At 51.8% G+C, this 142,646-nt stretch overlaps 1 protein-coding gene across 1 annotated transcript; it reads left to right on the top strand.

Annotated features, from left to right (window-relative positions):
* The first annotated feature begins 56,950 nt into the window (after positions 1-56,950).
* Positions 56,951-140,768, top strand: LOC128335971 (EF-hand calcium-binding domain-containing protein 5-like). The gene is given in 25 exon segments (XM_053274972.1): positions 56,951-57,020; positions 59,541-59,695; positions 65,858-66,055; positions 73,283-73,404; positions 73,674-74,323; positions 75,493-75,649; positions 76,363-76,423; positions 78,784-78,854; positions 88,745-88,900; positions 92,690-92,789; positions 94,005-94,715; positions 104,704-104,784; positions 104,877-104,969; positions 106,213-106,427; positions 107,692-107,848; positions 109,674-109,873; positions 109,875-109,973; positions 111,291-111,463; positions 113,251-113,470; positions 113,879-114,031; positions 122,190-122,296; positions 124,316-124,569; positions 126,640-126,872; positions 138,514-138,610; positions 139,732-140,768. Coding segments are annotated over 21 exon segments (4,203 nt in total). The 5' UTR covers positions 56,951-57,020; positions 59,541-59,695; positions 65,858-66,055; positions 73,283-73,404; positions 73,674-73,679; the 3' UTR covers positions 139,953-140,768.
* Positions 140,769-142,646: the final 1,878 nt, after the last annotated feature.

The raw sequence follows: 142,646 nt of genomic DNA, 5'->3' as shown, positions 1-142,646 counted from the left end.
CACCAAGACTGCTCCATTCTCTCTCTCTCTCTCTCTCTCCCCCACCAAGACTGCTCCATTCTCTCAATCCCTCCCACCAAGACTGCTCCATTCTCTCTCTCTCTCTCCCTCCCACCAAGACTGCTCCATTCTCTCTCTCTCTCCCTCTCCAACCAAGACTGCTCCATTCTCTCTCTCTCTCTCTCTCTCTCCCACCAAGACTGCTCCATTCTCTCTCTCTCCCACCAAGACTGCTCGATTCTCTCTCTCTCTGTCTCCCACCAACACTGCTCCATTCTCTCTCTCTCTCTCTCTCTCCCACCAAGACTGCTCCATTCTCTCTCTCTCCCACCAAGACTGCTCCATTCTCTCTCTCTCTCTCTCCCACCAAGACTGCTCCATTCTCTCTCTCTCTCTCTCTCCCACCAAGACCGCTCCATTCTCCCTCTCTCTGTCTCTCCCACCAAGGCCGCTCCATTCTCTCTCTCACTCCCACCAAGACTGCTCCATTCTCTCTCTCTCTCCCACCAAGACTGCTCCATTCTCTCTCTTTCTCTCTCTCCCACCCACCAAGACTGCTCCATTCTCTCTCTCTCTCCCAACAAGACAGCTCCATTCTCATTCTCCCCCCCCCACCAAGACTGCTCCATTCTCTCTCTCTCTCCCACCCACCAAGACTGCTCCATTCTCTCTCTCTCTCTCTGTCTCCCACCAAGACGGCTCCATTCTCACTCTCTCACACACCCACCAAGACTGCTCCATTCTCTCTCTCTCTCTCTCCCACCAAGACTGCTCCATTATCTCTCTTTCTCTCTCCCACCAAGACTGCTCCATTCTCTCTCTCTCTCTCTCCCACCAAAACTTCTCCATACTCTCTCTCTCCCACCAAGACTGCTCCATTCTCTTTCTCTTTCTCCCTCCCTCCCTCTCTCTCACCAAGACTGCTCCATTCTCACTCTCTCACACACCCACCAAGACTGCTCCATTCTCTCTCTCTCTCTCTCTCCCACCAAGACTGCTCCATTCTCTCTCTCTCTCTCTCTCTCTCCCACCAAGACTGCTCCATTCTCTCTCTCTCTAACCAAGACTGCTCCATTCTCTCTCTCTCTCTCTCTTTTCTCTCTCTCTCTCCCAGCAAGACTGCTCCATTCTCTCTCTCTCTCACCAAGACTGCTCCATTTTCTCTCTCTCTCTCCCACCAAGACTGCTCCATTCTCTCTCTTTCTCCCACCAAGACTGCTCCATTCTCTCTCTCTCCCACCAAGAATGCTCCATTATCTCTCTATCTCTCTCCCCCAGCAAGACTGCTCCATTCTCTCTCTCTCTCCCACCCACCAAGACTGCTCCATTCTCTCTCTCTTTCTCTCTCTCTGTCTCCCACCAAGACTGCTCCATTCTCACTCTCTCACACTCCAACCAAGACTGCTCCATTCTCTCTCTCACTCCCACCAAGACAGCTCCATTCTCTCTCTTTCTCCCACCAAGACTGCTCCATTCTCTCTCTCTCTCTCTCCCCCACCAAGACTGCTCCATTCTCTCTCTCTCTTTTTCCCACCAGGAGTGCTCCATTCTCTCTCTCTCTCTCCCACCAAGACTGCTTCATTCCCTCTCTCTCTCTCTCTCCCCCACCAAGACGGCTCCATTCTCTCTCTCTCTCTTTCCCAAGACTGCTCCATTTTCTCTCTCTCTCTCTCTCTCCCACCGACTGCTCCATTTTCTCTCTCTCTCTCTGCCCCACCAAGACTGCTCCATTCTCTTTCTCTCTCTCCCTCTCTCTCCCACCAAGACTGCTCCATTCTCTCTCTCTCTGCCACCAAGACTGCTCCATTCTCTCTCTCTGTCTCTCCCACCAAGACTGCTCCACTCTCTCTCTCTCTCTCTCTCCCCCACCCACCAAGACTGCTCCATTCTCTCTCTCCCAACAAGACGGCTCCATTCTCTCTCTCTCTCTCCCCCCCACCAAGACTGCTCCATTCTCTCTATCTCTCCCACCCACCAAGACTGCTCCATTCTCTCTCTCTCTCTCTCTGTCTCCCACCAAGACGGCTCCATTCTCACTCTCTCACACACCCACCAAGACTGCTCCATTCCCTCTCTCTCTCCCTCCCACCAAGACTGCTCCATTATCTCTCTCTCTCTCTCCCACCAAGACTGCTCCATTCTCTCTCTCTCTCTCTCCCACCAAAACTGCTCCATTCTCTCTCTCTCCCACCAAGACTGCTCCATTCTCTTTCTCCCTCCCTCCCTCCCTCCCTCCCTCTCACCAAGACTGCTCCATTCTCTCTCTCTCTTTCCCACCAAGACCGCTCCAATCTCTCTCTCTCTCCCACCAAGACTGCTCCAATCTCTCTCTCTCCCACCAAGACTGCTCCATTCTCTCTCTCTCTCTTTCTCTCTCTTCCACCGACGGCTCCATTCTCTCTCTCTCCCTCCCACCAAGACGGCTCCATTCTCTCTCTCTCTCTCCCACCAAGACGGCTCCATTCTCTCTCTCTCTCTTTCGCACCAAGACTGCTCCATTTTCTCTCTCTTTCTCCCCCACCAAAACTGCTCCATTCTCTCTCTAACTCTCTCTCTCCCAAGACTGCTCCATTTTCTCTCTCTCTCTCTCCCCCACCAAGACTGTTCAATTCTCTTTCTCTCTCTCTCTCTCCCACCAAGACTGCTCCATTCTCTCTCTTTCTCTCTCTCTCTCCCACCAAGACTGCTCCATTCTCTCTCTCTCACCAAGACTGCTCCATTCTCTCTCTTTTTTCTCTCTCTCTCTCTCCCAGCAAGACTGCTCCATTCTCTCTCTCTCTCACCAAGACTGCTCCATTCTCTCTCTCTCTCTCCCACCAAGACTGCTCCATTCTCTCTCTTTCTCCAACCAAGACTGCTCCATTCTCTCTCTCTCCCACCAAGAATGCTCCATTATCTCTCTATCCTCTCCCCCAGCAAGACTGCTCCATTCTCTCTCTCTCTCACACCCACCAAGACTGCTCTGTTCTCTCTCTCTCTGTCTCCCACCAAGACTGCTCCATTCTCACTCTCTCACACTCCAACCAAGACTGCTCCATTCTCTCTCTCTCTCCCACCAAGACTGCTCCATTCTCTCTCTCTCTCGCTCTCCCACCAAGACAGCTCCATTCTCTCTCTTTCTCCCACCAAGACTGCTCCATTCTCTCTCTCTCTCTCTCCCCCACCAAGACTGCTGCATTCTCTCTCTCTCTTTTTCCCACCAGGAGTGCTCCATTCTCTCTCTCTCTCCCACCAAGACTGCTCCATTCTCTCTCTCTCTCCCCCCCACCAAGACTGCTCCATTCTCTCTCTCTTTCTCTCTCCCACCCACCAAGACTGCTCTATTCTCTCTCTCTCTCTGTCTCCCACCAAGACTGCTCCATTCTCACTCTCTCACACTCCCACCAAGACTGCTCCATTCTCTCTCTCTCCCACCAAGACTGCTCCATTCTCTCTCTCTCTCTCTCCCACCAAGACTGCTCCATTCTCTCTCTCTCTCTCCCACCAAGAATGCTCCATTTTCTCTCTCTCTCCCCCCCACCAAGACTGCTCCACTCTCTCTCTCTCTCTCTCTCCCCCACCCACCAAGACTGCTCCATTCTCTCTCTCCCAACAAGACAGCTCCATTCTCTCTCTCTCTCCCCCCCCACCAAGACTGCTCCATTCTCTCTCTCTCTCCCACCCACCAAGACTGCTCCATTCTCTCTCTCTCTCTCTCTGTCTCCCACCAAGACGGCTCAATTCTCACTCTCTCACACACCCACCAAGACTGCTCCATTCCCTCTCTCTCTCCCTCCCACCAAGACTGCTCCATTATCTCTCTCTCTCTCTCCCACCAAGACTGCTCCATTCTCTCTCTCTTTCTCCCCCACCAAAACTGCTCCATTCTCTCTCTCTCTCAAACCAAAACTGCTCCATTCTCTTTCTCTTTCTCCCTCCCTCTCTCTCTCTCTCACCAAGACTGCTCCTTTCTCAGTCTCTCACCCACCCACCAAGACTGTTCCATTCTCTCTCTCTCTCCCCCACCAAGACTGCTCCATTCTCTCTCTCTCTCTTTCACTCTCTCTCCCACCAAGACTGCTCCATTCTCTCTCTCTCTCTCTCTCCCACCAAGACTGCTCCATTCTCTCTCTCTCTCTCCCACCAAGACTGCTCCATTCTCTCTCTCTCTCCCCCCCACCAAGACTGCTCCACTCTCTCTCTCTCTCTCTCTCTCCCCCACCCACCAAGACTGCTCCATTCTCTCTCTCCCAACAAGACAGCTCCATTCTCTCTCTCTCTCTCCCCCCCACCAAGACTGCTCCATTCTCTCTCTCTCTCCCACCCACCAAGACTGCTCCATTCTCTCTCTCTCTCTCTCTGTCTCCCACCAAGACGGCTCCATTCTCACTCTCTCACACACCCACCAAGACTGCTCCATTCCCTCTCTCTCTCTCCCCCACCAAGACTGCTCCATTCTCTCTCTCTCTGCCACCAAGACTGCTCCATTCTCTCTCTCTGTCTCTCCCACCAAGACTGCTCAATTCTCTCTGTCTCTCCCACCAAGACTGCTCCATTCTCTCTCTGTCTCTCCCACCAAGACTGCTCCATTCTCTCTCTCTCTCACCAAGACTGCTCCATTCTCTCTCTCTCTTTTTTTTCTCTCTCTCTCCCAGCAAGACTGCTCCATTCTCTCTCTCTCTCACCAAGACTGCTCCATTTTCTCTCTCTCTCTCCCACCAAGACTGCTCCATTCTCTCTCTTTCTCCAACCAAGACTGCTCCATTCTCTCTCTCTCTCCCACCAAGAATGCTCCATTATCTCTCTATCTCTCTCCCCCAGCAAGACTGCTCCATTCTCTCTCTCTCTCCCACCCACGAAGACTGCTCCATTCTCTCTCTCTCTCTCTCTCTCTGTCTCCCACCAAGACTGCTCCATTCTCACTCTCTCACACTCCAACCAAGACTGCTCCATTCTCTCTCTCACTCCCACCAAGACAGCTCCATTCTCTCTCTTTCTCCCACCAAGACTGCTCCATTCTCTCTCTCTCTCTCTCCCCCACCAAGACTGCTCCATTCTCTCTCTCTCTTTTTCCCACCAGGAGTGCTCCATTCTCTCTCTCTCTCCCACCAAGACTGCTTCATTCCCTCTCTCTCTCTCTCTCCCCCACCAAGACGGCTCCATTCTCTCTCTCTCTCTCCCAAGACTGCTCCATTTTCTCTCTCTCTCTCTCTCTCCCACCGACTGCTCCATTTTCTCTCTCTCTCTCTGCCCCACCAAGACTGCTCCATTCTCTTTCTCTCTCTCCCTCTCTCTCCCACCAAGACTGCTCCATTCTCTCTCTCTCTGCCACCAAGACTGCTCCATTCTCTCTCTCTGTCTCTCCCACCAAGACTGCTCCACTCTCTCTCTCTCTCTCTCCCCCACCCACCAAGACTGCTCCATTCTCTCTCTCCCAACAAGACGGCTCCATTCTCTCTCTCTCTCTCCCCCCCACCAAGACTGCTCCATTCTCTCTATCTCTCCCACCCACCAATACTGCTCCATTCTCTCTCTCTCTCTCTCTGTCTCCCACCAAGACGGCTCCATTCTCACTCTCTCACACACCCACCAAGACTGCTCCATTCCCTCTCTCTCTCCCTCCCACCAAGACTGCTCCATTATATCTCTCTCTCTCTCCCACCAAGATTGCTCCATTCTCTCTCTCTCTCTCTCCCACCAAAACTGCTCCATTCTCTCTCTCTCTCCCACCAAAACTGCTCCATTCTCTTTCTCTTTCTCCCTCCCTCCCTCCCTCTCTCTCTCTCACCAAGACTGCTCCTTTCTCAGTCTCTCACCCACCCACCAAGACTGCTCCATTCTCTCTCTCTCTCTCCCACCAAGACTGCTCCATTCTCTTTCTCTCTCTTTCACTCTCTGTCCCACCAAGACTGCTCCATTCTCTCTCTCTCTCTCCCACCAAGACTGCTCCATTTTCTCTCTCTCTCTCTCCCACCAAGACTGCTCCATTCTCTCTCTCTCTCCCACAAAGACTGCTCCATTCTCTCTCTCTCTCTCTCCCACCAAGACTGCTCCATTCTCACTCTCTCACACACCCACCAAGACTGCTCCATTCCCCCCCTCTCTCTGTCTCCCCCACCAAGACGGTTCCATTCTCTCTCTCTCTCTCTCCCAAGACTGCTCCATTTTCTCTCTCTCTCTCTCTCCCTCCGACTGCTCCATTTTCTCTCTCTCTCTCTCCCCCACCAAGACTGCTCCATTCTCTTTCTCTCTCTCCCTCTCTCTCCCACCAAGACTGCTCCATTCTCTCTCTCTTTCTCTCTCTCTCTCTGCCACCAAGACTGCTCCATTATCTCTCTCTCTCTCTCCGACCAAGACTGCTCCATTCTCTCTCTCTCTCTCCCCCACCAAAACTGCTCCATTCTCTCTCTCTCTCCCACCAAAACTGCTCCATTCTCTTTCTCTTTCTCCCTCCCTCCCTCTCTCTCTCTCTCTCTCACCAAGACTGCTCCTTTCTCAGTCTCTCACCCACCCACCAAGACTGTTCCATTCTCTCTCTCTCTCCCACCAAGACTGCTCCATTCTACCTCTCTCTCTTTCACTCTCTCTCCCACCAAGACTGCTCCATTCTCTCTCTCTCTCTCTCCCACCAAGACTGCTCCATTCTCTCTCTCTCTCTCTCTCTCTCCCACCAAGACTGCTCCATTCTCACTCTCTCACACACCCACCAAGACTGCTCCATTCCCTCTCTCTCTCTCTCTCCCCCACCAAGACGGCTCCATTCTCTCTCTCTCTCTCTCCGAAGACTGCTCCATTTTCTCTCTCTCTCTCTCTCTCTCCCACCGACTGCTCCATTTTCTCTCTCTCTCTCTCCCCGACCAAGACTGCTCCATTCTCTTTCTCTCTCTCCCTCTCTCTCCCACCAAGACTGCTCCATTCTCTCTCTCTCTGCCACCAAGACTGCTCCATTCTCTCTCTCTTTCTCTCCCACCAAGACTGCTCAATTCTCTCTGTCTCTCCCACCAAGACTGCTCCATTCTCTCTCTCTCTCTCCCACCAAGACTGCTCCATTCTCTCTCTCTCTCCCACCAAGACTGCTCCATTCTCTCTCTCTTTCCCCCACCAAGACTGCTCCATTCTCTCTCTCTCTCTCTCCCACCCACCAAGACTGCTCCATTCTCTCTCTCTCTCTCTCCCTGTCTCCCACCAAGACTGCTCCATTCTCACTCTCACACTCCAACCAAGACTGCTCCATTCTCTCTCTCTCTCTCTCCCATCAAGACTGCTCCATTCTCTCTCTCTCTCTCTCTCCCACCAAGACCGCTCCATTCTCCCTCTCTCTGTCTCTCCCACCAAGGCCGCTCCATTCTCTCTCTCTCTCCCACCAAGACTGCTCCATTCTCTCTCTCTCTCTCCCACCAAGACTGCTCCATTCTCACTCTCTCACACACCCACCAAGACTGCTCCATTCTCTCTATCTCTCTCTCCCACCAAGACTGCTCCATTCTCTCTCTCGCTCTCTCCCACCAAGACTGCTCCATTCTCTCTCTCTCTCCCACCAAAACTGCTCAATTCTCTCCCTCTCTCCCACCAAGACTGCTCCATTCTCTTTCTCTTTCTCCCTCCCACCCTCTCACCAAGACTGCTCCATTCTCACTCTCTCACACACCCAGCAAGACTGCTCCATTCTCTCTCTCTCTCTCTCTCCCACCAAGACTGCTCCATTCTCTCTCTCTCTCCCACCAAGACTGCTCCATTTTCTCTCTCTCTCTCTCTCCCACCAAGACTGCTCAATTCTCTTTCTCTCTCCCACAAAGACTGCTCCTTTCTCTCTCTCTCTCTCTCTCCCACCAAGACTGCTCCATTCTCTCTCTCTCTCTCCCACCAAGACTGCTCCATTCTCTCTTTCTACCACCAAGACTTCTCCATTCTCTCTCTCTCTCCCACCAAGACTGCTCCATTCTCTCTCTCTCTCTCCCACCAAGACTGCTCCATTCTCTCTCTCTCTCCCACCAAGACTGCTCCATTCTCTCTCTCTCCCCCCCACCAAGACTGCTCCATTATCTCTCTCTCTCTCTCCCACCCATCAAGACTGCTCCATTCTCTCTCTCTCTTCTCTCTCTCTCTCTCTCCCTGTCTCCCACCAAGACTGCTCCATTCTCACTCTCTCACATTCCAACCAAGACTGCTCCATTCTCTCTCTCTCTCTCTCCCATCAAGACTGCTCCATTCTCTCTCTCTCTCTCTCTCCCACCAGGACCGCTCCATTCTCCCTCTCTCTGTCTCTCCCACCAAGGCCGCTCCATTCTCTCTCTCACTCCCACCAAGACTGCTCCATTCTCTCTCTCTCTCCCACCAAGACTGCTCCATTCTCTCTCTTTCTCTCTCTCCCACCCACCAAGACTGCTCCATTCTCTCTCTCTCTCCCAACAAGACTGCTCCATTCTCTCTCTCTCCCCCCCACCAAGACTGCTCCATTCTCTCTCTCTCTCCCACCCACCAAGACTGCTCCATTCTCTCTCTCTCTCTCTCTGTCTCCCACCAAGACGGCTCCATTCTCACTCTCTCACACACCCACCAAGACTGCTCAATTCTCTCTCTCTCTCTCTCCCACCAAGACTGCTCCATTATCTCTCTTTCTCTCTCCCACCAAGACTGCTCCATTCTCTCTCTCTCTCTCTCTCCCACCAAAACTTCTCCATACTCTCTCTCTCCCACCAAGACTGCTCCACTCTCTTTCTCTTTCTCCCTCCCTCCCTCTCTCTCACCAAGACTGCTCCATTCTCACTCTCTCACACACCCACCAAGACTGCTCCATTCTCTCTCTCTCGCTCTCCCACCAAGACTGCTCCATTCTCTTTCTCTCTCTCCCTCTCTCCCACCAAGACTGCTCCATTCTCTCTCTCCCACCAAGACTGCTCTATTTTCTCTCTCTCTCTCTCTCCCACCAAGACTGCTCCATTCTCTCTCTACCTCCCACCAAGACTGCTCCATTCTCTCTCTCTCTCCCACCAAGACTGCTCCATTCTCTCTCTCTCTCCCCCACCAAGACTGCTCCATTCTCTCTCTCTCTCTCCCACCAAGACTGCACCATTCTCTCTCTCTCTCCCACCAAGACTGCTCCATTCTCTCTCTCTATCTCCCCCAGCAAGACTGCTCCATTCTCTCTCTTTCTCTCTCTCTCTCCCACCCACCAAGACTGCTCCATTCTCTCTCTATCCCCCACCCACCAAGACTGCTTCATTCTCTCTCTCTCTCTCTGTCTCCCACCAAGACGGCTCCATTCTCACTCTCTCACACACCCACCAAAACTGCTCCATTCTCTCTATCTCTCTCTCCCACCAAGACTGCTACATTCTCTCTCTCTCTCTCTCCCACCAAGACTGCTCCATTCTCTCTCTCTCTCTCCCACCAAAACAGCTCCATTCTCTCTCTATCTCCCACCAAGACTGCTCCATTCTCTTTCTCCCTCCCTCCCTCCCTCCCTCCCTCTCACCAAGACTGCTCCATTCTCACTCTCTCTTTCCCACCAAGACCGCTCCATTCTCTCTCTCTCTCCCACCAAGATTGCTCCATTCTCTCTCTCTCCCACCAAGACTGCTCCATTCTCTCTCTCTCTCTTTCTCTCTCTTCCACCAAGACGGCTCCATTCTCTCTCTCTCCCTCCCACCAAGACGGCTCCATTCTCTCTCTCTCTCTCCCACCAAGACTGCTCCATTCTCTCTCTCTCTCTTTCGCACCAAGACTGCTCCATTTTCTCTCTCTTTCTCCCCCACCAAAACTGCTCCATTCTCTCTCTAACTCTCTCTCTCCCAAGACTGCTCCATTTTCTCTCTCTCTCTCTCCCCCACCAAGACTGTTCAATTCTCTTTCTCTCTCTCTCTCTCGCACCAAGACTGCTCCATTCTCTCTCTTTCTCTCTCTCTCTCCCACCAAGACTGCTCCATTCTCTCTCTCTCTCTCTCCCCCACCAAGACTGCTGCATTCTCTTTCTTTCTCCCACCAAGACTGCTCCATTCTCTCTCTCTCTCTCTCCCCCACCAAGACTGCTGCATTCTCTCTCTCTCTCTCCCCCCCCACCAAGACTGCTCCATTCTCTCTCTCCCAACAAGACAGCTCCATTCTCTCTCTCTCTCTCCCCCCCACCAAGACTGCTCCATTCTCTCTCTCTCCCACCCACCAAGACTGCTCCATTCTCTCTCTCTCTCTCTCTGTCTCCCACCAAGACGGCTCCATTCTCACTCTCTCACACACCCACCAAGACTGCTCCATTCCCTCTCTCTCTCCCTCCCACCAAGACTGCTCCATTATCTCTCTCTCTCTCTTCCACCAAGACTGCTCCATTCTCTCTCTCTCTCTCCCCCACCAAAACTGCTCCATTCTCTCTCTCTCTCCCACCAAAACTGCTCCATTCTCTTTCTCTTTCTCCCTCCCTCTCTCTCTCTCTCTCTCTCACCAAGACTGCTCCTTTCTCAGTCTCTCACCCAACCAACAAAACTGTTCCATTCTCTCTCTCTCTCTCCCCCACCAAGACTGCTCCATTCTCTCTCTCTCTCTTTCACTCTCTCTCCCACCAAGACTGCTCCATTCTCTCTCTCTCTCTCTCCCACCAAGACTGCTCCATTCTCTCTCTCTCTCCCATAAAGACTGCTCCATTCTCTCTCTCTCTCCCACCAAGACTGCTCCATTCTCTCTCTCTCTCTCTCTCTCTCCCAGCAAGACTGCTCCATTCTCTCTCTCTCCCACCAAGAATGCTCCATTATCTCTCTATCTCTCTCCCCGAGCAAGACTGCTCCATTCTCTCTCTCTCTCCCACCCACCAAGACTGCTCCATTCTCTCTCTCTCTCTCTCTCTCTCTGTCTCCCACCAAGACTGCTCCATTCTCACTCTCTCACACTCCAACCAAGACTGCTCCATTCTCTCTCTCACTCCCACCAAGACAGCTCCATTCTCTCTCTTTCTCCCACCAAGACTGCTCCATTCTCTCTCTCTCTCTCTCCCCCACCAAGACTGCTCCATTCTCTCTCTCTCTTTTTCCCACCAGGAGTGCTCCATTCTCTCTCTCTCCCCCACCAAGACTGCTTCATTCCCTCTCTCTCTCTCTCTCCCCCACCAAGACGGCTCCATTCTCTCTCTCTCTCTCTCCCAAGACTGCTCCATTTTCTCTCTCTTTCTCTCTCTCCCACCGACTGCTCCATTTTCTCTCTCTCTCTCTCCCCCACCAAGACTGCTCCATTCTCTTTCTCTCTCTCCCTCTCTCTCCCACCAAGACTGCTCCATTCTCTCTCTCTTTCTCTCTCTCTCTGCCACCAAGACTGCTCCATTCTCTCTCTCTCTCTCTCCCACCAAGACTGCTCCACTCTCTCTCTCTCCCCCATCCACCAAGACTGCTCCATTCTCTCTCTCCCAAGACAGCTCCATTCTCTTTCTCTCTCTCCCCCCCATCAAGACTGCTCCATTCTCTCTCTCTCTCCCACCCACCAAGATTGCTCCATTTTCTCTCTCTCTCTTTCTCCCACCAAGACGGCTCCATTCTCACTCTCTCACACATCCACCAAGACTGCTCCATTCCCTCTCTCTCTCCCTCCCACCAAGACTGCTCCATTATCTCTCTCTCTCTCTCCCACCAAGACTGCTCCATTCTCTCTCTCTCTCTCCCCCACCAAAACTGCTCCATTCTCTTTCTCTTTCTCCCTCCCTCCCTCTCTCTCTCTCTCTCTCTCTCACCAAGACTGCTCCTTTCTCAGTCTCTCACCCACCCACCAAGACTGTTCCATTCTCTCTCTCTCTCTCCCCCACCAAGATTGCTCCATTCTCTCTCTCTCTCTTTCACTCTCTCTCCCACAAAGACTGCTCCATTCTCTCTCTCTCTCTCTCCCACCAAGACTGCTCCATTCTCTCTCTCTCTCTCTCCCACCAAGACTGCTCCATTCTCTCTCTCTCTCTCTCTCCCTCCCACCAAGACTGCTCCATTCTCACTCTCTCACACACCCACCAAGACTGCTCCATTCCCTCTCTCTCTCTCTCTCCCCCACCAAGACGGCTCCATTCTCTCTCTCTCTCCCACCAAGACTGCTCCATTCTCTCTCTCTTTCCCCCACCAAGACTGCTCCATTCTCTCTCTCTCTCTCTCCCACCCACCAAGACTGCTCCATTCTCTCTCTCTCTCTCTCCCTGTCTCCCACCAAGACTGCTCCATTCTCACTCTCTCACTCTCCAACCAAGACTGCTCCATTCTCTCTCTCTCTCTCTCCCATCAAGACTGCTCCATTCTCTCTCTCTCTCCCACCAAGACCGCTCCATTCTCCCTCTCTCTGTCTCTCCCACCAAGGCTGCTCCATTCTCTCTATCTCTCTCTCCCACCAAGACTGCTCCATTCTCTCTCTCTCTCTCTCCCATCAAGACTGCTCCATTCTCTCTCTCTCTCCCACCAAGACTGCTCCATTCTCACTCTCTCACACACCCACCAAGACTGCTCCATTCTCTCTATCTCTCTCTCCCACCAAGACTGCTCCATTCTCTCTCTCGCTCTCTCCCACCAAGACTGCTCCATTCTCTCTCTCTCTCCCCCACCAAAACTGCTCCATTCTCTCCCTCTCTCCCACCAAGACTGCTCCATTCTCTTTCTCTTTCTCCCTCCCTCCCTCCCTCCCTCTCTCTCACCAAGACTGCTCCATTCTCACTCTCTCACACACCCAGCAAGACTGCTACATTCTCTCTCTCTCTCTCTCCCACCAAGACTGCTCCATTCTCTCTCTCTCTCTCTCCCACCAAGACTGCTCCATTCTCTCTCTCTCTCTCTCTCCCACCAAGACTGCTCCATTTTCTCTCTCTCTCTCTCTCCCACCAAGACTGCTCAATTCTCTTTCTCTCTCCCACAAAGACTGCTCCTTTCTCTCTCTCTCTCTCTCCCACCAAGACTGCTCCATTCTCTCTCTCTCTCTCCCACCAAGACTGCTCCATTCTCTCTTTCTACCAACAAGACTGCTCCATTCTCTCTCTCTCTCCCACCAAGACTGCTCCATTCTCTCTCTCTCTCTCCCACCAAGACTGTTCCATTCTCTCTCTCTCTCTCCCACCAAGACTGCTCCATTCTCTCTCTCTCTCCCCCACCAAGATTGCTCCATTCTCTCTCTCTCTCTCTCCCACCCATCAAGACTGCTCCATTCTCTCTCTCTCTCTCTCTCTCCCTGTCTCCCACCAAGACTGCTCCATTCTCACTCTCTCACACTCCAACCAAGACTGCTCCATTCTCTCTCTCTCTCTCTCCCATCAAGACTGCTCCATTCTCTCTCTCTCTCTCTCTCCCACCAAGACCGCTCCATTCTCCCTCTCTCTGTCTCTCCCACCAAGGCCGCTCCATTCTCTCTCTCACTCCCACCAAGACTGCTCCATTCTCTCTCTCTCTCCCACCAAGACTGCTCCAATCTCTCTTTTTCTCTCTCTCCCACCCACCAAGACTGCTCCATTCTCTCTCTCTCTCCCAACAAGACTGCTCCATTCTCTCTCTCTCCCCCCCACCAAGACTGCTCCATTCTCTCTCTCTCTCCCACCCACCAAGACTGCTCCATTCTCTCTCTCTCTCTCTCTCGCACCAAGACGGCTCCATTCTCTCTCTCTCACACACCCACCAAGACTGCTCCATTCTCTCTCTCTCTCTCTCCCACCAAGACTGCTCCATTATCTCTCTTTCTCTCTCCCACCAAGACTGCTCCATTCTCTCTCTCTCTCCCACCAAAACTTCTCCATACTCTCTCTCTCCCACCAAGACTGCTCCATTCTCTTTCTCTTTCTCCCTCCCTCCCTCTCTCTCACCAAGACTGCTCCATTCTCACTCTCTCACACACCCACCAAGACTGCTCCATTCTCTCTCTCTCTCTCTCCCCCACCAAGACTGCTCCATTCTCTTTCTCTCTCTCCCTCTCTCTCCCACCAAGACTGCTCCATTCTCTCTCTCTTTCTCTCTCTCTCTGCCACCAAGACTGCTCCATTATCTCTCTCTCTCTCTCCCACCAAGACTGCTCCATTCTCTCTCTCTCTCTCCCCCACCAAAACTGCTCCATTCTCTCTCTCTCTCCCACCAAAACTGCTCCATTCTCTTTCTCTTTCTCCCTCCCTCCCTCTCTCTCTCTCTCTCTCTCTCTCTCTCTCTCTCTCTCTCTCTCACCAAGACTGCTCCTTTCTCAGTCTCTCACCCACCCACCAAGACTGTTCCATTCTCTCTCTCTCTCTCTCCCACCAAGACTGCTCCATTCTCTCTCTCTTTCACTCTCTCTCCCACCAAGACTGCTCCATTCTCTCTCTCTCTCCCACAAAGACTGCTCCATTCTCTCTCTCTCTCTCTCCCACCAAGACTGCTCCATTCATTCTCTCTCTCTCTCTCTCTCTCTCTCTCTCTCCCACCAAGACTGCTCCATTCTCACTCTCTCACAGGCCCACCAAGACTGCTCCATTCCCTCTCTCTCTCTCTCTCCCCCACCAAGACGGCTCCATTCTCTCTCTCTCTCTCTCTCCCAAGACTGCTCCATTTTCTCTCTCTCTCTCTCTCTCCCACCGACTGCTCCATTTTCTCTCTCTCTCTCTCCCCCACCAAGACTGCTCCATTCTCTTTCTCTCTCTCCCTCTCTCTCCCACCAAGACTGCTCCATTCTCTCTCTCTCTGCCACCAAGACTGCTCCATTCTCTCTCTGTCTCTCCCACCAAGACTGCTCCACTCTCACTCTCTCTCTCTCTCCCCCACCCACCAAGACTGCTCCATTCTCTCTCTCCCAACAAGACGGCTCCATTCTCTCTCTCTCTCTCCCCCCCACCAAGACTGCTCCATTCTCTCTCTCTCTCCCACCCGCCAAGACTGCTCCATTCTCTCTCTCTCTCTCTCTCTCTGTCTCCCACCAAGATGGCTCCATTCTCACTCTCTCACACACCCACCAAGACTGCTCCATTCCCTCTCTCCCTCCCTCCCACCAAGACTGCTCCATTCTCTCTCTCTCTCTCTCCCACCAAGACTGCTCCATTCTCTCTCTCTCTCTCTCCCACCAAAACTGCTCCATTCTCTCTCTCTCTCTCCCACCAAAACTGCTCCATTCTCTTTCTCTTTCTCCCTCCCTCCCTCCCTCTCTCTCTCTCACCAAGACTGCTCCTTTCTCAGTCTCTCACCCACCCACCAAGACTGCTCCATTCTCTCTCTCTCTCTCTCCCACCAAGACTGCTCCATTCTCTTTCTCTCTCTTTCACTCTCTGTCCCACCAAGACTGCTCCATTCTCTCTCTCTCTCTCTCCCACCAAGACTGCTCCATTTTCTCTCTCTCTCTCTCCCACCAAGACTGCTCCATTCTTTCTCTCTCTCCCACAAAGACTGCTCCATTCTCTCTCTCTCTCCCTCCCACCAAGACTGCTCCATTCTCTCTCTCTCTCTCTCTCCCACCAAGACTGCTCCATTCTCACTCTCTCACACACCCACCAAGACTGCTCCATTCCATCCCTCTCTCTCTCTCTCCCCCACCAAGACGGCTCCATTCTCTCTCTCTCTCTCTCTCTCCCAAGACTGCTCCATTTTCTCTCTCTCTCTCTCTCCCTCCGACTGCTCCATTTTCTCTCTCTCTCTCTCCCCCACCAAGACTGCTCCATTCTCTTTCTCTCTCTCCCTCTCTCTCCCACCAAGACTGCTCCATTCTCTCTCTCTTTCTCTCTCTCTCTGCCACCAAGACTGCTCCATTCTCTCTCTCTTTCTCTCCCACCAAGACTGCTCCATTCTCTCTCTCTTTCTCTCTCTCTCTCCCACCAAGACTGCTCCATTCTCTCTGTCTCTCTCACCAAGACTGCTCCATTCTCTCTCTCCCACCAAGACTGCTCCATTCTCTCTCTCTATCTCCCCCAGCAAGACTGCTCCATTCTCTCTCTTTCTCTCTCTCTCCCACCCACCAAGACTGCTCCATTCTCTCTCTCCCAATAAGACTGCTCCATTCTCTCTCTCTCTCCCCCCACCAAGACTGCTCCATTCTCTCTCTATCTCCCACCCACCAAGACTGCTTCATTCTCTCTCTCTCTCTCTGTCTCCCACCAAGACGGCTCCATTCTCACTCTCTCACACACCCACCAAAACTGCTCCATTCTCTCTATCTCTCTCTCCCACCAAGACTGCTACATTCTCTCTCTCTCTCTCTCCCACCAAGACTGCTCCATTCTCTCTCTCTCTCTCCCACCAAAACTGCTCCATTCTCTCTCTCTCTCCCACCAAGACTGCTCCATTCTCTTTCTCCCTCCCTCCCTCCCTCTCACCAAGACTGCTCCATTCTCTCTCTCTGAAACACCCAGCAAGACCGCTCCATTCTCTCTCTCTCTCTTTCCCACCAAGACCGCTCCATTCTCTCTCTCTTTCCCACCAAGACTGCTCCATTCTCTCTCTCTCTCTTTCTCTCTCTTCCACCAAGACGGCTCCATTCTCTCTCTCTCCCTCCCACCAAGATGGCTCCATTCTCTCTCTCTCTCTCCCACCAAGACTGCTCCATTCTCTCTCTCTCTCTTTCCCACCAAGACTGCTCCATTCTCTCTCTTTCTCCCCCACCAAAACTGCTCCATTATCTCTCTATCTCTCTCTCTCCCAAGACTGCTCCATTTTCTCTCTCTCTCTCTCTCCCCCACCAAGACTGTTCAATTCTCTTTCTCTCTCTCCCACCAAGACTGCTCCATTCTCTCTCTTTCTCTCTCTCTCCCACCAAGACTGCTCCATTCTCTCTCTCTCTCACCAAGACTGCTCCATTCTCTCTCTCTTTTTTCTCTCTCTCTCTCTCCCAGCAAGACTGCTCCATTCTCTCTCTCTCTGTCACCAAGACTGCTCCATTCTCTCTCTCTCTCTCCCACCAAGACTGCTCCATTCTCTCTCTTTCTCCCACCAAGACTGCTCCATTCTCCCTCTCTCTCCAACCAAGAATGCTCCATTATCTCTCTATCTCTCTCCCCCAGCAAGACTGCTCCATTCTCTCTCTCTCTCCCACCCACCAAGACTGCTCCATTCTCTCTCTCTCTCTCTGTCTCCCACCAAGACTGCTCCATTCTCACTCTCTAACACTCCAACCAAGACTGCTTCATTCTCTCTCTCTCTCCCACCAAGACTGCTCCATTCTCTCTCTCTCTCTCTCCCAACAAGACAGCTCCATTCTCTCTCTCTCTCCCACCAAGACTGCTCCATTCTCTCTCTCTCTCTCCCACCAAGACTGCTCCATTATCTCTCTCCCCCCCACCAAGACTGCTCCACTCTCTCTCTCTCTCTCCCCCACCCACCAAGACTGCTCCATTCTCTCTCTCCCAAGACAGCTCCATTCTCTCTCTCTCTCCCCCCCCATCAAGACTGCTCCATTCTCTCTCTCTCTCCCACCCACCAAGACTGCTCCATTCTCTCTCTCTCTGTCTCCCACCAAGACGGCTCCATTCCCTCTCTCTCTCCCTCCCACCAAGACTGCTCCATTCTCTCTCTCTTTCTCTCCCACCAAGACTGCTCCATTCTCTCTCTCTTTCTCTCTCTCTCTCCCACCAAGACTGCTCCATTCTCTCTGTCTCTCTCACCAAGACTGCTCCATTCTCTCTCTCCCACCAAGACTGCTCCATTCTCTCTCTCTATCTCCCCCAGCAAGACTGCTCCATTCTCTCTCTTTCTCTCTCTCTCCCACCCACCAAGACTGCTCCATTCTCTCTCTCCCAATAAGACTGCTCCATTCTCTCTCTCTCTCCCCCCACCAAGACTGCTCCATTCTCTCTCTATCTCCCACCCACCAAGACTGCTTCATTCTCTCTCTCTCTCTCTGTCTCCCACCAAGACGGCTCCATTCTCACTCTCTCACACACCCACCAAAACTGCTCCATTCTCTCTATCTCTCTCTCCCACCAAGACTGCTACATTCTCTCTCTCTCTCTCTCCCACCAAGACTGCTCCATTCTCTCTCTCTCTCTCCCACCAAAACTGCTCCATTCTCTCTCTCTCTCCCACCAAGACTGCTCCATTCTCTTTCTCCCTCCCTCCCTCCCTCTCACCAAGACTGCTCCATTCTCTCTCTCTGAAACACCCAGCAAGACCGCTCCATTCTCTCTCTCTCTCTTTCCCACCAAGACCGCTCCATTCTCTCTCTCTTTCCCACCAAGACTGCTCCATTCTCTCTCTCTCTCTTTCTCTCTCTTCCACCAAGACGGCTCCATTCTCTCTCTCTCCCTCCCACCAAGATGGCTCCATTCTCTCTCTCTCTCTCCCACCAAGACTGCTCCATTCTCTCTCTCTCTCTTTCCCACCAAGACTGCTCCATTCTCTCTCTTTCTCCCCCACCAAAACTGCTCCATTATCTCTCTATCTCTCTCTCTCCCAAGACTGCTCCATTTTCTCTCTCTCTCTCTCTCCCCCACCAAGACTGTTCAATTCTCTTTCTCTCTCTCCCACCAAGACTGCTCCATTCTCTCTCTTTCTCTCTCTCTCCCACCAAGACTGCTCCATTCTCTCTCTCTCTCACCAAGACTGCTCCATTCTCTCTCTCTTTTTTCTCTCTCTCTCTCTCCCAGCAAGACTGCTCCATTCTCTCTCTCTCTGTCACCAAGACTGCTCCATTCTCTCTCTCTCTCTCCCACCAAGACTGCTCCATTCTCTCTCTTTCTCCCACCAAGACTGCTCCATTCTCTCTCTCTCTCCAACCAAGAATGCTCCATTATCTCTCTATCTCTCTCCCCCAGCAAGACTGCTCCATTCTCTCTCTCTCTCCCACCCACCAAGACTGCTCCATTCTCTCTCTCTCTCTCTGTCTCCCACCAAGACTGCTCCATTCTCACTCTCTAACACTCCAACCAAGACTGCTTCATTCTCTCTCTCTCTCCCACCAAGACTGCTCCATTCTCTCTCTCTCTCTCTCCCAACAAGACAGCTCCATTCTCTCTCTCTCTCCCACCAAGACTGCTCCATTCTCTCTCTCTCTCTCCCACCAAGACTGCTCCATTATCTCTCTCCCCCCCACCAAGACTGCTCCACTCTCTCTCTCTCTCTCCCCCACCCACCAAGACTGCTCCATTCTCTCTCTCCCAAGACAGCTCCATTCTCTCTCTCTCTCCCCCCCCATCAAGACTGCTCCATTCTCTCTCTCTCTCCCACCCACCAAGACTGCTCCATTCTCTCTCTCTCTGTCTCCCACCAAGACGGCTCCATTCCCTCTCTCTCTCCCTCCCACCAAGACTGCTCCATTATCTCTCTCTCTCTCCCACCAAGACTGCTCATTCTCTCTCTCTCTCTCCCCCACCAAAACTGCTCCATTCTCTCTCTCTCTCCCACCAAAACTGCTCCATTCTCTTTCTCTTTCTCCCTCCCTCCCTCTCTCTCTCTCTCTCACCAAGACTGCTCCTTTCTCAGTCTCTCACCCACCCACCAAGACTGTTCCATTCTCTCTCTCTCTCTCTCCCACCAAGACTGCTCCATTCTCTCTCTCTCTCTTTCACTCTCTCTCCCACCAAGACTGTTCCATTCTCTCTCTCTCCCACCAAGACTGCTCCATTCTCTCTCTCTCTCCCACAAAGACTGCTCCATTCCCTCTCTCTCTCCCACCAAGACTGCTCCATTCTCTCTCTCTCTCTCTCCCACCAAGACTGCTCCATTCTCACACTCTCACACACCCACCAAGACTGCTCCATTCCCTCTCTCTCTCTCTCTCCCCCACCAAGACGGCTCCATTCTCTCTCTCTCTCTCTCCCACCAAGACTGCTCCATTATCTCTCTCTCTCTCTCCCACCAAGACTGCTCCATTCTCTCTCTCTCTCTCTCCCACCAAAACTGCTCCATTCTCTCTCTCTCTCCCACCAAAACTGCTCCATTCTCTTTCTCTTTCTCCCTCCCTCCCTCCCTCTCTCTCACCAAGACTGCTCCTTTCTCAGTCTCTCACCCACCCACCAAGACTGCTCCATTCTCTCTCTCTCTCTCTCCCACCAAGACTGCTCCATTCTCTTTCTCTCTCTTTCACTCTCTGTCCCACCAAGACTGCTCCATTCTCTCTCTCTCTCTCTCTCTCCCACCAAGACTGCTCCATTTTCTCTCTCTCTCTCTCCCACCAAGACTGCTCCATTCTCTCTCTCTCTCCCACAAAGACTGCTCCATTCTCTCTCTCTCTCCCTCCCACCAAGACTGCTCCATTCTCTCTCTCTCTCTCTCTCCCACCAAGACTGCTCCATTCTCACTCTCTCACACACCCACCAAGACTGCCCAATTCCCTCTCTCTCTCTCTCTCCCCCACCAAGACGGCTCCATTCTCTCTCTCTCTCTCTCCCAAGACTGCTCCATTTTCTCTCTCTCTCTCTCTCCCTCCGACTGCTCCATTTTCTCTGTCTCTCTCTCCCCCACCAAGACTGCTCCATTCCCTTTCTCTCTCTCCCTCTCTCTCCCACCAAGACTGCTCCATTCTCTCTCTCTTTCTCTCTCTCTCTGCCACCAAGACTGCTCCATTCTCTCTCTCTGTCTCTCCCACCAAGACTGCTCCATTCTCTCTGTCTCTCTCACCAAGACTGCTCCATTCTCTCTCTCTCTCCCACCAAGACTGCTCCATTCTCTCTCTCTATCTCCCCCAGCAAGACTGCTCCATTCTCTCTCTCTCTCTCTCTCTCCCACCAAGACTGCTACATTCTCTCTCTCTCTCTCTCCCACCAAGACTGCTCCATTCTCTCTCTCTCTCTCCCACCAAAACTGCTCCATTCTCTCTCTCTCTCTCCCACCAAGACTGCTCCATTCTCTTTCTCCCTCCCTCCCTCCCTCCCTCTCACCAAGACTGCTCCATTCTTACTCTCTCACACACCCAGCAAGACTGCTCCATTCTCTCTCTCTCTTTCCCACCAAGACCGCTCCATTCTCTCTCTCTTTCCCACCAAGACTGCTCCATTCTCTCTCTCTCCCACCAAGACTGCTCCATTCTCTTTCTCTCTCTCTCCCACCAAGACTGCTCCATTCTCTCTCTCTCTCTTTCTCTCTCTTCCACCAAGACGGCTCCATTCTCTCTCTCTCCCTCCCACCAAGATGGCTCCATTCTCTCTCTCTCTCTCCCACCAAGACTGCTCCATTCTCTCTCTCTCTCTTTCCCACCAAGACTGCTCCATTCTCTCTCTTTTTCTCCCCCACCAAAACTGCTCCATTCTCTCTCTATCTCTCTCTCTCCCAAGACTGCTCCATTTTCTCTCTCTCTCTCTCTCCCCCACCAAGACTGTTCAATTCTCTTTCTCTCTCTCCCACCAAGACTGCTCCATTCTCTCTCTTTCTCTCTCTCTCTCCCACCAAGACTGCTCCATTCTCTCTCTCTCTCACCAAGACTGCTCCATTCTCTCTCTCTTTTTTTCTCTCTCTCTCTCCCAGCAAGACTGCTCCATTCTCTCTCTCTCTCTCACCAAGACTGCTCCATTCTCTCTCTCTCTCTCCCACCAAGACTGCTCCATTCTCTCTCTTTCTCCCACCAAGACTTCTCCATTCTCTCTCTCTCTCCCACCAAGAATGCTCCATTATCTCTCTATCTCTCTCCCCCAGCAAGACTGCTCCATTCTCTCTCTCCCTCCCACCCACCAAGACTGCTCCATTCTCTCTCTCTCTCTCTCTCTCTCTCTCTCTCTCTCTCTCCCACCAAGACTGCTCCATTCTCACTCTCTCACACTCCAACCAAGACTGCTCCATTCTCTCTCTCTCTCCCACCAAGACTGCTCCATTCTCTCTCTCTCTCCCACCAAGACTGCTCCATTCTCTCTCTCTCTCTCCCACCAAGACTGCTCCATTATCTCTCTCTCCCCCCCACCAAGACTGCTCCACTCTCTCTCTCTCCCCCATCCACCAAGACTGCTCCATTCTCTCTCTCCCAAGACAGCTCCATTCTCTTTCTCTCTCTCCCCCCCATCAAGACTGCTCCATTCTCTCTCTCTCTCCCACCCACCAAGACTGCTCCATTCTCTCTCTCTCTCTCTCTCTTTCTCCCACCAAGACGGCTCCATTCTCACTCTCTCACACATCCACCAAGACTGCTCCATTCCCTCTCTCTCTCCCTCCCACCAAGACTGCTCCATTATCTCTCTCTCTCTCTCCCACCAAGACTGCTCCATTCTCTCTCTCTCTCTCCCCCACCAAAACTGCTCCATTCTCTTTCTCTTTCTCCCTCCCTCCCTCTCTCTCTCTCTCTCACCAAGACTGCTCCTTTCTCAGTCTCTCACCCACCCACCAAGACTGTTCCATTCTCTCTCTCTCTCTCTCCCACCAAGATTGCTCCATTCTCTCTCTCTCTCTTTCACTCTCTCTCCCACAAAGACTGCTCCATTCTCTCTCTCTCTCTCCCACCAAGACTGCTCCATTCTCTCTCTCTCTCTCTCCCACCAAGACTGCTCCATTCTCTCTCTCTCTCTCTCTCCCTCCCACCAAGACTGCTCCATTCTCACTCTCTCACACACCCACCAAGACTGCTCCATTCCCTCTCTCTCTCTCTCTCCCCCACCAAGACGGCTCCATTCTCTCTCTCTCTCTCTCCCAAGACTGCTCCATTTTCTCTCTCTCTCTCCCACCGACTGCTCCATTTTCTCTCTCTCTCTCTCCCCCACCAAGACTGCTCCATTCTCTTTCTCTCTCTCCCTCTCTCTCCCACCAAGACTGCTCCATTCTCTCTCTCTCTGCCACCAAGACTGCTCCATTCTCTCTCTCTGTCTCTCCCACCAAGACTGCTCAATTCTCTCTCTCTCTCCCACCAAGACTGCTCCATTCTCTCTCTCTCTCTCCCACCAAGACTGCTCCATTCTCTCTCTCTCCCACCAAGACTGCTCCATTCTCTCTCTCTTTCCCCCACCAAGACTGCTCCATTCTCTTTCTCTCTCTCTCCCACCCACCAAGACTGCTCCATTCTCTCTCTCTCTCTCTCCCTGTCTCCCACCAAGACTGCTCCATTCTCACTCTCTCACACTCCAACCAAGACTGCTCCATTCTCTCTCTCTCTCTCTCCCATCAAGACTGCTCCATTCTCTCTCTCTCTCTCTCTCCCACCAAGACCGCTCCATTCTCCCTCTCTCTGTCTCTCCCACCAAGGCTGCTCCATTCTCTCTCTCTCTCCCACCAAGACTGCTCCATTCTCTCTCTCTCTCTCCCACCAAGACTGCTCCATTCTCACTCTCTCACACACCCACCAAGACTGCTCCATTCTCTCTATCTCTCTCTCCCACCAAGACTGCTCCATTCTCTCTCTCGCTCTCTCCCACCAAGACTGCTCCATTCTCTCTCTCTCTCCGCCACCAAAACTGCTCCATTCTCTCCCTCTCTCCCACCAAGACTGCTCCATTCTCTTTCTCTTTCTCCCTCCCTCCCTCCCTCCCTCTCTCTCACCAAGACTGCTCCATTCTCACTCTCTCACACACCCAGCAAGACTGCTACATTCTCTCTCTCTCTCTCTCCCACCAAGACTGCTCCATTCTCTTTCTCTCTCTCTCCCACCAAGACTGCTCCATTCTCTCTCTCTCTCTCTCTCCCACCAAGACTGCTCCATTTTCTCTCTCTCTCTCTCTCCCACCAAGACTGCTCAATTCTCTTTCTCTCTCCCACAAAGACTGCTCCTTTCTCTCTCTCTCTCTCCCACCAAGATTGCTCCATTCTCTCTCTCTCTCTCCCACCAAGACTGCTCCATTCTCTCTTTCTACCACCAAGACTGCTCCATTCTCTCTCTCTCTCCCACCAAGACTGCTCCATTCTCTCTCTCTCTCTCCCACCAAGACTGTTCCATTCTCTCTCTCTCTCTCCCACCAAGACTGCTCCATTCTCTCTCTCTCTCCCCCACCAAGACTGCTCCATTCTCTCTCTCTCTCTCTCCCACCCATCAAGACTGCTCCATTCTCTCTCTCTCTCTCTCTCTCTCCCTGTCTCCCACCAAGACTGCTCCATTCTCACTCTCTCACACTCCAACCAAGACTGCTCCATTCTCTCTCTCTCTCTCTCCCATCAAGACTGCTCCATTCTCTCTCTCTCTCTCTCTCCCACCAAGACCGCTCCATTCTCCCTCTCTCTGTCTCTCCCACCAAGGCCGCTCCATTCTCTCTCTCACTCCCACCAAGACTGCTCCATTCTCTCTCTCTCTCCCACCAAGACTGCTCCATTCTCTCTCTTTCTCTCTCTCCCACCCACCAAGACTGCTCCATTCTCTCTCTCTCTCCCAACAAGACTGCTCCATTCTCTCTCTCTCCCCCCACCAAGACTGCTCCATTCTCTCTCTCTCCCACCCACCAAGACTGCTCCATTCTCTCTCTCTCTCTCTCTCTCTCTCTCTGTCTCCCACCAAGACGGCTCCATTCTCTCTCTCACACACACCCACCAAGACTGCTCCATTCTCTCTCTTTCTCTCTCCCACCAAGACTGCTCCATTCTCTCTCTCTCTCTCTCCCACCAAAACTTCTCCATACTCTCTCTCTCCCACCAAGACTGCTCCATTCTCTTTCTCTTTCTCCCTCCCTCCCTCTCTCTCACCAAGACTGCTCCATTCTCACTCTCTCACACACCCACCATGACTGCTCCATTCTCTCTCTCTCTCTCTTCCACCAAGACTTCTCCATTCTCTTTCTCTCTCTCCCTCTCTCCCACCAAGACTGCTCCATTCTCTCTCTCCCACCAAGACTGCTCTATTTTCTCTCTCTCTCTCTCCCACCAAGACTGCTCCATTCTCTCTCTACCTCCCACCAAGACTGCTCCATTCTCTCTCTCTCTCCCACCAAGACTGCTCCATTCTCTCTCTCTCTCTTCCATACCAAGACTGCTCCATTCTCTCTCTCTCTCTCCCACCAAGACTGCACCATTCTCTCTCTCTCTCCCACCAAGACTGCTCCATTCTCTCTCTCTTTCTCCCCCAGCAAGACTGCTCCATTCTCTCTCTTTCTCTCTCTCTCCCACCCACCAAGACTGCTCCATTCTCTCTATCTCCCAATAAGACTGCTCCATTCTCTCTCTCCCCCCCCACCAAGACTGCTCCATTCTCTCTCTATCTCCCACCAACCAAGACTGCTTCATTCTCTCTCTCTCTCTCTGTCTCCCACCAAGACGGCTCCATTCTCACTCTCTCACACACCCACCAAAACTGCTCCATTCTCTCTATCTCTCTCTCCCACCAAGACTGCTACATTCTCTCTCTCTCTCTCCCACCAAGACTGCTCCATTCTCTCTCTCTCTCTCCCACCAAAACAGATCCATTCTCTCTCTCTCTCCCACCAAGACTGCTCCATTCTCTTTCTCCCTCCCTCCCTCCCTCCCTCTCACCAAGACTGCTCCATTCTCACTCTCTCACACACCCAGCAAGAGTGCTCCATTCTCTCTCTCTCTTTCCCACCAAGACCGCTCCATTCTCTCTCTCTCTCCCACCAAGACTGCTCCATTCTCTCTCTCTCCCACCAAGACTGCTCCATTCTCTTTCTCTCTCTCTCCCACCAAGACTGCTCCATTCTCTCTCTCTCTCTTTCTCTCTCTTCCACCAAAACTGCTCCATTCTCTCTATCTCTCTCTCCCACCAAGACTGCTCCATTCCCTCTCTCTCTTCCTCCCACCAAGACTGCTCCATTATCTCTCTCTCTCAATCCCACCAAGACTGCTCCATTCTCTCTCTCTCTCTCCCCCACCAAAACTGCTCCATTCTCTCTCTCTCTCCCACCAAAACTGCTCCATTCTCTTTCTCTTTCTCCCTCCCTCCCTCCCTCTCTCTCTCTCTCTCTCACCAAGACTGCTCCTTTCTCAGTCTCTCACCCACCCACCAAGACTATTCCATTCTCTCTCTCTCTCTCTCCCACCAAGACTGCTCCATTCTCTCTCTCTCTCTTTCACTCTCTCTCCCACCAAGACTGCTCCATTCTCTCTCTCTCTCTCTCCCACCAAGACTGCTCCATTCTCTCTCTCTCTCCCATAAAGACTGCTCCATTCTCTCTCTCTCTCTCTCTCTCCCACCAAGACTGCTCCATTCTCTCTCTCTCTCTCCTTCTCCCACCAAGACTGCTCCATTCTCTCTCTCTCTCACCAAGACTGCTCCATTCTCTCTCTCTCTTTTCTCTCTCTCTCTCTCCGAGCAAGACTGCTGAATTCTCTCTCTCTCTCACCAAGACTGCTCCATTCTCTCTCTCTCTCTCCCACCAAGACTGCTCCATTCTCTCCCTTTCTCCCACCAAGACTGCTCCATTCTCTCTCTCTCTCCCACCAAGAATGCTCCATTATCTCTCTATCTCTCTCCCCCAGCAAGACTGCTCCATTCTCTCTCTCTCTCCCACCCACCAAGACCGCTCCATTCTCTCTCTCTCTCTCTCTGTCTCCCACCAAGACTGCTCCATTCTCACTCTCTCACACTCCAACCAAGACTGCTCCATTCTCTCTCTCTCTCCCACCAAGACTGCTCCATTCTCTCTATCTCCCACCAAGACAGCTCCATTCTCTCTCTTTCTCCCACCAAGACTGCTCCATTCTCTCTCTCTCTCTCTCCCCCACCAAGACTGCTCCATTCTCTCTCTCTCTTTTTCCCACCAGGAGTGCTCCATTCTCTCTCTCTCTCCCACCAAGACTGCTCCATTCTCTCTCTCTCTCTCCCCCCCCACCAAGACTGCTCCATTCTCTCTCTCTTTCTCTCTCCCACCCACCAAGACTGCTCCATTTTCTCTCTCTCTCTGTCTCCCACCAAGACTGCTCCATTCTCACTCTCTCACACTCCAACCAAGACTGCTCCATTCTCTCTCTCTCTCCCACCAAGACTGCTCCGTTCTCTCTCTCTCTCTCTCCCACCAAGAATGCTCCATTCTCTAACTCTCTCTCCCACCAAGACTGCTCCATTCTCTCTCTCTCTCTCCCACCAAGAATGCTCCATTCTTTCTCTCTCTCTCCCACCAAGACTGCTCCATTCTCTCTCTCTCTCCCACCAAGACTGCTCCATTCTCTCTCTCTCTCCCCCCCACCAAGACTGCTCCACTCTCTCTCTCTCTCTCTCCCCCACCCACCAAGACTGCTCCATTCTCTCTCTCCCAACAAGACAGCTCCATTCTCTCTCTCTCTCCCCACCACCAAGACTGCTCCATTCTCTCTCTCTCTCCCACCCACCAAGACTGCTCCATTCTCTCTCTCTCTCTCTCTGTCTCCCACCAAGACGGCTCCATTCGCACTCTCTCACACACCCACCAAGACTGCTCCATTCCCTCTCTCTCTCCCTCCCACCAAGACTGCTCCATTATCTCTCTCTCTCTCTCCCACCAAGACTGCTCCATTCTCTCTCTCTCTCCCCCACCAAAACTGCTCCATTCTCTCTCTCCCACCAAAACTGCTCCATTCTCTTTCTCTTTCTCCCTCCCTCCCTCTCTCTCTCTCTCTCTCACCAAGACTGCTCCTTTCTCAGTCTCTCACCCACCCACCAAGACTGTTCCATTTTCTCTCTCTCTCTCCCACCAAGACTGCTCCATTCTCTCTCTCTTTCACTCTCTCTCCCACCAAGACTGCTCCATTTTCTCTCTCTCTCTCTCCCACCAAGACTGCTCCATTCTCTCTCTCTCTCCGACAAAGACTGCTCCATTCTCTCTCTCTCTCTCCCACCAAGACTGCTCCATTCTCTCTCTCTCTCTCTCTCTCTCTCTCTCTCTCTCTCTCTCTCTCTCTCTCTCCCACCAAGACTGCTCCATTCTCACTCTCTCACACACCCACCAAGACTGCTCCATTCCCTCTCTCTCTCTCTCTCTCTCCCCCACCAAGACGGCTCCATTCTCTCTCTCTCTCTCTCTCCCAAGACTGCTCCATTTTCTCTCTCTCTCTCTCCCACCGACTGCTCCATTTTCTCTCTCTCTCTCTCCCCAACCAAGACTGCTCCATTCTCTTTCTCTCTCTCCCTCTCTCTCCCACCAAGACTGCTCCATTCTCTCTCTCTCTGCCACCGACTGCTCCATTCTCTCTCTCTGTCTCTCCCACCAAGACTGCTCCACTCTCTCTCTCTCTCTCCCCCACCCACCAAGACTGCTCCATTCTCTCTCTCCCAACAAGACGGCTCCATTCTCTCTCTCTCTCCCCCCCACCAAGACTGCTCCATTCTCTCTCTCTCTCCCACCCACCAAGACTGCTCCATTCTCTCTCTCTCTCTCTCTGTCTCCCACCAAGACGGCTCCATTCTCACTCTCTCACACACCCACCAAGACTTCTCCATTCCCTCTCTCTCTCCCTCCCACCAAGACTGCTCCATTATCTCTCTCTCTCTCTCCCACCAAGACTGCTCCATTCTCTCTCTCTCTCTCTCCCACCAAAACTGCTCCATTCTCTCTCTCTCTCTCCCACCAAAACTGCTCCATTCTCTTTCTCTTTCTCCCTCCCTCCCTCTCTCTCTCACCAAGACTGCTCCTTTCTCAGTCTCTCACCCACCCACCAAGACTGCTCCATTTCTCTCTCTCTCTCTCTCCCACCAAGACTGCTCCATTCTCATTCTCTCTCTTTAACTCTCTGTCCCACCAAGACTGCTCCATTCTCTCTCTCTCTCTCTCCCACCAAGACTGCTCCATTTTCTCTCTCTCTCTCTCCCAACAAGACGGCTCCATTCTCTCTCTCTCTCCCCCCCACCAAGACTGCTCCATTCTCTCTCTCTCTCCCACCCACCAAGACTGCTCCATTCTCTCTCTCTCTCTCTCTGTCTCCCACCAAGACGGCTCCATTCTCACTCTCTCACACACCCACCAAGACTGCTCCATTCCCTCTCTCTCTCCCTCCCACCAAGACTGCTCCATTATCTCTCTCTCTCTCTCCCACCAAGACTGCTCCATTCTCTCTCTCTCTCTCTCCCACCAAAACTGCTCCATTCTCTCTCTCTCTCTCCCACCAAAACTGCTCCATTCTCTTTCTCTTTCTCCCTCCCTCCCTCTCTCTCTCACCAAGACTGCTCCTTTCTCAGTCTCTCACCCACCCACCAAGACTGCTCCATTTCTCTCTCTCTCCCACCAAGACTGCTCCATTCTCATTCTCTCTCTTTAACTCTCTGTCCCACCAAGACTGCTCCATTCTCTCTCTCTCTCTCTCCCACCAAGACTGCTCCATTTTCTCTCTCTCTCTCTCCCACCAAGACTGCTCCATTCTCTCTCTCTCTCCAACAAAGACTGCTCCATTCTCTCTCTCTCTCCCTCCCACCAAGACTGCTCCATTCTCTCTCTCTCTCTCTCTCTCTCTCCCACCAAGACTGCTCCATTCTCACTCTCTCACACACCCACCAAGACTGCTCCATTCCCTCTCTCTCTCTCCCCCCCACCAAGACGGCTCCATTCTCTCTCTCTCTCTCTCTCTCTCTCTCCCAAGACTGCTCCATTTTCTCTCTCTCTCTCTCTCCCTCCGACTGCTCCATTTTCTCTCTCTCTCTCTCCCCCACCAAGACTGCTCCATTCTCTTTCTCTCTCTCCCTCTCTCTCCCACCAAGACTGCTCCATTCTCTCTCTCTTTCTCTCTCTCTCTGCCACCAAGACTGCTCCATTCTCTCTCTCTGTCTCTCCCACCAAGACTGCTCCATTCTCTCTCTCTCTCTCCCACCAAGACTGCTCCATTCTCTCTGTCTCTCTCACCAAGACTGCTCCATTCTCTCTCTCTCTCCCACCAAGACTGCTCCATTCTCTCTCTTTCTCCCACCAAGACTGCTCCATTCTCTCTCTCTCTCTCCCACCAAGACTGCTCCATTCTCTCTCTTTCTCCCACCAAGACTGCCCCATTCTCTCTCTCTCCCCCCACCAAGACTGCTCCATTCTCTCTCTCTCTCTCTCCCACCAATACTGCTCCATTCTCACTCTCTCACACTCCAACCAAGACTGCTCCATTCTCTCTCTCTCTCTCCCACCAAGACTGCTCCATTCTCTCTCTCTCTCTCCCACCAAGATTGCTCCATTCTTTCTCTCTCTCTCTCTCCCACCAAGACCGCTCCATTCTTTCTCTCTCTCTCTCCCACCAAGACCGCTCCATTCTCTCTCTCTCTCTCCCACCAAGACTGCTCCATTCTCTCTCTCTCTCCCACCAAGACTGCTCCATTCTCTCTCTCTCCCACCAAGACTGCTCCATTCTCTCTCTCTCTCTCTCTCCCACCAAGACTATTCCATTTTCTCTCTCTCTCCCACCAAGAATGCTCCATTCTTTCTCTCTCTCTCCAACCAAGACTGCTCCATTCTCTCTCTCTCTCCCACCAAGACTGCCCCATTCTCTCTCCCTCTCCCCCCCACCAAGACTGCTCCACTCTCTCTCTCTCTCCCCCACCCACCAAGACTGCTCCATTCTCTCTCTCCCAACAAGACAGCTCCATTCTCTCTCTCTCTCTCCCCCCCACCAAGACTGCTCCATTCTCTCTCTCTCTCCCACCCACCAAGACTGCTCCATTCTCTCTCTCTCTCTCTCTCTGTCTCCCACCAAGACGGCTCCATTCTCACTCTCTCACGCACCCACCAAGACTGCTCCATTCCCTCTCTCTCTCCCTCCCACCAAGACTGCTCCATTATCTCTCTCTCTCTCTCCCACCAAGACTGCTCCATTCTCTCTCTCTCTCTCCCCCACCAAAACTGCTCCATTCTCTCTCTCTCCCACCAAAACTGCTCCATTCTCTTTCTCTTTCTCCCTCCCTCCCTCTCTCTCTCACCAAGACTGCTCCTTTCTCAGTCTCTCACCCACCCACCAAGACTGTTCCATTCTCTCTCCCTCTCTCTCCCACCAAGACTGCTCCATTCTCTCTCTCTCTCTTTCACTCTCTCTCCCACCAAGACTGCTCCATTCTCTCTCTTTCTCTCTCTCCCACCAAGACTGCTCCATTCTCTCTCTCTCTCCCATAAAGACTGCTCCATTCTCTCTCTCTCTCCCACCAAAACTGCTCCATTCTCTCTCTCTCTCTCTCTCCCACCAAGACTGCTCCATTCTCTCTCTCTCACCAAGACTGCTCCATTCTCTCTCTTTCTTTTCTCTCTCTCTCTCTCCCAGCAAGACTGCTCCATTCTCTCTCTCTCTCACCAAGACTGCTCCATTCTCTCTCTCTCTCTCCCACCAAGACTGCTCCATTCTCTCTCTTTCTCCCACCAAGACTGCTCCATTATCTCTCTCTCTCTCTCCCACCAAGACTGCTCCATTCTCTCTCTCTCTCTCCCCCACCAAAACTGCTCCATTCTCTCTCTCTCCCACCAAAACTGCTCCATTCTCTTTCTCTTTCTCCCTCCCTCCCTCTCTCTCTCACCAAGACTGCTCCTTTCTCAGTCTCTCACCCACCCACCAAGACTGTTCCATTCTCTCTCCCTCTCTCTCCCACCAAGACTGCTCCATTCTCTCTCTCTCTCTTTCACTCTCTCTCCCACCAAGACTGCTCCATTCTCTCTCTTTCTCTCTCTCCCACCAAGACTGCTCCATTCTCTCTCTCTCTCCCATAAAGACTGCTCCATTCTCTCTCTCTCTCCCACCAAAACTGCTCCATTCTCTCTCTCTCTCTCTCTCTCCCACCAAGACTGCTCCATTCTCTCTCTCTCACCAAGACTGCTCCATTCTCTCTCTCTCTTTTCTCTCTCTCTCTCTCCCAGCAAGACTGCTCCATTCTCTCTCTCTCTCACCAAGACTGCTCCATTCTCTCTCTCTCTCTCCCACCAAGACTGCTCCATTCTCTCTCTTTCTCCCACCAAGACTGCTCCATTCTCTCTCTCCCTCCCACCAAGAATGCTCCATTATCTCTCTATCTCTCTCCCCCAGCAAGACTGCTCCATTCTCTCTCTCTCTCTCTGTCTCCCACCAAGACTGCTCCATTCTCACTCTCTCACACTCCAACCAAGACTGCTCCATTCTCTCTCTCTCTCCCACCGAGACTGCTCCATTCTCTCTCTCTCTCCCACCAAGACAGCTCCATTCTCTCTCTCTCTCTCCCCCCCACCAAGACTGCTCCATTCTCTCTCTCTTTCTCTCTCTCACCCAACAAGACTGCTCCATTCTCTCTCTCTCTCTCTCTCCCACCAAGACTGCTCCATTCTCTCTCTCTCCCCCACCAATGCTCCATTCTCTCTCTCTCTCTCCCACCAAGACTCCTCCATTCTCTCTCTCTCTCCCCCACCAAGACTGCTCCATTCTCTCTCTCTCTCCCACCAAGACTGCTCCATTCTCTCTCTCTCTCTCTCTCTCTCTCTCTCTCTCCAACCAAGACTGCTCCATTCTCTCTCTCTCTCCCACCAAGACTGATCCATTCTCTCTCTCTCTCTCCCACCAAGACTGCTCCACTCTCTCTCTCTCTCTCTCCCAAGACTGCTCCATTTTCTCTCTCTCTCTCTCTCTCCCACCGACTGCTCCATTTTCTCTCTCTCTCTCTCCCCCACCAAGACTGCTCCATTCTCTTTCTCTCTCTCCCTCTCTCTCCCACCAAGACTGCTCCATTCTCTCTCTCTCTGCCACCAAGACTGCTCCATTCTCTCTCTCTGTCTCTCCCACCAAGACTGCTCCACTCTCTCTCTCTCTCTCTCTCTCCCCCACCCACCAAGACTGCTCCATTCTCTCTCTCCCAACAAGACGGCTCCATTCTCTCTCTCTCTCCCCCCCACCAAGACTGCTCCATTCTCTCTCTCTCTCCCACCCACCAAGACTGCTCCATTCTCTCTCTCTCTCTCTGTCTCCCACCAAGACGGCTCCATTCTCACTCTCTCACACACCCACCAAGACTGCTCCATTCCCTCTCTCTCTCCCTCCCACCAAGACTGCTCCATTATCTCTCTCTCTCTCTCCCACCAAGACTGCTCCATTCTCTCTCTCTCTCTCTCCCACCAAAACTGCTCCATTCTCTCTCTCTCTCTCCCACCAAAACTGCTCCATTCTCTTTCTCTTTCTCCCTCCCTCCCTCTCTCTCTCACCAAGACTGCTCCTTTCTCAGTCTCTCACCCACCCACCAAGACTGCTCCATTTCTCTCTCTCTCTCTCTCCCACCAAGACTGCTCCATTCTCATTCTCTCTCTTTAACTCTCTGTCCCACCAAGACTGCTCCATTCTCTCTCTCTCTCTCTCCCACCAAGACTGCTCCATTTTCTCTCTCTCTCTCTCCCACCAAGACTGCTCCATTCTCTCTCTCTCTCCCACAAAGACTGCTCCATTCTCTCTCTCTCTCCCTCCCACCAAGACTGCTCCATTCTCTCTCTCTCTCTCTCTCCCACCAAGACTGCTCCATTCTCACTCTCTCACACACCCACCAAGACTGCTCCATTCCCTCTCTCTCTCCCCCCCCCACCAAGACGGCTCCATTCTCTCTCTCTCTCTCTCTCCCAAGACTGCTCCATTTTCTCTCTCTCTCTCTCTCCCTCCGACTGCTCCATTTTCTCTCTCTCTCTCTCCCCCACCAAGACTGCTCCATTCTCTTTCTCTCTCTCCCTCTCTCTCCCACCAAGACTGCTCCATTCTCTCTCTCTTTCTCTCTCTCTCTGCCACCAAGACTGCTCCATTCTCTCTCTCTGTCTCTCCCACCAAGACTGCTCCATTCTCTCTCTCTCTCTCTCTCCCACCAAGACTGCTCCATTCTCTCTGTCTCTCTCACCAAGACTGCTCCATTCTCTCTCTCTCTCCCACCAAGACTGCTCCATTCTCTCTCTTTCTCCCACCAAGACTGCTCCATTCTCTCTCTCTCTCTCCCACCAAGACTGCTCCATTCTCTCTCTTTCTCCCACCAAGACTGCCCCATTCTCTCTCTCTCCCCCCACCAAGACTGCTCCATTCTCTCTCTCTCTCTCTCCCACCAATACTGCTCCATTCTCACTCTCTCACACTCCAACCAAGACTGCTCCATTCTCTCTCTCTCTCTCCCACCAAGACTGCTCCATTCTCTCTCTCTCTCTCCCACCAAGATTGCTCCATTCTTTCTCTCTCTCTCTCTCCCACCAAGACCACTCCATTCTTTCTCTCTCTCTCTCTCCCACCAAGACCGCTCCATTCTCTCTCTCTCTCTCCCACCCACCAAGACTGCTCCATTCTCTCTCTCTCTCCCACCAAGACTGCTCCATTCTCTCTCTCTCCCACCAAGACTGCTCCATTCTCTCTCTCTCTCTCTCTCCCACCAAGACTATTCCATTTTCTCTCTCTCTCCCACCAAGAATGCTCCATTCTTTCTCTCTCTCTCCAACCAAGACTGCTCCATTCTCTCTCTCTCTCCCACCAAGACTGCTCCATTCTCTCTCTCTCTCCCCCCCACCAAGACTGCTCCACTCTCTCTCTCTCTCTCTCCCCCACCCACCAAGACTGCTCCATTCTCTCTCTTCCAACAAGACAGCTCCATTCTCTCTCTCTCTCTCCCCCCCACCAAGACTGCTCCATTCTCTCTCTCTCTCCCACCCACCAAGACTGCTCCATTCTCTCTCTCTCTCTCTCTGTCTCCCACCAAGACGGCTCCATTCTCACTCTCTCACGCACCCACCAAGACTGCTCCATTCCCTCTCTCTCTCCCTCCCACCAAGACTGCTCCATTATCTCTCTCTCTCTCTCCCACCAAGACTGCTCCATTCTCTCTCTCTCCCCCACCAAAACTGCTCCATTCTCTCTCTCTCCCACCAAAACTGCTCCATTCTCTTTCTCTTTCTCCCTCCCTCCCTCTCTCTCTCACTAAGACTGCTCCTTTCTCAGTCTCTCACCCACCCACCAAGACTGTTCCATTCTCTCTCCCTCTCTCTCCCACCAAGACTGCTCCATTCTCTCTCTCTCTCTTTCACTCTCTCTCCCACCAAGACTGCTCCATTCTCTCTCTTTCTCTCTCTCCCACCAAGACTGCTCCATTCTCTCTCTCTCTCCCATAAAGACTGCTCCATTCTCTCTCTCTCTCCCACCAAAACTGCTCCATTCTCTCTCTCTCTCTCTCTCTCCCACCAAGACTGCTCCATTCTCTCTCTCTCACCAAGACTGCTCCATTCTCTCTCTCTCTTTTCTCTCTCTCTCTCTCCCAGCAAGACTGCTCCATTCTCTCTCTCTCTCACCAAGACTGCTCCATTCTCTCTCTCTCTCTCCCACCAAGACTGCTCCATTCTCTCTCTTTCTCCCACCAAGACTGCTCCATTCTCTCTCTCTCTCCCACCAAGAATGCTCCATTATCTCTCTATCTCTCTCCCCCAGCAAGACTGCTCCATTCTCTCTCTCTCTCTCTCTGTCTCCCACCAAGACTGCTCCATTCTCACTCTCTCACACTCCAACCAAGACTGCTCCATTCTCTCTCTCTCTCCCACCGAGACTGCTCCATTCTCTCTCTCTCTCCCACCAAGACAGCTCCATTCTCTCTCTCTCTCTCCCCCCCACCAAGACTGCTCCATTCTCTCTCTCTTTCTCTCTCCCACCCAACAAGACTGCTCCATTCTCTCTCTCTCTCTCTCTCCCACCAAGACTGCTCCATTCTCTCTCTCTCCCCCACCAAGACTGCTCCATTCTCTCTCTCTCTCTCTCTCCCACCAAGACTCCTCCATTCTCTCTCTCTCTCCCCCACCAAGACTGCTCCATTCTCTCTCTCTCTCCCACCAAGACTGCTCCATTCTCTCTCTCTCTCTCTCTCTCTCTCTCTCTCTCTCTCCAACCAAGACTGCTCCATTCTCTCTCTCTCTCCCACCAAGACTGATCCATTCTCTCTCTCTCTCTCCCACCAAGACTGCTCCATTCTCTCTCTCTCTCTCTCCTACCAAGACTGCTGCATTCTCTCTCTCTCTCTCCCACCAAGACTTCTCCATTCTCTCTCTCTCTCCCACCAAGACTGCTCCATTCTCTCTCTCTCTCTCTCCCACCAAGACTGCTCCATTCTCTCTCTCTCTCTCTCTCCCACCAAGACTGCTCCATTCTCTCTCTCTCTCTCTCTCTCTCCCACCAAGACTGTTCCATTCTCTTTCTCTTTCTCTCTCTCTCTGTCTCCCACCGACTGCTCCATTCTCACTCTCACTGTCTCTCTCTCCCACCAAGACTGCTTTATTCTCTTTCTCTCTCTCTCTCTCCCACCAAGACTGCTCCACTCTCTCTCTCTCTCTCTCCCACCAAGACTGCTCCATTCTCTCTCTCTCTCTCTCTCCCACCAAGACTGCTCCATTCTCACTCTCTCACACACCCACCAAGACTGCTCCATTCTCTCTCTCTCTCAGGCCAAGCCTCCTGCTGCATCCTTTCCATCTTTCTTTCCCCTTCTCCCTTCTTTCCCAAAATTATGAGAAGAGGTTCTCATCCCCCCCCCCCTTAAAAGTGTTCCATTTTTTGTGTGATGATTCGGCAGAGGTGGAAAGAAGAACAATGCATTTTATTATGTATTTTGTACAGATTTATATTACTAGAATGAATTTTAATTCAACTTATTTCATATTAATTTAAATCAATCTTGGCCTGCCAGAACATCAAAAGTTAAATATTGACTAAATTCATTTTTAATTCATTTTTAATTCATTTCACTTTAATTCAGTTGATTGGTTGATTGATTGATATTAAGTGTTACTCTAATAATCAGCAGCCTAAGAATTGACCTCGGCCCCCATGAACCAAGTCACGGTTGGTTTCGGCCCGCCAGGTCATTTGAGTTGTGCAGGCCTGATCTAGTCCCAGGGAAGCAGGCAGCCCGCTGAGCATGCGCTGGAGGGCTGGGGAAAGTTCAGTGCCAGGAAATTATGGGAACGAGCCACATAATGCAAACCATCACAATCACTTACGCACACCGCAATCCCTTTCCGTCACACACAGTTTTGAACCTTGTTAAGTCCTCCAGCGTTTGAGGTGTGGGGGGTGGTTGGTTGGGTATATTCAACAATTCACTTCGATACAAAGATCATTAATGTGCCAATCCTGCAGCAAAGTGGTTTTTTAAAACCCAAGTGATGCCACAACACTGCTGAAATGCTTGTGGTTTTTTAAATTTTTATTTTCACTGCAAATAAAAGTGTTACACTGATTTACTGGTAACAGACAGCGAGTTTCATAACAGCTGAACTGCACCACGACAGATACGCAAGGAAAAGCACGTTAGCACAAATATATTCAACGGGCACACGGAGGGAGAGGAGGCGACATCCTAGAAAGAGAAACTCAAGTATGTAGTACATAACTCTGGGCTCCTTGGAGGAAGAGCGGGATATAAATGTAATAATAAAATAAAAATAAAAATAGAAAGATGCACCACTGGAACAGCCTCACCGCTCACTGCAGGGGTCTTCAAAGGTGGGTCCCCAGATGCTGTTGGACTACAAACCCCATCACCCCTTCAGCCTTTGTGGCTGGAGAGGATGGGAGTTGCAGTCCCAAGCAATTGAAGACTCACGTTTGAGGGGGGACCCTGGCTTTTGGGAAGGCGTAGATTCATCTTCCTTGCGGAAAGGTGTCCATGGAGAGCTGAAGTACAGCCTCTTTATCAAGAGGCAGGCTACCACCAAATACCAGATGGTAGAAGAAAAACAGGGAAGAACATTTCCTTGATGCCCAGCAGAGCGCTTCCGAAGAGAGGCTTCCGCTGGGCCAGGACTCTTTGGCAAAAATTTTTCTAAATGCTTACATTGCAATGAACCTCACGGGTGCTGCTTGTATCAGAGGAAAGGGACTCTAGCCTTAACCCTCTGTGGAAGAAAACCACAAGAAACCAAGAAAAACAAAGGTGCAAGCCACACAAAGGTCCTGGGGTGACGCATTTTGAGCAAACGGCAAACGAGGAGGGGAATTCAAAGCACTTGAGGCTGGGGTTTCTGACATGAAGGTCCGGTCACGAAGGCCACTCTGGAAAACAACCCACAAACACACGGTGCATGGTTTAAAACCCCTTCTCTGCAGAAACCAGGAAAGGAATGTGTTTCTCCTCCCCAAAACAGCCCTTGCAGACCACTAAACTGCAAGAGAGATTTTCAGGGCCACACCCAACAGCAAGTTGAGCTCAGGCTGGCAGCAGCCTGCTGAAGGCCACAGGGAGCAGGAGGTCCAGCTCAGGCCGGCAGCAGCCCGCTGAAGGCCACAGGGAGCTTGTACTTTGGCACATTCAGCTCACAGCAGCCATGGTTACTCCCACACAAACGAATGCGACAAGAAACACAAAGGCACACTGCTTGGACACAGAGGAGGAGGAAGATTTTTTTTTTAAAGGAGCAGGTTACCACTACACACACACACACTTTTAATTTAATTGCATATAAATTCACTGGGCAATCACAGATTAGATGTCATTTTTTTCTGCTTCCTAGATCAGGAGCCACCCATTCTCAAGGGTGGAGAGGGGCGAATGCCCCACCCCAGCAGTGTGGCTTAACCATAGATGGTGAAAAGCTAGGCTGTTACACAATCCCTGCAGTCAGTGGGAGCCATTCATCTTTTTTATATAATAGCTCACACAAATGTGGCCTGTTAACCTACACACACACACACACACACACACACACACACACACACACACACACAACTTCACAGCCATTGGTTGGGCTACTCTGATGAGACAGAATGTCCACAGGCCTCTGGAATTGAGCAGCCATGTTGAGGCAGTTCAGTCAGTGTGAGGGAAGCCGAAAGTCAGTTTGGATGGGAGGGAAGCCTCAGACAAGGCCTTGGGAGAGGAGGGGCTGTGAGCTTTTGGCAGGACGGCTGGAGAAACGAAGGCCATGGTAATAGCTATTAAATACTGTTTAAATAGTTTTAACATGGTTTTAAAATTTTAAATTGCTGTAATGTTTTCACTTTTTTGCTGTCATTTTATTTTAACTGTTTTGATTTTTTTTCTGTTGTCGTTGGTTTTTTCAATGGCATAAGTTTGGGGCGGTAGAAAAACATGTTAAATAAAATAAAATAACAATAAAATAGTAGCTGAAGGGAAAAGCAAGGTGCCGATGGCCTGGGAGGCTAGGCCATGGGGAAAGCTGGGCACTATATTGAGTCAGACCCTTGGTCCACTTGGCTCAGTATTGTCTACACTGGCTGGCAGCAGCTCTCCAAGGTTCAAGGCAGGAGTCTCTCCCAACCCCGCCTGGAGATGCTGCCAGGGAGTGAACCTGGGACCGTCTGCATGCCAAACAGATGCTCTTCCACTGAGCTACGGCCTCATCCCAGAAGGAGAATCTCTCACAGTGCTCACATGATGCAGTCACCTTCCCAAATGCAAACCGAGGCAGACTCTACTTGGCAAAGGGAATGATTCAGGCTCGGAAAGAACAGCTCTCCACTTCTCAAGCTTTGGCCACCAGTTGTTGGCGGACTACAATGCCCATCATCCCCAGCCACAATGGCCAAATGATGGGAGCTATAGTCCAACAACACCGGCAAAGTCTGAGTAGTCCCTCCCACCAAAGCTAGATGCCGGATATCAGGGACTGGCAAGTCACCACCAGTACCATCCGGGCAACCTTTCGCTTCTCATCTGAGGCATCGCAACATCTCGGCAATGGGCTCGCATTCTGCGTCAAGACCAGAATTCTTAGGAAATACTAATGCAAAGCTGGAAATGACTCAATTAGCAAGCCAGAGGTCACCGGTTCGAATCCCTGCTGGTGTATTTCCCAGACTATGGCAAACACCTCTATCGGGCAGCAGCGATATCGGAAGGTGCTGAAAGGCGTCATCTCATACTGCACGGGAGGAGGCCATGGTCAACCCCTCCTGTATTCTACCAAAGAAAGCCACAGGGCTCTGTGGGTGCCAGGAGTCAACACCAACGCAACAGCACACTTTTGCCTTTACTTCATAGCGGATTGTGAGCCTTTTTGAGACAGGAAGCCATCTTTATTTGTTTATTTAACCATTTATTGTTTGTTTATTTATTTGCCAGTGCAAACCGCTCTGAGAACTTTTATTGAAAAGTGGCATATAAATATCCACCACAGTAGCCGCCGTCTTATCGTAGTCAAGTATTAATTAATTAATCAGCACTTTGGCTCACGGCCTGCCAGTCCAAGAACATGGCATGCGTTGTTAATGGCTCCAGCAACCGGCACTTTCTATCCAGGAAGTCACTACATTATACAGAGAGAAGTGCTTGCTCTGAAGCGCCCTGTTTTCTCGGCCATTTAAATGATAATAATTTAAATCAATCAACCCTGCCCTGGTGCTAATCTCTCCCCACAACACACACACACTTACGGGTTTCAAAATAAAGCACAGAGAGGCCGAGGACCACGAATGGCGGCAAGCCAAGTAGGTCAAGAGACACACTCGCTCTCTGGATTGTGTGCTGGGTGTTCCCAGAGCCAGCTGCCAGAGAATGGGAGCAGGCCGCCGGGGTGTGTGTATATATGTGTGTGTGTGTGAGAGAGAGAGAGAGAGAGAGAGGGAGGGAGAGAGAGAGAATATGACCCATGACCATCTCTGGGCTTGTTCCAAAGCTAGGTAGAGGGGTGTGTGTGTGTGTGTGTGTGTGTGTGAGAGAGAGAGAGAGGGATGCAAAATGGACTGGGCAAAGGGTAAAATTGCTCCCGGTCAGGGACCAAAACTTACAATCACAACAAGCTGCAGTTCACAGGGTTGCTCAGAAGCCAACATGCTACAAAGCCAAAACAACGCACAGTACTACTTCTGAATGCCAGCGTTCCAAGGGTGCCTGGCACCAAGGACTTGCATCCAGGACGTCCAAGCCGACAGCCATCTGTATCCACCAGCCCAAGGCTTCTCAAGTTTGCCCCCCCCCAGGTGTCACTGGACTACAACTCCCACCACCCCCTGCCAGGCTTCGGACTACAATGCCCATCATCTCCTACCACCGTGAGGCCCTGCAGGGAGGAGCGCTGCCTGGCTGGCCTTGGGGATTAGGCAGAGAAGGACTGGCAGGCAACAGACTCTTCCAGGGAGCCTGCCTCAATCCATCATGGCGTGAGATGGACGACTCCAAAACGGAGTACCAGAGACGGATGGGTTCCTTATCACAGGGTTCCCCAGATGTTGTGGACTACAACTCCCAGAATCCCCAAGCAAAAGCCATTGTAGCTGAGGGATTCTGGGAGTTGTGGTCAACATCATCTGGGCATCCCTGTGAGAGGGAACACTGCTCCTAACATCAGCTCCTATTGCTCAGCTTTGGCCCCCGCAGCTGTTTTGGGACTACAACTCCCATTATCCCCTGGCACACTGGTCAATAGCCAGGGATTATGGGAGTTGTAGGCCAACATTGGCAGGAGGGCTGAAGTCGAGCAGCCTTCTTCTATTGGGACCAGCGAGTAGGGATGTGCCCGGATCCGGCTCCCTTGGAGCTGACGGTGGGGATGGGGTGGCTGTTCTATTCTTAGAATGCCAAACAGGTTCGAACCAGTTTGAACGTGGGGGCAGGGGGGGGGCTTTAAGGATGGGGGGAGGGTGCAATTACCCCCACACACACACTCCCCCCTCCAGTGCTCTGAGTACAAATAGTATGGCAGGGCAGAAGCGTACCTCCTTGCCACCCCATGGTTTCCGTGACCGAAAGTGCTGTTCACGCGTATGTGTGTTGAGGGCGCTCGTGTGCATGTGAAGCACGGCGGGGTGTGTGTGTGTGTGTGTGTAAGTGCAGCCTCCCCCATCCTTAAAGCCACCCCTGCCTGCCGCGTCCAAACTGGTTCGGATGCGGGGTTTCTCAACCTGGCCGGCATTCCAAGAAGAGGACGCCGAACAGATCCGGGCACGCCCTACCAGTGAGCACGGTTTGACTTGTCCTTCTTCGGCCGGTTCCGCAAAGGGAGGGCAGACAGATAAACAACCAGAGCAAATACAGAGAGGAGAGGGTCTGGAGGACCAAGGCCACACTGCTCTGGTCACTGCTTGAGGCAAGGGCAGCGGGTTGCTCAAGAGCACCCTTAATTCCCCGCGCAAATAAGGAAGACAAACACCAGCAGCGATAAAAGTGCAGCCAGCTGATCTCTGAGTCTTCCAAAAGAAGGAGTGATACGTCTTTTACGACACCCCTGCTAACCTGGCAAAGAGGCAGCTTTTAAACGTGGTGATTCTCTTTTATTTAGCAGGGGGAGAGTAACTGGCCCTATCCACCCACAGCAAAGTATTTCCAGTGACTGTTGCTGGTATCTATCTTATGTTTCTTTTTAGTTTGTGAGCCCTTTGGGGACAGGGATCCAACATTTATTTATGATTTCTCTGTGTAAACCACCCTGAGCCATTTTTGGAAGGGCGGAATAGAAACTGAACAATAAAAATAAAAATAATAGAAGAGCAAACTAACAGACAGACCGACTTCTCACCACTTTAGACGTGGCAGCATACATGTCCAGCCAAAATACAGCAGCTGCAGTTGTTGCTGCTGCCAGTCTGCAAACACCAAGCGAGCCCGATGCAGGCCAGGAACACAGTATGACGGTGCCCTCCACTAATCCGGGGGGCTGGCAGTGTGGGAAAGTATGGGCGTGCCTTCCTGCCCCCAATGCAGCCAAGACACTTATGCCAGACTCGGACAATTTTTCTTTGGAACTGGGAGCCAACTCAAAGATTTAGGAGCCAGATAAGGGACATTGACAAAATGATCAGGCAAATAGTGGGGTAAGGGCACACCCCAATTTGTGAAGGTAGGTCAAAACACACACACACAGACACACACCCATCAGCCCTCTCCACTCCCCCCATTCCAGCTTGTCCAATTCTTCCATGGCTGACACTCTTCCTAGGAACATAGGGAGCTGCTTTCTACTGAGTCAGACCCTTAGTCCCTCTAGCTCAGGATCACCTGCACTGGCTGGCAGCGGCTTCTCCAAGGTTCCAGGCATGAGTCTCTTCTCAGCCTACCTGGAGATGCTGCCAGGGATTGAACCTGGGACTTTCTGCCTGCAAAGCAGATGCTCTTCCATGGCCCCATCCCCTGAATTGTACCGTACTCACATGTAGTCTCCCATCCAAACACAAGCCAGCGGGGACCCTGCTTAGCAAAGGCAATGATTCATGCTCACGGCCTCAAGACCAGCTCTCTTCCCCTCCTTTCTAGAGGCTTGCAACCCAACAACCAGCCAGCCAACCGGCCTCTGGCACAGAAGACCCCCCACGCCTCCCCCTTCTAGAAGCCCCCCTTTCCGACAGCGCGGTCTGCCCTCCCTCAGAGAGAGCGGACACAGGGGGCTTTTGTCGTCTGCTGCTCCCAGCTGGACTGGAGCCACGTTATCAGTGACGCTGTTAGGCAGCCGGACAAAGTTCTTGTGTGATGAGACACAATTCAGACAGTGTGGCACGCAAGGAGCCCAAGGCAGGGTTTGCCGCTCGCTAAGCAGGATGCTTTCATGCACTCCCAGAAATACGTCCACATTCACAACGACGACAGGCAGAAGCCAATCCGCCACCAGAGTCCCTGGCAGCTGCTTACCGACTCAGGGGCTGGTGCCACAGCTCCGTGGCAGAGAATCTGCTCTATATGCAAAACGGCCCCGGCTCCATGGCGGGCAGCATCTCCAGGTTGGGCTGGGAACGGCCCCTGCCTGAAACCCTGGAGAAGCCACTGCTAGTCCGTGTAGAGTAGACCAGGGATTCTCAACGTTGGGTCCTCAGATGTTTTTGGACTTCAGCTCCCATAATCCCCAAGCAAAGGTCACTGGGGCTGTGGATTATGAGAGCTGAAGTCCAATAACATCTGGGGGGCCAACGTTGAGAATTCCTGGTGTAGACATCCTGAGCTAGATCAACCCAGATTCGGACTCGGGAGAAGGTGCGCTTCCCATCCCCTTGGAAGCACGGCACACTTCTCATGATGCAAAGGATCCAGCAGCCAAGAAATACGCCACAGACTAGCACTTGGGAAGGTTGCAATGAAAGCCTTGGAAAGGATCTTCAGATGCCGTGATGTGTCTACACCTACCAAGATTAGAATCGTTCGGACCATGGTTTTCCCCATGACACACTAAGGATGTGAAAGCTGGACTCTGAAGAAGCAAGATAGAAAAAGCACTGACGCTTTTGAACTTGGGGAGACTTTTGAGGAGACCATGGACAGCCAGGAAAGCAAACCAATGGATCCTAGAACAAATCAATCCAGAATTTTCACTAGAGGCACTAATGACCAGGATCAAACTATCCTACTTCGGACACATGATGCGAAGACCGAGCTCCCTTGAGAAGTCCATTATGCTGGGGAAAGTGGAAGGCAAGAGAGGAAGAGGACAACCAGCCGCAAGGTGGACAGGCTCGATGACGACAGCAATGAAGGCACCACTGAGAGAGCTTAAAGGCCAAGTGGAAGACAGATCATCCTGGAGAAAATATCTCTATGTGGTTGCTAAGAGTCAGCACCGACTTGACAGCACTTAATCCATTAATCAATCAATCAAAACTCTGCTAGTACTGCTCACACTGTTAGCAGTGCCAACCTTCTGGCTCTGCTCTTGCCAGGAGAGAAATTTAACCTAATCCAAAGAAGCCTTCCTCTCCATGCTGGTTTCACAACAACCCTCTACTAGATACTATCCTACCATCTGCCCGCAGTTCTGCTGGGTAGCTGGACAGCAAACCGACACCAGCTGACAACAAGTAGAATGTTTTAGTGCAGGGGTTCTTGGATGCGGGAGGACTACAACTCCCATCATGCCCAGCCTCAATGGCCTTCGGGGGGGGTGCTGTGCACTTTAGTCCAGCAATGTCTGGGGACCCAAGCCAAAGAAAATGTGTAATATGTTCAACACCAGGCACACTAACACCAGGTCTGTATCTGGCCCAGCTGGAAGGAAGGAACTGGAGAGCTGGTCTTGGGGTAAAGGTAAAGTTGTGCTGTCAAGTTGGTGTCGACTCCTGGCGAGGATAGAGCCCTGTAGTTTTCTTTGGTAGAATACAGGAGGGGTTTCCCATTGCCTCCTCCCGCACAGTATGAGATGATGCCTTTCAGCACCTTCCTATATGGCTGCTGCCCGACATGGTACCAGCGGGGATTCGAACTGGCAACCTTCTGCTTGTTAGTCAAGCATTTCCCCGCTGCACCACTTAAGGTGGTAGGTGTTTAGCAAGTATGACTTGTCCCCTTAGCTAAGCATGGTCTGCCCTGGTTGCATATGAATGGGAGACTACATGTGTGAGCACTGCAAGATATTCCCCTTAGGGGATGGGGCCTCTCTGGGAAGAGCATCTGAAGGTTCCAAGTTCCCTCCCTGGCAGCATCTCCAAAAAGGGCTGGGAGACTCCTGCCTGCAACTTTGGAGAAGCCGTTGCCAGTCTGGGTAGACGATACTGAGCTAGATGGACCAAGGGTCTGACTTGGTATATGGCAGCTTCCTGTGTTCCTATGAGAGGAGGCAGGGACTGAATTCCACACAGATTTGTAAGCTGTCACTCATTTACGTCTGCAGATGAACAGCAGGGAACAGTGAGCAGATTACCAATTAAACTGGATAATTTTCTTTTTCAGACCGCTGATGTGCAAAAAATGTCTCACCAACCTGCCTGCACACACCCTTCACATCAACAAAACGGTGCACGAAAAAGACCGCTGGCGGACACAGTTGCAAAGCGGACCCTGCCCACTCATTCTTGCTTTGGCTAGGGAATCTCTTCCGTGCAGACGATCCACAAAGCCCAGAGTAGCGGCAAGTTCATCAGGAAAGACCAACCTGCACCTTGTCTCCCTGCTTCTCCGTATCGGAACAAGGTTTGCCTTTTGAGACTGTAAAGGACACATCTAAAGGAGGAAAGGGAACTGCCTCCGATATGGAAGCTGCTGCCTGAAATAACACCGTCCCCAGATTGGCCTTCCAATTTCCACCTCGGTTTGAATAAAAACTGCAGACTCAAAAGCCACAAGGGCACCTTGCAGACATGGCAGCCGGGTTTCTGCACTGCAACACCACCCCAGCAGCTCAGCGGCATGAAATCAGGAAGCCAGCCATTTGGTTCAACCATAAGCCTCAACAAGCAATAGCAGAGTTGTCTCTCTGGAAACCAAGTCTGACGAGGAACGGTTCAAGGAGCTGTGCATATTAAGCCTGGAGAAAAAGATAACTCCGCTCAGTAGAAGAGCACCTGCTTTGCAGGCGGAAGGTCCCAGGTTTAATCTCTGGGTAGCATCTCCAAGGCACTTTCCAGATCACACCCTGCAACGGGGTCACGTCGGATCTCGGAAGTGTGCTTCCACGCTTCCTGCGTCGTGACACCGCAGTCCCTACGCTGACAGCAGGGTGCTGTTCACATTTCCAATGCCTTATTTTGGATTTAATCGCTGCGATATAGAGCTAGGATGTCGTATATCTGGCCTAAGGAAGTTGCTGGTTATTTGAGGTGTTCGTTTCCGCAAGGCTGCTCCCCCTGCATTTATGGTTCGAATGCGATTTGCCTGAATCGAAGCATTTTGCTGCTGTTGAGCAGCTAATCTGGAAAGCACCCAGGTAGGGCTGGGAGAGACTCCTACCACAAACCTTGGATAGCTGCTGCCAGTCAGGGTAGACAGTACTGAGATGGTTGGACCAAGGGTCTGACTCAGCAGGCAGCAGCTTCCTACAGGATGGGGCTGAAGCTCAGTGGCAGAGCGTCTGCTTTGCATGCAGAAGCTCCCAGGTTCAATTCCTGGCAGCATCTCCAGGTAGGGCTGCCAGGCAACCTCGGAGAGCTGCGGCTGCCAGGAGTCGACACTGACTCGAGAGCACACTTTACCTTTAAGAGCGGTTGCACAGCCGAACGGCTGGCCTCTTGCTGGGGTGGGCTCTTCTTCACTAGAGATTTCCAGAGGCTGGAAGGGCATCTGGTCAAGGGAGCTGTAGTGAGTTCCTGCCCTGAACAGGGGCTGGACTTGGGAACCTCCAAGGTCCCCTTCTAAGGGTGAGGTTTTATGAAAACATGTCTCCACCTCTGCACCGAACAAGGAGGAGCCTTATAAAGGGATGATTCTCTCGCAAGGGCAGAGCAACAATCCCTATCCAGCCCTAGCATCCCCTCAATGGATTCCCATACACTGACTACAACTCCCATCATCCCTGGCCAAAGGCCACTGCAGCTGGGGATGATGGGAGTTGTAGTCAACAATACCTGGGAGCCCCTGTTGGGTGTTGACATCACTGGTGCAGACCCCTATGATTCTTTTTAGGTTGTGAGGCCTTTGCCAACAGGGGAAGCCTCTGCTTTCTGGTTGATTTTCAGTGTAAACTGCTTTGAGGACTTTAGCTGAAAAGAGGCGTGCAGAGATTTGCAGCAGCAGTCGCAGCCCCGCTTCCAAGTGGTCAAAACACTGGACACCGATGATCTTCTGGGAATGCTTACAATGATCCGGCAATGGAAATGTATTCTCCTGCATTGCAAGCAAGGAGCCGAGGCTGGGAGAGAACCTGTCTAAGGGCCATCAAACAATCTCTGGGCAGAAGCTGAAGTCACACCAGCCACTTTCTAATTCACAGCTAGACGAAGCCGCTGCTCTGAACTCATCACACCACACAGCTCCGTGCCAAATTCAAGCGGGGGGCGGAAGCACCCAGAAATGCAGCATCAGAACACGGTTGACAACCACAAGCAGAAGTGACATGAAACATCTCAGGTCTATAATCAGATGACCTCTACGGCAAGGAATTGTTGTGGGGCCTTAGCTTGGTGGAACGGCACCTGCCTTGCATGCAGGACGGTCCCAGGTTCAGTCCCTGGCAGCATCTCCAGGTAGGGCTGGGAGAGACCCCTGCCTGAGCTGCTGCCAGTCAGAGTAGGCAAATCTGATCTAGATGGACCAAAGGTTTGACTCGGTAGGAGGCAGCTTCCTATGTTCCTAAGGACCTTGGTTTGGTGGTAAAGCATCTGCTTTGCAAGCAGGTGGCCACAGGTTTAATCCCTGGCAGCATCTCCAGGGAGGGCTGGGAAAGACTCCTGCCTGAAACTTTGGAGAGCCGCTGCCAGTCGGAGCAGATAATACTGAGCTAGAGGAACTGATGGTCTGACTCCGTAGAAGGCAGCTGCCTGTCGAGATGAGGCCTGAATGCATGCTCAGTATGAGAACATCTGCTCCACATGCAGCCAGACCCAGGTTCACCAGTTTGGGAAGGGTGAGCCTGCTCATCCGCGATCATCGCGAGTCACGAACGAGGTCGGAGAGGGGGAAATGGCCACCTGCTCCGCCCTCCCCGGCTCCTCAACGAGGCAAGAGGAAAAGCCCTCCTACTCAGCGGCTGCTTGGCAGACTAACACTCCCCGCTCTCCGACCTGGTTTTCTACTCACGCAGGATGGGTGCACAGCCCCCGAACCCAAGTATGACACTTCCCCTAAGTACCAATTGTGTGGACGGCACTTCTGCCTCCCACGCAAGAGCCTCCGCTGCCTGGCAGATGCACCAGCGCAAGGGAAAATAAAGCGACGCCTCCCCGTTAACAAGGCCATGTGCGCGGTGTCAGCCAGAGGCCCAAATCAAAACACACTCCACCCTGCAGGAAATTGAAAAAAGAGAGAGAGTAAAGAATGCACACACACACCCTTTTGGCAAGCGCATTCATGGAGCGGCATCTCTGCGTCTTCAAGAGCTGCAGGAGAGGAGTCACAAATGCCAGCCCAAAGCCGCGAACAGACGGCAAGAATCAGACGGGACACGTCCGGTTTCACTATGCGCCTCAAGACCACATCCTTTGCCAGTTTTAACTCCATGCGAAACAAGCAAACCTCCGTAAGAACAAAGCAAGGCAACACCCAAGCATGATTTTGGTGGTGGTGGTTGCTTGTTTTAATTCCTTGCATAGTTTGGAGAAGCAAAAAACAAACTAAACCGAACCTTTGAAGTTTCCGGCTTCGCTTTCACTCAAACTGGACCAACATGAGATGTGGACTATCGAAACATGGTATTGAATCAGTAGCCACTACAAGGCATGAGGCTGCAGTTACTTAAGCCAAAGGCTCCCCCTCCAGGTGATGGACTACAACTCCCATCATCCACTGTCCCAAGGGACAAACGCCACAGTGGCAGGGAATGATGGGAGTTGAGTTCCCAACGTCGAGAACCCCGGACTTGGACAAGAAAGTGCCGTCTCTGTTGAAGCAGGAGCGGCACCATCTCTGATGTCACTTCCGAAGGGCACTGAAGATACAACTGTTCAATCAGGCTTGTTAGTTTATTTCAAACCCAATTTTAAATTTTAATCTCTTTTAACCATGGGTTTTAAGTCTTAATTGGTTCTAAACCATCTTGAGACCCGGTTATGGGCGCTGTATAAGTGAGTTAAGCAAATAAGTAACACAAAGAGCACTCTGACAAGCTCCGTAAACCACACGGAGATAGGTCCCTGCCGCCAAAGAGTTTACAATCTAGATTCAAGAGTGGGAAGGGAGAGGCAGGTTTCAGGAGACGAAAGGCAATTACTCTCAGCGGCTACCTAGCTGGGTTTCATCCAGGTGTATAAAATTATGCAAGGAGTGGAGAGTTCTCTCAAATTTCTCTCTCTCACACTCAACACTAGAACGGGGGGGGGGGGTGTCACCCCATGAAACTGAAGGTCAGGAAATTTAGGACCGACAAGAGGAAGTCCTTCACACAGCACATAATTAATCTATGGAATTCCTTGCCTTGGGATGTGGTGATGGCCACCAGCTTGCGTGGCTTTAAAGGGGGCTTTGACAAATTCATGGAGGACAGGGCTATCAGTGGCTACTAGTCCGGTGGCTGTGGGCCACCTCCAGCCTCAGAGGCAGAATACCTCTGAATCCCAGTTGCAGGGGAGCAACAGCAGGAGAGAGGGCATGCACAGAACACTTGCTTGTAGGCTTCCAAGAGGCATCCAGTGGGCCACTGTGGGAAACAGGATGCTGGACGAGATGGGCTTCCTTGGGCCTGATCCATTAGGGCTGTTGTTAGGTTCTTATTCTGGCTGGGGACTAGGCCAGGGGGTTCACAGCAGCATTCTGGGAGGAAGGTGCAGCGTTAGGAGGCAGCAAGGGAGAAAGGGCGGAGCCATTTATGTGGCTGACCTGGCAAAAGGAATATGACGAGCAGCTGCCTGCCACTGGACGTGGTGGAGCCTCTTCGCCATGCAGGAGCCGAGATCTGGCAGCAGCCAACAGCCACGCTTAATCCAAGATTGAGGGTGCCACATTACAAAGCCAGCTTACTGCGCAGCCTTTAATGGAATTAGCCAGTGACAGGGCGAGGTTTAAGCAGGGGAGGCACTCCAGGAACGGCTGGACTTCGGTTGCCGCTCTCCGCATGAGAAGGTGCCGGCCGGGCTCCCAGGAGGAACTCACCGTGGGCTCAAGAAAAAGCCCCACCCTGGAAGGAAAGAAGGCCGGGAGGAGCACCAGCCCACGCACTCTCTGGAGTCCCGAGCACCCTGGAACATAGGGAGCTGCCTTCTACTGAGTCCGGCCCTTGGTCCATCTTGCTCAAGATGGTCTACCCAGACTGGCAGCGGCTTCTCCAAGGTGGTAGGCAGGAATCTCTCTCAGCCCTGTCTTGGAGATGATGCTGCCAGGGAGGGAACTTGGAGCCTAGATGCTCTTCCCAGAGCGGCCCCATTATCCCCTGAGGGGAATCTCTTACGGCGCTCACACTTCTAGTCTCCCATTCATATGAAATCAGGGCAGAACCCTGCTTAGCTAAGGGGACCATTCATGCTTGGGACCACAAGGCCAGCTCTCCTCCAATAGAGCTGGGGATGATGGGAATTGTAGCCCATCATCATCTGGGGACCCAAGAGCGAGGATCCTTCCTTAGCGTAACCCTTTTCCGAAGCCTGTAGGTGAAGGAGAAGCCTGCAATATAAACACACAGGGGTCAGCCCTGCAACTTTGGTACACAGAAGGCATCACACAGGCAAGTGCCAAGGCCAATGGACCCCGCCGGGTGTGGTACTTCAGATGTGGCTGATCATTATCACTATTTACATTTATTATTATTCACATTTTATATCCCACTCTTCCTCCCAAGGCGCCCAGAGCAGTGTATTGCATACTTGAGTTTCTCTTTCACAACAACCCTGTGAAGCAGGTTAGGCTGAGAGAGAAGTGACTGGCCCAGAGTCACCCAGCAAGTCTCATGGCTGAATGGGGGATTTGAACTCGGGTCTACCCGGTCCTAGTCCAGCACTCTAACCACTAACCCACACCGGCCATCATCCGTATGGGCACACAGTCTTGAGGTGTTAAGGCAGAAGCGGGAGTGCATGCTGGCAACTGGACTTACTGCAATCGAGAGAGAGACCCCGGTGCCTGGTTCAGGAAAAGGTGCAGTCCGCCACTCCAGGCAGACCCCAGTCAGCTGGCCAATGGTCAACCCCTCCTGCATTCTATCAAAGACAACCACAGGCATCTGTGGGCGCCTTGACGGCACATTTACTTACTTTACTCCACGCAAAGGGAGGAGGCCCTTGACCGGGCGCAGTCAGGGTCCCAGCAAATGCTCAGCCCCACCTCCCACTGCCACCAGCCACGGAAGCAAGGACCAGCCATCTTCAGGCCGTCTTCTCCTGGAATCAGCAAGAAAGCAGATGTTGGCAATTCGAACTCCGTGCTTTCAGCTTCCTAATTCAGGGGGAGCCGAGCCAGCAACGAGGAAGGGAGCAAACGTCTCCTCTCTTTCTGGGTCGGCCACTTTCCCTGCCCTCCAGGAAGCAAGACGGCCTCTTACTGGAGGTGATTCACAAAGAGGCCACCGAGGGTGAAACCCAGAATCCCACCCAGGGCCATCCTCTTTCCCCAGCATGATGCTTTCCCTCAAAAGTGTTATAGGTGTGTGTGTGTGTGTGTGTGTGTGTGTGAGAGAGAGAGAGAGAGAGAGAGAGAGAGAGAGAGAGAAGAGGGAGGGAGAAAGGATGTGTTTGCTGGTTCGCTTCCCATCTCACCCTCTGTGGTGCTGCCTTCACATCAACTCTCAGGAGTCCCCGAAAAGGAATTCTGGCAGTCTGAGAAGAGCAACATGACAACAGCTGCAAGCCACAAGTTTGGCCTCTTCAGCCGAAGAGCTTCCGCTGGACCGTTTTATTATTTGCAATCCATTCTCCCTCCAGGGCTCAGGGGGGATTATCACACAAAACGAAAATAAGATGTCTGTCCATCCCAGAGGAACTCACTGTACAATTCTGGGGGGCATTGAGGGAAAGGCATATTATTTTAAAAATTGATTGCCAGGAAATTTAGGACCAACAAAGGGAAGTACTTTTCACACCACACATCATCAGCTTGTGGAATTCTCAGCCACAAGATGTGGGGACAGCCAACAATCTGGATGGCTTGAAGAGGGGTTTGGATAACTCCATGGAGGAGAGGTCTATCAAGGGCTACTAGTTGGAGGGCTAGAGGCTACCTCCAGCCTCAGGGGCAGGATGCCTCTGAGTACCAGTTGCAGGGGAGTAACAGCAGGGGACAGGGCATGCCCTCAACTCCTGCCTGTAGGCTCCCAGTGGCATCTGGTGGGCCACTGTGTGGAACAGGATGCTGGAATAGATGAGCTTGATCCAGCAGGGCTGTTATTATAATAATAAATAAAACACTTGACCTCCTTCACATACAGGCTTAGCAAAAGGGTTACAGCAAGGATCTTCATGCTTGGGTCCCCAGATGTTGTTGCACTACACTTCCTATCATCCCCAGCCGTGGTGACCAAAGGGTATGTTGCATGTTATAGTCCAGCAAGATCCTAGGATGCCAACAGAGTTAAGGAACTTCCACAACGGACAGAAAGCTTCAACCTGGTACTGTACAAACATACTCCGCACACACCAGGCTGCTGACCCAAATTAGTATATGCAAAAACGGGACTTTTTCGCTCTCCCACAGAAGCTGGGATTTGAACTCTGCCCCGTTAACATGGGAAGCTGCCATCTCCTGAGTCAGGCCCTTGATCCATCTAGCTCAGGACTGTCTACTCTGACTGGCAGCAGCTCTCCAGGGGTTCAGCTTCAAGTGTCTTCCCTGGGTCTCCCAGGAGATGCTGCTAGGGACTGAAATGGCTCCCATCCCCTGAGCTTCAGCAGTTCTCTGGGTGGGGAGGAAGCGAGTAGTTCCACTCTGGTCAGGAACGCCTCTAGACCAGCAAGTGGGAAGTCAACTTCACAGAGGGAAGCTGCCGAGAAGACGTTCGACAGCCAGTCAGTTGGAATTGCCAGGAAGCAGATTCAGGCGAAACACTGGGAAGAATTCCCCAGGGTCAGAGCTGTTGGGCAGTGGAACTGCCTTCCTCAAGGGCTCTCCTTCCCTGGAGACAGAGGCTGGGCAGGCATCTACCAGGCATGCCATAGCAGCTGCTGTACTAAGCCGGGGTTAGACAAGATGACCTCCCAGACCCATCCCAACTCAAACATTATGCAGTTCTGTACCAGGTGGCCCTGAGCTGTCCAAATCAGATCTTGGCCTGTCTAGCTCAGGGTTGTCTACTCTGACTGGCAGCAGCTCCTCCAAGCTCTCAGACAAGAGTCTCTCCCCGCCCTACCTGGAGATGCTGCCAGGGATGGACCCTGGGGCCTTCCACGTGCAAAGCAGATGCTCTTCCACTGAGCTACAGCCCTGTCCCCATGGACGGGATCAAGGGGTGGCCTTCAGTGCCCTCCCGAGTTCTTTGTTGCCCCTCTCTTGGCTAATAGCAGCAAAATGGGGCAAACTGTATGCAGATCCACTCATCTGCATAACCCATACCAGTTGAAGAATCCAATTTTTCTGGGCACAGAATTTAGATCTTTTTTTACTGCGATGGATGCACAAGTGGCTGATTGGGACGTCTCCTCAGTGGCCACAGAGCAGGCAGGGAAAGGCAAGCTTTCAGGTAGTGAACTGTACTCTGTACTCTTAAGTACTGTACTCTGCGGTACAGACCGGCACCATTTAGCCACAGACGGAAAACAGCCCTGTTCTGAATTGGAAAGTTCTCTGATACCCAAAATTATATTTAAACTAAAACACCCTGTTCGGCATATATTTCGTAAACAGACCCAAAACAAACTGTACTCCGGTTTATTTTACATACTGTAGACTTCTCAAACGGTTTCCCAGACTAGCCACAAACATCTGCACAAAATGCTCGGCTAGGAAACTCAAAAACAAACAAGGCACATTTAATGAGGTCTAAATGTCACAATTAAACAAATTCAAAAGCTGTATGTGGTAATTAGTTGACGAGTGTCCTTGTCAACGTTTAAAGAGTGTTCAAAATCGCAGGCATTTGCCTTCCTTAAGGTTTAAGCCCCAAAGGAAGGTGTTCCAAACTGCGGCCAGAATTTTAGCACATGAGGTGCCACCATCATTTCTGGGGTGGCCATTTCTGAGGCTCCTCAGCTGTGGCTGGACTACTCCTCCCATCATCCCTGGCCACAATAAAAGGCAGCTGGGGGTGATGGGCACCGTAGTCCAACAACAGCTGGAGAACCTCCCGCTGGCCACACACACCCCACGCCCGATCTATTTCAACCGAGTGTCTTTCACTGAGAAGCACCTTCGGTTTTACTATCACTGTCTGTAGAGGAACTTGTTAGCTCCACTTCAGCCTGCGGTAAAAATCTAAGCCAGATCCGCTTGAAGCTGGGATGCTCTGGGAAGAGCATCTAGACTCCAAGTTCCTTCCCTGGCAGCATCTCCAAGATAGGGCTGGGAGAGACTCCTGCCTGCAACCTTGGAGAAGCTGTTGCCAGTCTGTGGCAATACTGAGTTGGATGGACCAAAGGCCTGACTTAGTATATGGCAGCTTCCTATGGTCCTATGAACCCATTTGGGGATGGACTCCGTGGTAGAGCATGCACTTTGCATGCAGAATCTCCTGGGTTCAAATTCTAGAGCATTTCCAAGACCCAGTCCAGGATAGCTGCTGGCCGGCCCGACGCTTCTGTGTCAGAGCTCACACCCAGTGCGATGCCAATGTGCGATGCCCGTGCGCACCAATTTGGGAGGGGGTGATAATAAGAGCACATCAGTCTTTATAGTGGAACAGCTGGAGTGGAATGAAGAGGCCCTGCTAATAAAATTCATCTCCTCCCAGGGAAGGCCCTGGGAACATCGGAACATAGCAAACTACCATATACTGAGTCAGACCGTTGGTCTACCTAGCTCAGTATTGTCTACACAGACTGGCAGCAGCTTCTCCAAGGTTGCAGGCAGGAGTCTCTTGTCTCAGCCCTATCTTGGAAATGCTGCCAGGGAGGGAACTTGGAACCTTCAGATGCTCTTCCCAGAGCGGCTGCATCCCCTGAGGGGAATCTTTTGCAGTGCTCACACTTCTAGTCTCCCATTCAAATGCAACCAGGGTGGACCCTGCTTAGCACAGGGGACAAGTCAAGCTTGCGACCACAAGACCAGCTCTCTTCTCTGGGGGTGATAGGAGTTGTAGTTCAGCAGCATCTGGAGAGCTGCACATTGCCTACCCCGCCTTACAGCGCTCACATGTAGTCTCCCAGCCAAATGCAAACCAAGGCAGACCCTGTTTAGGAAAGGGGATGATTTATGGTCTCTACAAGAGCAGTCCTGTGTGGCTACCGGTTGCTGACCCCACCACACACTAAAAAAAAATAAAAATCAAAAAGTCAACAAAGGATACAAGGCCATTCAGAAGACAAGCCGTTCATTTTGCACAACCCCAGACAGAAACCTTCCAGAGTGCTCTGCCAGCCATTCGGTTTTGTGTGGGCAGGAAGCAACATCAGAACGGCAAGATCTAATAAAAAGGAGTAGTTATGGGGCAACAAAGAAATGAAGGCAGCAGGGCGGGGGGGGGGAGACAGACCCCAACAACAGCTGCTTGTGACAGAAATCTCACAGAAGGAAGTCTGTACGTGAATGAAACCCCTTTCCAGACACGTTACGAAACCAATGGCCACAGAGCAAAATCTCTTAATGACACGTACATCCTTCCCCATACTGGAGCCTCAGGCAGACAACAGGTTAAGGAGACCAAAATGGAGGGGCGAAAACCTAGAGATGCCTGTCAGAATCAGGAGACGGCTGTCCCAGAGACAGCAAGATAAAAATCGACAGACACGCCATTCATGGCCAGGAAATCAGGAATGTATCTTAGCAAACCGTTTCTATAGACCATATTTACCCAAACAGGCGAATGACTCTGAATTTAAGATGCCCCCCTTAAAAAAAAGAGAGAGATTAAAGCCAGGTTTTATCCACATTTACCCCCAAGGAAGAGGTAAATGTCTGAATTTGAGACAGAGCCCCGATTTCTAAAAATCAAAGAACTTGCAGGGGTTGGGGAGAACTTAAGTCTTCAGGGAGGCGAGCTGGCCTTATGGTAGAGAGTACGACTTTTCCCCTTAGCTAAGAAGGGTCTGCCCTGGTTGCATATGAAAGGGAGACTTGATGCGTGAGCACTGTAAGATACAAGACACTACTTAAGGGATGGAGCCGCTCTGGGAAGAGCATCTGAGGTTCCAAGTTCCCTTCCTGGCAGCATCTCCAAGATCGAGCTGAGAGAGATTCATGCCTGTAACCTTGGAGAAGCCGCTGCCAGCCTAGCTAAACAATCCTGAGCTAGACAGACCAATGGTCTAACTCAGTATGTGGCAGCTTCCTATGTGCCTATGATTCAGGCAAACACAATATCCTGCAGGCAAACAGACATACCACATCTATAATAAAAAGATGCTATGATACACACCTTTGCAATAATGGTAATAATAAAAACAGAAACAGGAAATTGGAGGTGGGGGTTGGAAAAGGGGGGGGGAGGCCCCAAAGGCCTCAGTCCTCTTAAAAGGAAGAATACGCACACAGTTGGGGCCGTGGGGCTACATCCTGGGTGTTATGTGGGGGGGGGGAGAGGAAGCCCTGAATGGATAAATGAATGAATCAATGGGCTTCTGGCTGCAGCTGTCCAGACAGGCCTGGGAAAAGGCAGGAGGACGGCAGGGGGAGGGGGACAAAACACTGAGGAAAGAGGAGCGAAAAAAGGAAAAGAGGAGGAGGGGGGGTGGTAGAGGAGAGGGGCCGCGCGGGCGGCGGCGGCGGCAGCAGCGCGCGCATGCGCAGCGGCGTCGGCCGGACCTCTCAGCGGCGCGCTCGCCTTCCCCTCACGCCGCGCGCGCGAGAGAGACTCACCGAGACGCAGGGGCTGGAGGTGGCGCTGGGGGTAGGCGAGCGCTGCACCGTCACCAGAGCCATTGGGGCGCGGCGGGGCCTCCCCGGCCGGCCTGCCGGGAGACTTCACTCCATGGCGCGGGGATGCGGAGAGGGCGAACCGGGAGAGGCGTCGGCGGCCAGCGAGAGCGGGCGGGGAGGGGGGGAGTGAGGGAGGGCGTCGGCAGCAGCAGCTCCTCACCCACCAACGGTCTCTCGCTGACTGAGGCGCGGTAAGGCTGGGCCGGCCGGACACAATGAGGCGCCAGCGCGCATGCGCCACCTGTCACCGGGCGGCCCCGCCCCGCGCGCTCCCATCGCCCCGCCCCGATGCTGCTCCTGCGGGGTTTAACCCGTGCGCGCCCGCTCGCCCGCCTGCTTGATTTGGAGCCAGACGCATCCTCAGTCTGCCCTGAGTTTATGCTTCTATTAATTATGTGGGGTTTTTAAAATATATATAAGAGTTGACTGACAGAGAGGGCTCCTCTGTGGTGACTCTTCTTTCTCCTTCTCCCTGGGAGGAGAGCTGGTCTTGTGGTAGCAAGCATGACTGGACCCCTCGGTTAAGCAGGGAGGGTTCGCCCTGGTTCCATATGATGAATGAGAGACTCCATGTATGAGCACTGGAAGATATTCCCCTCTGGGGATGGAGCCGCTCTGGGAAAAGCATCAAGGTTCCAAGTTCCCTTCCTGGCAGCATCTCCAAGATAGGGCTGAGAGGGATTCCTGCCTTCAGCCTTCAGCTGCTGCCAGTCTGAGTAGACAATCCTGAGCTAGATGGACCAAGGACCTGATTCAATATATGGCAGCTTCCTATGTTCCTATGGTCTTGGACTGTAATAATGAACTTTTCTTCTTCTTCTTCTTCTTCTTCTTCTTCTTATTATTATTATTATTATTATTATTATTATTTTATTAATTTCCTGACAAAGACTCTGTTGCAGAGGTTCCCAACCTGTGGTGCACCAGATGCTACTGAACTACAACTCCTATCATCCCACACTACAATTTATTGGGAACCCCTGCTCCATCACAAGAGTAGCCAGCCTGAGCTCTCAGCACTGTTGGACTACAACTCCCATCACCCCCAGCTGTAATTTTCAGCTGTCCACGCAGCATTTGGGTTTGTAGTCCAGCAGGAGGACAGTCTCTGGGGATTTTTAGATACTGGTTTTCAACAAAAATTCTTAAAGTAGTTTGTGCTGAAAAGTAAATACATAACTTCCCCAAATAACTCTGTCCCCTCTAGAGAGCTCACAAACTTATTACTACTAATCATCATCATAAGGTAAACACCACCAACAGCCACTGGATGCTATGCTGGGGCTGAATAGGGCCAGCTGCTCTTCCTCTGCTAAATATAAGAAAGCCACTACTTTAAAAAGGAAAGTAACTTGCCTAGGGAGCAAGAGGTTGCTGGTTCGAATCCCCGCTGGTATGTTTCTCAGACTATTGGAAACACCTCTATCGGGCAGCAGCAATATAGGAAGATGCTGAAAGGCATCATCTCATACTGTGTGGGAGGAGGCAATGGTAAACCGCTCCTAACAAAGAAAACTACAGGGCTCTGTGGTTGCCAGGAGTCGACACCGACTTGACGGCACACCTTTGCATTGCTCAGGAGGGGGATCTGCTCTATGCCAGAGGTTCCTAACCCTGGGGTGCTCCAGATGTTGCTGAGCAAAGATGCATAGAAAGGCATAGGAGGAGCATAGGAAAACAGAAAGCTGCCAGCCCTACCTGGAAATGCTTCCAGGGATTGAACCTGGGGCCTTCTGCATGCAAAGCAGATGCTCTGCCACTGAACTATGGCCCTTCCTCATAATAGGAAGCTGCCTTCTACCGATTCAGACCCTTGATCTGTTATAGTCACAGATTGTGTGTCTTCCCTGTTGTCACGGTAACCAGGTTTCCCTGTCGACTCCTCCAGCATAGGCCCATAGGAAGCTGCCATATACCGAGTCAGATCCTTGGTCCATCTAGCTCAGTATTGTCTTCACAGACTGGCAGCAGCTTCTCCAAGGTTGCAGGCAGGCATCTCTCTCAGCTGCCAGGGAGGGAATTTGAACCTCAGATGCTCTTCCCACAGTGGCTCCATCCCCTAAGGGGAATATATTACAGTGCTCACACTTCTAGTCTCCCATTCATATGCAACCAGGGCAGCCCCTGCTTAGCTAAGGGGACAAGTCATGTGTGCTACCACAAGACCAGTTTTCTTCTAGACATGATCAGTCTCGCTGAGTACTGTTTGCACTGACTGGCAGCAGCTTCTCTGAGTCTTCTCCATTACCTGGAGATGCTGCCAGGGATTGAACCCGGGGCCATTGGCATGCAAAGCAGATGCTCACCACTAAGCTACGGCCCCAACCTGCATCCAGGTGGGCCCAGCAAATGGATCAGCCTAGCCCAGAACTCTGTGTCCCACAGCCAAGTAGCCTTTAAGAAGGGCAATATGGCATCTATAAAAGAAAAGGCTTTTGAGCTGGAAGGGACCTAAGTGGCCTTCTGTTCCAGCCCCCTGTTCATTGCAGGAGACTGCTCCCACATCCTTGACAGATGCCTGTCTCCAGTTGTTTGCCCTCCAGCGACTGGCATCCCAAGGTAGACTGCCTTTGACCATGGGAGTTCCACTTAGCTAGCACCTCTAATAGCTACTGATAGTTTACAAGTTTATTTTACACCCCAGAGCCACCACCAAATGGTCCGGTGCAAAATCCTCCCTGGCTCAGCTTCCTCTCCTTTTGCATTTACAGGAGTCCCGAATTCCTCTGCCTCCCAGTGGACAGATGTGGGAACAATATCACCACCCAGTGCAGCTGGCACGGAAGCTGCTCTCAGCAAGTGGAAACCTTGAACTTTAGAAAACAAAGGAGCAAAAAAGAAAAACAATCCCCGAGGAGACCCTCTGGTGAGATCAGATTCTTAGAGGAGAAACCAAGAAATGCACATGATGTTAAGCCCATCATCAATAAGAGACAGGCTTAAAAATAAGAAATGCCTCTTCCCCCCTCCCCCTTCAAAATGTTGCAGAGGATGTGCAGTGTCTAGATCAAAACTGCACAGGGAAGGTTACGTTGTATTCCATTCGCGGTAATAGCCACTTCCCGGGGGTGGGGTGGGGTGGGGTGTGATTTCAAGCCTTGGAGAAAGATGCCAGGCGCCCCATGCACCACAGACCCGTCTGGATGAGGGCCTCTGGCAGTGGAAGATCAAGAGGCACTTCCTGTTTCCTGTGGGAAGTTCTTCTTGATGTAACACATCATTTGTACCCCAGGAGGGGCTGACTCCCTGTGTTTCTGCTTGAGTCACTGCAAAACCAGAACGGTGACTCTTGCTGACACAGAAGGGGCAGTGCTTCGGAGGGCAGATGCTTCTCCTGCTGCAGGAGTGATGGAACCAACCATCCCATTAGACCTGAGGATGCGGAGACCGTGAAGGTGCCCTGCAAGCTGGAGCAGTAACTCATTCCGAATTGTAACAGGCAGCCGGTGCTTTGGGCCTTTAAGAATCATGAAAGGTGAGCTGTTCTTGTGGTAGCCAGTGTGAATAAGGTAGACCTTGGTTTGCATTCGGATCGGAGATGATGTGTGGTACCCGAAGACAGGGTTTCTCAATGCTTTTGGAGTCTTGGACTGGTACATTCTTCGTGCACAGTTTCCTGGACCAGCAGTTAGTAAAGGGGCCGCCCCACTCACCCTCAGGCAACTCCCCCCAAAACCCCACAATTTTGGGCCGGCAGGGGCCACCGCCTCTGTGTATGATGTCACGCCAGCTCAACATTGGGGTATTTTTTTTGGGGGGGGGGTGATTTTTATTAGTGATGCCTCATGTACCAGTACCCAGCACCTCAGGGACCAGTATTGGTCCGTGGACCGGTGGTTGAGAAACCCTGCTCTAAGATATCCCTCTTAGGGGATAGGGTCTAGCTCAGTGAGAGAGTATCTACTTTGCATGCAGAAGGTCCCAGAATCACTCCCTGGCAGCGTCTCCAGGTAGGGCTGGGAAAGACTCTGGCCTGGAATCTTGGAGAGCTGCTGCCAGTCTGTGTAGCCCAGGCCTGCTCTGCTTTGGCCCCCTGGCTGTTTTTGGACTACAGCTCCCATAATCCCCTGCCACAGTGGCCCATAGCCAGGGATGATGGGAGTTGTAGGCCAGCATCAGCAGGAGGGCCGAAGCTGAGCAGCCCTGTAACTGAGCTAGATGGACCAAGGATCTGACTCAGTAGACGGCCACTTCCTATCTTCCTAATAATAACAAAATTATTTTTAAAGAATATTTACACACTGCTTTTTAATGACAACAACAAAATCCACAGAGCAGTTTCCACAGCAAGTTATTAAAAAGGGTTCCTTGCCCCCAAAAGGGCTCTCTATCTGAAAATGACCAGTAGGTAGGTAGGTAAATAAATAAATAAATTATCAGCAACACCCCCTGGGAGGGATGCTGTGCTGGGCTGAATGTGGACCATTTCTCTCTCCCGGCGAACTAGAAAGAAATCATCACTTTTGAAGGTGCCTCTTTGCCCAGCTAGCAGGGAGATTATTTAACGCTTTGAGTATGCAATGCTTTGAGGATGGAATGCTTTAATTACTTGATGCTTTGATGCCTTGCACAGCTCCAACAGTTCTCTTGCAGCACACTCATTTCCATCCGGCTCATCCTCCAAGGAGCTGAGGGTGGCATATAAGGTCCCTCCTCCACCACCACCATTTTATCGTTAGGACAGTCTTGTGAGGTGGATTAGGCTGCCCTTGGATCGCCCAGTGAATTATACTCAGTGAGGCTGAGTTGAGATTTGAACCTGAGGCTCACAGTCCTAGGCTGATGCTGAACCTCTGTGCCACATGGTCCTTCCTATGGCCTGATCCTGCTGCCCAGGGGTCCTCTTGCTCCTTTCCCAGTGTGCTAGCATGGGCGTAGCGTCCATTAGACGAGGGGGTGCAAATGTCTTTGGGCCTGGAGGGTCAAGGGGTCCACAAGGGCCCTGTCCCCTGCACCACTGCACCACAGGCAGCCCTAGATTCCCCTTTGTTCCAGTAACATACGGATTATCCCAACAACATTTGAAACACACTCACTTTCTGTCCTCACATGCCCTGTCCTATAGTGGCGATCATATTAAGGTTGGCACTGCTCTGAGCTTTACAACAGGAGTTCTCAGGCTGGCTCCCCAGATATGATGGGGCTACGACTGGGTTACGGTTGCCACTGGCTCGTTTGGTGGCCGCTCGGGACCAGGCCTTCTCTATGGCTGCCCCAGGGCTTTGGAATGCTCTCCCTGTCACAATAACAGCTTCTCCATTTCTGGCTGCCCTTCCAAAGACCCTTAAGACGCACCTGTTTTCTCAGGCTTTTCGTTAACAGCATCGTTTAAACGGTTTTAATTGGTTTTATTTTGTTTTTGACCGTGCTGTGGTTTCAGACCTTGTACACTGCCTGGAGGCTTTACACACAGGGCTTTTACTCCGAATCTCCTCCATAATTATTATTAATAATAATTATTAATTTGATTAATAATAATAATAATAATAATAATGGAATGTGGAATAATAATGGAATGGAATAATAATGGAATGTGCCAGTCCACATACTAGCTGCATTTACCCAGAAATCGCTGCGGGCTATCAGGGACCAGTACAGACTGGACTCTGTTTCCCCCCGAATCGAGGCTGCACATTCTGGCTTAGCCCAAAGTATGTCAGCTTTAAAAAATCCTCTAGTTTCAGCGGCTTTGGGGGAGGGGCGGGAATCTGAGGCTTCTGTTATGGCCCACTGCCTCTCCCTTGATGTGTGGCGTGGCCATGCCAGTAATTTGGCTTTTCAAAACTCAATGACGGGGAGTTTACATGGCTTTAGCTATGCAGAATGGATGTAACCTGAGCCTTTTTGTCTGAGCTGATTCCATGAACCTGCAGTTTCCTTCATGACAGAGAGAAAGCCTTGACTTCTGCTTTAAACTTCTCTGCCTCTTAAATCATCTGGGTGTGTGTGTGTCTGAGTGGGGGGGGGGACATGAGATGATGAAGGCAGTCACTCACAAAGGCAAGGGTTAAGCGTTCTGCTATTTGATCCAGGCAGTCTACAAATATGACAAAATAAATAAGTAAATTCCCAGCATCCCTAGCCACAATGGCCAAATTGTCCTCCAACATTTCCAAGCACAAGAACTCCAGCCTTACAATATTCATGGGCTGCTTCTATCCAAACTCTGCTTAAGCCAGAGGTAGTTTTGTCGTCGGCCGAATAGGCCCAGCTCTCGCCCAGGTTCCTTTCCCCATTAGAAGCGCTGCAAAAAAAAAAAGGAGCTTTCACTCTCAGCATACTTGACCACAAACAAATTCTCACCATTCAAGCCAAGCCACTTACAGTATATACAGTACATTTCTTGGTGTCATGTCCAGAGATTCCAATGATATTTGAGAGTGTTCTGTGTTTTTTAAAAAACACGGAAAGCTATTAAAATGCACAGATGGAACAGCCAACAGCAGCAAGAAAACTTGCAAGTGTGCACATTTTTAAAAGGAGAGCATGTAGAGGAAAAGTAAATAGGAAAGGGAAAAGCGGGGTGTGTGAGTGTGAGTGTGAACATGAGCACAGCATTTTGCAGCTTCCAGGCTCATGAGGGCTGTGTTTGTGCTTCCCATCCCTAGGAAGGAGAATGAGGACACAATGACACAAGGGGTCTAAACTGGTTTAAACACACACACACACACACACACACACACACACACACACACCCCAGTTTAACGCTCATTACTTCCCTGCCAAAGATCCTTGAGTGAGGAGACATTCTTGATTAGAACTGACTGTTTGATGTCTTTTTTTCTCTTTAAATAGCAGGGGCTAGACACTTAATTGAGAAAGGGTGTTTTTCGTTTCTGTACGTCTGCATTGGAGCATACCTCCAAAGAATCACACGACTCATTCTGCATGGCCGGGGGGAAATTTGGACTTGTGTTTCTCCGAAGCAGGCCTCCGCCCCACCCTGTCCTGTGCAGCTAATTACTTTCAATCCAGTTCCAAAAATGTCTGGTGCTGTGGCATGGCAGTGAGCCGTGGTGGTTCTCTGAACCTCACCATGGTGTGCAGAAGAAGGAGCCCAATAGTGTGTCTCAGAGCCCGTCGGTTTGTCTAGTTCCTGTTGACTCGGTTTTAAAGAGCCAGTAGTGTGGTGTAGCGGTTAGAGTGTTGGGATAGGGCCAGGGAGACTGTCACCTGAGTTCAAATCCCTGTTCAGCCGTAAACCTCACTGAGTAACTCTGGGCTGGTCACTTATCTCTCAGCCTAAGCTACCTCACTGGGTTGTTGTGAGGATAGAAATAACCAGGGTTCTTCTTTGTGGTCTGTGTGCATCACACATGGGTTTGCGCCTGCACAGAGCCACCATCCGGAACCTTCTAAAGTTTTACCTTATTTGGAAGGAAAGAGCTGGAAACCCGACTCCCGCATTTGACATTTTACCTCACTCCTTCAGTCTTAAGTCGACCGCCATAGCTGCTACACCTCCAACCGCCTTCTCCAGCTTTGCTGTCTCTCTGAACACAGAATTCGTTATTATTATATTAGGAAAGATTTTCTTCTCCTTCTACTTTGTTTATTTGTTTCTTCTACCTGTCTTTCTTCTTGTTCACTTTTCCCTGTCGCTGTTACTCCTCTACAGTTACAGGTGAGAAACCTGTCTTTCCCTGCAACAGAGAATTCCAGAGGTTGACTACAACTTCCAGCATCCCCAGCGAAAGGTCATTGCTGGTCGTTGTAGTCAATGTTACAAGGAACACTGGACATAACCATGGACTCTGGGCTCCTTGGAGGAAGCACAGGATATACTTTATTGATTGAGCAATCGATCAATTGAATTTCTATACTGCCTAATATAGAAATCTCTAGGCAATATACAGATTAAAACATAATATAAAATATTAAACATTTAAAATGTGTAAAACTGATAAAAATCACAATAGATAAAAACACATTAAGATTTTTAAAAAAAAAAATAGATTTCAGTTAAAAACCTGGGAAAACAGGTACGTCTTCAGGGTCCTCCTAAAAACAGGCAGAGAAGTAGATGCTCTTATTTCAGCAGGGAGTGCGTTCCAGAGCCCTGAGACAGCCACAGAGAAGGCCTGGTCCCGAACTGCCACCAAATGGGTCGACAGCAACTGTAACCGGACTTCTCCAGATGATCTTCACAGGTGATAGGGTTCACGACAGAGAAGTCGCTCTCTTAAGTCGCTCCCTCCTGGGCCTAAGCCGTTAAATAAACAAATAAATGCAAGAAATAAGTAATAAATAAATGCAAGGAATAAATACCTTCGACATGGCCATGGGGAAACTGGGGCCAGTGTTCCCTCTCCCAGGGATTCCCAGATGTTGTGGACTACAACTCCCAGAGTCCCCAGCTGCAATGGCTTTTGCTTGGGAGTTATGGGAGTTGTAGTCCACAACATCTGGGAACCCCTGGGAGAGGAAACACTGATTGAGACGGGTGTTTCTCAGAAGCAGGTCTCTGCCCCATCCTACACTGTGTAGCTGGTTACCTTTGAAACAGAGTAAAATGGCAAAAACAGCTGATGCGGAGGCAGGACATCTTGCTGCAGTCACTCTCTGAATTCCACCCTTGCATCCAGACGAAGGCGCAAAAGGATGCGTCTCGGAACCACCCAGATTTGTCTAATTCTTGTTGACTTGGTTTTAAAGGCTGGCGTCCATAGGAGGGCTCTCAAAAGTGAAGTGGCCAGCCAGCCCCAAGGACCTGTCCTCCAAAAGGGTTTGACCCTCGGCAAGCTCAAAGACCCCATGGAAGCCCTTTCTCAGATGTTGCCCGGTGCTTGTTTTCCCACGTACAGTTCAAAAATGTCCGGCGCAACCTCCGAAGCACCCATCAATCTCCATTGCTGCCCCCGCCCCGCCCATACAAGACAGCGCTGAAATGTGCGCTCTTAATGTCTCGCAAGAAAGGCCCACCTGCCAGTGCCTGTCAGTTGCCACCTTGCTTCTTCTCCCCGCAAGGCAGCTGTGCGTCCTGCTCCACTCTCACCCTCATCTGCCACTCTTGTGTTTTGTGTTTCAGTTTCCAGCCGCCCAGTGACGTCATTGCAGCGAAGAGATGCTCCCGTGCACCCCTCCCCGGCTGCCCAAGATGGGGGGTGATCTGACTGATCAATGGAGCCCAGCAACCCCTGGGGTGGTTGCTTAGCAACGTCAAACACATACAGTGTGGCAGCCTACCTCCCCCAGCAAGAACAAGAGGCCTCTGCTGCATCCCCTGGTAAGTTTCTGGATGGCTAAACTCCAATGGTCCCTGCCTTAAATTCCCAGGTATCTTTGGGGCAGACCAGAAGAGAACTCTTCCCCCCCCCCCCCTGCTTATGTCTGCTCAAGAAGGTAAGGAATACTGTGTTATTTTCTCCACATTTCCACACTGGAAAGTGAATGTTTAAAAGGGTGGAGGTGTTGGGGATTTCAGTGAAAGAAACACAGCTAGGGTACCTGCCATTTAAAAATAATGATGATGATGATGATGATGATGATGATGATGATGATAGTAATGTTCGGCCCCAGCCCTAAGAGCAGTTTGGCACACAGGTCATGGACAGTTCAAGCTTTTCCTGGCATGGAATCGTGATAGGAAAATGCTTCTCCTTAGTTTCTGTGTCATGGGATAGCAAAAACACTGCCTAGACATGTATATATCAGGCGGTATATACGATAGATAGATAGATAGATAGATAGATAGATAGATAGATAGATAGATAGATAGATTAGAACATGGCCAGCAAAAAAAGGGGGAGGGAGTGTCCCTTAGGTATACTGTGAACAATTCCATGCTTTTAAGGGCAGCTTGATGGACAGGAATTTGCCAGGAATCTTTGCACACGGGGATTTTGAAGCCATTTAACTCACATCTCCTCCGGAATGGAGGGGGTGCATTCACATATCGGCCAGATTTACCTCGAAGTCCCTGCGAGTTATCAGGGAGCAGTTCACACACAATTGGGGGTTTTCACTGTGCATTAGAGTGTAACCCGATTTATATCCGGGGTAAAAAAAATTCACTATTTGTGTCAGGTTTTGGGGGGACAACTTTGAGTTCACAGTAAAGCTTCGCTGTAAACCTGCGGTAAAACTTGCTGTGCGTAAAAGCCCCAGGAGATTTTACAGACAGATCTCCCACCACCACCACCCCACCGCGAATCCACTCCTGATTTGGAGTGTGCCAGTCCACATATTTGCTGGATTTAACCCGACCTCCCTGCGGGCTATCAGGGACCAGGACAGACAGGGCTTTGTTTTTCTCTGAAGGGAGGCTGTGAATTCTGGCTTAGCCCAAGTTATGTCTGGGCTTAAAAAAAATCCTCTATTCTCCCTCAGAAGAGGATGGCATCCGAAAGGCATGATGGGTTGACACGACCTCCTGCTCTGAGACAGGGCCAATCAGAGAGCTTTTCCTCCTGTAGCAGGAGGGAGGGGCAATCCCCTCAGGCTTCAGGCTTCGCCCTGTCTCGCTCCGGCAGGGTCGTATTTAGTGCTCTGGCTAGTCCTTTCTACTCTTTCTCTCCCCTCCTGGGTGCCTTTCGATCAGGAGGGCTATTTACTAAGCCTTTACTAAACTTTGTTCAACCTACTGAGCTGAACCAGTCAGAGGGATTCACGTTTCCTGGGCTTGGTATCTCCTCCTGGGCTGTCCCAGTCAGGAGGTTTTTTTCTTATTGGCGCTACCCGCTCGCGGCTCTTCTCCCGCAGCGGTTGGAGATCCGGAACGGCAATGGCGTCCGATCTCATGCAGCCTGAGGCGGGGGTTTCACCCTCCCTCTCAGAGGACTCCGTGGCCACGGCAGTCTGCCGGGATGAGTGGGCGGCGGCTACAGCTCCCGCGCCTGTCTCTCACCCACAGAAGAGAAAAAAGATCAAGAAGGCGGTGAAGGGCAATCGGCCAGCGACGCCTCGAGTGGCCAAGGGCAGCGATCCTAAGCTACCCACGTTGCTCGGCTCGGAGGAGGGACAGTGCGCTTCTGACATGCAAGTCTTGTCCGCTACCACCCCTCCATCCTGCCCTCCCGTCGCGGGGCCATCATTTGTGGGGCCTTCCTGCCCCTTGGGCACAGAACCTCCCGCTAAGCGGTCGCGTTCCACCACGGCCGTCTCTGCTGCCGCGGAAACGCCCGAGGAGGACATTCCTCCAAGTTTCGCCGCTTTGCTGAGGAGGGTGGTTTCAGAAGAGTTTGGGAGGCTGATTCCCGCTCTGGCCGGGCAGCTTCCCGCGCAGCCCGCTGCGGCCGCCATTTTGAATGGGTGGGAAAGCAGAACGGCTGCCGCGCCCGCCATTTTGGACACCCAGAGGATCGATCTGTCCGGTCCTTCCCATGTGGCAGCTGCCTCTTATGAGTTGGGTCCCCCGACTTTGAGCCCTTGCCCACCGCGTGGCGTTTTATCCCAGGCCCCCCAACCGGTGCCCCAGGGCCATCAACCTTTGATTCCTCCCTCGGGGGGGGGGTTCCGTCGGAGGGCTCGGACTCCGATAGGGAGGAGGGCGAACTGTCTGGTAATGAAGAGGAGCCTGCTCCCACCCCGCATGCTCCATACCGCCTGTTCTCTACCTCCGATTTTCCAGTGCTCTTGCATAAGGCCTGCAAAACCTTGAAATTGGGGGGTGTGGTGTCTCCGCCGCAGGATGCCCCCGAGGGGGACCCTGCTGTTCTACCGTCTCTGCAGGCTCCTGAGGTGGTGGTGCCTTGTCCCCAGCTCTTTTTGGACTTGATTCACTCAGAATGGGATCATCCCACTGAATGTAAGGGGCCCCCCCCAGGGGTTAAGCGTCTTTACACGACCACTAAGGTCGTGATGGATAAACTTCATGTTCCCCTGGTGGATGCTGAAGTAGCAGCTCTAGTTACTGGCGCTGTATTGCCAAGGGATGGGGACGAAGTTTTGCGCAATCACGATGATAAGAAGTGTGACGCTGCGCTGCGCAGGTCTCACGAGGCTTCCGCTTTGTCTATGAGGGCGTCCATGGCAAATTCCATCTTTGCACGGGCCTCAGTGCTGTGGATCAAGGAACTCCTGCCACTGGTGCCCCCTGAGCTGTTGGCCCTAAGGCAGGGCCTGAATAAGCTGTATAAGGCCTCGGCCTTCATGGCGGACAGTTCTCTAGATGCCGCACAGCTCTCAGCTAGAGCAATGGCTTCAGATGTGACGGTTAGGCGCCACTTGTGGCTTAAACATTGGCGGGTTGATCAGAAATCCAGATCTAATCTGGCCACATCAGCGTTTAAGGGGGGGAAACTGTTTGGGGAGATCCTGGACCCTGTGTTGGTCGAGGGCAGGGACAAGAAAAAGGCAATGCCCTCATCGGGGCAGCGCCAGGAACGTAAACATTTCTCTTCCGCTCCTTCCTCCTACAGGGGTTTCCGGTCTTCTTTTCGCCCCCGCCAGGACAGACAGGACAAGTTCTCCTCCTGGAGAAAGTCACAAGGTTCCTTTCGGGACACTGCAAAGCCGCGTCAGCCCGCTCAGAATCAGAGACCTGGATTCAAGCGCCCTGCGGCACAATGACGATTGCCAGGACTCTCAGGTGGGAGGCAGACTTCAGTTTTTCGCCCAGACCTGGGCAATGACTTGCTCGGATGCCTGGGTGATAAAGACTGTGGCCCAGGGCTACAGCCTGGACTTCCTTTGCCAGCCCCTCGACCGCTTTCTGGTGTCCCCGCGCTCCAACAAGCAGAGCAAGCACGCACAGATGCTCTCCGCTATACGCCATCTGTCAGATATCAAGGCGATAGAACTGGTTCCTCCACAGGAGGTTGGGTGTGGCGTTTACTCCATTCTTTTTCTGTTGCCAAAAAGGAATGGAGAGTGGAGAGCCATACTCGACCTGAAGTACGTGAACCAGTTCCTTCGCACGAGGCGTTTCCGGATGGAAACCCTTCGCTCCATCCTCCTAGCGCTCCAAGGAGGCGACTTCCTGTCCTCAGTGGACCTAAAGGAGGCTTACCTCCACGTCCCCATTTTCCCTCAGGACAGGAGGTTTCTCCGGTTTACGTATGCAGGAGCACACTTCCAATACCGGGCCCTTCCCTTCGGCCTCTCGACTGCGCCACGCGTGTTCACCAAAATCATGGTGGCACTCGTGGCGCACTTGAGGGTCAAGGGGGTTCACTTATATCCCTATCTCGACGATCTGTTGATCAGATCCCCATCTTACCAGAAGGCATTGAGGGACGTGGAAGAGACCTTAGCAGTCCTCCAGACACACGGGTTCCTCGTGAACCGTCAGAAAAGCTCCCTTTCTCCCCGAAACCAAATCCTGCACCTCGGGGCCAACATAGACTCCGTAAAGGGCACGGCATGCCTGTCCCTGGAGAGACGACAAAGGTTGGCTGCGCTGTGTCAGAAAGTCCGCTCTCGCAGCCAGCTAGATGTGCTATCCCTGAGTCAGCTACAGGGGATGATGGTCTTGACCATAGGCATAGTTCCCTGGGCTCGCCTTCACTCACGCCCGCTTCAATGGCTGCTCCTGCCACTTCAGGACCTGGTGGCCGCCCAGTCCCGGCGGAGGGTTCGTCTGGCCCCTCAGGTCAGGAAATCACTGGACTGGTGGCTGTCGCCGGCTCTGGCCAAGGGTGTCTCCTTCTTGCCGGTGCACCGCGTTCTGGTCACCACAGACGCCAGCCTCCAGGGGTGGGGGGGGCATTGCCAAGATCAAGTGGCACAAGGCCTGTGGTCTCCGTCCGAACGGGTCCAGTCCATAAACTGGCTGGAACTCAGGGCGATTCGATATGCTCTACTTCAGTTTCTCCCATTGATTCGCGGGTCCCACGTTCTAGTGAGGACCGACAGCGAAACGGCCAAGGCTCATGTCAACAGGCAGGGGGGAACGCGGGCATGGCCGCTGATGCACGAGGCCTCGCTGCTTCTGCACTGGGCAGAAAAGAATCTAACATCTTTGGAGGCAGTGCATGTCAGCGGCGTGTCCAACACGGTGGCAGACTGGCTGAGCCGGACACAGCTGGATCAGGCAGAGTGGGTCCTGGACGATCGGATGTTCCGCTCCCTCACGGAGAAGTTCGGGACCCCCCAAGTGGATCTGTTCGCCACACCAGGAAACACCAAGGTGCCCAGGTTCTTTACCAGATACCTGGCGCCAGGGGCCGAGGGAACGGATGCCCTAGTGTCTTCATGGCCGACGGGCCTGCTTTATGCGTTTCCGCCCCCGGCCATACTTCCACAAACGGTCAGGCTGGTCCGACAACATCGGGCGGAGGTTATCTTAGTAGCCCCACGGTGGCCACGTCGGCCCTGGTTTTCGGATCTGGTCTCCCTGTCGCTGGCCCCCCCGATGCCCCTGGGTTGCCATCCACATCTTTTGCGCCAGGGGCCGCTGTTCCACCCAGATCCTCAATGGCTGAACCTCCATGCTTGGAGATTGAGCGGGGCACGCTAGTGGCCTGTGGCTACTCTCCTGCTGTCCAGGAAACCATTCTCGCCTCCAAACGCCCGTCCACCCTTAGGGTGTACCAGTCCACCTGGCGGGCATTTTCTGTTTGGTGTGCTTCGGTGGGGTCCAGCCCCCTGTCCGCCTCAGTCGGCCAAGTCCTGGGGTTCCTTCAGGCCGGGCTGGACAAAGGGCTTATGCCGGCCACTCTCAAGCGGCAGATGTTCTCCATCTCTAGTACACTACAGGTGCCGGGAGCGCCTCCCTTATCGGCACATCCTCATATTAAAAGGTTCCTCAAGGGGGCGGCGGCTCTCAGGCCTCCCCCTATCCATCGTTTCCCCACCTGTGACCTCAATCTGGTTCTCCGGGCACTGGTCAAGCCCCGCTTTGAGCCTTTGCGCTCCATTTCCTTGCGGCTACTCACCCTCAAGGTTATTTTCCTGGTGGCCATCACCTCGGCCCGGCGGGTGTCGGACCTAGGGGCCCTATCGGCCAGGAAGGAGCTGTGTTTGGTTTACTCTGATTATGTGGTGCTGCGCACCGACCCCACTTACCTTCCCAAGGTCAATTCAGTTTTTCATAGGTCCCAGGAACTGGTCTTACCTTCCTTTTGCCCTAAACCTTCGACCCCTAAGGAAAAGGAATGGCATACGCTCGACGTCAGGAGAGCGCTCAGAATTTACTTGCGCCGGACCAAGGCCTTTCGGGTCTCCGAATCCCTGTTTGTCTCCTTCAGGGACTGTTCTCTGGGAAAAAAGGTGTCGTCCTCCACGTTGGCGCGCTGGATTTGCCAGTGCATCCGCCTAGCTTACGCATCAGCTAAAGTGGCGGAGCCGGAGGGCATTACCGCCCATTCCACACGTAGTGCCGCATCCTCCGCGGCCCTGACTACCATGGCCCCTCTGGCTGACATCTGCAGAGCGGCCATGTGGGCCTCCCTTTCCACCTTCGTGAAATTCTATAAGATTCATGACTGGGCCTCTGCCGACGCTTCTTTCGGCAGACAGGTTCTCCAACGGGTGTTCCCAACATAGTACCATGCTCACGGTTCCCACCCTGTGTTCCTAGCAGCTATGGTATGTCCCATCATGCCTTTCGGATGCCATCCTCTTCTGAGGGAGAATGAATTGTTGGCACTCACCTGAATGGTCATTCTCCTCAGAAGTATGGATGGCATCCGACCCGTCCAACCGTTAGTTTTCTGCTTCTGTTGTTTTCCAACTTATCCACCTCTCTGTTCCCTATATAGGTGTGGGGAGGCTCTATTCTTCCGCGTTGTACGTCTCCTCCCATGGGTGGGGTTTTTCCGCAAATACAGTTCACAGCTCGTTTTCTTCTAAAGTTCTACTTTACTTGTTGTTCTATTCTGCTTGGTTCCTCTCTGATACTGTTTTCTCTAGCCGGAGCATCGGAGAGCTAGCAATTGACTGAAGCCTGAGGGGATTGCCCCTCCCTCCTGCTACAGGAGAAAAAGCTCTCTGATTGGCCCTGTCTCGGAGCAGGAGGTCGTGTCAACCCATCATGCCTTTCGGATGCCATCCATACTTCTGAGGAGAATGACCATTCAGGTGAGTGCCAACGATTCATTTCCACCAGCAGCTTTTGAAAAAAACTCTGAAGGTGTTAATGGAGGTGCTGATGGCTATGTGAATGGTCCATCTAACCCCTCGAATTAAACTAATCGAAGCTGATTCACTCTTCAGATACCCCGAGGCATAGAGCCCTGTGTGAAAAACCTACAGGCGGCATTTTTAACCTGCTCAATTTCGGCAGGCAACATGGAGATAGGTAATAATCTGCATGTATATAACGGGCATCCTTGCAAACCATACTTCAACAAGCCAAAGAATTCTGTGATGATGTACCTGGGTGAAAAGCCTATTCACCCAGGCTTTTAATTAGACTCACTGTTTTAATATTTTTAACCTTGTTTTAAGTTTTTTTTAAATATTTTAATATTTAAATTTTGTTTTAATTGTGTTTTTTATTGCAAACCACCCAAAAACGCAAGTTTTGGGTGGTATAGAAATGTGGTTAATAAATAAATATCACTTCTGACAGCTATCGGCTGAGCTGATCAAATCCTGCTGAAAGGCAGGACAGGCGGAAGAACCAGAGGAAAGAGGAGCCGAAGGGGAAGGAAAGGAGGGAGCCAAGATTCTGGAAGACAGCAGCAGCCAGAGGTAGGAGGTCGGACAGGAGAGAGGAAATACAGCTATTGATCTTCACCGCACATGCGACGTTATAAGACTGTAACGTGGCAATACAATCCGAAAGAAGGTATCAGAAATGTGGACGGCACTTTGCTGTCAGCACAGGGACTGCGGTGTCACAACACAGGAAGTACGGAAGCACACTTTGCAGATAGTGTAGTGACGCGGTGGTAGGGGTTAATCTGGAAAGTGCCCATCCCTCAGAATCACACTACAAGCATCTCTCTTTCTGTGCACAGGGGACCATGGCTTCCGAGTCCGAAAAGAGCGATGAAGGCTCTTCTCAGCAGAGCAGCCTGCTGGAGCCGCGGAACAGCCTGCTGGAGCCACGGAACAGCCTGCTGGATCAGCTGTCAGAAAGCTCTGAGAGGAGCAGCTTGCTAGATCTGCCAGCCCAGCCAGGAAAGAGAAATCCCAAAGCTTTCGTCCGACCCTTGTCTGCCAGGATCAACGCTCAGTGGACGGCCACCTTCTACGAGAGTGTGCAGCAGAGGGCTCTGCATTTGCAGGAGGCAAGGGTGCAGAAGCTCCACCAGGACAAGGTGCATGAGAAAAAGGTGGAGAAGAAAGAGCCCCATGACCAGCTGTGCAGGGAATGGTTCAACGATGAGTCCGTGACTCTGGAAACCCGGACGTATTTGCTGGATAAGCTCCTCCCGACGCTCATCCCTGGCGTGGAGAAACTGCTCAAGGTGGCGGAGCGGAAGAAGGCCCTGGAAGCAGCGGAGTTTGAACCCCTCAGATATGACCCCCTGAATTTCCTGGGAGAGTACCTGATGAGGAACAATCCTGCCTACGCCCTTTCTGCAATGCCAAATCCCTATATGAGAGGGATGAAGGCCGTCACAGATGAGCTGAAAGCTCAGGTGCCAGAGACGACAATGCACAAGTGAGTCTGGGCAGGCGGCAGAAACCCTTCCTCCGTAGGTCTGGATACCAGAGGTGGATAGGGCGAACGTGTCTTGCCATGACCCTTTCTTTCTTTTTCCTTTACAATAGCCATATCCTGCCCCTCCAGTGGTTCACAGCAATAGACTAGATCAAACCATGTGAATCAAACTCAGTTCAAATTAGATCCCATTAAAACCAAGTTGACACATTTCGATGTCTTGGGCTCCCTCCTACCCAGCAGCTGGACCCAGTGGCTGAATGTGATCAGAAGGAAGGACACTAGTGTTCCCTGCAACAGGGATTCCCAGATGTTGTGGACTACAAGTCCCAGAATCCTCAGCCAAAGGCCATTGCAGCTGAGATTGCTGGGAGTTGTAGTCCACAACATCTGGGAATCCCTGTTACAGGGAACACTGTCCCTGACTATTGGCCACTGTTGTTGCGGATTATAGGAGAAAAACAGCTGGGGGACCCGACGTTGGTCAGGCCTGCGGCCGAGAGCAAGCGGTTCCCAACCTGTGGCCCTCCAGACATTGCTGAACAATTGTGGCCGGGGATGATAGGAGTTGTAGTTCAACAGCAGCTGGAGGGCTAGGTTTGGGCTGCACAACTGAGGCCCTCCTGCAGATGTTGGACTACAATGCCCATCACCTCTGACTATTGGTCACTGTGGCTTGGGGATGATGAGAGTTGTAGTCCAGAAACATCTGGAGGGCCAGAGTTGTGCAGCCCTACCCTAGAGGGTGGGCACCTCTCTAGGTATATAGCTGTCCCTTCTCACACTCTCCAAAAAAGTCTTTTAGGAACATCCCTGCTGAACCTAGAAGGGCCCACCTAATCCAGGCCTGCTCACTTTAGCACCTCCCCAGCTGTTTTTGGACTACATTTCCCATAATCCCCAGCCACAGATGCCAATAGCCAGGGATCATGGGAGTTGTAGGCCAGCATCTGCAGGAGGGCTGAAGGTGAGCAGCCCTGATCTAATCCAACACCCTGTTCCCAACAGTGGCCAGCCATCTTTTGTGGTGTTAAGAGGGCAGTGGGCCCCTTATTGTAGTGTGTGTGTGTGTGTGTGTGTGTGTGTGTGTGTTACTGAAGGTGTGTAAGAAAAGTGAGGAGTGCTAGACCCTACAGGTCCAGCACATGAGGAATGCCTGCACCCTACAGGCTAGCCCAGATGAAGACCTTGGTGAAAGAAAAGCGCCAGCAAAGGGAGGAGGTGAAAAATATCAAGAGCCAAGTGACCGACATGCGCAAGGAGGCGCTGGGCGTGCAGTTCAACGAGTGGACCCTGAATGCCAGCGGAGAGATCCCCCTTGCTCTGGTAAGCAGCGTGCTCGTTGTTGTCTTGTTTTCAAGCAACATGCCTGCCTTTTAACCGGAAGCCAAAAGGAGTGTGAGACTGTGCTGGGGGAGGCTGCTGAGTGTGCCCGCCACCTCCCTCCTGTGCGAACCAAGACCCAGCCCAGGGCTCTTTCACCAGCCTCTCCCCTGTAGCAGAGACTCAAGTGCCGGCCCCTGGCTGTGACCAAGCCGCAACCCAAAGAGAGTAAGCAGCCAGGGGGCAGAAGGGAAAGTTCGGCCAAAGCCTCTTCTGCTGAGGAAGGGGGAGTTCCAAACCCGTGAAGCCTGCTGGCCCAGAAGCCCCCCCCCCCCCCCGAGCTCCGCTGCAGCCCATCTTGGAGTGAGCTGCTGAGGTGTAGAAGAAGGGCAGGGCAGGACCGCCTCCCTTTTAGCTCAGCGATCTGGGCCCATAACCTGTTATCAGAGTTGGAATCGCAGAGCTCCAACACACAGAGTTTGGAATCACAGTTCATAACCATGACAGACTTGCCTTAAAATAAGGAAAGCCTTCGCTAGCTTTCATGTCCGGCAAGATCTAAGGCTGGGAGCCCCCGTGCCAAGATAGTTCCCCCCAGAGGTGGCCCAGGAGGCCTGTTCTTCCTAGCCAGTTGGCAGAAGCTGGAGCTTCAGCAGAAGCACAGCTAAAAGGGGACTTGTCGGACCAGCCCTTGAAATGGCAGCTTTGCCTTGCAGGTCCAAAGTGCGCTGAGGTCCTTCCTGGAGGTTGTCACTGCAGCACCAGCTGATGCGACAGGTAAGAAGCTGTGTACACCTTACTTTGGATCCATGGCCTGCCGTCTGGAGGGTTTTCCTAGCGTGCCCGAAGTATGGATCTCGTGGCCAAAGACAGGCCCATTAATCTAGCCAAAGGTTGCTCAACTTCGGCCCTCCTGCAGATGTTGGCCAACAACTCCCATAATCCCTGGCTGTGGTTGGGATGATGAGAGATGTAGTCCAAAAACAACTGGGGGGCCTAAGATGAGCAGGCCTGATCTAGCCCCTCGCAAGCACTTAGACCAGGGGTTCCTAGCCTGGGATCTCCAGGGCACTTTCCAGATGTATCTCCGAAGTGTACTTCCACACTTCCTGTGTTGTGAACGCAGTTCCTACGCTGACAGCAGGGTGCTGTTCAGATTTCCAGTGCCTTGTTTCGAATTTAATCGCTGCAACCAGGGCAGACCCTGCTTAGCAAAGGGGACAAGTCATGCTTGCTACCACAAGACCAGCTCTCCTTTCCTCTCCTTCTCATGAGCGGTTCTCCCACATTCTGGGTAGGAGTCTCTCACAGCCCTACCTGGAGATGCCACCAGGGACTGAACCTGGAACCTGCATGAGAGCTGGTATTGTGGTCTCCCATCCAGATTCAAACCAAGGTGGACCCTGCTTTGCAAAGGGGCTCTTCATGCTGTTTGCTGCAAGACTGGTTGCCCTCCTGAAGCAGTCCTAGTGCACTCAGAGAGACAAGCCGTGTGTTTTATTTCGTGGAAGACCCACGGCAAGGAGAAAATGAGGCCTTTTCTAGTTTGGTCAGCAGGACTGTGTTCACATTGATCTGCAAGTGATCTTGCCTGACACTCATCTGTCGTCACCCACCCCAAGAATGCTCATTCTTGAAGCGCGAAGTCTGGACTTGCTTCCTCAAGGCGTCCATTTAGCAGAGCCCAAAGCACTAAGCAGGCATTAAGCCGTGCTTTATGGTTTCATAAAGGTAATTTACTGCCCATTGAATGTCAGGGGGAGCAAGCCATGAATGGAGTCTGCAGAGTCTTCTCGCCGTCGTCTTCTTGCTGACCCCTAGTAGAAGCGAGAACAGCTGAATGCCAGCCCGTGTGCTTGTCAACCGACTAGTCCTTCTCCTGTGACACCATGGGGTAGTGGTTAGAGTGCTGGACTAGGACCGGGGAGACCCGAGTTCAAATTTCCATTCAGCCATGAGACTAGCTGGATGTGACTCTGGGCCAGTCACTTCTCTCTCAGCCTGACCTACTTCACAGGGTTGTTGTGAAAGAGAAACTCAAGTATGTAGTACACCGCTCTGGGCTCCTTGGAGGAAGACCGGGATAGAAAATGTAAATAATAAAAAAATAATAATAATACTAACAACTGCGAGAGAGGTGCTTGGAAAGGGTTCTGGTTTTCAGGAAGTTTGCCAAGTGGCTCTCCAGTTTGGAGAAAACAGCGAAATGTTTCCAAGACTGCAGCTGGCTGCAGAGCAAGTTGCTTATCAGACAAGTTGAGTGATCCAGGGAGGGGAGCTGGCCTTGGATTTTTGTTCGTTTTTAAAATTTTACATTTATATTCTGCTCTACATAGTTAAGTTTCTCCTCACAACAACCCTGTGAAGTAGGTTAGGCTGAGAGAGAAGCAACTGCCCAGAGTCTGGATGAGTATCAGGGCTGAATGGGGATTTGAACTCAGGTCTCCCTGGTCCTAGTCCAGCACTCTAACCACTGCACCACGATGGGGCCATAGCTCAATGGCAGAGCATCCTCTTTGCATGCAGAGGGTTCCAGTTTTGCTCCCTTGCAGCATCTCCAGGTAAGGCTGGGAAGGACTCCCTCCTGAAGGAGCCGCTGCCAGTCAGTGTAGACAAGGCTGAGCCCGATGGACCAAGGTCTGACTTGGTAGAAGGCAGCTTTTTATCGAGCCAAGAAAGGCATGCCTCACTTGGGCCAGGGATAGCCGCACCTTTTTGGCAAGTGTGCCTCAAGCTGAGACCAGAGCATCGGTCAAAAACATCATATTACAGGGAAGTGCAAACGTAGCACTCTCATGTGTGTGCTATAGTACAATGAGAAGAAGCTGGATTGCCCACATGGATCACAACCAGAGTGTGGAGAAGGGGCCTTGAGATCTTCTCCTGCCACAATACTAACCCGGATTCTCCTTCTCATTGGCACCCGCACGAAGTTTCTTGCCTGACAAGCAGTACCTGCAGCAGAGAGCATGACAGGAGTTGTGGTGTGGCTGCAGCAACATCAGTGAGGGTGGGGAGGCAGGGTTGAGAGCCCCTGCCATAGAAAAGGAGGCGCACGCCTTGCTAGAAAGGCAGAATTCAGCCTGTTTCCCCACAATGTTTCTGGACTGCCTCTCAAATCTCCTTTGTTTCCGCAGAAATCTACGCCAGGCCTCTGGAAGCCGTAGGAACCTTGGAAGTGAAACTAAACGAAGAGCAGTTCCAAGAGGTGAGGTACTATGCGGCTTGTTGGTGACATAGGAGCATAGGAAGCTGCCACATAGTGAGTCAGACCCTTGGTCCATCTAGCTCAGGATTGTCTACACAGACTGGCAGAGGCTTCTCCAAGGTTGCAGGCAGGAATCTCTCCCAGCTCTCTCTTGGAGATGCTGCTAGGGAGGGAATCTGGAACCTAGATGCTCTTCCCAGAGCAGCTCCATCCCCTCAGGGGAATATCTTACAGTGCTCACACATCACGTCTCCCATTCATATGCAACCAGGGCATAACCCCTGCTTAGCTACGGGGACAAATCATGCTTGTTCCCACAAGACCAGCTCCCCTCTCCTGGATAATGAGGGAAGCTATAATGGATAATGAGGGAAGATATATTATAAGATATAATATCATTATATTATAGTAGGTGAACTGATTTTAGCTCTTGCACCAGCTGAGGAGTAAGATTTCAAGTTTAACAGAACTCTTCATCCAGCAGAATAGAGAGGGAGCACAATTGTTGTTGTTGTTTAGGTATAGATGGCTTTTCTGTGTAGACAATACTGAGCTAGATGGACCAATGGTCTGACTTGGTATAAGGCAGCTCTCTGTGTTCCTACGTTTCTTGCATCTAGCTCCTCCCCAAGAGGATGCTCTACCATCCTGGGTGTGAGCCTGGGGAAAATAGGCTTCTCTGCACTCTTATCATGTCCCATCCACCCCCAGTCTCCGTCGCACCTTGAAATCCCCCTTTTTTCTTCTTTGGAACAGTTGTCAGGCTGGAGCGCTGATTCCAAAGGAAAAGCCTGTTTTCATCCAGGCAGAATTCCTGGGGGATCCTTGAGAAACCAATTCTAATGAGTGAGAGTTTCAGGTCACTGAAGGATTCAGATTTTCCATCAGTGGCCCCCAGGAGACACGTTCTTCCATTGGCTCCATCATTATCACACAATTAGCACGGTTCCTATAGCAGCTGAGATTCTATTACCCAATTGATGCAAGGTACCGGGGATATCCCGCAGGAGTTCTGCAGGCCCCTAGATGGCTGGGTTAGGAGGACCGAATTGTGACCAGGTGCTTTAATAGTGCTGGTTGAAGGGTATGGCTGCAGATGTGAAGGGTGGGGCATGGGATGAGGGCACAGACCGGGCGCTGAAGCAGGGAGGGCTGTCTGTCTGGGATCGCCGCTGGTTCTGTGGCAGAAGCAAAGCAGGATAAAACAGGGCTGTTCTCGGCTGGTGTAGGAGGTCACCCAAGCTTGGGATTACATCCCCCCCACATGCTCCAAAAGGCAGGAAGTAGTCATACTTGAAGATCCTTAACCCAGTGCATGTGGGCGGATCTCCTCAGTTCTACTTCCTGCCTTTGCTCCAGAAGGCTCGCATTACAGCTCGCTGGCTCTGGCCTTGTTTACTAGGCCTCTTCTTTTCTTCTGCTTATATTCCTATTGTTTTTGACTATTTCCAATCTATTCTTCACCTGTTTAGTAACTAGTTTTCTCTAGTTACTAAATTTTTTTTTTAAATTTCATATCTGTTCTTCTACTGTCCGTTCTGTTATTCGTTACCTCTCCTCACCTCTTGCCGACCTTTTGGCCAATGTCCGCTAAAAAGACCTTCGGACTCCTGGCTATTAGGGAGAGATCCACCCGTCAGCGCCTGTTCCTGCCAAAAACTCGGGACTGCGCAAATCCTGTAAGGAAAATGGCAGATGTATCAGATGACCTTGCTGGTGCCAGTAGGCCACAGCGGTCCTCTCTGTCGCCAGATACCGGTGAGGAGACTGGGCGCAATTCATGCCACCAGCAATCCACCGTAGCAGGACGCAGGTGGCGGCACCAGAATCGGAGGCTTCCTGACAAGGAGGCCCCGTTGGTGGCCAGATACCGGTGAGAAGACTGGGCGCAATTCATGCCACCAGCAATCCACCATAGCAGGACACAAGTGGTGGCACCAGAATCGGAGGCTTCCTGACAAGGAGGCCCCGTTGGTGGCCAGATACCGGTGAGGAGACTGGGCGCAATTCATGCCACCAGCAATCCACCATAGCAGGACACAAGTGGTGGCACCAGAATCGGAGGCTTCCTGACAAGGAGGCCCCGTTGGTGGCCAGATACCGGTGAGGAGACTGGGTGCAATTCATGCCACCAGCAATCCACCGTAGCAGGACACAGGTGGCGGCACCAGAATCGGAGGCCTCCCGACAAGGAGGCCCCGTTGGTGGCCAGATACCGGTGAGAAGACTGGGCGCAATTCATGCCACCAGCAATCCACCATAGCAGGACACAAGTGGTGGCACCAGAATCGGAGGCTTCCTGACAAGGAGGCCCCGTTGGTGGCCAGATACCGGTGAGGAGACTGGGCGCAATTCATGCCACCAGCAATCCACCATAGCAGGACACAAGTGGTGGCACCAGAATCGGAGGCTTCCTGACAAGGAGGCCCCGTTGGTGGCCAGATACCGGTGAGGAGACTGGGCACAATTCATGCCACCAGCAATCCACCGTAGCAGGACACAGGTGGCGGCACCAGAATCGGAGGCTTCCCTACAAGGAGGCCCCGTTGGTGAGAGAGCTTTTGCCCGGCAGCGCGAGCAAGGTAAGCCTGTGATATTTGGCCTCGCCCCCCCCCAACTCCTTTCCCTAGCAGTTGGGCGTGCAGGAGGAGGACTGCCTCAGTGAGTATTGGGGCCGCGACGAAAGGAACGTCAGCAGGAGTGGCCGCCCCAGAGCCCGTCGGAATCAGATGGGGAGGACGTGCGGGATGATGAGGCAGGTGGTGCTGAGCCCGTGGATGGGGCGTCAGAGCACCCAGAAGGCCATGAACAGCTCCCCCTGGTGAGATCGGGACTTGCTCAGGGGGGTGAGGAGGTGGGTGCAGATGCCCCCTATGTGGCCCCTCTCTCAGGGCCTACTCCTACAGGGAATGTGGGGGTTCCCCCCCGATGCTGCCAGTGTAAAGGGCTGGATTCAGGAGGCCGTTCAGGTCTCACTGGCAGCAGCGCTTAAAGCGCGGAAGCCTGCAAGGCATTGCAAGGCAGGCTGTGATCCATGTGTCGCCCTCAGATTCTCAGGAGGAGACGGTGCCCGCTAAGCAGCCCAGGGTGGCTATACGCCAGGACTCTGTGCCCTTGGGTAGGGGGAGGTCTTCAGACGAGTCAGGAGAGGACTCCCCAGATTTATTGCGACCCAGGGTCAGGGGGTCGGAGACATTGCTGGGCAACCCAGACAAGGGGCCCTTCTCCTCGGAAGAGGGGGAGATTATTGAGGACTCTGCAGCAAACCTACACAGTCAGAGGCTCTCTCTTATGGAGGATTTTCAGCCACTAATTAACCAGGCTATTGCTGCGCTTGATCTGAAGCCAGTTACAGAGGAACAGGTCTCTCCTGTGTCCAAGGGCTCCTTGGTGCTGCCTAAGGCTAAGGTACCGCAGATTAAATCAGTGATATCTGAGGGCTTTACTAATACCATCAAGGAGGAATGGGCAGCTATCACGACTCCCAAAGCGTATGTTGGCATTGGCTTGCAAATTGTACAACTTTGAGGAGGAGACTCTGGACTTGCTGAAGATGCCACTTAGGGATGCTCACTTCGGGGCCCTACTTAGTAGCATAGGGTACCCAAGGATGGGGGCTCCTCTTTTAAGGAACCAGGAGACAGAAAAGCAGAATCTGCAGTGCGCAGGGCCCACGAGGCTTCAGCAATGGCCATAAGAGCTGACACCACTGCGTCCTTGGTGTCTAGAGCATCGGTCTTGTGGATCGGCGAGTTACCCAATGACCCTCCCACTGATCAATCTAAGATGTGGCGTAAGCTACTTCGTCTGCAGAGGGCGGCTGCCTTTTCAGCGGATGCTACTTTGGACAGTGTTCAGTTCTCGGCACGTGCGGTCAGTGCAGGTGTCTTGGCAAGACGCAACATATGGCTAAAATTTTGGAAGTTGTTAATATGTCTAGGGCTAATTTAGCTGCTGTTCCCTATGCTGGGGGGGGAAGCTAATTGGGGATGAGGCCCTGAAAGAGGTCCTCATTGAAATTAAGGATAAGCTACTTCGTCTGCAGAGGGCAGCCGCCTTTTCAGCGGATGCTAATCTGGACAGTGTTCAGTTCTCGGCACGTGCGGTCAGTGCAGGTGTCCTGGCAAGACGCAACATATGGCTGAAATATTGGAAAGTTGATAATACATCTAGGGCTAAATTAGCTGCTGTTCCCTATGCTGGGGGGAAGCTAATTGGGGATGAGGCCCTGAAAGAGGTCCTCATTGAAACTAAGGATAAGCGCAGGACTCTGCCATCAGCCCCTAGGAAAGAGGACAAGAGTTTTAATTGTAGACCGACGCAAACCTTCAGGGCGTTTAGACCTCAGTTTTGTCAGAGGGAGCCTTTTAGGCCTTTTCAATCGCAGTGGAACAAATCCAGAGGCCAAGGCAGGCAAGGGTTCAATCTGCAGAACCGTCAGTCTTTCGGAAACCAGCAGCAGGGCTCCAAGCAGCAGTCCTGACTCCCACTCAGGCAAAGTGGGGGCCCGCCATTTGGCCCATTTAGAAAGAATCCATCAACGACAGGTGGGTTCTTTCCATTATCCTACACGGGTACAAGGTGGAGCTGGCCAGCCCCCCAGGAAACAGATTCCTCCTTACCCCTAGATCCGGGAAACCGGAAAAGCGCAAGGGGTTGTCCATGGCCATTCAGTATCTGGTGGCTATAGGGGCCATAGAGGAGGTCCCACCTCTTCAGAGAGGCTAGGGCATCTATTCTGTGATTTTTACGGTGCCAAAAAAGGACGGATTGGCCAGGGCAGTTCTCAACCTACGCCCAGTCAACCGCTTTGTGCTAAAAAGGAGGTTCAGGATGGAAACCCTTTGTACCATCTCAGAGGCATTGCAGATGGGGGACTACATGGCTTCAATAGATCTCCAGGAGGCCTATTTACACATCCCCATTCATCCACGCAGTCGACATATACTCCGCTTCTGCTACATGGGGAGGCATTATCAGTACAGAGCCCTTCCTTTCGGTCTCTCATCAGCCCCCCCAAGTTTTTACAAAGGTTCTAGTCTGCTAGTGGCCACTTTATGCACTGAGGGGGTCTACCTGTATTGTTACCTCGACAACTTGCTCAAGAAGGGGCAGTTTGGTCGGCTCTGTCCAGAACAATGTCTGTGTTATGTGCCCGTGGGTTTCTGATAAATGTGGGCAAGAGTCACCTGATGCCCACACAGAGCCTTCGTCATCTGGGCATGGTAATGGACCCCTCAGTAGGCAAACTGTTTCTGCCACAGGATCGGATGGAGGTCTTATCATCACTGACTCGTGTGATTGCTTCGAGACCGTGGGCCAGCCTTCTCAATCTAGCAAGGTTGTTGGTTCTCATGGTGGCGGCTATGGACTCAGTGCCTTGGGTGAGGTTTCATCTATGCCAGTTACAGTTGGCTTTCCTCCCTTACCAGCACAGGATTGCTCTCCAGCGTGACAAGAACATTCCTCTCTATGTGTCTCTTCGCGAGTCGATTCGTTGGACGGCCCGGGGAACCTAGACAAGGGCAAGCTGTTCATAGAACCCGAGGGAGTGATGGTCACGACGGACGCCAGCCTATTGGGCTGGGGGGCTCACTGTTGGAACAGTTCTGCCCAGGGGCTTTGGTCGGTGGAGGAGTCGCTCCATAGCATAAACTGGCTCGAGCTGCGGGCTGTCTTTTTGGCCCTAAAAGCCTTCACGCCCCTGGTGAAGGGTAGGAACAGCTTAGTGTGTACAGACAACATCTCAGCCAAGGCACACATAAACAGGCAAGGGGGGACAAAGTCAAGATCTCTTTTCCTTCAGTCTGTGGAGTTGTTGGATTGGGCGGAGAACAACTTAATATCCATTCTGGGCCATCATGTAAACGGAATTTCCAACGTTCAGGCAGATTGGCTAAGACGGCAGGAGATCCAGCCGGCAAAATGGGGCCTGCACCCTCAAGTATTTAGGAGGTTGACAGAGCGGCTGGGGTGTCCCCAGATAGACTTGTTCGCATATCCTCAGAATGCCAAGATTCAGAGGTTTTACTCACGTTTTCCGACGTTGGGGGCAGAAGAGTCGGATGCGCTATCGGTGCCATGGCCTCCATGTCTGCTGTATGCATTTCCTCCAGTGCTGCTGCTCTTCCATTGCCTCAGGAAGCTGCGGGGGTCACGGGCATCCCTGATATTGATAGCGCCTTTTTGGCCCAGAGGGCCTTGGTTTTCCGAGATCGTCGACTTGACCGTAGGTCATCCACTCAGATTGCCAAACCATCCAGATCTGCTGTGTCAAGGTCTGATTTACCATCCTTGCGTCTAGAAAGTGTTCAGCCAACAAGATTTACCAATCGACTTGGCGTAGTTTTCTGCGTTGGACAGCAAAGCGCTCCCTGCAGCTGGGCAAGTGCAGGTCGAGGGAATTACTAGGTTTTCTTCAGGATGGCCTTGCGCTTGGTCTGAAACCCAACACGCTTAAACGCCAGGCCGCGTGCTTGATCCAGATGTTGTTTCCTCATCAGTGTTCGTTCAGGCACGGCACCTTCTTCTACGCAAGTTCTTGAGGGGGGCAGCTTTGTTGTCTCCACCGGTCTGCCATCGTTTTCCATCATGTGATTTGCATATTGTGTTGCGGGGTCTGCAGTTTCCGCCATTTGAACCACTTTGATCTGTGTCATTGCAGATTTTGTCCTGGAAGGTGGCCTTTTTAGTAGCTGTAACATCAGCTAGGAGGGTTTCTGAATCGCAGGCTCTGTCAGTTAAGAGTAATTTGTGTATTTTCTCCAAGGACTCTGTGAGACCTATCCCGGATCCTTCGTTTGAATGAATAAGGGCCTGTTAATACTGAGTCACACCATTGCTCCATCTAGAGCAGTGTTTTCTTGGGCGGAGGGAGGTCTGTAATTTGTCAGTCCCCAGTCTGCCAGGAGGTGTTTTAAAGTTTGACCTCCGAGTGACTGCATCCAATTATCCAGGAGAATCAGCTCCTGGAGAATCTCTAAAAAGAAAAGCTTCAGGAGACAATTGCTGCTGCTCATGACCACTCTGGATCCATTTCTACCAATGTTTAAGCCAGTGAGAGGGTTTAGGAGTGCAGCACACGGAAGCGTTTCTGTCTGAAAGGTCTCAAACGGAAAGGGTCCAGTATTAGGGCACATGCTCAGGTGTGATTCTGGACATCTCCTGTTTTTAAAAAAAACCCTCAAGGAGCAGGGCTGGAGAAGGCGTCTCTCTGCCTGATGGGGAGCCAGTCTGAAATCCTAGCGACTTGCTGCTGCCCGTCCGAACTTCCTGCTCTAGATGGAGCAATGGTGTGACTCAGTATTAACAGGCTCTTATTCATTCAAACAAGGCTGTGCTGGATTGTGGGTAGCAGACCCACAGACCTTGGAGAGGGCCTTGTGGCCGCAAGCATGAATTCTTTGCTTTGCTAAGCAGGGCCCACCCTGGTTTGCATTTGAATGGGTGACAACGTGTGAGTGCTATAAGACAGGGATTCTCAACGTTGGCTCCCCAGATGTTGTTGGACTTCAATCCCCATAATCCCCAACCAAAGGCCACTGGGGCTGGGAATCATGGGAGTTGAAGTCCAATCACATCTGGGGACCCAACGTTGAGAGAACCCCTGCTATAAGATATTCCTTTTAGAGTGGGCCTGCTCAACTTCTGCCCTCCTGCAGATGTTGGCCTACAACTCCCATAATCCCTGGCTATTGGCTGCTGTGCCTGGGGGTTGTGGGAGCTGTTGTCCAAAAACAGCTGGGGAGGGGCCTAAGTTGAGCAGGCCTGCTTTAGAGGACGGGGCCATCGTTCAGTGGCAGAGCATCTACTTTGCATGTAGAAGGTCCCAGGTTCAGTCCCTGGCAGCATCTCCAGGTAGGGCTGGGAAAGACTCCTGACTCAAACCTTGGAGAGACACTGCCAGTCAGTGCAGGCAATACTGAGTCAGATGAACCAAGGCCAGACTCTGTATACAGCAGCTTCCGATGTTCCTAGGAAATATGCCTGGGCAAAAGTGGTCCTCAAACTTGCAAACCCAGATGTTGTTGGTGTACAAGGGCCAAAGGCCATTGTGATGGAAGATTATGGGACTTCTAGTCTTGACAATATCTAGGGACACAAGCTTGCGAACCCCTGCACCACACCATAGTGGGGCATGGAAACCAGGGGTTTGGAAGCAGCCGTGAACCCTCCCTCTGCATTTGACATGGGCCATGGCCTTGTGGGTTTCCCTCTGTCCATCCTGGCAGACGAAATAAACCAGCTGTAATCACTCAGTCCCAACCCTGGGATCATGGTTCCTTCTGGCAGCTTTTATTATTTACACTGCACAGGCTGCCTTTTCGAATGGCCTTTCTCTTGACTCATAAAAACTCACCAAGGTGATAAATCCAAAGTGTGTTAAAAGTGTCTCTGAGACCGGGGCTTCATATACATCTCTGTTTGATCGCATTCCCATGGCGGGAGAATTTCGGAGATGCCGATTCCCAAAGCCAGTTTTGCTGAATTGTTTGGTTTTAAAACGGGACCCGGAAGGGTTCCCATCACCACCATTTTGCAGGTTTTGTGAATGGCTGCCAGCTGTACCAGAGGCTGCCTCGTGTGGGGAACAGCACTGAGAGGAGTAAATGGAAAGGTAGCGCAGGCACCGAATCCACCTCCTGGGGCAGGTAGATGGCTGGCATCTGGAGACCAGAGCTGCCCTTGGCAGCCAGGAATGCAGCCACGGCTCTGTGCTACATGTGATTCTGAGGAGGAGGGCTTGAAAGTGGCCCCATGTTCACCCCGCAGCGGCACGGAGATGATTCCCGGTGCTTGCTGCTGCTCTTCCGAATTTGCTCCGTGGTTTTCAAAAACAGTCATTTAAAAGCGACCCGAGATGGGGAGAGTTGGGTTTCATTCATTCCTGTGGGTGTCCATTTGGGCAACCAAGTTCTGAGTTTCAACCTGGCCTGATACCTAAACCAGATAACCGTGCCAAAATATCACAGAGCTCCAACACAGGCACGATGCAACGCCTTGCAATCAGCAGTTGTGGAAGGGTGATATCAAAAAATCCCCTACAAAGAACACACTTGTCTCTGCAAATTGGGAGATATTGAAACAACGGCTCATGTGTTCCTTTACTGTCAATTTTACTGAGATATAAGGCGTTGACATATAACCCCTTTTATTAGCTGCCATTCAGGTTGTACATATTCTTTTTATCGTGATGATCTTTTAACTGACCAAAATTACCTGAGATCTTATAATGTGGCTAGGTTCTGCTTCATAGCCAGTAAAATCCGCCAGGAGTTCATTAAGAATCATTCTTCATTGATCTTTAACTATGTGCTTAACTACAGGATCACCGAACCTGTAGGGTATGTAGGTTTTGTGTGTGTGTTGGGCTTCTGTTCGTAAATGGTGCTGGTCTGTGATCGTAATAAAGGGATTGATTGATTGATTTTATTCCAGAGCCCTGGGGCAACCCTAGAGAAGGCTTGGTTTGGGTCGCCACCAAATGAGCCACTGGTGACTGCAGCCGCACCTCCCTCAGGGAACTTAATAAGCAGCAGGGTTCTAGATCCGTGCCATCACCACATCCGGCTCCAGGTTCCCTGAGGCAGATTGTCCTCCATGGGCCCTGCTCTTTCCTGGGTGTGCCCCAAGAGAATGCCCCCCCCACATAGCACGAAGGGGTGCTCTCAAGGAGCGGCAGCAGAAGGCCCTTCTGCCTGGGCTGGTGCCCAGTGATGCCAAGCCCTGGACACTGGCTCTGACTGGCAGCAGCAAGTTGCTAGGATTTCAGACTGAGTCCCTCTGGAGAGGGCAAGGATCCACACAAGATTAAGGGTGCTGAAAAGGGAGGTGAAATGGCAGAGGCGAATGACATGTTTCTCTCTCTCCCTCTCTCCTCCCCTCCCCAGTATGTTCTTTCTTACACCAAAACCTTCACCAGCGACAGGTTCCAGGAGCTGCTGAAGCACTTCCTGCAGTGCACCAACGACACGCGGGACCTGATCAGGCATGACATTTGGAGGCAGATGTTTGTCCAGCTCTTCCTGGACTGCGACCACGGAAAGGTAGCCTGACAGATGCCCTCCGCAATCCCTGCAAGGATTCTGCCCGGTCATCCCCTCCCAATATTCCTGCCTCTTAGGATCCAAGACAACCAGGGCTCTGGGGACTTGGCAGCAAACCCGTTCCTTGCCTCTGTGACCAGTTCAATGCCAAGACCACTCTCCTGGCTAACGTTCCAAACAGAAATCAAGCAAGTTAAGTAGTCAGCCCCGTTTCACTGTGTCTTCAGGCTTCACTCTACAGCCTGCATGCCTAGAAACATGAGAGCTCTTTTCCATTAGTCTCAGGAATCTTAGTTCTGCACCAGAATTCAGAACTTGTCTGGGGAAGAGAGCCAGTGCGTGAGTTGACCCCTTTGCTAAGCAGGGCCCCCCTTGGTTTGCATTTGGATGAGTGACGACAGGTGAGCTATTCCCCTGAGGGGACGGGGCCATTGCTCAGTGGCAGAGCATCTGCTTGGCATTCAGAATGTGCGGAATTCTCTCCCTGGCAGCATCTCCAGGTAGGCATGGATAATCCAGCATCCTTCTTTTTATATAGCCTTCCCAATGGCAACAATGAGCAATACTCAGTAGTAGCCATTTCTGGTCAAGAGGACTAGATCAAACACCAGGGCGCTTCCACACTTCCTGTGTTTTGACACCGCAGTCCCTCCACTGACAGCAGGGTGCTGTTTACATTTCCGATGCCTTCTTTCAAATGTAATCCCTGCGATATAGTGCTATGACATCATGTTGCTGGCGGAAAAAAATTGCTGCTTTTTCAGGTTGTTAGTTTCCGTGAGAGACTGCTCCCCCTGCTGTTTACGTTTTTAATGCAATTTGCCTGAATGGAAGTATTTTGCTGCTGTTGAGCAGCTAATCTTGAAGGCACCCAGGTCCTTTAGGCGTTCTCAGTGCAGCCCGCAAATTAGCAAAGCATCTTCAAGGCTTGGAAGCCCATGCCCTCAGTAAGGCAAAGGCACTGACTCACCTGGGTGCTTTCCAGATTATACACTACAACAGGGTCACTACTGTCCGTTAAGTGCGCTTCCATACTGCCTGCGTTTTGACATTGTAGTCCCTGCACTGCCAGCAAGTTCACATTTCTGATGCCTCCGTTCGGATCTTCTCCTTGTATTTTGGTAGTGACATGGTTGTAGTGGGTAATCTGGAAATCACCCTGGTCACAAGGGCTTCTGAGAGCCAGATCCGGGCTCCCAAGAAACGTGACATATCTTCTCAGCATTTTCCGAGATCTGACTCCTACCCATTTGATCCTGGCTTTGGGGGACTGTGCCGTTTCTCCACAATCCGTTCCAGATTGCCCGCTATCGCAGTGTTGCAACGGGTCCCTTAAGTGTCCTTCCATATTGCCTGTGTTTTGACATCGCAGCCCCTGCGTTGTAAGGAAGGTGATCATATTTCCCACGCCTTCTTTCGGATTGTGTTGCTGCGTCAAAGCCCTCACATCGGCATTGCAAAAAAAGAAAAGAAGAAGAAGCTGTATTTGCCCGTAGGAGAAGGCTTGCCCACTTACAACGGATCTCTAATGTGGTTTGAATTCGGCGCCACAAAAGGTTGCAGTTGACACCGCTTTTTGCAGTGTGAGGCTCGCAATCTGGAAAGCGCCCAGCCCTGTCAAGAGGCCCCCACAATCCTAGCGGGCTGTTAATGGCATCAGGAGCTGGCGAGCGGCCGTGTGCTGCATCCAAAGAGGCAGTGTGAATCTCATGCCGTTCCTCCGGTGCTGACCTGGTTTCCTGCCCGGTGCGGTAATCAGCTCCTGCTGTCTCCAGCCCACCAGAGGAAGCAGAAAAGGCAGCACAAATCCACGAAAGACCTCTGTGGTCACAGAATGATCGATGGCTCCACTCTCTGCTTGGCAGGGCTCTGCAAGCTTGTTGTTTCCCTTTCTTAATTTACGCTGCCTTAGTGGCAGCCCATCACTTCAGCTCTGCAGCCCACCTCGCTTGATTACCGTTGATTCCCTGGCCTCTCCCCAAGGCTCTGAACAGATTACAGCGAGTGCGCTGATCAGATCCATCCCTGTCAGGCTTGCCATCCTGGCAGTCCCCCCCCGTCCCAAATGGCTCGCCCATATTGCTAGCTTGCTAGCCCAGCCTGACTTCACTGGCCTGCTTCTGGTGGGCCTCGGAGCGGTTAGTGGCAGGCCCCAGACCTGGCTCCTGGAGGGTCCTTGAAGGGGTGCCTCATCTTCAGATGTCAGGAATCATCTTCATCTTCAGATGTTCAGGGGTTTGTGCATACATAGGGGCATGCATGAGTAACTGGGCTACTGAGCCTGGCTTGGTTTGGGGGGGATCCTCCTCGCTGGGATTGTCTGGGAGGGCCTGGATGAGGGCAGGCCCTTTGGAGGATGCTCCAGTGGGGCAAACCTGCAGTGGGGCAAGGGAGTGCCCCTTCACTGCAGATGACTGTCCTTCATCAGAGGATGGGAGAGTGTCATCAGGACCGCCGGTGTGTGTGTGTGTGTTCTGACATGAAGCAGTGTAAGCAAAGTACTAAGCAATATGGTCCGAGACGTGCTGTTGTGAGCTGCTGGGAAAGAGTGAGGATCTGGAATCACATTTTGACTCCACTGTTTCAAATGCTGAGGAAAAGTACTATCTATCTCCCCAAGGGAAGAACTGCCCTAAGGACAGAGATGTGAACTCAAGTGTCTAGTGGATGAGCCCCGTCCCACCCCACCGCACCCCGGGTGTCTTTACTAGACAAAGCCATAACTGGGAAAGGCCCTTGATGGAGTTAGGGTTGCCATGCCCCCCGGAATTCCGGGTTTCACCCAGATTTTACGCTTCTCCCCCAGATTGCTTAGCCCACTCAGATTCGCCCGGATTTCAGCTTGCATTAAAAAAAGAAAGAAAGAAAGCTAAGCTCTAGCCCTTGTAGAAGTGGAGTTATGGAGCAAATTGTGCAGTGATGATTCTGCGCAAAAATGATTTTCAAGCCAATTTACATAACATGCAATTTTGGATTTGGAAAGCCGGAATAAGGCCACCCTAGGCGGAGTGCCCAGTGGGGTCACTGCGGACGGGCGCAGGGCCTGCCACTCGTCTGCAGCCCCCGGCCCCGCAAGCCCCTTCCCCAGGCACCTCCGTCCCAGCTTGTTGCTCTTGCCCAGCCGTCTGGGGCCCTGCCCAGCTCTTCCCCGACTGCCTCCAGTCTTTGTTTCTCTTCAGCAGCACAGGCAAAAGTGAGGTAGAATTCACTCCTTCCTAGGGGTATTTTGCTCTCAGGCAAGGGGCGGCCTTGCTGCGAGGCTAGGAAGGGAATCAATTATTCAGAAGCATCGAGTCGGTTGCTGCCAAGAATGGATCCAGGGGGTTTTGTGCGCTGGGTAGACCACCGTGGCCCACTAATGGGAAAGAGACGGCAGAACAGGGAACGTGAAAGAATGACATGGATATTAACCCACTCCCAAGTTGAAAAGCTGCCTTCCTTCAGGGTCACCTTCCTTGCCTTTAACCATGTGTTTCCCCTCCGCTTGCTGTCCTGGTTTCCTCCTGGTCCCATTTTTTCACTGTGCTCCTTGACTTTCATTACTAGAGCTTGCAGATCATCGGCATTAACTAAATACTAAGCATTTATTGGTGAAGTACACTGTGGATAGGAAAGACCTAACCCTAAAGAACAACATAAAGAAGCTCTTCTCACGATCGGTGAAAAGAGCTTCTTCCAGGTCTGCGGGGAGAGCGGGTTTAGCAGCTGATGTTCTATAGGACATCAACTGCTCAGAATATGATGGCAAGTGGAGGGCTTTCAAGGCTTCACTCTGCTCCTGTTTCTTAGATCGGGCTCTTGGACAGACAGAGGATCTTAATGTTGCTGGAGACCTTCTACGACAGTTGTTCAGAGCTCATCCAGAAGGGATTCTGCAATCCAAGGAAATGTAAGTCTGCAGGCTATAGGCCACCTCCAGCCTCAGAGACAAGATGCCTCTTAAGTACCAGTTGCAGGGGAGCAACAGCAGCAGGAGAGAGGGCATGCCCTCAACTCCTGCCTGTGGGCTTCCAGTGGCATCTGGTGGGCCAGTGTGTGGAACAGGATACTGGACTAGATGGGCCTCCTTGGGCCTGATCCAGCAGGGCTGTTCTTATGTCAAAAGTAAGGTAGGAGCTGGGGGAAGTGGAGATGTGTGAGGCTCCCGCCGAGTCGGAGGGATTTCCCTGCTCCCTCATTCAACCGCTGGGTTCAGCTGAGAGGACGGAGCCCTCAGACCCAGCGGAAGCCTCGCACACCGTCCCTTGCCCTGGCTCCTCCATTTGCTTTTGACAAGTACACATCCAGAAATCAGGGGCATGTACAGCTTGTCCCACCCGAATAATGATCATGTGAACTAGCCTATACAACCTCACGTGGTTCACAACACAAGGAAAAAGTAGCCATTATAAACAGTTACGGCCCTTAGAACCAACTGAAACAACGGAAGGCAATTACAAACACAGGGACAGACGGGCATTTGTCTGTTTGGGTTTGGCCTTTCTCTTCCTGTTGGTTGTCGTGGTCTTCTTTATTAACTTTAAATGGTCTTTTGAAGCGGTGGTTTTAATAAATTGCAGACCACCTGAGGCACCCTGATCAGAGGGGCTCTTACCCTCAGCCCCTGCCCCCCCATCCTCTTTAGTCTGTCCTAGAGTTGTCATGCCCCCCGAAATTCTGGGTTTCACCGGGATGTTAAACATCTCCCCCAGAATGCTTAGCCCACCCAAATTTGCCTGGTTTTCAGCTTTCATTTTTTAAAAAAAGCTAAGCTCCAGCCCTTGTCGAAGCAGAGTTATGGAGCAGAACGTACAGTCACTCTTCTGCTCCAAAATTATCATTATTACATAATATGCAGATTAGGCACCTGGATTTTGAAAGCCAGAATATGGCAACCCTACTCTGTCCTGGATGGTGTGGTCGCCCGGCTGAGCATGATGATGCTTAATTTGCGGGGGTGGGTGGGTGGGGGAGGGCTCCAAAAGCCTTTATGTCCAGGCTCCAAAATTACCTAGGTGCACCTCTGACCCTGGTGGAAAAGTGGCACAGAAAAGTGCAGGCATGGGATGTGCTGGCATTCGCATCCCCTGCTTCAGTTTCAGGCCATCGCTCTGTCTTCCACAAGGGCCTGTCGCTGAACTGGAAGAGATCAATCTTGCTGAGTTTTGGGGAGACATGGAAGACGAGGAGACTTCCGAGAGACGCAGCATCCACGCATCGTCTGTGCTCGGGCTCTCGGAGGAGGCCTTAGTCCTCAATGTGATCCTGAAAGAAATTCTGTCCGATACATGGCAGGCGACTCCCGGCATGAGCAGCATCCCACCCCAGCTGCCAGCCGCCAGCCAAGAGGAAGCCACGAGTGGAAGTGTTTCAGCTGCCACCGCCTCGAGAGATCGGATGGGGACGTCTGCGGCGTCCCTGAAACCCAGTCAGCCTGGGCTTCCAGTGGAGCAAGGGCCAGCTGTGGAGGCTGGGGCCCCTTCTGCAGAAGAAATGGTTCTGTCCGCCACGGAGGTAGCCATTCCCCAGGCTCAACCCTCAGGCTCCGATCTGGCGGCGGACGGGACAGCGGCGCCAGAAAGCCCCGAAATAGACTCCCCCTCCCAACTTGCAGCGATTGTCGGGGACATCCTGGAGGAAAAGGAGCTGAGTCCTGAGCAGCAGGTGGCTGCAAAGGAAAGTCTAGCTGAGCCAGCGTCTGGCCTGGGAGAGGAGGCTGCCGCCCCTGAGCAGAAGACGGAGGCAGAAGAACCGGCGGTCCAGGAGGAAGCCGAGGCGGGCAGGCCAGAGCAGCCGCGTCCGAGCACAGAGGCTCACCACGCAACAGCACAAGCAAGTACGGGAGACCAGGGACGTTGTCCAATGCAGAGGTGCAAGACCACACGTAGGCCTGCTTCACACAACCGCCTGAATCTAGGATGAATGTGGGTCACCGACATTCATGTGGTTGTGTGATCCTACGCAAAGGCAGGATTTTCAGAGCTATCTCGGGCCAGACGTATGATAAATCAGTACGATGAATGAATAAATAAATACGCCACCTTGGCATGGGTTCATGCAGCCATGGCTCATGTCAGTAATGCCCATTATTTATTTATGTATTGGTTTGATTTCTCTACCGCCCTTCCAAAAATGGCTCAGAGCGGTTTACACAGTGAAATAATAAATAAATAAGATGGCTCCCGGTCCCCAAAGGATTCACAATCTAAAAAGAAACATCAGATAGACACCAGCAACAGTCACTGGAGGTCCTGTGCTGGGGGTGGATAGGAACATACTCTCATTACACCTAGATGCAAGTGCTTATGGGAACCAGGCCTGAGAGGAGGAACGATGAGGGTCGATTCGAACGATGAGGCTCAATGAGGGTCGATTCGAACGATGCCTTTGCCGTCCAAGCCAGGCATGGAGAATGGGAGGCCCTCAGCACTGCTGAGCTGCTTCAGTCCAAATTCGATGTGGCCCCCAGTCCAAGGACTGCACCCCTCCCCCCGCCCCCTGGTACCGTCAGTGTGGTTGCAAGGAATGTTTGGATGTGCCTCAGTCTTAGATTAGGAACACAGGCAGCTGCCAAGTGAGTCAGACCCTTGGTCCATCTAGCTCAGTATTGTATACCCAGACTAGAAGCGGCTTCTCCAAAGTTGCAGGCTGGAGTTGCCATCTCAGCCTGGAGATGCTGCCAGGGAGGGAACTTGGAATCTCAGATGCTCTTCCCAGAGCGGCTCCATCCCCTGAGGGGAATATCTTACAGAGCTCACACTTCTAGTCTCCCATTCATATGCTACCAGGGCAGACCCTGCTTAGCTAAGGGGACAAGTCATGCTGGCTACCACAGGACCAGCTCTCCTCTCCTCTCCACTGTTTTCCTGGGGTCGCTTAAAAGTGGCTACCAACCAAGATTAAGTACTGCTCGGAGCCACTGCTTAGTGTGTGTGTGAAAGAGAGAAAGAGAGACAGCCCTAAAAGTTTGCCCTGGGATCTGTTTTATAGGCATCTCCAGGTGTGCTGTGCTCAACTGGCCAGACTTGTTTTGAGTTGAACTTGTGCCCTCTGCCAGGGGTGGAGTGATTCCAATATCAGTGCATCCGCTCAAATGCCATGTCATTCTCGGCTGGTGTAGGAGGTCACCCAAGCTTGGGATTACATCCCCCCCACATGCTCCAAAAGGCAGGAAGTAGTCATACTTGAAGATCCTTAACCCAGTGCATGTGGGCGGATCTCCTCAGTTCTACTTCCTGCCTTTGCTCCAGAAGGCTCGCATTACAGCTCGCTGGCTCTGGCCTTGTTAACTAGGCCTCTTCTTTTCTTCTGCTTATATTCCTATTGTTTTTGACTATTTCCAATCTATTCTTCACCTGGTATTCTACTACTATTAGTTCTCTCTCGTTACTAAAAGAAAAAAGAAAAAAATAATTTTAAATTAAAAAATAATAATAATCATATCTGTTCTTCTACTGTCCTTTCTGTTATTCGTTACCTCTCCTCACCTCTTGCCGACCTTTTGGCCAATGTCCGCTAAAAAGACCTTCGGACTCCTGGCCATTAGGGAGAGATCCGCCCATCAGCGCCTGTTCCCGCCAAAAACTTGGGACTGCGCAAATCCTGTAAGGAAAATGGCAAATGTATCAGATGACCTTGCTGGCGCCTGTAGGCCACAGCAGTCCTCTCTGTCGCCAGATACCGGTGAGGAGACTGGGCGCAATCCATGCCACCAGCAATCCACCGAAGCAGGACGCAGGTGGCGGCACCAGAATCGGAGGCTTCCTGACAAGGAGGCCCCGTTGGTGGCCAGATACCGGTGAGGAGACTGGGCGCAATCCATGCCACCAGCAATCCACCGAAGCAGGACGCAGGTGGCGGCACCAGAATCGGAGGCTTCCTGACAAGGAGGCCCCATTGGTGGCCAGATACCGGTAAGGAGACTGGGCGCAATCCATGCCACCAGCAATCCACCGAAGCAGGACGCAGGTGGCGGCACCAGAATCGGAGGCTTCCTGACAAGGAGGCCCCGTTGGTGGCCAGATACCGGTGAGGAGACTGGGCGCAATTCATGCCACCAGCAATCCACCGAAGCAGGATGCAGGTGGCGGCACCAGAATCGGAGGCTTCCTGACAAGGAGGCCCCGTTGGTGGCCAGATACCGGTGAGGAGACTGGGCGCAATTCATGCCACCAGCAATCCACCGAAGCAGGACGCAGGTGGCGGCACCAGAATCGGAGGCTTCCTGACAAGGAGGCCCCGTTGGTGGCCAGATACCGGTAAGGAGACTGGGCGCAATCCATGCCACCAGCAATCCACCGTAGCAGGACACAAGTGGCGGCACCAGAATCGGAGGCTTCCCTACAAGGAGGCCCCGTTGGTGAGAGAGCTTTCGCCCGGCAGCGCGAGCAAGGTAAGCCTGTGATGTTTGGCCTCGCCCCCCCCCCAACTCCTTTCCCTAGCAGTTGGGCGTGCAGGAGGAGGACTGCCTCAGCGAGTATTGGGGCCGAGCCGAAAGGAACGTCAGCAGGAGTGGCCGCCCCAGAGCCTGTCGGAATCAGACGGGGAAGAAGTGCAGGATGATGAGGCAGGCGGTGCTGAGCCCGTGGATGGGGCGTCGGAGCACCCAGAAGGCCGTGAACAGCTCCCCCCGGTAAGATCGGGACTTGCTCAGGGGGGGAGGAGACGGTGCCCGCTAAGCAGCCCAGGGTGGCTATACACCAGGACTCTGTGCCCAGGGGTAGGGGGAGGTCTTCAGACGAGTCAGGAGAGGACTCCCCAGATTTATTGTGACCCAGGGTCAGGGGGTTGGAGACATTGCTGGGCAACCCAGACAAGGGGCCCTCCTCCTCGGAAGAGGGGGAGATTATTGAGGACTCTGCAGCAAACCTACACAGTCAGAGGCTCTCTCTTATGGTGGATTTTCAGCCACTAATTAACCAGCCTATTGCTGCGCTTGATCTGTAGCCAGTTACAGAGGAACAGATCTCTCCTGTGTCCAAGGGCTCCTTGGTGCTGCCTAAGGCTAAGGTACCACAGATTAAATCAGTGATACATGAGGGCTTTACTAATACCATCAAGGAGGAATGGGCGGCTGTTGCGACTCCCAAAGCGTATGTTGGCATTGGCTTGCAAATTGTACAACTTTGAGGAGGAGACTCTGGACTTGCTGAAGGTGCCACTTAGGGATGCTCCCTTCGGGGCCCTACTTAGTAGCATAGGGTACCCAAGGATGGGGACTCCTCTATTAAGGAGCCAGGAAACAGAAAAGCAGAATCTGCACTGCGCAGGGCCCACGAGGCTTGAGCAGTGGCCATCAGAGCTGACACCACTGCGTCCTTGGTGTCTAGAGCATCGGTCTTGTGGATCGGCGAGTTACCCAATGACCCTCCCGCTGATCAATCTAAGATGCGGCGTAAGCTACTTCGTCTGCAGAGGGCGGCTGCCTTTTCAGCAGATGCTACTCTGGACAGTGTTCAGTTCTCAGCATGTGCGGTCAGTGCAGGTGCCCTGGCAAGAAGCAACATATGGCTAAAATTTTGGAAGTTGATAATACGTCTAGGGCTAATTTAGCTGCTGTTCCCTATGCTGGGGGGGGGAAGCTAATTGGGGATGAGGCCCTGAAAGAGGTCCTCATTGAAACTGCCATCAGCCCCTAGGAAGGAGGACAAGAGTTTTAATCGTAGACCGACGCAAACCTTCAGGGCGTTTAGACCTCAGTTTGTCAGAGGGAGCCTTTTAGGCCTTTTCGATCGCAATGGAACAGATCCAGAGGCCAAGGCAGGCAAGGGTTCACTCAGCAGAACCATCAGTCTTTCGGAAACCAGCAGCGGGGCCCCAAGCAGCAGTCCTGACTCCCACTCAGACAAAGTGGGGGTCTGCCATTTGGCCCGTTAGGAAAGAATCCATCGACAGGTGGGTTCTTTCCATTAGCCTACACGGGTACGAAGTGGAGCTGGCCAGCCCCCCAGGAAACAGATTCCTCCTTACCCCTAGATCCAGAAAACCGGAAAAGCGCAAGGGGTTGTCCATGGCCATTCAGTATCTGGTGGCTATAGGGGCCATAGAGGAGGTCCCACCTCTTCAGAGAGGCTAGGGCATTTATTCTGTGATTTTTACGGTGCCAAAAAAGGACGGATCAGCCAGGGCAGTTCTCAACCTACGCCCAGTCAACCGTTTTGTGCTAAAAAGGAGGTTCAGGATGGAAACCCTTTGTACCATCTCAGAGGCATTGCAGATGGGGGACTACATGGCTTCAATAGATCTCCAAGAGGCCTGTTTACACATCCCCATTCATCCACACAGTCGACATATACTCCACTTCTGCTACATGGGGAGGCATTATCAGTTCAGAGACCTTCCTTTTGGTCTCTCATCAGCCACCCGAGTTTTTATGAAGGTTCTAGTCTGCTAGTGGCCACCTTATGCACTGAGGGGGTCCACCTGTATTGTTACCTCGACAACTTGCTCAAGAAGGGGCAGTTCAGTCGGCTCTGTCCAGAACAATGTCTGTGTTACGTGCGCATGGGTTTCTGATAAATGTGGGCAAGAGTCACCTGATGCCCACACAGAGCCTTCGTCATTTGGGCATGGTAATGGACAGCTCAGTAGGCAAACTGCTTCTGCCACAGGATCGGATGGAGGTCTTATTGTCACTGGCTCGTGTGATTGCTTTGAGACTCTGGGCCAGCCTTCTCAATCTAGCAGGTTTGTTGGGTCTCATGGTGGCGGCTATGGACTCGGTGCCTTGGGCGAGGTTTTCATCTACGCCAGTTACAGTGGGCTTTCCTCCCTTACCAGCACAGGATTGCCCTCAAACGTGACAAGAACATTCCTCTCTAGGTGTCTCTTCGCGAGTCGATTCGTTGGACGGCCCGGGGAACCTAGACAAGAGCAAGCTGTTCATAGAACCCGAGAGAGTGATGGTCACGACGGACACCAGTCTATCGGGCTGGGGGGATCACTGTTGGAACAGTTCTGCCCAGGGGCTTTGGTCGGTGGAAGAGTTGCTCCATAGCATAAACTGGCTCGAGCTGCGGGCTGTCTTTCTGGCCCTAAGAGCCTTCACGCCCTTGGTGATGGGAAGGAATATCTTAATGTGTACAGAACAACTTAATATCCATTCTGGACCATCATGTAAACGGAATTTCCAATGTTCGGGCAGATTGGCTAAAACGGCAGGAGATCCAGCCGGCAGAATGGGGCCTGCACCCTCAAGTATTTAGGTGGCTGACAGAGCGGCTGGGGTGTCCCCAGATAGACTTGTTTGCATATCCTCAGAATGCCATGATTCAGAGGTTTTACTCACATTTCCCGATGTTGGGGGCAGAAGAAACGGATACGCTATCGGTGCCATGGCCTCCGTGTCTGCTGAATGCATTTCCTCCAGTGCCGCTGCTCTCCCGTTGCCTCAGGAAGCTGCGGGGTTCCCGGGCATCCCTGATATTGATAGCGTCTTTTTGACCCAGAGGGCCTTGGTTTTCCGAGATCGTCGACTTGACCGTAGGTCATCCACTCAGTTTGCCAGACCATCCAGTTCTGCTGTGTCAAGGTCCGATTTACCATCCTTGCATCTAGAAAGTGTTCAGCCAACAAGAGTTACCAATCGACTTGGCGTAGTTTTCTGCGCTGGACAGCAAAGCTCTCCCTGCAGCTGGACAAGTGCAGGTCGAAGGGATTACTAGGTTTTCTTCAGGATGGCCTTGCGCTTCTGAAACCCAACACGCTTAAACACCAGGCGGTGTGCTTGATCCAGATGTTGTTTCCTCATCAGCGTTTGTTCAGGCGTGGCACCCTCTTCTACGCAAGTTCTTGAGGGGGGCAGCTTTGTTGTCTCCTCTGGTCTGCCATCGTTTTCCGTCATGGGATTTGCATATTGTGTTGTGGGGTCTGCAGTTTCCGCCATTTGAACCACTTTGATCTGTATCATTGCAGATGCTGTCCTGGAAGGTGGCCTTTTTAGTAGCTGTAACATCAGCCAGGACGGTTTCTGAATCGCAGGCTCTGTCAGTTAAGAGTAATTTGTGTATTTTCTCTAAGGACTCTGTGAGACTTATCCCGGTTCCTTTGTTTATCCCTAAGGTAAAGTCTCAGTTTAATCGTGAGGCGGTCATTTAATTACCTTCTTTTTGTCCGGATGCTCGTCACCCTGCAGAGAAGGAGTGCAACCGGACGCAGGCTTTTCGTAAGTCAGATGCTCTTTTTGTGGCCTTTAAGGCTTCTAAGATGGGATGCAAGGTCTCTTCAGCCATTATTGCTCGATGGGTTCATTCATGCATTACGATGTTGTATGAAGCCCAGAAACTTTCGTTGCCTGGTCAGATTACGGCGCACTCAACTACATCAGCAGCCACTTCCGCTGTGTTATCTTCACCGGTGTCCCATGAAGAGATTTGCAAGGCGGCTACTTGGTCGTCGCCTTTTACATTTTCAAGGCATTACAAGTTGGATGAACATGAAGCTGCCAGAGCAGCATTTGGTCAGAGGGTCCTGCAACAGGTCCTTCCGGGTCAGTAGCTCCAGCTTGGGTATTTTCCCTCCCGTGGTTGGTGCTGTGGTATGTCCCAAGCTTGGGTGACCTCCTACACCAGCCGAGAAAGGTACATTGGTACTCACCATGAAGGTGTCTTCTGGCTGGTGTAGAAGAGGTCACCCAAGGCCCGCCCGGGTTGTGTTAGGCTGGAGCTGATGATCTGGTTGTAGGGGGACAGTTTTTCTGTCTTTCTCTGCATTATTGTTTGTATATTGTGGTATATCCTCTGTTGTGTTCTGTGGTTTTCATTCCGTAGCTTGAGCTGTTTTAAGCACTGAGGAGATCCGCCCACATGCACTGGGTTAAGGATCTTCAAGTATGACTACTTCCTGCCTTTTGGAGCATGTGGGGGGGATGTAATCCCAAGCTTGGGTGACCTCTTCTACACCAGCCAGAAGACACCTTCACGGTGAGTACCAATGTACCTTTTCACTGAGCTGGAAGGAACCAGCGGGCCATGTGGTTGAATGGCCACCTTGCACACCTCAGAATTCTGCTGGGCCTCTCCAGCCGGTCTACGCACCTGAAGCCTGCCTCATGAGCCAGGTCTCTGCAACCACCATCATTTCTAAGGTCCAGGCAGCTTCCATCTAAACATGACAACCTAAAACTATTTAGAGGCAGCGGCAGGCAAAAGCAGTGCCCGCTAGTTTCTACGGGCATGGCCCATTCCTTTGTGAATGAGAGCCAGCTTTGCCACACCTTCCCCCTGACCAGGCCCTCTTGGCTTCCTTCCAGCCGTCCTCTCCTAGAATCCCCGCCCCCTTTGAAATACCTCTGCTGCAGGCAGAGACACCCCACTCCAGAGCTCAGGCCTGACTGGCTACCCATGCCTCCTGCTTTCATGCACAGTGCGAATCGCTCCAAGTTGCTGGTGCGAATCAGTCTGTGTTGCTGTTGCGAATCAGTCCAAGTTGCTGGGAGCTCGTTCCCACATCTAACACCTTTCCCCTCGTAGCTGGGAGCTGGTCTTGTGGTAGCAAGCATGAATGGTCTCCTTTGCTAAGCAGGGTCTGCCCGGGTTTGCATTTGAATGGGAGACTACATCCGTGAGCACAGGAAGAGATTCCCCTCAGGGGATGGGGCTGCTCTTTGAAGAGCATCTGTGTGCTTGTGTGCAGAAGGTTCCAAGTTCCCTTCCTGGGCAGCATCTCCAAGACAGGGCGGAGAGAGACTCCTGCCTGCAGCCTCGGAGAAGCCGCTGCCAGTCTGGGTAGACAACACTGAGCTCGATGGACCAAGGGTCTGACTCGGTAGAAGGCAGCAGGGCGAAGCAGTTGCTTCACTGAAAAAACCTCCACACCTGCACAGTACAACACCGATTTTCAGCCAGGTTCAGGGTTGTCTTTTTGCCCGTTCCCAGCCTCTGTTCATGCATGCCTAACCCCAGGTGTGGTGTGTCAATGGGTGGTTTTGTTCAACCAGACCATTCTGTTCAGCACACGTGAAGGGTGGCCAGTGGAGATGCCCGAAACGACAGGCTCCCTCCCGCGTGCCGCCCTGCTGCCAGATTCCATATGGTCCAGGCACAGGCTGCTGGGCACCCCCTTCTCATGGGTGTAGGTCTCATAGGATCAAATACCGATATGAATATGACAAATATTTATATACAGTCGTCCCTCGCCCACTGTGGGGGTTCCATTCCTGGAAAACCTTGCAGTTGGCAATTTCACGGTTGAGATGGCGTTATAACCACTGGGAAACAGGGGCTTAGGGGAATCGCGGTCTCAAAAACTTGATTGTTTTTGAATGGTTTTATATTCTTTTTAGCACTGTGTCCTGAATGGTGTGTGTTTTTATGTCTTTTTTACATTTGTTACACACCGCTCAGAGCCTTTGGATGGGGTGGTTTATAAATGTAATAGATAATAGATTTAAAAGACTGGAAAAAAAGTTAAAAATAGAAAAAAATGCCCCCTGATCCCCCAGAATCACGCCTGATCCCCCAAATCACCCAAACCCCCAGAAATGACCTGATCCCCCAAATCCCCCCCAAACCCCAAATTTCCAAAAAATCTCACCAAACCGCGGATACTCAGGTCGCAGTTGGTGAGACCGGCCACAATTTCCCAGTCGTGGATACCCAAATCCACGATTGGGAAATCCGCAGCTGGTGGGGGACGACTGTACCACTTTTCAACCCAAGTTCCCAAGGTGGTTTACAGAGATATGAATAAAGAAATAAAATGCTTGCCCTGTCCCAGAATGGCTCACAATAAAAGAAACATAAGATAGACACCAGAAGCAGCCACTGTAGGTACGCTGTGCTGGGGCTGGATAGGGCCAGCTGCTCTCCCCTTGCTACATACAAGAGAACCCCCACTTTTTAAAGGTGCCTCTTTGCTCAGCTAGCAGGGGATCGTAACATGTTTGAGCTGGAAGGGGCCTCAGTGCATCAGTTTGCTGCAGCATCTCTGATGGATGGCCCTCCAGCCTCTGGGAAGGAGAGCCCCCCACTGCATGAGGCAGGCTGCATGGCCAACAGCTCTTACAGTCAGGAGGCCCTTCGCCCAGCTTCCTCTTCTGTGCATTACCACAGCAGCTCATAGATCCAAGGAAGCCAGCAGGAGGGTACGCCTTGATGCTCGGTTGCCCCCACCCCCGTGGTTAGAACTGCCAGAGGCAGCCAGACGGTCGACTTGTCGACACCACCTTCAGCCAGGGGAGGAGACAAGAGAGCCGTGCACATACCTGAGCCACAGAAAACGAGGTAGGAGGAGAAGAGAGTGGTCCTGTATGAGGCCGGAGCTGGTAGGGCAGGCAGGCCCTCTTCAGATCCTCTCCCCAGCAGTTTCCTGAGGGCAGATGAAAAGCCGTTCTAGACCCTACCCTGCACCCGGCTCCCACAGGACCACTCCCGTGATCTTTTCATTCACACGTGTCTGGAGGTGGCTCCAGGTGCCCAGCGAACTGGTGGAAAACTGGCCTGGTGGTAGCAAGCAGGACTTGTCCCCTTAGCTAAGCAGGGTCTGCCCTGGTTGCATATGAAAGGGAGACATGATGTGTGAGCACTAGAAGAGCTTCTCCTCAGGGGATGGAGCCACTCTGGGAAGAGCATCTAGGCTCCAAGTTCCCTCCCTGGCAGCATCTCCACGACAGAGCTGAGAGACAGACTCCTGCCTGTAACCTAGGAGAAGCCACTGCCAGTCTGTGTAGACAGTCCTGAGCTATATGGACCACTGGTCTGACAGTATATGGCAGCTTCCTATGTTCCTAAACTGACATGTTGAGCTTCGTGCACTGCACGGAGAACAGCCCCTAGATCTGGCGCACACCTGTCCTATTCCTCTTGACGGATGGTTCCTCTTTTCAGGCCTCCTGTCACCGCCTGCACAGAAAGCCAGTGAGATCTGCAAAAGGCCACCTCAGCTGATCTACGGGAAGCCCTGGTCAGGTGATTCCAGCCATCCACACACTTTAGTGTCTGTCGCTTTCCAGCCGCGGAAGCTTCACCTGCTTAGCCGTCTCCTTTTGTCGTCCCAACAGGTGACCTCCCGACGGCTGACCTGACCCTTGAGTACAGCGACTACGGCAAGGAGGTCCGGGAGGACTGGAACCACGAAAACTCCCGGTTCCCAGGTGCGGCTTTTTCTCCGAGCATCATCAGCCAACAGGCTTGGGGGATGTTCCCACAATTCACTCCTCGGGCCAAAAGGGCTTCCCTTGTGAAGTTGATTTGCCTGTGGTGGCCTGCTCTTGACATTCCGGGTCAGCAAGTACGAATCTTCCTAGCTGTGGATGCATACAGGGGTCCTCAGCAGACACATAGGGAAATATTACAGAGAGTTTTTGCTAGTGAACACTTCAGCGGAAGTGTTCTTATCCCTGGACTTTGGGGCCCAGGTCCAGGGCCGCCACACCCCCTGGGGGCCCCCAAATCCTCTTTAATCTGTTCTAGGTGATGTGGTCATGGTGCCTCACTATGCTGGGCGGCCAAGTGTGATTGTGACCTGCGCTGGCTGCTTTAGAGACAGAGGGGCGAATGGGGAAGTGTTCAGTTGTGTGTTGAAACGTTTCTGCTAATACATAGACCTGTTTTTTTATCCTTGCATTCTTGTGAGTTCAGTTACTGTTTGTACCCTCAAAAGCTCACGTGTTAAAAATACTGCATGTGTCACGGTGCACAGGGGTGGAGCCACCATTGGGCAAACGGGTTCAAAGAACCCGGGCCACTGCCCCCAGGGGCCACGCATCGCGGCCCCAGACACAGGGGCATTATTTTGCTCCCAAATGGGGCTGCGCGGCCCTGTTTGGGACCAAAATTGGCCTGCACTGCTTTGAAGGTAGAGAGAGTCACTCCAGCCTGCGCTGCCCAATGCAGCCTGGGCCAATCTCTCTTCCAAACAGGACTCTGTGGCCCTGTTTGGGAGGGAGACCACGCCCCCTGCATCTGACATCAGACATGGGGGGCATGGCTAGTCAGCCCTCTGCATCTGACTTCAGATGCAGGGGGCGGGGAACATGGGCTGCCGCTGTCCTCCCCCTGAAACTAATGGGGTGTGTGTGGATGATGCTTAACTTGCGGGGGCGGGGGCAACTCCAAAGGCCTTTAGGTCCAGGCTCCAAAATTACCTAAGTGCACCTCTGCATGTCAGAGTCAAGGCCTGAGCGTCAGTGTAGTAGGAAACCATGGCCATGCCAAGGTTGTTGTTGTTGGTGGTGGTGGTATTTCTGCCCCACTTGCCCCTAGCTCTTCCTCTCCCTCTTTAAAGTGGGTCGGGCTTTTATTCCCCCCACTTCCCGTGCTCCTGGATCCTCCCCTCAGCAGCTAACATCTTTGCACTCTGTGGCACCTTTCTGACTGCGCTTTTCCCTCCGCTAGACCTGCACATGAACATGATAGAAATCCAGGCCCGGGGCCCGCCTTCCCGTACCAGTGCCTTCGACAAGAGCTCTCTTAACCTGCCGCAATTCGTGCAGCTCATGGAGACGTTTGTTGGCAACGATGTTTCTATGCCAAGCCTAGAGAAGCTGGTGATGTTTGTGAAGGAGAATTACATGCAGACGGAGGAGGAGAAGATCAGCCAGCTGGAGACAGTAAATACCCAGGCCTTTTGCTGGTGTGACCTCCCAAGACAGGGCCAGGGGCTAGTGCAGGGCAGCTGCGAAATGTGACTTTAAAAAATCCTGGCCTGTGGCCCCTAGACAGCTGGGGGATGGAGCTGAGCCAGAGTGTGTGTGGGGAGAGGTCAATGGGGACAAGAAGAAACAAATGGATTGACATTTTAAGAATAATGCATGTTTCAAAATTACCCTCCTTCTCCTCCTCCTCTCCCCCTGCTCCTCTTTTCTCCTCCTCCTCCTGCTTTCTTCTCCTCCTGCTCCTCTTTTCTCTTCTTCCTCCTGCTCTTTTCTCCTCCTCCTCCTCCTCCTTTCTCCTACTCCTCCCCTCCTCATCTTCTCCTCCTGCTCCTCTTTTCTCCTCCTCCTTTCTCCTCCTGCTTTCTCCTCCTCCTCCTCCTTTCTTCTCTTCCTGCTCCTCTTTTCTCCTCCTCCTCCTCTCTTCTCCTCCTGCTCCTCTTTTCTCCTCCTCCTCCTTTCTTCTCCTCCTGCTCCTCTTTTCTCCTCCTCCTCTTCCTCCTCCTCCTTTCTCCTCCTCCTCCTCTCCTCCTGCTCCTCTTTCCTCCTCCTCCTCCTCCTTTCTTCTCCTCCTGCTCCTCTTTTCTCCTCCTCCTCCTTTCTCCTCCTCCTCCTCCTCTTTTCTCCTCTTCCTCCTGCTCTTCTTTTCTCCTCCTCTTCCTCCACCTCCTTTCTCCTCCTGCTCCTCCTCCTCTTTTCTCCTCCTCCTTTCTTCTCCTCCTCCACCTGCTCCTCATTTCTCCTTCTCCTGCTGCTTTTCTTCCTGCTCCTCCTTTCTCCTCCTCCTGTGGTAGAAAGCATGAATTGTCCCCTCTGCTAATCAGGTAGAAAGCATGAATTGTCCCCTCTGCTAATCAGGGTGGGAGATCACATGTGTGAGCACTGTAAGATGTTCCTCTCAGGGAATGGGAAGAACATCTGCCTGCTTGCGTGCAGAAGGTTCCAAGTGTGTTGATCCCTGTTGATCCCTGGCAGCATCTCCAAGACAGGGCTGAGAAAGACTCCTGCCTGCAACCTTGGAGAAGCCGCTACCAGTCTGTGTGGACAATATTGAGCTAGATGGACCAAGGGTCTGACTAAGTAGACAGCAGCTTCCTATCTGAGTTTTACGCCTTGGCACAGCCAAGTTTTGGGCGCCTCTTCTTTCCGTGGCCAGTTCTGAGCCCCCGTTCCGCACAGCTCTCCCACAACCAGTGATCTGCCCTCCTCCTTTCTCCTTCAGGTCCACCACAATTCTTTCCTGGTCCGCCAGCAGCTCCTCTTGGCGGCGCTCTTTGAGAAGTGGGATAACGAATGCTCCGGGTTCCTTGACATGGAGGAGGTGGATGCCATCCTGAGTACCTTTAAGAAGGGGATGGAGGAAGAAGCCTTGAATAAAGGTGAGAGAGAGGGAAGCTCTTCCTTGACTTTGCAGTCAGCTCAGAGAGCTTCCCAAGGGGCAGGAGGAGAAGAAGAACAGATATTTATATACTGCAGTGGTTTACATAGAGAATGAATGAATGAATGGCCTCTAACCCTTGGGCTCTCCAACTTTGGCTCCTAGATGTTGCTGGACTACAGCTCCCATCACCCCCAGCCACAATGGGCAAAGGCAGGGGGTGATGGGACGTATTGTCCAACCACATCTGAGCTCCCAAAGCTGGCTCATCCCTGGCCGGTGAACGCAGACCCCTTTTTAAATTTTGGAGGCTCAGCAGCCTCGTCTGACCCACCCCCACCCCTTCTCTCCGCACCCTGGAGATCCCCCCGCCCCCATTTCTCAGTGCTTATGAGGCCCGGTCTGTATGGCAGTCCCAGCCAGCACCCCCCCCCAAAGGCCCAAGCTCATGGACTTCTTTACATGGGATGACGGGTCCGAGTCTGGCAAGCCTGACTTGGAGAGAGAGTTGCCACTCTGCAATGTTGCGGTTGAGAGCTTGACAGGTGACCTTGGCTGCCCTCAGCTCCAGAAGGCCCAGTGATGGGAGGAGCGCCCTAATCCAGCCCTTCACACACACACCCTCCCCAGCAATCAAGACCTTGCATGTCCCAGGAGACCTGAATCTTGCTCAGAGGCTTTGTTTTCTTACAGCATGTTCCCCATTATCTTGTCTTTTAACCCCATTATATGTATTGATCACAAGCAGCCGCCACCGCCACCGCCGCGAGCAATAGGTCTCACCCATGCCTAAATTCGGCACTGATCATCAGCTCCCTTGATGTACGGAGGACACCTGCCAGCCAGTGTTCCCTCTAGCAGTAATTCCCAGATGCGGTTGACTATAGCTCCCATAACCCCCAGCCAAAGGCCATTGCAGTTGGGAATGCTGGGAGTTGTAGTCAACAATCCCTGTTACAGGGAACACTGCTGCCTGCATTCCTGGGGCTCCCACAAATTATTCTTGTGTATGATTCAAAACCAGAACTGGGAGATGTTCCGGACAGAAGAAAGTAGGTGGGAAAGGGGTCTGGGGTGGGATTCCACACCTTCTATTTAGTGTCTCCTCCCCATCCTTCCTATTATTGCTGAAGTTCTTGAGAGGAGAACTAGTCTTGTAGCAAGCATGACTTGTCCCCTTAACTAAGCAGGGTCTGTCCTGGTTTGCATTTGAAAGGGAGACCACATATGAGTACTGTAAGAGATTCCCCTTAAGGGGATGGAGCCGCTCTGGGAAGAGCAGACGGTTCCAAGTTTCCTCCCTGGCAGCATCTCCAAGACAGGGCTGAGAGAGATTCCTGCCTGCAACCTTGGAGAAGCCGCTGCCAGTCTGTGAAAACAATACTGAGCTAGATAGACCAATGGTCTGACTCAGTATATGGCAGCTTCTTATGTTCCTATGTTCCTAAGTGCTTGACAACTTTGGCCAGAGCATGTTTGGAAAAGCTGGTGAGGAGCCCCCAGGTGTGCAGAAGTGGCTTGTGTGAGCAGGATGTTCACAGCAGATGACCTTATGAGGCGGTCTTATACAGTACCAACTCAGACCGCTGGTCTGTCCAGCGTGACCAGCAGTGTCCCCTCGAACAGGGATTCCCAGCTGTTGTGGACTAGAACTCCCAGAATCCCCCAGCCAAAGCCATGGCAGCTGGGGATGCTGGGAGTTGTAGTCCACAACAGCTGAGAGTCTCTGTTCAAGGGGACCCTGGCCCCCACCTTGAGGACATGCGGCCTCGTTTATGGCCGTCTTGACCCCTTCCCCCCCCCACCCTGTTGGTTTTGACCTGTAGCCAAGCTTCAGCTGCCCATCCCCCTGTGGCACCCCAGCGGAGTGGTCAAACTGACCCTAAGAGAATTCCAAGCCTACATCGAGCTGGTGGTCTCAGAGCTCACGGGCAACGAAGACGAAGTCCTGGACAACGTGGTGGAGTTCCTCATGATGACAGTGGAGCAGACCCACACGGAGCGGCTGCGCGGCTCGGCCCGGCCCGGCCCGGCGGAAGTAGCTGCACAGGATCCAGCAGGCTGCCAGGACCAGTGGGGGGTGCCTGGAGCCCGTTTACCAGGCTGTCTTCAGAACCCTTTGCCGGGTACATGCTCCTGCCCTTTCGGGCAAGGCTCCAGGGCTACGGGCTTTTCCGTGTGGGAAAGGGAACCTAAGAAGAGCCCTGCTGGATCAGGCCCAAGGAGGCCCATCTAGTGTGGCCCACCAGATGCCTCTGGGGAGCCCGCAGGCAAGAGGTCTCTGCATGCCCCCTCTCCTGCTGCTGTTGCTCCCCTGTAACTGACATTGAGAGGCATCATGCCTCTGAGGCTGCAGGTGGCCCTCAGCCACCAGACTAGTAGCCACGGATAGACCTGCCCTCCATGACTTTGTCTAAGCCCCTTTTCAAGCTGTGTGCTTCCACGCTGCCTGGGTTGTGACACCGTGATCCCTATGCTGCCAGCAGGCTGCCAGTTCAGATTTCCAATGCCTTGTTTCAAATTCAATCGCTGCGATATAGTGCTAGGACGTTGAATATGACCTATGACCCCTGCTAACTGGGCAAAGAGGCACTTTTTTGAAGTGGTGATTCCCTTTATTTAGCAGTGGGAGAGCAACTGGCCCTATCCAGCCCCAGCACAGCATCCCTCCGGTGACTGTTGCTGGTGTCTATCTTATGTATCTTTTTAGATTGTGAGCCCTTTGGAGTCAAGGATCCATCTTATCTATCTATTTATTTCTCTATGTAAACCGCTCTGGAAACATTTGTTGAAAAGCAGTATATAAATATTTGTTGTAGTTGTTGTATATCCAGCGTAAAATAGTTGCTGTTTTTTTGGGTTGTTAGTTTCCACGAGACTGATCCCCCTGCTGTTTACATTTTGAAAGTGACTTGCCTGAATGGAAGCATTTTGCTGCAGTTGGGAGCAGCTAATCTGGAACACGCCCTGCACAGGCAAGCTTAGCCTGACAGCCCCTCCTGCTGCAGAGGCGGACCAGCTGCTGAGCTGCTGTTCAGGGTCACTCCAGGGGTTCTCCTTAGTAGGGAAGCCGTGTGACTTGGAGCCCATTGAGGGGCATGCCCTGACTGATTGCCGTAAGTGCTGGCATCAGCCCGTGGCCAGCCTCAAAGTCGGGGGTGGGGGTCACAAAAGTCAAGGGGGCAGGTTATATCAGGAGTCACAGAGAACTTGCTTTGGGGGGGACTGCAGCGGGGGGAAGAAACCTTGGGGGGCACATACTTTTGAGGGGGCACGTATACCCCATGCCACCCCCTGCATGTATCTCAATCCCACAAAAAACAGCGGGATTTCCATGCCCACGGGTTTGTCCACAGGCACGTAAGGGGGGCAGGATGTGATCCCAGTACCGGAGGGAAAGCCAAGGGGCTGCCCTGACTAACGCATATGTCTTTGGCCGCAAGGACGCAGATGCCCACGGAGACGGGAAGCGGATTTGTGCCTACATTGCCCTTTTGGAATTCAACCTCCTCTTCCTGGAATGGGGAGACATTCTCCTTCGCTATGTGGCCTGCACGGAGTACGATGCCCCCCATGTCCTGAACCAGATCCTGTACATGGATATGAAAGGAGTCAGGTAATGGAGCTCTCTCTGAGCTGTTTCCCACCCCACCCCCCGCCCCTTGCCTAAGGGAGCATGAGATTTGGGAACAAAGCAGCTCCAAGTAAGGGAAAGATGACATGTCCAAGATGTGTGGCGATCACGCTGCGATGGATCACACAGCAGCAAGCATTCCTAGTTTTGTGGACGTTAAGACTTTGTGGCTGGGCGGATGGGAAGATGTCGGTTTCCATTTATGAGAAGCCGTCTCGGCTTCCAGAGCACGTATTTCTTTCCAGTTAAATGTATACACCAAGTTTCGCACCCAAGCCTTAAGGTGATGTACATCAGAATTAAAACACAATAAAATACACAGGATACAGTTGATAACATCCACGGCAAAAACTGTGAGAGCAATTCACCAATATGACAAAAGGAAAAAATGGTTAAAACCAGGCCTGGGTCAGGGGCGTGGGGGAGGGCAGACAGAAGACCATCCTCTCTTCTGTCCCAATGCATCCCCAGGCAGCTGCAGAAGGCCAGGAGTGAAGGGACTGAGTGGCTCATCCTGGGACGGGGCACATTCCACTATCTGGGGCCAGTCACCAAGGAGGCCCTGTCCCACACACCCAAAGCAGTGAAAATACCTTGTCGGGCAGGTAGATTCCTTTGGCTTCTTTTGGAGCAGGATATCTGAGGCCCACGTCATATAGAGCTTGAAAGGTGATATGACGCCACTAACAGAGATCTGGTTGGCGGGGACTAGAGACAGGGCCTATTCAGTTGTGGCCCCTCGGCTTTGGAACATTTTCCTTGAAGAGCTTTGCCATGCTCCCTCCCTCAGTGTTTTTAAAAAACATCTCAAAATGCACCTTTTAAAGGAGGCTTTTTAAGGAGGCTTTTTAATGCTCCATTTTTGTTTTGTTATATCTGGTAGGTTCTTTAGCTTCTTTAGCTTTTTGTAATTTTTCAGTTTTAATTTGAACCAAATAATTGTGGTTTTTAATCTGAAGTTCTGTGCACACTTATTTGAGAGAAGAGCTGATTGACAGCAATGGTGCTTATTTCTAAGTAGGCATGCATTGAACGTAAAGCCAAGAAAGTCCTTAAATATTACAATACACGGCCTGGTAGGCAGGCAGTGCTTTACATCAAAAGCAAGCTATCTTCTCAACTGCCCGTTAGAGATCCCCTGATGATAACAAACCAGGCAACATTCCTCAGGGGGTTACTGTCCTTGTGAAAGTGAACCCCCCTGTGCTCTTCCTCTCTTAATCCAAGTCCAGCGGTTGAACAGAAGAGTGACTGCACGTTTTGCTCCATAACTGAAATCCAGGCGAATCCGGGTGGGCTGAGCAATCCGGGCGAGATGGTGAAAATCTTAATTAGATTGAGATTTTAAATCTAAAAATCTGTAAATCAGGCTTTTAATTAGATTTATGGTTTAAATAGTTGATTTTGGTTTCAAATGATTTTCAGGTTAATGGTTTTTTCCATGTTTCAATGATTTTAACTGTTTAATTGCTTTCATTTTTTATTTTAACTGTTCATTGATTTTAATTGTTTTTATTTGTTGTAAACCGCCCTGAGCCATTTTTAGAGGGGCGGTATAGAAATCAAATAAGGAAGGAAGGAAGGAAGGAAGGAAATAAAATCCGGGTGATGCCCGGAATTCTGTGGGGCATGGCAACCCTAGGTGGGGGGGGGTCTGAGGGGCCCCTCTTCTCTTTTTGTCCCAGAGCACCCTCCAGCCTTGTGCCTCTCAAGCAGTATGCAGCTCCCCACTGCATCTGTGATGTGGCCGTCTCCTTCCGGCACTTTAGCTTCGCAGCTGTGCTAGACAACAAGCCGATCCACATCCCCAGAGTCCAGCTTCATGGCAACGTCCACTTCTGGAACCCTGAGGCAGAGAAAAGGGGCTCTTTCCTGGTGGTCCCGCTTGAGGACATCCGAAGAAGAGTCTTTGGCATCCTGGGCCTGGACACCCTCCGCGACCACAGCAAGAAAACCATCTTTGTGCCTCACGAAATCCGTTTCTATCAGGTGAGGAGCAGCAAGGCCTTTCATTTCAGGGGTGGCCATTTTCTTTGGGCAAAGAGGACCCTCCAACCCCCCTTGATCATATGAGCAACCCGCTCCTTGCTTGATGATGGAATCCTTCCCATTAAAAGCTCCTTTTCATTTTCCATTACAATGGTGGTTCTGTCCATCACTTTCCAGCAACAGTATTCTACACCAGGGTTTCATAACCTTGAGCTCCCAGATGTTGATGGACCGCAACTCCCATCACCTCCAGTCATGTCCATTATGGCTGGGGATGATAGGAGTTGTAGTCCATCAAATATGGCTGGAGATGCTAGGAGTTCATCAACACCTGGGGGCCCAAGGTTAGGAAACCCTGTTCTACGCTGCTTCCTTTCCCAATCAACGGAGAGGTCTCTTCTTCCCCAGGGGGTTTCCAACACGTTCAGCATAGCCTACCACCACATCCGGACCCAGGAGACGATCATGCAGGTGATCCTCACAGCTATAGGATGGGTGTCCACTCGGGTCCCGAGTCTCCGTGCCATCAGGGCCTACTTTATGGAGCCTGGTGAAGACAGGGTAAGATCGGCGCTTCTGACCCTGACCAAGGGGATGGATGCATACAAAGCATTTAGAAACAGCATCCTATAAACACTAGGCTCATTCACACAATGGGAAACTTGGGCGAGGAGAAGGGTGCTAGTGACTGTGAGCGAGGGGGAGAAACAAGGCACCTCTCAAATGGTCCCTGCCTGCCCTTCTTCCCATGTCTTTTTATACACTGCCTTTAACAGATGCTTGGCACCGGACTTATAGCAGGGACACTTCCTTTCTCGGTTGCTGAGGCCAGGGACATCTCATGGGTTATCCTCTCTCAAGAGCTCCAGGCAGGACAGAAAGTAAATAGTTAAAAAACTAAGCCACACCCACTAGAGCCTGAGGGGGATAACCCCACCCAGTTCTTTCTGTCCTCAGCAAGCTCCAAGGCAGCGTTTTTCTAGCTCTCTCTATTTTCTGCTGTTATTGACTTCCTAACTACAGTATTCCGTTCTCCAAATCCATTTTTCTGTCCCTGATCTTTATTACTTGCTATTACCTGAAAAGAAAAGAAAAGAAAGAAAACCACACACACACACACACACACACACACACACACACACACACACAGTCATTGCAAACTCAGAGAGGCCTAATCCGCCTTCTGACCCTGAAGACCCAATTAATGCAGGAGGAGGTTTTGATCCGGACCCAATGGTCTGGAGGGGAGAACACTGGTGATGTCTCAGTGTCACAGCGCCTTTGTGGCAGAGGACTTCAGCCCACTGATCCCCAGAATTATTAAAACAATGGGACTGAGGCTGGGCAGAGTTTTGACTCTTGTGCCAAAGGGGACTTGGTCTTTCCTAGAGCACACCCCAAGGACAGGCTGATGCCCATGCCAGAGTTGTTTGTGGATGTAGTCAAACAGGAATGGTTGACACCAGCTTCCAGCTGCAAGGCTGTGTGCATGGCTAACAACTTTATTCTTTTCAGCAAACCACTACAGATATGTTGAGGACACCAAATGCGGATGCCCCAATTTCGCAATTGGTGTCAGATTCCTTGGTATCTCGAGAGGGTGAGTTTTCTCTAAAAGACATAGCTGACCAGAAGGTCTAGCTGTCATTTAATCGTGTCATGAGAACATGTCCCTGGTGGTCTGTGCAACAGCGGCAGCATCCAGGGCAGCCCGTGACTCCTTATTATTGGTGGTCAATCTTCTGAGTGATCCTTCAGGGGACCCAGTTAAGATGTGACAGCAACTATTCAAGATCCAGAAGGCGCAGGCCCTTATAGCCGATGCCACTCTTGATACGATTAGATTCTCAGCGCAAGAGGCGGTTTCATCATTTGTTGGCAGACGCCACTTGTGGCTCAAAATTGGACAGGTTGGTTCTATCTCTAGGCTAAACTTCGCTACCGTCTCTTACGACAGCAAGAAGCTTTTTGGTGAGTCTGCCCTACAAGTCATTCTTGTAGAATCATCTGATAAGTGAAAGACGATGCCTTCAACCAATAAAAAGACTGATAAACAGCCTTTTAAAAGGCCCTTCCAATACAATCGGTCCTTTCATAGCTTCCAGCCCTTCAGGGGCCAGGACAGAGATACAAAATTCCAGAGGGGATCTTGGAATCCTCAGAGAGCACCCTTTAGAGGGTTTGGTACCTACAAACAGCAAGCTGCTCAGTCAAAGCAGCAAAAGCCACTACAATGACTTGAAGCATTTCAGGCTTGGAGGGCATTTGTCTCACCTCGCCCCAGCCTGGGAAGATTCAACCTCAGACAATTGGGTTCTGCAGCTGATCCATCACAGCTACAGGATAGAGTTTCACTCCTCTCCCCCTGCTGCTTTATCCCCACTCTAAGGTCAAAAGCATTCTCAAAGCATTTGCCGATAGTCTAGGCGATCCAACTCCTCCTGGACATCAGGGCAGTGGAGCCAGTGCCTCTGGCACAGGAGGGAGAGGGAGTTAAAACAAAACAAACAAACCAAAACAGCAAAACAAAACACCTCTATCCTATTTACCATCCCAAAAAGGGACGACGGCTCAAGGAGAGCTGTTTTAGACTTAAATTTTTTTGAACAGATGGGTCCGCAGAACTCATTTCCAGATGGAAACTCTAAGAGCAGTTTCAGAGGCACTCTTTCATCTGGATGTGCTCGCATCCATAGATTTAAGGGAGGCCTACCTGCATCTTCCTATACACCCGGAAAGCAGGCAGTACCTTCGGTTTAGATATGCTGGGAGCCATTTTCAATACAGCAGCCCCTCATGTCTCCACAAAGTTGTTGGCACCACTGGTGGCGCAACTCTGTCAGAAAGGGATTCGTCTGTTTGCATATATAGTCAATTGTTGCTGCAAGCGAGATCTCTCCCAGAGGCAGAACGGGACTTGGTCCTTAACTATCGCAACACTCGAACCATGGTTTCATCATAAATGGAGAAAAGAGTCAATTGACGCCATGCCACAGGCTGCGCCATTTGTGGGTAATCATAGTTACCTTAGTGGACCGCCTCTTGCTTCCACCGGACAGGTTACAGACTATCCAGACAGAGGTTCACCTGGTCCTAGCAAATCCAAGAGTTCCTCTGGCTTCCTTGTCAAGACTGCCGAGCTTGATGGTGGCCGCACCAGACTCAGTTCCGTGGGCTTGACTTCATCTGCACGACCTCCAGTGGTTTCTCCTACCCCACCAGAAGGCAATCGTAAGGAAGTGTAGACTGCTTATGAAGTTGCCACCAGACCTGCGTCACTCTCTCCGCTGGTGGATCAACTCCAACAACCTGAATTGGGAAAAGACCTTCTTGGACCCACAGATGTTCATCATAACAACAGACCCAAGTTGACAGGGGCTGGGGAGCCCACTGCCTCAACCAGTCGGCGCAGCGGCTATGGAACACGGAGGAGCGTTCTCACAACATAAATTGGAGGGAACTCCGTGCAATTTGCCTAGCGCTACTAGCATTCCAGGAGATCATCCAAGGCACCAACGTATTTGTAAAGACCGACAATACAATTGCAAAGGCATATGTAAACAAGCAATGGGGGTCCAGGTCATCTCACCAGGAGGCTGTCCTTCTGCTGTCTTGGGCAGAGAGCAACCTTCCTTCCCTGATGGCACACCATGTCAAGGGAGAGCTGAACCTGGTTTCAGACTGGTTAAGCTGGGCTGACATCCAACTGGGGGGAATGGGCTCTAAATCCATCAGTTTTCACCCAGATAACAGTGAAGATGGGCATGCCCGAGGTAGACCTCTTCATGACTCCGAAGAATGCACAATCCCCAGTGTTTATGCCTAGATGTCCATGCAGGGAGGCGATGGCAGTGGATGCCCTATCCAGTCCATGGCCAGACGCTCTCCTTTATAGGTATCCTCTGACACCTCTGTTGGCCAGAGTCCTGCAATGGATGTGTCTTCGAGCAAGAGTACTCTTAGTGGCACCATTCTGGCCCAGGAGACCCTGGTTTCCAGAGCTCCTCCATCTGGCGGTGGAGCCACCTTGGGAGTTGCCTCAGACCCCGGACCTGCTCCATCAGGGTCCAGTTTTACACCCGGATCCATGTTGGTTTCGGCTCATCGTTTGGAAACTGAGTGCCGAGTCCTGAGCCAACATGGCTACTTGGAGGGAGTTCTCAGCACTATGCTGGCGTCTTAAAGTCCATCGACAGAGAGAATTTATCAATATACATTGGGAGCACTCCTTCGCTGGATGTCTCGCAACTCCGTTCCGAAGGGCACGGCTAAGTTATATCATCTCCTGCTCTTCTTACAAGAAGGGTTCAAGAAGGGACTATGTCCGAATACCCTGCAACGGCAGGCGTTGCCGTTGGTGGAGTTGCTCTCAGCAGAAAAAGACAAAATGTCTCAGTCACATCCTCACCAGCGTAGTTTCTTTGAGGTGCCTCGCTGATGTCACCTCCAACAGTGTATACGTTACCCTCTTGGGAACTACATACTGTCCTCAAGGCAATTGCAAGCTCACTCCTTGGAGCCTTTGGCAGCTATTCTGATCACGATCTTATAGTTTAAATTGGCCTTTTTGGTGGCCATCACTTCAGCAAGGCTCATCTCGGCGCTGCAGGTGCTGTCTGTAAAACAAGTCACATTGTATATTTCAGAAAGAGGCCGTCAGGCTCATTCCAGACCCCTTCATGAGGCCAAAGGTGGTGTCCCCCTTCCACCCATCGCAAGATGGGTTCCTACCTTCATTCTGCCCCAAATCCGTCCATCCTATGGAGTGGAAATGGCACAAGTTGGACGTTAAGCGGTGTCTTAAGGTCTATATTAGACGCTCAGCCTCATTCAGATTGTCGGACGCTCTGTTTGCATTCCATGGGGGTCCCAGATTCCTCGACCACGATTGCAACATGGATTATAGCGTGTATATCGATGGCCTACGAGGTTCAGAAGTTGAGGCCACCAACGCATCTCTTTGCACATTCTACTAGAGCAGCAGCAGCGTCAGTGGTGTTTTACACTAATGCACCGGTTGAAGAGATCTGCAAGGCGGCCACCTGGGCATCGCCTTCCACTTTCACCAAACTTTACAAGATTGAGGATTTCACGTCTGCCCGGGCAGCCCTTGGCAGATGGATCTTGCAACAAGTTCTTCCTCGCTAGTAGACCAGAGTGCTCCCACCCGAGTTGGACAGCTGTGGTATGTCCCATGAGATGTCCCTGGCCTCAGCAACCGAGAACGGAGCATTGGTTTCACTTACCGTGAAGGCTTCTTCTGGTTGCTGGGGCCAGGGACATCTCGGCCCGCCCAGTTGTGGTTTTGCGCTCTGGTCTACTTTTGTTGAAATGGTGGAGACTGACATTTAGTTTCTACAGTTGGTTGCTACACTCTGTTATTCTGGAATGTTTAAACCTGTTTATTCTGACCTGCTGTTTTCTACTGTTTTGTATTGCCTTTGTTCTCTTATGTTTCGGCCCGAAAGAACTGGGTGGGGTTATCCCCCTCAGGCTCTAGTGGGTGTGGCTTAGTTTTTTAACTATTTACTTTCTGTCCTGCCTGGAGCTCTTGAGAGAGGATAACCCATGAGATGTCCCTGGCCCCAGCAACCAGAAGAAGCCTTCACGGTAAGTGAAACCAATGCTCCGTTTGCAGGTGGGGGGAACATAAGAACTTAGGAAGCTGCCATATACTGAGTCAGACCATCGGTCTATCTAGCACAGTATTGTCTTCACAGACTGGCAGTGGCTTCTCCAAGGCTGCAGGCAGGAGTCTCTCTCTCAGCCCTATCTTGGAGATGCTGCCAGGGAGGGAACTTGGAACCTTCTGCTCTTCCCAGAGTGGCTCCATTATCACCCCAGGGGAATCTCTTCCAGTGCTCACGCATCAAGTCTCCCCTTCAAATGCAACCAGGGTGGACCCTGCTTAGCTAAGGGGACAAGTCATGCTTGCCACCACCAGACCAGGGAACAGAGGCAGAGAAACAGTGCCCAGGGCCACCCAATGAATCGGTGGCTGAGGAAGCTTTCCTTTGACCTTCATGTCATTCAGTTCCTGAGTTCACTGGCTTCCTTTCCTTTAAAACACTGTACCTCCGCATATGAGAACATGTACTCTGGCAAGAGAACTCCGTTGTGCCTGTCCTTGCTCCTCTCTGCATTGCAATCTATGGTCGGTTCCCATTCAGGCTTCTTCAGCAGCGCTGCAGCACGCCTCTCTTGAGACCCCCCAATTGAGGTCAAAGAAAAAACCAATCAGTGAGAAGCATCTTCAACGAAATGCAAAGGGGAGGCGCATGCTCCATGTTGTGCACTCGACCTGTCAGCAGATGGTGTTGGTGCATTACTTACCTCTTTGGAAGGCAGGCTCTGCTTCAAGGGCTTCTGTGGAAGCAAGGCCCTGCTTCTCTCACCCCAGGGTCCTCCTTTAACCCAGATAAAATACTGACCATCTGGCAGTTAAAGTACCTGCACCTTTTAGTAGCTGCACCTTTCCATCCACTGCAGCACGATAAGCTGCACCTTCTGAAATCCCCTCAGCTGCACAACTGGTAAAGCTATAGCAGCCAACGTTTGGCCTACAAGAGTATAGCATATTGCGTTCAGGAATCGTACCCTTGACTTTTGTAGGAGGGACTTTACTGTCATGCCCCAATTCCAGTGAACGTTCAGCTCAATGAAACCAAGAGCGCTTGTAGTCCTGTCCTGCATATATATACGTTGCTGTAGGACTTTCTTCTGATCACATTGTCAGTCTGTTAAAGAGTTCAGGAACATAGGAAGCTGCCATATTCTGAGTCATACCATAGGTCTATCTAGCTCAGTATCGTCTTCCCAGACTGGCAGCAGCTTCTCCAAGGTTGCAGGCAAGAGTCTCTCTCAGCCCTCTCTTGGAGATGCTGCCAGGGAGGGAACTTGGAACCTAGATGATCTTCCCAGAGCGGCTCCATCCCCTGTGGGGAATCTCTTCCAGTGCTCACACATCAAGTCTCCCATTCACATGCAACCCGCTTAGCTGAGGGAACAAGTCAGGCTGCCTACCACAAGACCAGGAGAGCTGGTCTCGCAGCAAGCATGAATTGACCCCTCTGCTAAGCTGGGTCCACCCTGGTTTGGATTTGGATGGTAGACCGCATGTGTGAGCAGTGCACCGTAAGATATTCCTGGGGCCGCTCTGGGAAGGACATGTGTGTGCTGCTGGCATGCAGAAGGTTCCAAGTTCCCTCCCTGGCAGCATCACCCAACTAGGGCTGGGAGAGACTCCGGCCTGTAACCTTGGAGGAGCCGCTGCCAGTCTGGGTAGACAATCCTGAGCTAAATATAAAATTAATTAAATACATTAAATAAAACAAATCCTGAGCTAGATGGACCAATGGTATACCGAGTCGGACCATCGGTCCATCTAGTGCAGGATTTATTGTATTTATTTATTGTTAGCTTCCTATGTTCTGATTGTTTAGCCTCTGTCATCCCCAAACAGACAGGAAGCAGCTTCTCTAAGGTTGCAGGCAGGAATCTCTCTCAGCCCTATCTTGGAGAAGCCAGGGAGGGAACTTGAAACCTTCTGCTATTCCCAGAGCAGCTCCATCCCTTAAGGAGAATATCTTACAGTCTTAACACATTTAGCCTCCCATTCATATGCAACCAGGAAAATAGGGAGCTGCCATATACTGAGTCAGACCCTTGGTCTATCTAGCTGAGTATTGTCTTCACAGACTGGCAGCGGCTTCTCCAAGGTTGCAGGCATGAGTCTCTCTCTGCCCTATCTTGGAGATGCTGCCAGGGAGGGAACTTGAAACCTTCTGCTCTTCCCAGAGTGGCTTCATCCCCTGAGGGGAATATCTTCCAGTGCTCACACTTCTCGTCTCCCATTCATATGCAACCAGGGCAGACCCTACTTAGCTAAGGGGACAAGTCACGCTTGCTCCCACAAGACCGGCTCTCCTCTCCTTAAGTTTTCCAGGCCTCCTTTTAATCCACAGTGTTTGGGGCAAGATTGAAAGAGAATGTTTGTTTCCACTAGGCGGACTGCTAGTTTTCACTTCTGTTCCCCATGCCAGTGTGGTGCACCTATATTCCTCATAGGTTCAACATGAAATCAATTTCATTCTAGTTCTGAACAACACTTGGGGGAAATGATTCTGGGTGAAAGCTGAAATCTCCTCTAAATGTAATCGCATGACATGACTCAGCAGCACTTTACTATAACTTGTAATTAACCTGAGCTTGGGGGGGGGGAACCCTTAACGGGTATAATTTGCATCCCACTTTGGGACATCTCTGGAGGATCCAGCTGTGGTCCTCCATCTGTAGTTGGACTCCAGCTCCCATCAGCCTCAGCCAGTGTTCCCTCTAACAGGGATTCCCAGATGTTGTGGACTACAAATCCTAGAATCCCCAAGTTAAAGCCATTGCAGCTGGGGATTCTGGGAGTTGTAGACAACATCATTAGATGGAACCCTGGCCTTAGCCACAGTGGCCAGTAGCCAGGGATGATGGGAGCTGTAGGCTAACCTCTGCAGGAGGGCCCCAGTCAGACCCCCCCTGCTCTGGAGTAAGAATAATCAGGTTGTGGATCCTACCTTAAGCCACCAGTGGCACCATCAGCCTGCCTAACTTTGTTTTGTTCCCTCTCAAAGAAACGTATGCTTCTCCCTCCAGCCCCGGATGTGTCTCTGGCTGAGCTGTTCTCCTTGCAGACTGTGCCTACAGCCCTCTCCCCCTTTCTCTTTTCAAGATGCATGATTACACCTTGCGCACGGTCATGACGTCCGATCTGAAAGGGCAGGTGGACGTTCACGTGCCTCCTGGTCCGGTGTTCAGCAGGAAAGAGAACATCTTCAGGTGGGCTTGGTGGCACAGGGCAGGGGGACATGGCTCAGTGGTGAATGCAGGAGGCGCCAGCGTCACCCCTGGCAGCATCTCCAGGTAGTGACGATGACGACAAATATTTATATACTGCAATAAGCCGCTGATATCGGACAGCAGCAATATAGGAAGGTGCTGAAAGGCATCATCTTATACTGTGTGGGAGGAGGCAATGGGAAACGCCTCCTGTATTCTACCAAAGACAACCACAGGGCTCTGTGGGCGCCAGGAGTCAACACAATCTTTCCTTTGTCTTTGTCTTTCAACCAGAGTGGAGTGGGGCCAGTGGTGGCCCAGGTTTTGCCACCACCCCTAACCCCGCCCCCTGGGTCTGACATCAGATCCAGGGAAAATTTCGCTATGGAGAGTCGCTCAGGCCGATTTACCTCCCAAACGGGGTTATGCAGCCCTGTTTGGGAGCTAAATCACACCCAAAGCGTCTAATGTCAGACACGTTGTGTGTGTCTGGGTTGCCAGGCGTGGCCCCTGAGGAGCAGTGGCCCAGGTTCTTTGAACCCGTCTGCTCAAGGATGGCTCCGCCCCTGCTTTCAACAAAAGTTCCCAAAGCAGTTTACATAAATATACATACATTTTAAAAAATGGCTCCCTGACTCCAAAGGGCTCACAATCTAAAAAAAGAAACCGAAGATAGACTCCAGCAACAGTGACTGGAGGGATGCTGTGCTGGAGGTGGATCAGGCCGGGTGCTCTTCCCCTGCTAAATTGATTGATTTTATTTGATTCCTTTATTTAGTTGGTTTCTATACTGCCCTTCCAAAAATGGCTCAGGCTGAGAAATAAAAAAGAACCGCCACTGTAAAAAGGTGCCTCTTTGCTCCGGTAGCAAGACTTGTCTCAAACCCTGGAGAGCTGCTGGCAGTCAGTGTAGGCAGGACTAAGAAAGATGTACCAGTGGTCAGACTCGGTAGGAAGCAGCTTCCTGTGCAAAGCAGACCACTGCTTTGAGGTTGGGGCTGTTGCTCCGTGGCAGAGAGGCTCCTTGGCATTTGGAGGGGCCCCGGCAGCATCTCCAGGCAGGGCCAGGAAAGGCCGCCTGCCTGTAACCCTGGAGAGTCAAGTGGCTGTTTGATAGGGACTTTATCCCCTTTCATGACGAGCTACGAGGAAGTTCTGCTCTCGTGAGTAGGCTGCCCTTGCTGGATCATAGCTGCTGTTCCAAAGCGGTTCATTGGATGGAATTTATTTCCAGATGTTGTTCTGCTTAGTCAGTGTGGAGTTGACTCCGAGTCCCTTTGCAGGAACCAAATGGTGGATTGAAGGCACCATTCAGTGGTGGACTGGACACACTCGCTCCCTGAAGGACTTGGTGTTGCTGCTCCATTCTTTATCACATCTTAATTTCCTTCCCTCCCAAACCTCCACGGGCTTATCTGTTCGAAGCAGCTTCCTCTAGCCAACGATGCGGAAGCAAGCCAAACCGGAGGAACAACACAGGAAGCTGCCATATACAGAGTCAGACCCTTGGTCCATCTAGCTCAAGATTGTCTACCCAGACTGGCAGCGGCTTCTCCAAGGTTGCAGGCAGGAGTCTCTCTCAGCCCTGTCTTGGAGATGCTGCCAGGCAGGGAACTTGGAACCTAGATGCTCTTCCCAGAGCAGCTCCATCCCCGGAGGGGAATATCTTACTATACTCACATAGAAAGCTGCCATATATTGAATCAGACCATTGGTCTATCTAGCTCAGTATTGTCTTCACAGACTGGCAGCGGCTTCCCCAAGTTTGCAGGTAGGAATGTCTCTCAGCCCTATCTTGGAGATGCTGCCAGGGAGGGGACTTGGAACATTCTGCTCTTCCCAGAGCAGCTCCATTATCCCTTAAGGGGAATCTCTTTCAGTGCTCACACTTCTAGTCTCCCATTCAAATGCAACCAGGGTGGACCCTGCTTAGCTAAGGGGATAAGTCACGCTTGCTACCCCAAGCCCAGCTCTCCTCTGATCATCTCTGGCCCTCTGTGCCCCTCTGCTTTCTCTTAGAGATTACTTGTTCAAGTGCATCGACTGTGCCGAGGTGGTGGCTGCCTGGGTGTATGAAGAGCACCACATCGCCATTCCTCTGAGGGATGTCGCGGGCCAGGCCATCGCGGTGTTTGACCTCAGCCTTGGAGACCGCCAGAAGCTGCCATCTTGTGAGCACAAGGACCTGCAGAAGATGCTGAAGATGGTTCAGGCCGCCACTTGCGAGATCCTGAAAGAGGATTCGGGAGACCTGGACCCCTACTACGTCCTGGGTATTGGGCCTCTTAGAGGGCCATTTATTTTTAGTACCTGAAGTCAAACAGGTACAGATGGGTGCTGCTTCCCCAAGGAGATTAAAAGAAGGCAGCCTTAGGGATGGCCACCAAGTGGGTGGTGGGGCCACTAGTAGCAAGATCTGCTGCAAGTTAATTTCAGAAAGAGAGGTGGAGAGACTACTAGGGAAATCTGTCCCCTGAGAACTGGCAACGTTGCCTGCTAGCCTCAGATGTATAGAGACAGACCACGGTGAAGAAAAACGCACTCTGCACGTGCTCGAAACCTCTTTGACTACCGAATCCAAACCTGGTTCTGGGACTGATCCCAGATCCTAAGCTTTGCAACATAGTTTTCAGACAGCAGGATTGTCCACACAGTCGTTCAAGCCTAGGTTTAATGTGGGTCACCAGCATTAATGTGATTGTGCCAACCAAGGCAGGTATCTCAGATTCATCGCCATCAAGCATCTTGGTGTGGGTTCACACAATCACACTAATGTTGGTCACCTGCCTTAAACCTAGATTCAAGTGGCACAGACAGACAGGTGGATATACAACAGGTATATCCACAAAACCTATGGATGCAATAACCAAGCGAAACCCGCACCATAAACCCGAGCAACGCCAGGTACATAAAGTTAGTTTAAAATAAGATGAACTGCAATACTGCATCGGGTACAGATGCTCAGGTGCCTCAGAGCAGCCAGATGACCCAACCTCACTCCTGCCTATTCTCCATTCCAGGGTCAGTTCTCAAGGGGGGGTTTCTGGGGCTTCTCTGGGGCTTCTCTTTTCCTCAGCATCTCCCAAGAAAAGCTGTGTGTGTGGCTGTGTCTGGAGTCGCAGTAGCCTCCAAGGCTTCACTTAGAGGCGCTCTTACCCCTGGACATTGGGGCCGAAGTTCAGGGCCTCCACACCCCCTGGGAGCAGAAGCACTCTTACCCCACACCCCCTGGGGGCCCCCAAATTCTCTTTAGTCTCTTCTTGGTGGTGTGGTCATGGTGCCTCACTGTGCCGGGTGGCCAATTGTGACTGTGACCTACGCTGGGTGCTTGAGAGACAGAGTGGGGAGTGGGGAAAGTCTTAAGTGGTGTGTTGAAATGTTTCTTCATTTCAAGAAGGGCGTAGGGAGGCTGGCGGCGGCCCGTGTGTGGCTGCCACTGCGGCCCCCTGGCCCCACCCCCCACATCTGATGTCAGACGCGGGGAGCTGGCTATCCATGCCCCCGAGTCTGATGTCAGACGTTGGGGCATGGTCTCCTTCCCAAACGGGGCCACGTGGCCCCATTTGGAAGGGAGGTCAGCCCACGCGGCCCCGTTTGAGAGGAAGATGGAGGAGAGGAGAGCTGGCCTGGTGGTAGCCAGCCTGACTTGTACCCATAGCTAAGCAGGGTCTGCCCTGGCTGCATTTTGAATGGGAGACTTAATGTGTGAGCACTGCAAGATATTGTCCTCAGGGGATGAAGCCGCTCTGGGAAGAGCATCTAGGTTTCAAGTTCCCTCCCTGGTTTCTCCAAGATAGGGCTGAGAGAGAATCCTGCCTGCAACCCTGAAGAGGCCGCTGCCAGTCTGTGAAGACAATACTGAGCTAGATAGACCAATGGTCTGACTCAGTATATGGCAGCTTCCTATGTTGTTCCTAAGATTGATCGGCCCCGCTGCATTGGCGGAGAGACCAGGAGTGGCTCTCCCTGCCTTCAAGGCAGGGAGAGTCACTCCGGCTGTGCTGCAAACACAGCGTGGGCCAGTTTTGGTTCCAAACCTTGCCGTGCGATGCCATTTGGACCAAAATAACGTACCCTGCGTCTGATGTTAGATGCTCGCGACCCCTGATTGGTGGCGGCCCGGTTTATTTCAACCTGTTCACCCAGTGGTGGCTCTGCCCCACTGCACGTGTTCTGATGTGTGTGTCTGTGTGTGTAGGGGGATGATGCTTAACTTGCGGGATGGGGGTGTAGGGCTCCAAAGGCCCTGAGGTCCAGGCTCCGACATTACCTAGGTGCACCTCGGCTTCACCCGGCACGTTTCCACCTGAGCAGCTCCCCGCAATCTTGGCTTGTGATTCCAGAGGCGGAGTATGTCGGGGACTGGCGGCGTGGAGGGGTCCTCTTCTACCGGTTCATGCTGCAGGACCTGCAGAACTGTATCTGCAGCCTCGACCCCTGGTTCTCCTTTGGCGAAATCCGGTGCTTCCAACACCCCCCGATCCTGGTGCATAGCATCCTGAAGGCCGTGCTGCTGATCTTGTACCCGCAGTGGGCTGGTACGGAGGAGATTGAAAACTGGAATTACTGCATTCAGGTCAGAAACTTAAAAAAAAAGAAAAAAAAAGCACGTATGCAGGCAAAGAAAGGTTTAATATCCTGAAGGGAGGATCTAGCCAGGGAATAGTGGGCAAGGATAACTGAAAGGCCAGTGGGGTGGGAGGAAGGGGTGGGGAGCAGGGAAGCATCTCTCTGGTTCAAGCTGCAGAGGTGGATAGGAAGGAAGACCCAGGTGTGCCAATGTGTAATGTGAAGTATGATATGATGATCCCCACGGATAGGTTGTGTGTTTTGAAAGAGCCTTCTCTGTCCCACTTGTAAACACCAATCCAAGAGGAACGTAGGAAGCAGCCTTGTGTTGAGTTACCATGCCCTCTGAAATTCCAGGTTTTTCCTTGGTATGGGGAGGGCATCCTAACGTGACGGGTTATCAAGCTCTGCATGCTCCGAGACAGGACCAATCAAAATTCAGGTCGATCATATGTATCCAGACAGCTGTCACTCATCCCCAGTTCCAGTCCTGTCTCGTTCCACAGACAGAGCTTGAGTATTGCTGTGAGGAAAAATTTCACAGCCTTTCTCCTTTTTTATTTTAATAATTTGAGATTTCCTCTGTTGAGGTCTCTCTTATTCGCAATATGGAGCCTGATTATATGGGGGATATGTTGAAGGGTTCCCTTCCAGAGGGCCCCTTCACAGAAGCCGCGATTGTTCCCTCAGTTGGACAGCGAGCTTGACCTTTTCGGCTAATGTTAATGGAGAAGGAGCAACTGTGAGCCAGGAGGCTCCTGTTTTGCCCGCCCCGCCGCCCAAAAAAGCAGCTACAATAGAGCCTCCATTCTGTGGACTAAAGAGCTTATTAAGCTGATACCTCCAGAAAATCTTAAACCCCGCCAGGGTTTAAATAAATTGGCCAGAGCTTCTGCCCTTATGGCAGACTCAGGTCTGGACTGCATACAGCACGCCTCTCGTGCCATGGCAGCCGGGGTGGCACTGCGCAGAGGGTTATGGTTAAAAATAAATAATTAATTAATTAAAAATAAAAATTGACGGGTAGATGCCAAATCCAAGGTCACCTTGGCTGCTACTCCCTTTCAAGCCAAAAGGGCCATCAAGGATGTGTCTCAGGAGACTGGCACACCTTCAGCTGCTGGCTTGGATCAGGAAGGTTTTCCATCAACCTCTATTTCAGCAGCCACTGTACCTTTTCCACCATTTTTAAAAGATGTTATGTTTGCAGTGGGGTGTGCCGGGGGCCACTAAACCTACCATATCCTTCCCAAAAAATTGTATGCCTTACCTCCTGATATAATGGCTCTTTTGACAGTTCCTGTGGTGGATGGACCTGTGGCCCAGCTGGTCACTGGGGCTCTGGTGAACAAGGAGGGAGATGACCTTCTTAAGACACCAGAGGAAGAGAAAGCGGATCATCTGCTACGTAAGGCTCATGAGGCATCTGCAACTGTCATAAGTAGCTGTCACTAATTCTATTTTCGCTAGAGTCTCCATTTTGTGGACTAAGGAGCTTGTTAAGCTGGTACCACAAGGGAATTTAAATCTCCGCCAGGGTTTGAATAAGTTGGCCAGAGCGTCTGCCCTTATGGCGGACTCTGGTTTGGACTGCATACAGCACGCCTCTCGGGCCATGGCAGCAGGTGTGGCAATCCGCAGAGGTTTGTGGTTGAAAAATTGGAGGGCAGATGCCAAGTCCAAGGTCACCTTGGCGTCTACTCCCTTTCTGGGGAAGTTATTTGGTGAATCCTTGGATCCTATTTTAGTGGACACAAAGGACAAAAGAAAACCATGCTGGTTGGGCGTGGTGATTCAAGGAGGAATTTCAGGGGAAATAAAACCTTCCAGAATTCCTTTCGTTCCTTCAGAACTTTAAATAGACCTGCCAATACAGGGTTTAGAGACAGCTACCAAGGAAGAGATTATCGTGGATCTTCCTTCAGGGCTAACTGGTGTCACCCCTGGAATAACAGGCAGAGGATCGGGAAGAGCACGTGCTGGAGGTTATGTCAACGCACAAAACTGTAAGCAATGACGCGATATCGGTGGGGGGCAGGCTTCTGGAATTCGCAGAAGCCTGGGTGCACAGCATCACGGATCAATGGGTGTTGAGAACAGTAAAGCACAGCTATGTTATAGACCTTGTGGCAACTCCTCCCAATTTTCTTTTCTTAACAACTGTCTCCAAGGTGAGGTCCAAGAGACTGTTGATGGACCAAAGCATCCAACACTTATTAGACATCCAAGCGATAGAACTGGTTCCGTTGACGGAATTATGTGCAGGTGTCTTCTCCCTCAGAAGAGGATGGCATCTGAAAGGCATGATGGGTTGCTACGACCTCCTGCTCTGAGACAGGGCCAATCAGAGAGCTTTTCCTCCTGTAGCAGGAGGGAGGGACAATCCCCTCAGGCTTCAGGCTTCACCCTGTCTCGCTCCGGCAGGGTCGTATTTAGTGCTCTGGCTAGTCCTTTCTACTCTTTCTCTCCCCTCCTGGGTGCCTTTCGATCAGGAGGGCTATTTACTAAGCTTCTACTAAACCTTATTCAACCTACTGAGCTGAACCAGTCAGAGGGTTTCACGTTTCCTAGGCTTGGTATCTCCTCCTTGGCTGTCCCAGTCAGGAGGCTTTTCTCACTGGCGCTACCCACTCGCGGCTCTCTCCCGCAGCGGCTGGGGATCCAGGACGGCAATGGCGTCCGATCTCGCGCAGCCTGAGAGGGGGGTTTCTCCCTCCCTCTCAGAGGACTCCGTGGCCACGGCAGTCTGCAGGGATGAGTGGGCTGCAGCTACAGCTCCCGCGCCCGTCTCTCATCCACAGAAAAGAAAGAAGATAAAGAAGGCGGTGAAGGGCAAACGGCCAGCGACGCCACGAGCGACCAAGGGCAGCGTTCCTAAGCTTCCCACGCCGCTCGGAAGGGACCGTGCGCCTCTGACACGCAAGTCCTTTCTGCCACCACCCCTCCACCCTGTCCTTCGGTTACGGGGCCCTCGGTTGTGGAGACTCCCTGCCCCTCGGGCGCGGAACCACCCACAAAGCGGCCGCGTTCCTCGGCTGCGGTCTCTTGGCGCAGAAGCGCCCGAGGAGGACATACCTCCCAGTTTCGCTGCTCTACTATGGAGGGTTGTCTCGGAGGAGTTCGGAAGGCTGCTTCCCGCCCTGGCGGGACAGCTTCCCGTGCAGCCCGCTACGGCCGCCATCTTGAATAGGCGGGAAAGTGGAACGTCTGCCGCGCCCACCATTTTGAGCCCTCAGGGGATCGTTTTGCCAGGTCCTCCCCACATGGCAGCTGCCCCCTATGACTTGGGCCCCCCGACTTTGAGCCCATGCCCTCCGCGTGGCGCTTTGCCCCAGGCTCCCCAACTGGTGTCACGGGGCCATCAACCCTCGATTCCTCCCTCAGAAGGGGGGGTTCCGTCAGAGGGCTCGGATTCAGATAGAGAGGAGGGCGAGCTGTCTGGTAATGAAGAGGAGCCTGCTCCCACTTCGCATGCCCCATACCGCCTGTTCTCCACTCCTGATTTTCCGGTGCTCTTGCATAAGGCCCGCAAAACCTTGAAATTGGGGTGTGTGGTGTATCCGTCGCAGGATGTTCTTCCATCTCTGCAGGCCCCCGAGGTGGTGGTGCCATGCCCCCAACTCTTTTTGGACTTGATACACTCAGAATGGGATCATCCCACTGAATGTAAGGGCCTCCCCCCAGGGGTTAAGCGCTTTTACACAACCACTAAGGTAGTGATGGATAAACTTCAAGTTCCCCCGGTGGATGCTGAAGTAGCAGCTCTAGTTACTGGCGCTGTATTGCCAAGGGATGGGGACGAAGTTTTGCGCAATCACAACGATAAGAAGTGTTTCGCTGCCCTGCACAGGTCCCACGAGGCTTCCGCTTTGTCTATGAGGGCGTCCATGGCAAATTCCATCTTTGCACGGGCCTCAGTGCTGTGGATTAAGGAACTCCTGCCACTGGTGCCCCCTGAGCTGTTGGCCCTAAGGCAGGGCCTCAATAAGCTGTATAAGGCCTCGGCCTTCATGGCTGATAGTTCTCTAGATGCCGCACAGCTCTCAGCTAGAGCAATGGCTTCAGATGTGACGGTTAAGCGCCACTTGTGGCTTAAACATTGGCGGGTTGATCAGAAATCCAAGTCTAATCTGGCCACGTCAGTGTTTAAGGGGGGCAAATTGTTTGGGGAGATTCTGGACCCTGTGTTGGTCGGGGGCAAGGACAAGAAAAAGGCGATGCCCTCATCGGGGCAGCGCCAGGAACGTAAACATTTCTCTTCCGCTCCTTCCTTCTACAGGGGTTTCCGGTCTTCCTTTCGCCCCTGCCAGGACAGACAGGACAAGTTCTCCTCCTGGAGAAAGTCACAAGGTTCCTTTCGGGACATTGCAAGGCCGCGTCAGCCCGCTCAGAATCAGAGACCTGGATTCAAGCGCCCTGCGGCACAATGATGATTGCCAGGACTCTCAGGTGGGAGGCAGACTTCAGTTTTTCGCCCAGACCTGGGCAATGACTTGCTCGGATGCCTGGGTGTTACAGACTGTGGCCCAGGGCTACAGCCTGGATTTCCTCTGCCAGCCCCTCGACTGCTTTCTGGTGTCCCCGCGCTCCAGCAAGCAGAGCAAGCACGCGCTGATGCTCTCCGCTATACGCCATCTGTCAGACATCAAGGCGATAGAACCGGTTCCTCCACAGGAGGTTGGGTGTGGCGTTTACTCCATTCTTTTTCTGGTGCCAAAAAGGAATGGAGAGTGGAGAGCCATACTTGACCTGAAGTACGTGAACCGGTTCCTTCGCACGAGGCGTTTCCGGATGGAAACCCTTTGCTCCATCCTGCTAGCGCTCCAAGGGGGCGACTTCCTGTCCTCAGTGGACCTAAAGGAGGCTTACCTCCACGTCCCCATTCACCCTCAGGACAGGAGGTTTCTCCGGTTTACGTATGCAGGAGCACACTTCCAATACCGGGCCCTCCCCTTCAGCCTCTCAACTGCACCACGCGTGTTCACCAAGATCATGGTGGCACTCGTGGCGCACTTGAGGGTCAAGGGGGTTCACTTATATCCCTATCTCGACGATCTGTTGATCAGATCCCCATCTTACCAGAAGGCATTGAGGGACGTGGAAGAGACCTTAGTGGTCCTTCAGACACACGGGTTCCTCGTGAACCGTCAGAAAAGTTCCCTTTCCCCCCGAAACCAAATCCTGCACCTCGGGGCTGTCATAGACTCCGTAAAGGGCACGGCATGCCTTTCCCTGGAGAGACGACAAAGGTTGTCTGCGTTGTGTCAGAAAGTCCACTCACGCAGCCAGCTGGATGTGCTATCCCTAAGTCAGCTGCAGGGGATGATGGTCTCGACAATAGGCATAGTCCCCTGGGCCCGCCTCCATCCACGCCCGCTCCAATGGTTGCTCCTACCACTTCAGGATCTAGTGTCCTCTCAGTCCCGGCTGAGGGTTCATCTAACCCCTTGGGTCAGGAAATCAATGGACTGGTGGCTGTCGCCGGCCCTGGCCAAGGGTGTATCCTTCCTGCCGGTGCACCGCATTCTGGTAACAACAGACGCCAGCCTCCAGGGGTGGGGAGGGCATTGTCTAGGCCAGGTGACACAGGGCCTGTGGTCTCCGTCCGATCGGATACAGTCTATAAACTGGCTGGAACTCCAGGCCATTCGGTACGCCTTGCTCCATTTTCTCCCCCTGGTTCGCGGTTCCCACGTGCTAGTGAGAACCGACAACGAAACGGCCAAAGCTCATGTCAACAGGCAGGGGGGAACGCGGGCATGGCCGCTGATGCACGAAGCCTTGCGGCTTCTGCACTGGGCAGAAAAGAACCTAAAGTCCTTAGAGGCAGCACACGTCAGCGGAGCATCCAACACGGTGGCGGACTGGCTCAGCCGAACTCAACTGGACCAGGCAGAGTGGGTCCTGGACGACCAGGTGTTCCGCTCCGTCACGGAGACGTTCGGGACTCCCCTGGTGGATCTGTTCGCCACACCAGGAAACACCAAGGCGCCCAGGTTCTTTTCCAGATATCCAGCGCCAGGGGCCGAGGGAACGGATGCTCTACTGACTCCGTGGCCAACCGGCATGCTTTACGCGTTTCCGCCGCCAGCCATACTCCCACAAACAGTCAGCTGGTCCGACAACATCGGGCGGAAGTAGTCTTAGTAGCCCCGCGGTGGCCTCGCATCCCTTGGTTTTCAGACTTGGTCTCCCTGTCGCTGGTTCCCCCGATGCCCCTGGGTTGTCATCCACAGCTGTTACGCCAGGGGCCATTGTTCCATCCAGATCCTCGGTGGCTGAACCTCCACGCATGGAGATTGAGCGGGGCACGCTAGTGGCCTGCGGGTATTCTCCGGCCATCCAGGAGACTATTCTTGCCTCCAAACGCCCTTCTACTCTAAGGGTGTACCAGTCCACCTGGCGGGCGTTTTCTGCTTGGTGTGCTTCTGTGGGGTCCAGCTCCAGGTCAGCCTCAGTCGGCCAAGTTCTGGGGTTCCTCCAGGCCAGCCTGGACAAAGGGCTTATGCCTGCCACTCTCAAGCGGCAGATGTTCTCCATCTCCAGTACCCTCCAGGTGCCGGGAGCGCCTCCCTTATCGGCACACCCTCATTTCAAGAGGTTCCTCAAGGGGGCGGCGGTTCTCAGGCCCCCCCCCATCCATCGTTTTCCCACTTGGGACCTCAGTCTGGTCCTCCGGGCATTGGTCAAGCCCCCCTTTGAGCCTTTGCGCTCCGTTCCCTTGCGGCTGCTCACCCTCAAGGTTATTTTCCTGGTAGCCATCACCTCCGCCCGGCGGGTGTTGGATCTAGGGGCACTATCGGCCAGAAAAGAGCTATGCTTAGTATACTCCGATTATGTGGTGCTGCGCACTGACCCCACCTACCTTCCCAAGGTCAATTCCATTTTCCATAGGTCCCAGGAACTGGTCTTACCTTCCTTTTGCCCCAAACCTTCGACCCCTAAAGAGAAGGAATGGCATATGCTCGACGTCAGGAGAGCGCTCAGAATTTACCTGCGCCGTACCAAGGTTTTTCGGGTCTCCGAATCCCTGTTTGTCTCCTTCAGGGACTGTTCCCTGGGAAAAAAGGTGTCATCCTCCACGCTGGCGCGCTGGATCTGCCAGTGTATCTGCTTGGCTTACGCATCAGCCAAGGTGGCGGAGCCGGATGGCATTACCGCCCATTCCACACGCAGTTCCGCATCCTCTGCAGCCCTGGCGACCATGGCCCCTCTGGCTGACATCTGCAGAGCGGCCACGTGGACTTCCCTTTCCACTTTCACAAAATTTTATAAGATCCATGACTGGGCCTCTGCCGATGCCTCCTTCAGCAGACGGGTTCTCCAACGGGTGGTTCCAACCTAGCCCCATACTCACGGTTCCCACCCTCTGTCTCTAGCAGCTATGGTATGTCCCATCATGCCTTTCGGATGCCATCCTCTTCTGAGGGAGAATGAATCGTTGGCACTCACTTGAATGGTCATTCTCCTCAGAAGTATGGATGGCATCTGACCCGCCCGACCATTCGTGTCTGCTTCTGTTTGCTTTCCATCTTATCCACCTCTCTGTTACCTATATAGGTGTGGGGAGGCTCTATTCCTTTGCGTTGTCTGTCTCATTCCCATGGGTGGGGTTTTTCCACAAAGAGATTTCTCAGCTCTTTTTCTTCTAAAGTTCTCAAGTTACTTGTTGTTCCATCCTGTTTGGTTTTTCCTTTGATACTGTTTTCTCTAGCCGGAGCATCAGAGAGCTAGCAATTGACTGAAGCCTGAGGGGATTGCCCCTCCCTCCTGCTACAGGAGGAAAAGCTCTCTGATTGGCCCTGTCTCGGAGCAGGAGGTCGTAGCAACCCATCATGCCTTTCGGATGCCATCCATACTTCTGAGGAAAATGACCATTCAGGTGAGTGCCAACGATTCATTTTCTCTTCTCTTTTTGGTGCCAAAAAAGGACGACTCCTGGCACGCGATTCTGGATTTGAAAAGATTGAATCAGTTTGTGCGAAAATGCACGTTTCGAATGGAGTCTTTAAGGACAATAAAGGCAGCCGTACACCCGGGCAATTACTTGTCCTCGATAGACCTTTCAGAGGCGTACTTGCATGTACCGATTCATCCTGCCTCTCGCCAATACCTGAGGTTTGCTTACGATCAGAGACAATTCCAGTACAGGGCTCTACCCTTCGGGTTGTCCTCATCTCCTCGGGTATTCACCAAACTCATGGTGGCGGTGATAGCTTACATAAGCTTGCGGGAGATACTAGAGGATCACGGGTTTGTCATCAACTGTACCAGAGCCACCTAAACCCATCTTGTGTACTCCAGCATCTGGGAGTCGTTTTCGACACGAGATCGGGCACATTTTCTCTCCCAACGGACCGACAAGAGAAGATTGCCTCAAACATCAGGCCATGGCTGTCCAGGAAACGGGGTTTCCTCATGTCTCTGGCTCAACTCATGGGCTCAGTGATCGCCTGCCTAGAATGCACGCCCTGGGCCAGGTGGCATTCGAGACCACTTCAATGGTTCTTGCTTCCTTATTAGGAAGCCATTATGGCAAACAACCAGATAAAACTTCGCTTACCATGGAAGGTCAGGAATTCTCTCCTTTGGTGACTGTCGCCGGCAATAGGAAAGGGAATACTTCTGGAAACTCCCCAGAGGATCGTGGTGATGACGGACGCCAGCCTCTCTGGTTGGGGGGCCCACTGCCTGGCACATCATGCGCAGGGGTTGTGGGTTCAGAAGGATTTGGAGAATATCAACTGGCTAGAGTTGGAGGCAATTCGATTAGCTCTTCTGCAGTTCCGTGATCTGTTGATAGGGAGACATGTTCTGATAAGGACAGACAATGTGACCGCAAAAGCTCACGTAAATCACCAGGGTGGCACAAGATCAAGGCCCCTCATGCGGGAACCCGACTTACTATTTGCATGGGCAGAAATTCACCTACACTCCGTGACGGCGGAACATCTGAGCGGCACGGAGAATCTACAAGCGGATTGGCTGAGCCGCCACACGGTGGATCCAGCAGAGTGGGCTCTGCATCCAGAAGTCTTCAAGGAAATTGTCCACAGGTGGGGTCGTCCACAGCTGGACCTCTTTGCGTCACAGGAAAATGCCAAACTACCAAGGTTTTTCGCAAGATATCTAACTCCTCACGCGGAAGAAGTGGATGCTCTCACGTCTCCCTGGCCGTGGGGATTACTTTATGCCTTTCCCCCAACTCCAATCCTGAGTTCCTTCCTAAGAAAGTTCCTATTAGAAGAAGCAGAAGTCGTTTTGATAGCTCCTTATTGGCTGCGAAGACCCTGGTTTTCCGACCTCCTGAGTCTCTCAATCCAACCACCGTGGCCTCTCCCCCCTAAGGAGAGATCTACTGTCACAAGGACCTCTAGGTCATCCAGATCTGGTCTGGCTATGCCTTCACGCATGGAGGTTGAGCGCATTACCCTAGATTCCAAGGGATATTCCCGCCAGGTGCAAGACACTATCATAGCGTCAAGAAGGCCGTCCACTTTGCGCATTTATCAGGTTACCTGGTCAGCCTTTTGTTCCTGGGGGTGGAAGCAGGACTGTTCCATCCTTGGCGGGGGTTGCAGAGGGCCTGGGGTTCCTTCAAGCAGGTCTTGAGAAAGGTCTGCATCCCAGCACATTGGGGAGGCAAACTTCAGCCTTGTCCTCAGTCCTGGATTTAGCGGTGCCTGGTTCATCTTCCTTGCACCTCATATTAGACGTTTTCTAAGGGGAGCGAGCAACTTGGCTCTGCCTCCTGTACATAGGTTTACCTCCTGGGATTTGAATTTAGTTTTAAATGCTCTTACTAAGGCTTCGTTCGAGCCTCTTCATTCAGCTCCCTTGAGAATTTTGTCCTTTAAAGTATTGTTCTTTGTGGCCATCACCTCGGCACGAAGGGTTTCTGAACTAGCTGCCCTCTCTGTGCGCGATGAGCTATGCATTTTTCAAAAGGAGTGTGTTGTTTTTGAAGTTGGATCCCACCTTCTTACCCAAGGTTAATTCCATCTTTCATAGGAGCCAATATTTAGTATTGCCCTCCTTCTGTCCTAGTCCTGCTCACCCTAAGGAGCGTGCTTGGCATACTCTGTATGTGCGAAGGGCACTTAGATTGTATATTAAAAGATCCAAAATCTTTAGAAAGACGGATTCCCTTTTTGTTTCCTTTCAGCCATCTTCCCTAGGGACCAAGGTGTACAAGGTTTCCATGGGTTGATGGATCAGAGCTGCCATATCGTTGGCTTATGAGTCTCTTCACCTACCTGTTCCTTGTGACATTTCTGCCCATTCCACTCGCAGTGCCAGCACTTCTGCGGCCTTTTCAGCTCGTGCCCCCTTGGAAGAAATTTGCAAGGCGGCAACTTGGGCATCAGTGTCTCCCTTCATTAGGCATTACAAGATTCCGTCTTTTCACGCTGCTCAAGCAGCAATAGGAAGGACGGTATTGCAACAGGTTGTCTAATCATTCGCTCCCGCCCTTGGGATTGCTTTGGTACATCCCGTCACGTTAGGATGCCCTCCCCATACCAAGGAAAAAGAAACATTGGTAGACTTACCGTGAAGGGTTCTTTTTCTGGGTATGGGGAGGGCATCCGGCCCACCCGCAAATGTTTACAATGGATATGCAGGGAGGTGGGGCGACTCCCAGGGTTGCTTAGTTCTTTGCTGTCACTGTTTACTGTACAACCACATCCCTTGTGGACTATTTTTTCTCTCCTTCTCTGTATTTTCTGTGCTCAACAGTCCTGGAACTGGGGATGAGTGACAGCTGTCTGGATACATATGATCGACCTGAATTTTGATTGGTCCTGTCTCGGAGCACGCAGGGCTTGATAACCCATCACGTTAGGATGCCCTCCCCATACCCAGAAAAAGAACCCTTCACAGTAAGTCTACCAATGTTTCTTTCACCCGGATTTTAACATCTCACCTAGATGGCTTAGCCCACCCAGATTCGCCTGGATTTCAGTTTTCATTTAAAAACTAAAAACTAAAAACAAAATTCCAGCCCAGTAGAGTTATAGAGCAAAATGTGCAGCCACTATTCTGCTCAAAAACGATTTTCAAGCCAATTTACATAATCTGCAAATTAGGTACCTGGATTTGGAGATCCAGAATATGGCAACCCTAGCTGAGTCAGACCTTTGGTCCAACTCGCTCAGGCTCATTCGCACAATCAGAAATGGGGTAGGACAGGCATCCCCAAACTCCGGCACTCCAGATGTTGCTGAACTACAACTTCCAGCATACCCAGCCACAAAAAATTGTGTCTAGGGATGCTGGGAGTTGTAGTTCAGCAACATCTGGAGGGCCGCAGTTTGGGGATGCCTGGGGTAGGACATACCTCCACTCCTACCCACTTCCGGGAGGTGTGTATGCCCTCCTGTTTTGTGGTGGTGTGTGAATGACAAACAAGGCTGGAGATGAGAGACGTGATCGTGTGTGAGGCTCCGGATGGGAAGGAGGGCTCTGCCCTACCCAGCTGTTGAATGAACTCAGAAGATTAAGAAACTGCATTGAATCTTTTAGCCCTTTAGACATGGCCATTTCTCCTCTGGTTTTTGGTGTATCATCCTCATTCTGCCGAAGTTATCCCATACAAAAAGCCTCTAATTTTCTCATTGTCCTTCCTTCCTTCCTTTTCTGCCCTGCAGAAACTTGATGGAGACCTGATTGAAAACATTTGCTACTTTGACCCAACTGCTGCGTATGTGCAGACTCAACCAGAAGTTCTGTACAGATGCCTCCGAGGTAAATCTCTCTCTTTCTTTCCAATAATGATAATGATAATGATAATGATAATAATAATAATAATAATAATAATAATAATAATAATAATAATCCCAGTGGTCACTGGCGCCCTGGGTGCAGTTCCAAAAGACCTTGAAGAGCACCTCAACACCATAGGGGCCACAGAAATCACCATCAGCCAATTACAAAAAGCAGCTTTACTGGGAACAGCCTATATTCTGCGACGATATCTATAACGATATCTATATTCTGCGATGATATCTATAACAACAGCAACAACATTGACAATAAGATTCAGCCATCCCAGGTCCTTGGGAAGGACTCGATGTCTGGATAAAACAAACCAGTCAATAACACCTGTCTGACTGTGTAAACAAGAAATAATAATAATAATAATAATTGTGAAAAGGCTTGTTCTCTGTCTACTCTGGAGCACTAGCAGGACTAACTAAACTGAGAAGGGCTATCCTCCCGAGACTTTTATGGGCTTGGTAGCTTATTTACATAGTCCTGCCTCTCTGGAGCGAGCTCGGGATGATAACCCACACGGGATGTCTTCCCACAGCAGCTGAGAAGATTTGGGGAGGAGAGCTGGCCTTGCGGTACTGAGCATGGTTGGTCATTTTGCTAAGCCTTGGTTTGCATTTGGATGGGTGACTACATGCAAGTGCTTTAAAATGTTCCCCTTAAGGGATGAGACTCTGGCTCAGTGGGAGAGCATCTGCTTTGCATGCAGAAGGTCCCAGGTTTACTCCTTGACAGCTTCTCCAATCAGGGCGGGGAACGACTCCTGCCTGAAATCTCGAAGAGCTGCTGCCAATCAGTGTTGGCAACACTGAGCTAGAGGGACCAAGGGTCTGACTCAGTATAAAGCAGCCTCCTCTCTTCCTATGAAAAATCAAAAGGGGAAACCAGGAAAGCTCCTCCACAGGTGTTCAAGGAGTGCACATCCTGGTTATCCTCTGAAGTAGAACTAGGCACGCATCTTTGATTCCCTTTTGTGGGGATTTGAATGGGGAGACAACATACCTGCCGTCTTTGCTGTATTGGGCCAAATGAGATAGATGGATGGGAGCTGAGTCAGGTAATTAGCATGTTGTGCTTTTAAAAAAATGTTTTAGGTGCACAGAGAAGAGATGTGTGGAAATTTGGCTCGGCTCCCATGGAATATCTTTACAACTGGACGCTCACCTGTCTAGCCTTAATAGAGCTTGCTAAGAAACTTCAGCATAGCCAGGGTATGAAAGCCTTGTCCTCTTCCCTTCTGCAGTCCAGCTTGCCTCCACTGGTCCGGTCCTCGGATATTTTAGCAAACACGAAACGAAGCTTCTCTCTTACTTAATGGTGGTCAATATCTACAGCAAAGCGAGTTACGTTTTATTTATTCTTTCGTTATTCATAGCTGCTGTTTGTGTACATGTGCGTGTGGGTTTTTTTAAAGTTTTTTTTTAGTTGAAATGACACTTCTTGTTCAAGCTGGGAGGTGTCTTCTAAAATGCTCAAGGGAGATGTTTTGATGCAAAAGGAGGAATACAGAAGCCTGGTCCACACAGCCATTCAAATCTGGTTTTGATGTGATTAGTACGATTGTGTGAACCCAAGCCAAGGTGGGAATCTCCAGTTCATCTTGGGCCATAAACCACCTTGGCGTGGGTTCACAGGCGATCACACTAATGATGGTAACCCACATCAAAATCAGATTTGAATGGCTGTGTGGACCGGGCCAGGAATATTTGGATTGTTCCCGATTTCCATCTGAATCTATCAAGAGAAAGGAGGGGATTCGAAGAGACTTGTGCCTGGACGGAGCGTATACGGTTCAAACGTGATGCAAAAGAACAGCTCGGAGAAGCACTTCAGAATTAAGCGACCTCTTTGACAAAGCTTCTCCTCCTGAAGTGGCTTTGGAGAAGTCATTAGCAGCTTGACATGATGGAGGACTCAGCATTTCAGCCCCCCCCAAGAGGAAGAGCACCCACATGCCCATTGGAAGGCAACAAAGGACATTCCTATTGGGCAGCCCTTGAGATGACAACTAGCTTCAGTGTCTTGGTGCAAGATTCCATCTCTGCAATAATTTATCTCTGAGCAGCATCTCTTTTTAATAAAATTTGGGGAAATTAAAACTTTTCCCCGTTCTTGAGCTGACAAAAAACAATGGCCTATCTACCAAATATTTTGTCATTTTTGCGAGCCCAGGTTGCTTTTAACTTTCTCTGATGAATGGATTACGGTGTTATTACAATTTGCGATCTCCCTGATGATCTGATGGCTGCTTCGGCAGTGACAAGTGAAGATCTGGAGGGGGAGAAAGAGGGAGACATTTCGAGTACTTTGCAGCGATATTCCCGGGAACAGTGTCTTTAGAAAGACACTGAAACTGACAGGTCCTCATTAACCCACAGTTTTCTTGCGAGCACTTCGGCAAGGGTATATATTTTTTCCTAATGAAAGACAGAGAATGAGACGCTTGTATACGGGGCATCTTAAAAAGGTACTGAAACGTACAGTCATCCCTTGCCAACCATGGTTTTACCAACCGCAGTTTTGAGTATTTGCGAATAGGAAATTGTGATAGGTCTTTCCAATCATGACCCGAGTATCTACAGTCGGCGAGGTTTTTAAAGTGATTTTTTGGGGGGGAGTTCCAGCAATTTGGGGGGGGGGTTCAGAGGTTCAATCTGGTCATTCCTCTTGGTGACCTTGCTGTCCCTTGCCAATTTAAAATGTCTTCGAGTGATTTGGGGGGGTTAAAATTTTTTCCAGAAGTCCTATCTCATCCTCTTTGGTGACTCTTGGTGATATTATAGGATTTATTTGGTGATTATTTAGCATTTGGGGGGGGTATTTTTCCCTTTATCTTTAGGTCTTTTTACGGTCGCAGTTCCCCTAGCCCCCTGTTTCTCATAGACTTTAATGCCTTGCCAACTGCGAGGTTATGCCATCACGGAACCCTAGTGTTTGGCGAGGGATTATATGGGTTGGTGGTTCAGAAATTGTCATCCATCCTATTTATTTATTTATTATTTCTCTGTGTAAACCTCCCTGAGCCATTTTTGGAAGGGTGGTATAGAAATCGAATAAATAATAATAATAATAATAATAATAATAATAATAATAATAATAATAATAATCAGTGCACCTCCAAACAAATCCAAATGAGTTCAAAAAATCCTTGCTTGTTTGTGCACTCACTAGAGGAGTTCACATGGTCAAGAGAAGGCTAGGAGAAGCCTCCCACCCTAGGTTAGGAGCTGCGTATGCTCCCGAGATCTAATCGTCTGCCACTTAAAAATGAGGTTGGAGGTGCTGTCATCACCCAGGCAGATAGGGTTGCCCTATTCTGGCTTTCTGAATCCAGGTGCCTAATTTGCATATTATGTAAATAGCTTGAAAATAATTTTTGAACAGAAGAGTGGCTGCACGTTTTGCTCCAGAACTCTGCTTCTACAAGGGCTGGAGCTTAGCTTAAAAAAAGAAAGAAAGAAAGTTGAAATCTGGGCAAATATGGTTAGGTTAAGCAATCTGGGTGAGATGCTTAAAATCCGGGTGAAACCCAGAATTTCGGGGGGCATGGCAACTCTACCCGACAATCCTGTTCTGTCGGAATTCTAGGGCTGGTTGATATGTGTGTGTCCATCACGTGAAGGCTGAAGCTTGCAGCAGCCAGCCATTGTGTGAATGGACATTTGGATCAAGCCCCACAGCGCAATCCTGACCCTTTTGTGGGGCAGTGCCCAAACCAGCAGGCAACTGTTTTGCCTCGACTGGAGGATTTGCGGAACCACAGGGCTCTGCTGGCGCCAGGAGTTGAAATTGACTTGACAGCACACCTTATTTTCTTGCTGGAGAAAAAAAGTGTGCCTTAGATGATGTTCTAAACTGTCTGGAAAAACTGAAAGCTAACAAATCACCAGGGCCGGATGGCATCAATCCAAGAGTCCTCAAAGAACTCAAATGTGAAATTGCCGACCTTCTTGCTAAAATATTTAACTTATCCCTGAAATCGGGCTCTGTACCAGAGGACTGGAGAGTG

This window comes from Hemicordylus capensis, chromosome 12 (assembly GCF_027244095.1).
Source record: "Hemicordylus capensis ecotype Gifberg chromosome 12, rHemCap1.1.pri, whole genome shotgun sequence".
In the NCBI taxonomy this organism is placed as follows: Eukaryota; Metazoa; Chordata; class Lepidosauria; order Squamata; family Cordylidae; genus Hemicordylus; species Hemicordylus capensis.
Note: the sequence above shows the minus strand (reverse complement) of the source record. Positions and strands in the feature narration are given on the sequence as shown.